The sequence below is a fragment of the Falco biarmicus genome, chromosome 6, assembly GCF_023638135.1.
Source record: "Falco biarmicus isolate bFalBia1 chromosome 6, bFalBia1.pri, whole genome shotgun sequence".
In the NCBI taxonomy this organism is placed as follows: domain Eukaryota; kingdom Metazoa; phylum Chordata; class Aves; order Falconiformes; family Falconidae; genus Falco; species Falco biarmicus.
In genome coordinates, this window is record NC_079293.1 from 57,852,777 (window position 1) to 57,996,955 (window position 144,179).

The 144,179-nt window shown below is 42.4% G+C and overlaps 2 protein-coding genes and 1 non-coding gene across 14 annotated transcripts; 1 reads left to right on the forward strand and 2 right to left on the reverse strand.

Moving 5' to 3' along the window:
• Positions 1–2,809: 2,809 nt before the first annotated feature.
• On the reverse strand, positions 2,810–101,602 carry NCOA7 (nuclear receptor coactivator 7). Of its 12 annotated transcripts, none has more exons than XM_056342753.1 (17): positions 101,078–101,602; positions 99,123–99,306; positions 75,376–75,507; positions 54,750–55,003; positions 29,729–29,808; positions 28,750–28,857; positions 27,262–27,363; positions 26,079–26,204; positions 23,730–23,914; positions 21,234–22,300; positions 19,607–19,775; positions 10,788–10,935; positions 6,246–6,371; positions 5,652–5,804; positions 5,018–5,113; positions 4,265–4,338; positions 2,810–3,362 (listed from the first exon to the last, which is right to left on the reverse strand). In XM_056342753.1, exons 3-17 carry the CDS (start codon positions 75,423–75,425, stop codon positions 3,227–3,229), a joined length of 2,874 nt encoding a protein of 957 aa, XP_056198728.1. In that variant the 5' UTR covers positions 75,426–75,507; positions 99,123–99,306; positions 101,078–101,602; the 3' UTR covers positions 2,810–3,226. The 12 variants fall into 12 exon arrangements, with proteins under 12 accessions (XP_056198728.1, XP_056198725.1, XP_056198727.1 ...); XM_056342750.1 differs by lacking the exons at positions 99,123–99,306; positions 101,078–101,602 and adding exons at positions 71,808–71,930; positions 73,508–73,579 and having other exon boundaries at positions 75,376–75,508; XM_056342752.1 differs by lacking the exons at positions 99,123–99,306; positions 101,078–101,602 and adding an exon at positions 94,552–94,698.
• A 266-nt stretch (positions 101,603–101,868) lies between these two features.
• Positions 101,869–101,940, forward strand: TRNAE-CUC (transfer RNA glutamic acid (anticodon CUC)). Its single transcript has one exon. It is a non-coding gene; the product is annotated as a tRNA-Glu (tRNA).
• Positions 101,941–114,747: 12,807 nt separating this feature from the next.
• Positions 114,748–126,333, reverse strand: HEY2 (hes related family bHLH transcription factor with YRPW motif 2). Its single transcript, XM_056344579.1, has 5 exons — positions 126,094–126,333; positions 124,824–124,902; positions 124,634–124,717; positions 121,912–121,993; positions 114,748–116,959 (listed from the first exon to the last, which is right to left on the reverse strand). Exons 1-5 carry the CDS (start codon positions 126,174–126,176, stop codon positions 116,280–116,282), a joined length of 1,008 nt encoding a protein of 335 aa, XP_056200554.1. The 5' UTR covers positions 126,177–126,333; the 3' UTR covers positions 114,748–116,279.
• Between the last annotated feature and the right edge of the window lie 17,846 nt (positions 126,334–144,179).

Genomic DNA, 144,179 nt, shown 5'->3' on the forward strand with positions numbered 1-144,179 from the left:
TTCAAAAATTTATTTATTTCAGAGCAAGCAGTGATTGTACAAATGGGACATGGCTAGCTATTCTACCTGAAAAAACCAACCCGCAGAGCACCAGGCAATCCCTTTGTAGTGAGCTAACGTGCTCCTTCTCCCTGCTACAAACAGGCAAGCAAAGTTTATACATGAGGGTTATTCTGAAAGCAACTGGGTTTTACTTTGCTCTAAAGCCACCTTTGTACAAAACAACCAGTACAAAAACTGCACTGAAACCAGCATCAAATCAAACATCCACACTTACCTGGGTACTTACAAGCCTTACGGTGAATGACCATTTTAACGCTGTTGTGAATCAAAAATATTTATCCGAGTACCAGTAAAGTACATATGCTTCATGTTGCAAGAACAAGCTTTTATTCTCGCTCCGAGAGAAAGATTACTCGTAACTGTAATTTTCCTCTTACTTTACATTAAGAAAATTCTTTCTGCCATTTCACTCAAAGCAAGGTTCACAGCATGCTTGTTCCGTTTCATGCATAATTGTAGTTCATTTTTTCTTAATGCCACCTCTGTATACCACAAAACCACTAAAAGCCAAGAACCAAAGACTTTAAGCCATTGTATGCCTTTGTCTTACTTGGACAGAAAGAAAAAAACAACCATGAACACTTTAGCAATATAAAAAGGGTGCATACACAAATGATGTATATGGACTTTTGACCTCCAGGAACAGGTTGGTCAAAAAAGGATGGGGGAATACATGTCATTTGTTACTGCTGAGAGAAGCATTACTGCCGAAAGAAGGTCAGTTGTTTACTGGTATTTCTTAGCCTGTTGTCGCAGTCTGTCTTTGAGTGAACTCAAAACACAGCTCTATTTTAGGAGATACTATACCACACATGCACAAAAAAAAAAAAAAACCAACCAAAACCAACCCAGAAGCTCCCATCTCCTTAGTCATGTTTCTAAAATACGATATTGCTGGAATTCTCTTTTAGAGGAGAGGCATAGGTATTAGTCAGGAGAACCTGTAACTTAAGCTGCATCCTTTCATCTTTAAAACGTACTAAAGTCTGTGAATAAAAGACAAAGCATCTGTAACAAGTTTCTGAATGCATAAATTCCTTTATTGAAAATATTGTGATAGCACTGCATTACATATATTCAATATTCATAGTTTCAAGGGTCACAGAATTTTGATTGAACAACAGTTTTGAATATAGACCACAGCGTTTAGATATGCTCTGACAAGGATAATATAATGGAGTCAGTTGTAAGTAGCAATAGTGAAGTGTACGTAAAATGTTGAACTTGGTTGTTTTGGGTTTGTTTGGGTTTTTTTTTAACTATTAAGTGGTCTGCTCTGCCACCATTTAAAAGAGCAAACAGTATTAGATATTCCTGGTATCTTCAAAGCATTATGCTGCTAGCAACTTCCAAAATATTTTACAGCGTTACCAGTAAGAACTTTTTTTATGGCTGTAGTAGAACACGTAGAAGGGAAGTGTGAAAAGCTCACATGCAGCGTGTTACAGGCTTACTGTATATAATAGCACTGGGGTTTAGATTGTGAAATTTCTGTGCAGGATTAAGATTTAGTAATGCTTTTGAAAGAAAATCACTTGGCTTTTTTTTCTTCTTCTTAATCTACTCAAAACGGGAAGAGCAGTAACTAAATTGAGTTGTACTTGTCAGTTAATACTATTCCAAAATTAGACTGTACTGTTTTAATGCATGGAAGCACACTACTGTTTCTAAAACCTGCTTTTCTCAGGACAATGACACGTTTGAGCCCAAGAGCAGGACAGCATCCTAATGTTGGTTGGGCCTGGACTGCGTAAACAAAACCGCAACTTAATGGGAAAGCAGAATTCCTTAGCAAACAGTGAAGATTGCCAGTCCTCTGTCAGTGTCTCCCTATTTACTGAAATTTTTATTTTGTAACATGGAGTATTCTCTCTTCAGCATTGCAGGGGGAAGGGGGAGAAGTATCTGATTATTTCATGAAAAGCAAAGAAAAATATTTAGTTGCCTGTCAAATCCTAAACCAGCCTGCTGCTTCAAGTCTTTTTCAGGAAGATCATGTATATAATTGCTAAGAAAAAAGAAGTGTTACACTAAGATAACCTGGCCTGTTAGGAAAATAGCATTCTTCTCTAAATCTTGATTGTATTTTCTCCTTAACAAATTATTAAATTTGTAGAGAAATGCTCATAAAAGCACAGTGGGTGGCTTATTTTGAATCACTTGGTGGTGATACAGAAAAACAATCCTCTCTTAGAAATGTCCTTCGTAAACAGTCTAGGGCAGATGCTCAGAGCATGCTGTCCCAATTCTGTTGACTGCAACAGAGCTGATACAGTCTATACCAGGTGGCAGTTTGCCCAGTGTCTCCATACACTGCCAAAATAATAATCTATTAACAGGGATGTGGCAGCAGAGTTAATAACAAGCACCATCTACCTTCTCCCTCATCTCAGAAAAAAAACCAGAACAGAATTATGCACTCAAGTGTTTCTGCCAGAAAACAAACCCTCTAATCAGGGTAAAATGAAACCCAAATCTCATTTACAAAATAAAAATATAAAAATTAACTTCAGAAATCAAATAAATTGATTCAGAATAACATCAATGCATAAGAAACCTACCTGAATAGTAATTATTTATCAAATTGATATTTGAAACATAAAAAGAAAAAACTCATAGCTAATAAAATTAAAAAAAAAATCTGCTATACAATAACAATAAATAAAAAGATTTTAAAAACATGTTCCCTTAAGTGCTGTGTACACTGATTTCTGATTCTTTTCCATGGCAAACAGTATGCTGTAGATTTTGGTAAAGTAACCTTTTATTTTTGGTTGGCATTTGTACATTGAACATAAATACACATGGAATGTACTAGATAGTTACAGATTTCCCACAGGATCTTTTTCACAGTTACAGAAAAAGTTTTCAACTTATACACCATGAATGTTTTCATAAGCCTCATATTTTTGATGGAGGAGCGTTGGAGGAGGAAGTAAAAAAACACTTCAGACTGACCTCTTACTGTTCTGTCTTACTGCCTCTCAAAACCAGCTCTGTTTTTTCTTGGGTTGCTTGGTTGGGGTGATTTTTTTTTTTTTTTTTTGCGTAGTCATGCTCTGGTACAAACTTCAGGAAAAAGCGTGTAACGTTTGAGGCAGCCTGCACCTTCTAGTCAGCTTTTAAGTGCCTAACGGATCCAGTCCTTAAGGCAGTCAGTATTTCACTCAAATGTCCATACTTCTACATCTTGTATTATGAAATCTTCTTTCTTAGATAAGATGTCATTATTGAAGGTGCTGCAGGAGTTGCTTCGCCCATGGTACAAATCTGCATCTAACCATAAGCCAAACCGGCCACTAAAAAGGAAACACACATCATATTTCAGGTTATATGTAATAGTAAAAATACTGGACGATGTAGAAACAACCAGAGGAGCGATACAGAGGACTCCAGGTAATTCTGAGGACATCTTAGACTGAATGTGAAAAGCTCAGTCCTGGCAAAGCGCTTGCCAATAAGCTCGCTGAGCAGTCCCTTCACTTTTGTTTGCACCAGCAAGCAGGGCAGAGTGCAGGACCAAGCACGTGCCCACGACCCCCCTGTGCTGTTTGGTTGTCTGCACCGCCAGCTGTGGCCAACACCAGGGCACAGATGTCAGGGTCCCTTCCTTGGCTGTCTGGATGTGGGCACGGCCCTTTCTGGTTCAGGAGAAGGAGGGATTTTTATACACTCCCGATGCAAACCATGTCCAATGTCCCACGGTGCAGCCTGCAGTCAGCTTTCGTTAGTCATATAGACTTAGCCCTTGATTTCATACCCACTGATCTTTGAAACTTAGGACCTGTTGTAAGTACTGTCTGTATCCCTGCCCCGTGCATCAACAGAATAACGACAATTTAATATGGACCACGTGAGAAACCTTAGAAGCTGATGGCAAAACTGCCATTAGAGATTATCTTCCAGTGGCAAACCTCTTCAGCAATGAGACATATATATACCCAAAACATCTGGTTTCTCCCTAGCTAAAAACCCCAACCCCACAACAAACCCTACTTGCCTCACTCTTTTCAAGCAATGGAAATTGCGCTGCGTCTATAGCAGAAATCAGATTGCTGAGGTTATCTGCCCTAAAGAGTTTAATAGAAGTTCAGTCATTTTACTAGTTTTTCTTGCAACTACCATTGCCCCTATTCTCATTAAAAAAAAAAAAGAAAAGAAAAAAAAAGCCACTTTATTTGAAAACCAAATAGTCACTCACCCTCCACCTCCGAGCTCCAGAGAGCTGGTGTCTCCGTTGATGAAATATGTGTTCTCTCCACTCCACTTGAATACCTAAGTAGTGGAATAAACCCCAAACATTTGGCCTGTAAGGATTCTTGTGTTCTAAAACTACTGGGGACTGACTCTTAGTAGGTATTTCTTGGTGTAGATTTATTTTATTTTTATTTTTTTCTTGAAAGGGAAGGGGAAGAGGTAATAGGTAGAAAGTAAAGGAAAAATACATATTTAGAACTATGAACAAGGCCCCCTAATCCTTTTTAAAATTCTGCTTGCATTTCTCAATCAACAGGCATTCTGTTAAAAAGGGACAATGTGTTCAATATTGAAAAATGCATAAGCCATGAACAATAAGGGGTATTTCAGTAGCACTTGTATCTCTGGTTTGTTGTCACTGTGATCCTAAACACATGTAAAACTTTACCCCGTTCATGATATCACTGCCTTCCAAGGCGAGTCTTTGACAGTCCCACTCCTCACTTCTCTCTCCCTGCTTCCCCCTTCAAGTCACTTAAAACCCTCTCCTCACCCTTACAGACTGTCCTCTCATCACTTCAGATAATATCAACCACTATTGCTTAAACTTAAAACATTGCATTGAAGCAACAAGTGATTACCTGCATCCATCAACAGCTGGCACATCTAAACTCAAATACGCACTCTTCATAAAAATCTCATATGTTTCAAAAGCACAACCCAAAAATCTTATTTAAGAAAGTGAACACCCACTTACCTTGAAATTTGGACTGAACGTGTATAGGAATGTTTCACCAGTGCCATAGTAATGGTCACTAAACTTGAAGGGATGTGTAGCATATGCTCCAAATATCTGTTAGAATAAACCAATTGAAGTAGTTGTGAGAACAGTGCAAAATTCAAGAGAAAAACCACCAAACATTTCAAAACGCTTTCTAAAGAACAACTGAGCTGCTGTTTCATGTTAGAAGAACCAACTAGTGAAGTACATCAAATGAGCAAGCACTCCTGCAAATCTTTTGTAACCTGCAAATTAAAAGCCAGATGACAACAATGGCAACAGGAACGCCGACTCTAGGAGCTACTGAAGTACCAGACCTCCACAGAGGCATCATTTGTGACAGCTTGTTAAATAAGATACCTACAGAAGATACTTCACGGGCACTATTAAAAGGAGCACTCATTGCAATTATAAAGCTGGGGGGTATTTTTATTAGTGCTGATGTACTTTCCTGCCTGTAAGTTTAGTTTAAGCAGCAGAAAATATAAAAGAAAACACCAGTATCTTACTTGGTATGATGTCACTTTATGGTATGACTAGCACTTTATAATGATTACTTTTTATAACGTTGCCCTTTCACTCCAACCCCCGCAGAACAAGCATTCCTTACCTGGTTGTCCATATCCTTGATGACAAGGAGAACTGGACTGTCGAGAGATGCCGATTTACGGTACAGAGTCTTCAGGCTAGTCCCATGCTCCAGTGTGCTGTATGCAAGCCGCCACGGATATCCCTGCACTCGTGCGGGCAAGCGCCGGGCAAGCTGGGCAACGAACAGGGGGAAATTGTTACATATTCAACAGGTTGAGTCACAGGTGGTACCACTGAGTACTCCCTTTCTGCAGGGGCTTGTGAGCCAAAAAATTGCTGTCAAGGGAGCAGCTGATGCCAGCTGCTTAACATCTCTGCCACATGCACGTGGCCTTGTACTCTGAGCCCAACAGTCTGCATTCACATCACCTGTGAAAGAGATTTCAAAACTGGCACCCCCTCTCTGAGCATCAAAAGAGTTGCCAGTCCTCAACATCACAACTCAGATCCCAAAATTGCAAAACATAAAAACAAGCTTTCCAGGTGAGCCAGTGCTGCAGCAAACAGGACCTTGCACAACATACTAAGTATTTTCCAAATTCTTAAAAAGCATTGGTATTGCCTCCAGAAGGAAAAATATCCCACACTCGGCAAAGAGAGCACCTAGCCATACCTGCTCTATGTGCATATTCTCCAGGAGAGCGCTGTGATGCTTTAAGACAGGCAAAGTATCATCATCATCATCTTCATAGTAACTGCAAACGCTCTTTCGTCGTTTGGCTTCTTCTACAGTAATGATCTGAGAAAGAGAACAAGCGTCCAACCTAAAGCATAGCTCTTACACTGTCAATCCTCTGTTGAAGTAAACTGATTTAAAACAACATACTCTCCAAGCTGTGACACTGCGGAGCAAAACCCACTATATGGGATGGTTATATCATGCACAGGCAGCCTTAACGAAATGGGGAAAATCTTAACAACTGTCAAGGTGTTTTTGAGACAGCATGGCCAGAATTTCTTCATGCCCTGGTGACCTCCCAGAGCTGTAGAGTTCTTTGGGATTAATAAATATTGAGGTAACTAGGTGACATCAAGTGGTTGGTTTCAGACATACCTGGTCCCATGTCAGAAGGCTAAAGTGCACCTACTTCTTCCAAGGCACATTATTTGCATCTGAACTAGATGTCTTGGTAGGAGTCTAAATGAGGAGGACACAGAAACTTCTTTGTTTTCTCTCATGCAGCTAGTGGAGTAAATTATTTTCTTAGCTGCTAATGCATGAGAAGATTTAAAAGTTTAAAATTTCACTTCTTTTTATTAGAACAGCATAATTTTTCTGGTTTTCTTTACTGACTCAGACATAGTTTTGTGTTTACAAACTGAAACAGAAAACATATAGGAAAGTAGTAAAAAAAAAGTAAATCAACTTGAACAGATATTTTAAAGTTCTGTCTTTTAGGAAATGTACTAAGCAAGATTTTGAGCATCCAGTTTACATAAGTTCTTGAAAATACTATTCTGAGAGTCAAGGTCAATGCAAATTATCAAACAGCTCTTTGGAAACTTCTATTTATTCCTTTGCTTAAGGCTTTATAAAGAAAGCACACTGTAATATTTTAAAAGGTGAGTCCTTATAGATATTTCTAACATCAAGTTTGAATTTAAATACTTCTAGAACGAAGCAAGGACATGTCTCCAGCAACTACAGGTAAGCCATACTACCTATAAATCTGGAAACAAAAAAGAGAACGCAAGTCCATATAGTTAATGCTTGTCTATAAAAGGACTGAGCAGTCTACAAGGTGCCGAGAGAGATGGGACAAACCCTGAACCCCACACAACATGGGCAACAAACAGGAGCCCAAACGTGGCACAGGACAGGAGCTCCCAAGCTGGCAGCACCCATGGTGCCCAGAGCTAATCGCAGAGGGGAGGACGCTGTGTTGCCCCTTGACAGCAGTGGTCCAGGTGCCCTGGCTCCCAACAAGCTGCTGCTGGGGTGCTTGCCCTCCCAGCTGGCACAGAGTATCACCTGGCACAGCTGGAAAGCTGCTAACCCTTCAGTGAAGCTTGGGGTGCTTAGTGAGTGACAGGAGCCTCAGCTCTGCATGGCACTGGGAGGTGAGATGAGGCACACTGTGACTGGCTGTGGGGCTTCAGGTGGGGCTCGGTTCCACCATGGCAAACAGGAAGAAACAGCAAGAGCTCTGAGATAGGGCTGGTGAGAAAGGAAAGGGGAACCAAGGAGGCCCAGCCACAAAACATATGCAAAACCTTAAACTGCCTTCCTTCCATAAGCATATCACTGCAGAGGTCTTATCTTGGAGCAGGAACCCCTACATGTGGCTGCAGAGCACACCTGCACCACTGCCACGCACCTCCCTGCAAATATGGCTCCCAAACGACTTTCACATTACACGTGGATAAAGTTTTGCATAACTGCTCCGCGCTTTCACAATCACTGCTCGAACTTGCAGAAACTGTCAACATTTGAGACAATTGCCAAGAACTGCCTGCACACACCTGCCCCACAGGCGAGAAGGTAAATGCACTGGACTGACTCCAGGTGCAGACTGAACCGTACCCCAAAGCACAGAAGAAACTTTTCATGAAGACCATGGCTGGTGAGGAGTTTGCTGTGAGTAGGACAAAGCCCTAATACCGTCAGTCACACCTAGCATCTCCAGTGCGATGTAACACAGCTGCTGCATGCACTCACATCCAGCCTGCGTTCACTTGCAGACACTTGGAGCAGAGCCCGGGGCAGCCACCCTGAGCTGGGAATCTGGGCACTGACACTCCAGTGCACACAGTGGGGTTAGGAAAAGAGAAAAGGGCAGGACCACAGAGCAAAATCTAGCCTGCGGAACTAGTGTTGCTATGTGCCCCTGTGCACCCATATAAAGTACAAGTATTCCTGCCAGTGATACTGCAAGAGCGGCACATCTGCACCCTACCCCTCTGGCCCAGGCTCGGTGGGATCCGGTTCTGGGCCTTCTCAGAGTGCAGAGGATCCTGTGCTGGAAAATTTTTCATATGGCAAATTTCAGGGAAGGTTTGTACTGCAAAATTAAGATAATTTAAAAACAAACAAGCAAGCAAACAAACCGTTAAAGAAAAAAAACTACTTTTTTTTTTAATGAACATATTTTTTATCATAAATCAAAAGTACCTAACTCCTCTTTCAAAGGCTGTTCTCTAGGAATAGTCTCCCCCAGGACAGCAGGGGGGCTATCACAGCAAATCAACCAGTAACAAGTATCTGTAGCAAAATGCGACCAAACTCACAGACATCGGCAACCACTGAAAACCTATTAATGCAGTTTAAGTTGCAAACTGACTCCAAAGACAGACAAGCCCCACTCTTCAATGTATAGATACCTCCTCAGTCTCTAACTGAAGCGTGTATTTGAATGAAGTTCAGTGTCAACAACTGCAAAAAACCAGGGATCTGCAAGATCAGATATTTACAGACCACACAAAAGCAGAAACAGACAAAAAGAATCAACCACTACAGTAACTGGATCTACAAAATCTTTTAAAGATTTTATGGGACTGAGAAAGCAAGCTACCTGGGGTGGAAATATCCTGTTACAATTCATTTAAGTGGAGAGAACGTTTTTTACTAGCACAGAAGTGTCATATCATTCATGCAGTTCAAATAGGGACACAGTTCAACATACCTCCACAAAAGGTTCCCCCTGGTCAGGTCTGGCACAGTAAAGAATGCGAATATTCAAAGGCATTTGTTTGCCTTTCATCATCTACCTGCTTATTTTGCAGTATCCACTGTAATTCCCTGTTCTAGTGGCAAGAGCTCTTGCCCACAAGCGTAACAGACTACTATTGCCCATGGCACGTTGTGACAGAATTGCTTATATGCTTCTCTACAATCACACTTTCTGTTTCCCCACAATGGAAAGTGAAACTTTCACAGTAATCATGCCCAAATTTGGACTTTCCATAGAGATTTCCTGGCAGACCTACTTTAAATTTGTAAAGCCTGAATATATTACAAATAAGAGAGACACACCATTAGAAGCAGTTTCCAGCTAATTCTTCTCCCAGTACATATTTAGATAAAACCATAACAGACAAGTTCCCAGTGTGGCCAGATCTCTCCCACCTCTGTTCTTTGGATCACTGGTCCTCCTCTTTCATTTTGGTTTGATGAAAATGGTATGCAAATAACAACTGAACAGTGAAATCTAGTGCAATAGATGACTGCACTCAGCTCTGAGCAAAACAAGGAATGAAGACTTTTTTTTTTTTCCCATCTTGCAGTTCACAAAGCACCAACATTAAGAAACTATGAAACTGCAAAAATAAAAGCTATTCGGGATTAGAGGTCATGTTGCTACATTTCAAATTACAAGCCCCACTCCTGAGCTCTGCTTTTGAACAGGACAACATACTTTGAAGATAGAAATGCTGGGGGGCGGGGGGGAAAGCAAGCAGTAGAATTGTTTAAGAAGTTTATGTTTACGACAACTTATCAGAGCACTTTTTAAATCACCATCCAGATACTTCCCACTTAAGGATTCTTTAATTTTTTTTTAATTTATCCCATATCCTTAGCACAGCAAGTGCTTCAGCATTCAGAAATAACCATTAAAAATGCATGCAAGCTTATTTCCCTTAGAAACTACACTTTGTATGCCTAAGGGACAGATAACACACACAGGCATGCCAGGTTGTTAAAACAGATTGCAAAAGCCTCCATATGAAAAAGCCAAAGTTCGAGGATAAAACATATCTATCTTACAACTAATACTCAAACAGTATTACTGCGTGTGCCTGAGAAGCAGGGGTCTGGCACATCACCACATACCAATCCATTTCAACCAGCACACAGGAGTCTGTTACTTTTAGCATATAAATACAATACAAATTTAGCAACACTGACAACATATACCTGTATAGTTTTGTAAAAGGCTAACATCACATAACCAAAATGTTTACATAACTTCTGCTGGTTACACACCAGAGAGCTCCCAGCTGTTTGCCTGCTCTTTCTAGGGAGAGAAGAAAGGAGAACTGAAGGAATAGAAGTACATTTGTGAGATAGATACAGGCCTTGAGGAGTCTTCTGTAACACTTGCTGCTTCATATAAAGAAACAGCATAAAAATAATCAAAAAAGAAGTGCTGAGCTTCTTAACAGAGGATGCACATTTGATATGCACATGCTTCACGTAAAGGCAGAAAGCACTCACCTCCCAGCTTTTAGTAGTGGGCTCACTGAAGAAGTTGTCTATCATGTCAAGCTCCTCCTTTTCTACCACAACAAAACCTTGCTCTTTGGCATCTTTCCCATATACTTCTGGTGACCACTGAACAAAAAACGTGTACAAGTGATCCACCCTGTAAAAAGAAGAGAAGGAGACAACTATGACAAAGATGGGGCAACCACGCAAAGAGGATACCCACCACACAAGGCAATAGCTCCCTCCACCTGGCAGCCTGAAGCACTTCAGGGTTTCTCTACTTTCACTCCCCACAATACATTTTTCTCCTCCCTTTGCTATACACACAAAGCATCATGGTAAAGTAAGCGGCTTGTCCAGTCCCACAGAATTAATGTTAAGAAGTCAAATTGATTGGTATTAGGTGATACTCACAAAAGTTAAGCCCACAAAAACCCTCACTTAGTTTAATCTCCTGCATAAAACAAGCCGTAAGAGATTAACAGTAAAGTCTACATGACATTTCTAGATGCTTTTTAAAAGTTATAGAGGCTAACCATGAAACAATTCTTCATTCCACTAGCATAATGAAAACAAGCAGTTACTGATGGCTCTGCTAATGCTACAGCTCCAGCACTGTGTGCACTTCCATAAACACAGTCAGCTCTCAATCACTGTCTTCAAAGAGATGTTCTCTGATAACATCCATAACAAACAGTGAAACGATTTTTGAAGAAGGAATTTATGTAGTACATTAAAATTAAAATGAACACATGCAATTTCAAACAGGAACATGACAGTGGATCCACTGTACAAGAAGCTGAATTACCAGCAGGGAATAATAATAATAATAATAATAAAAAAAAAATCAAACCCTAACTAAAGAGGGCAGATAGACAGTAAGCACTTATGACACTGGATCCTTCTCCAGTTATTCACCAGGAAGTTTTGTCCAGCAATTCCTTGATCAACACAAAACAAGAAAAATCTTAGAGAAATTCAGACATTTTCCCCCTATATTTCAAGTTACTTCTATTTATATATCTGCACAAATAATCTTAAAACACAATTTCAGCAGTGGGATTCTGTTTAGGGTCACTAGTATAATTGCAGAAATTTTTCCAATCAAGCCTAGGTTTTTTGTTCTACACTCCTACAAACAAGGGCTGCAGTCTGATGTCAGTTCTCACTACGTAAACGTACAGCCCTGTAACTGTTGCCCGCTCATGATAGCTACAGTAATTCGCAGTCGAAGTGAGATATTTGGATGGGCTTGACTCACTATGGCCTCAAGAAATTTGGATCCAATTTCCACTACCCTCAGAAAGAATAAAAGATTGACTTTGCTTGATCATGAAATGTCCTCTTAATCATGACAGAGGAACAAATTAGCACTGCCATCAGTTTTGACTCTTCTCCTCTCCACATTCACAAACACTTCTGTGGTACATGGCTAACAGATGTTCTATGAGTTTAAAATTTTTTTATCACCTAAGAGCTGTACCTGTGAAACACTTTTAATATATACAACCAAATACGGTTTTAGTACAATTGTCCTAAATTTGCAAACACCCAACACCAGCTCCTTCATCAAGGCAGCTAATGCTGATATTAAAATAAAATTTTAGCTGCTGCTCATTCCTCTGCAGCACCACACACAGAGTAGAGATCAAGGTTTTGGGATAGTTCTTGCCAATAATTGCCTGGAAAAGGCTAAAAAAGGGTCACACTCCCATTGCCAAGAGCTCCCTCCTCCTTTGTAAGAAGCCACATGACTGCTTACAAGTTTGCATAGATCTAAACCCAATGAACTATAGAAGGAACTTCTAAAAGCTGTAGCATCTCATTTTAGTCAAGATCTTTTCTTCTAACTGCAGTTTTCCCACATCAATAGGCGCCACTCAGCATGCCCCACTCCGTTCGCCCACAGAGGCTTCAGAAAGAGCAGTATAATCATCTCTTTGCTAACTAATGTGAGTTTTAACTGAAAAAGGCATTTAACTTGACCACTGTGCATTTTATGTGCAGTAGTCCTAGTCTGGAAAGCTATCTACTTATTTCCTACAAATCCTTATGAAAGAACAATAAAACTAGTGGTTGCTGCTGTCTGGCTAAGATCAGTTTGAAAGCACATTCATGCAGGTGGGTAGAGGAGAGCAGCACACTCATCTCAGAACCACAGAATATATCTAGGTTGTAAGGCACCTCTGGATATCACCTAGGCCAACTTATGTTCATAGCAGAGCTAACTTCCGAGTTAGAGGAGGTTGCACAGTCTTGTCCATTTGCAGTTGTGAAGATCTCCGAAGAGATTCCACAACCTCTCCATGCAACCTGTCCCATGTTTTGTTTCTCTTCTATCTTATCACAATTTCCTCTGATGCATGCACGTACATTCTGAGAAGTGTCTAGCACCATCCTACTTTTTTTTTTCCTCTTCTCCCTTTTTTTTTGTGTTCAAAAGGAAGAAGGGAATAACCACCACAGCTGCTGGCTGTGCTCTTCCTTACAAGGGGCAGGAAAAAGCGAAGTTTGCGTTACTGCAAAGGCATATCACTGACTTACATTGAGTTTGCTCTCAACCTCCCCAGCTCCTTTTCTGCAGAGCTACTCCCCAGGCCACCCATCCCAGACTGTACCAGCGCAGGGACAGCTCCACCCCAGGCACACAACTTTGCATTTGCCTCTTCTGAACTTTCTGACATTTCTGTCAGCCTATTCCTCTGGGCTGAGGTCCCTCTGAACATCAGCCCTGTCCTCCAATGTATGAGCACTCCCCAAATTTGTCCCCCAAAATGACAGAGGTGTGTTTTCTCCCAGTTCTTGTGTCACTGGTGAAGGCCTTCAGTACCAATCCCTAAGGAATACTACTTGCACCTGGCTACCACTCCGACTAGCTATCAATGCTTTGAGCCCAAAGGTCCAGTCAGTTTTTCACCCACCTGGTAGTCTACCTGTCCAGGTCACCTCTCCAATTTGGCTGTAAGGACACTATGGGAGATTGTGTTGAAAACCTTACTAAGGTCAAGGTAAAACAACGATCCCCTGCTCTCTCCTTGCTCACTGAGCTAGCAGTCTCAAACAGAAAAGTTATCTGGTTGGTAGAAAAACAATTTGCCCTTTGCAAATCTGATAGCCATTTCTGATCACTTCTTGCCCTCCATGAGCTTGGAAACAGTGTCCGTAAGAACTTGTTTCATAATTTTACCAAGAACTGAGGTGAAGTTGACTTGCCCTGTGCTCCCACAGATCCTCCTCGATTTTTCTGAAGATGGTTGCAGATTTGCCTTTCCAATTACTAAGGATCTTCCCCAATGATCATAACCTTTCAAAGGATGATAGAAAGCAGCCTTGCAACAAGATAAACCAACTTCCTCAATACACTCAGAACATTTCCTGTCAAGCCCCTCAGACCTGTATACGCTCAGTTTATTTGAAGTAGTCCATAACTAAGTTTTCCTTTTGGACAACAGACAGATGCTAAATAAATCCAGACACTCCAGATTTAAGGAGCAGCAGCATAAAATAAGGAACAGGTGAATGCAGAAGTGAGGTCATTCTGAAAGGGGATGCAGAGCATCCCTTTGTTGTTAATAAAATTATAACCTTATGTTATTGTGGTAATTCCCAGCTACCAAATCGAAGAACCTTGAGGCAATTTTTAAATTGAAAAACCACTGCTTGAGGAACTCTTTTACAGCCAACTTGACAGCTGCGAGGAAATTTATCCTAGAACTCAATAGCTGTTTTGGTGATCACGCGCTTATGGGTGTGTCATGCACTAACAGAGAAACATCAATAAAATGTGAAGTGCTTCAAAATGAACAACTTCAGAAACCTGAAATTAATAATTCCAGAAAGAATTATTCAAAAGGAAAAGGTAACAGGAAACTTTTTTTTTTTAAAAAAACAAACTAGGAGAGAGAAATCGAAAATGAAAGATGGGACACTGATTAAAAAGGGACTCCCCCAGATTAAAAGGAAAGTGAATATGTTTACAAATATGTTCATAGTAACACAAATGCAGAGGGCACAAAACAAATGTAAAAGGAAAAGTTCACAGTGAAGGATATACATTCACTAAAACACTGATTTTTGATAGTACAAAACATGACACAAAGATCATGACAGCAAAGTGACAGAATCAGTGTAAGACAAAAGCTTTGTGGAGTATTTATGCCACCACATTGCTTAGTAAACTGGGCAAAATCAGCTGTGTGTGAATGCATCCAAACAGAGCAGCACATGCTGAAGAACTGTGAGCAGAGGCCGTGCGTTCAGGATGGTACTTTACTCTTGGCAGAATGACCCTAGAGACCTGGGATAATAGCTCTGAATTTTGGAGCAATTGCTCTGCACCAACACACTGATGACAATACTTGGTATGATCTTTGAATGTACCAAGAAAGTAACATTCAGCAGAAGGAATGAGATTGTGTTTAGTTTGGCGTTTGACACCAAATACTCTGCTCATCTCTGGTGCATCATTCCAAAGTCATGCTCAAGTGTTGCAGCTTCATGACACAAAACCAACTGCTGTACAGCAAGATGCAAAAAGAGCTATTTAGCTTGCAGGAGTGATACCCTGTGATAGCCTATGTTAAGAGGAACTGAATCCTGGTAATACAGACACAACGACAACCAGAGACCAGAAAACAGAAATAGTAAAGTAGGTATATAGTGCACTGAAAAAGAGCAAAGGCAATTATCAATAAAATACATCAGACAACTTATCAAGTTACAGTTGATTCTTGAGGGGGAACCATAATTGCTTTTTCTTCTAAGAGATATACTTTAATTTAGGAGGTCCCAAACTGCCATCATCACCACCACCACCACCATTTCTGTTGATAATGTAACAATATCTGACTTTTTTTGAGGGCAGAGGCAAACTAGTTTCCCATAAATTAATGTCCTCAGGTCAGTAACAGCTGGGAGGGGGGCTAGTTCCACATCTGTGTGTTTGGGTAGTGTGGGAGGGTTTGTGTACCCTGTGGTACACGTACAAAGGCTCTAAGTCCAACCACAGCTCCTGGCTTAGTAATAGGAATTAATTCTGAGTCTTACAACTTCATTCTAAACATGCCTTACTAGATGATGATCCTTCATGAATCTTATGAGGGCTAAGGCATTGTAAGCATTCATATGCTTATATAAGCCTATATGAGCCCTCATTACAAGATATAAACTACAAACAGGTTTTCATAGGTTTCATCTGCATAATTTGATTTCTTATTTATCAGGGGTCTAGAAGGACTCTATTTATAGAAGGCTAATTCAAAAGGAGTCTAAATCTAAGCTTTATGCTACCTATTCCATGAACAGGAACATGGAAGACTGACCCTTCAGCATCAGGACCATCTTAATCATCATCTCTTTATGCAAAGTCCTGCATAAGCACATGGAAGCATCACGTAGGTATTGACTCCAGCTAGTTGTGCTACAAGCTCTTCCAGATCTCAGCTTCAACTGTACTAACTACAGGGTGTTAGTATCTAGGTGCATAATAGGAGTCACAATCACCCAACATCTTGCTCTACAAAAGGAAACCCCACAGAAAGCGCTAACAAACCCCAAACCAAAGCTTACCCAACTCCCCAAACCAACAAAACCAACAAAGAAATCAATGGGGTGGGAAGATAAGACAGAAAAAGGGAAGTGAGGCTCAACCGCTGTTACTTTTCCTCCTTGAAAATCTGCCTGTTCTCAAAATGGAAACTTCCAAAAAAGCAGATGCACTCTCAGCAGCATGATCTCAGTGCAATGTCTTTTACATCAACATCAATGCAAATTATGTGTACATAAACCAAGCCCATCTGACAAATTTATATTATAGATAACCAATGAGATTTAATTCTTGACTGAGGAACTAGTCAATGCTAAAATGAGGAAGTTATTTGTTACAACACATGTTTATAAACAAAGAAATTCTGCATTACTATCTCTGTCCCTTGAGGAACAAGACCTTGAGGAAATCTGCAACATACTGACCTACTACTACTCCTCAAAATCCACTAGGGTGGAAAATCTACATACCATTCAAACATAAATCCATGTAGTAAAAGCATGCACAGACTTACCCTCTAATACTGTAAGCTATACCCATTGCAAGACTTCTCAGCGAAAGAATAAATCTATTAGTCTCCAAAAGCACAAGTGCCTTTCTGCTTAGCTGAACCTGACAAGAAGCTGCCCCAGACTGAGTCATCTTTATATAAACAACTCAAGATGCCCATCTTCCCCATTACGTGCTAAGGTGAGCACTGCTGTGATCAAGGAGGCAGAGCAAGGCAGCCCTATAGTCACTGATTAACTCAGCTGCGCTGTGCATGTCATGGGGTGATGCACACCAGGACATTCTCAGCACCTGGGAAGTCACATAGGAAGAGAGACGACCTACAACAGCCACAACAGGCAAACACTTAAGACTTATTGACAGCCTTTTTTGAACAGCATCAGCCTAACAGCCTTCTCTCTGTATTAATAATGTTTCCAAGGGTTTCCATTTAAAAAAAAAAATTAAAAAACCACAAAGTTTTAAAAGATAAATACATCCCTCTCCCAGTGCAGGTTTCCTGCAGCCTGCCACAGCTAGGAAAGCAGCAGCAGTCTGCAGATGGAAGAGGAGCTCTGCTGGGAACGGTGGGTTATGGGGCCCAAGCTGAAAATGGAGACATTTTCGGAACTGATGACACAACCTGTTTTAACAACACTAATAGACCATGGAAAAATGTAATTAAATATAAATCAGAGGAAAACTTAACTTACGCAGTGATTATAGGCATGCACATCATTTTTTTCACAACCTCAATCCAGGTTTGGTTGGTTTGTTGTTTGGTGTTTTGTTGTGGTTGCTTTTTTTTTTTTTTTAATTACTACAAAATGTTAAAACGCTGCACAAGCTACTGAGACTGCACTGGACAAAGTGTTTTATTTATGCTGCTTTATGGACAAAGAGATTAGAGTGTTATTATTGATAATTTCATACATGAATATAAATTGGATTCCAAATGTTTTTAAGCTTAATAAATTATTCTGATACACTGGTCAAAAATACCTTACAAAGCTATCCCAAACAACCTATTGCCCATGACACCCTCCAGACGCCACAGTGATAATTATATACTATACAATACTGGTGCAAGAATATCATTAGCCAGTAGGAAGCAATGTATTTTGCTTTGGGAAGGCATCTGAGAGTTTGGAGGAAACACTGACGTGCTGGGCAAAGGCATATCTTGCATTAATATGAAGGAGTGGGTTTTGCATTTAATTTTTGGCCCAAGTTCTGCAAGATCTTTTATACACCTCTGCGGTGTTAAAATAGGTGTGCATGAACAGCATCACAGTGACCCACTCTTCCACTACGTCCACAGTAATTTTGGTGAAGATCTGAACAGTAGCCCCGACATCAAAGATCTGGTCTGTCAGCCAGCATGGCCAAGTGCCGATGCAACAGCTCACTGCAGAAATTACTTTTTCCTCATTCTGAAGACTGAAGTATAAATCAGGTGTCAATACTTCAGTTTATATATGGGTTAAGTCCCTTTACTATTCAGAAAAATTTCTGCTCATAAAAAGACAAGTAGAGAAGCTGTTTTCCAAGTTTGTTTTAAGAAGCTTACTAGATTTACCTGTTGCAGAGCAGTGATCAGAGATGACCTTAGTTCAGCTCAGCGGCTTTATTCGGCATTACACTATCCCCAAAGCAATAACTGACCTTGTGTTATATTACAGCATCACTCCAACTTCTTGAAGTATTTACTCGCACTTCAACCTAGAATCTTCTGAACCCACCCTTTTGCAATCCCTGAGGAGCCAAGGACTGGGTTCAACAGATAGCAAGCAAACCAAAGCTAACTTCAGCTACACTCCTGATGGCCACATTCCAGCTGGATTAAACCTCTCCCTCTCCTCCCCTGGGTCAGCAACTTTCACACTACTGGTCTGCTCAAAACACTAATTCCTAAAATACAAGAAATTAACACTTAAATCAACACACACTCTCTACACATTTGAAAATAAAATTAAATAATCTGGAGAATTATTTTTAGAAAAGAAAATATTGACTGCCTCTTAAAGAGACAGCTCTGAGAGACATCACAAGTTCAGATTCTTCCTTCCTCATACCTAACTCACCAGACGTGTGATCACCAGTTTCCCTATTTTGGTTTGTCAACAGACTGGAGAATTGCTCTGGCTGCCTTCTAGCAAGAGAAGGACCATGGATTTGATTCCTCACAGCCAGTGAAAATTCTTGGGTGATTTATATGGAAAATCACAGGCCTTCACTTTTTTTTCCTTTGCTGTAGTACTATTTATGCATATACATCTCCAGGCACATAACACCTTTAAATGGATTTTATTGTGAAGGAAGGGACATTTTGAAGGCATAAATGCCCCACTCATTCAGCCAGGGGTGTCTCCCTTTTCCACTTGATGCCCTTTGCTCATGTGATACGCCTAGTCTTTTAGCACTGGCACCTTAGTGGATTCTTTGCCTCTCTTGCCACTGCTCCCCTTTTCCACTTTCCCTCACTTCGTAGACTACAGCTGATCATCCCTGTGTCTTTATCTTACGTTAGGTGCACATATATCCTATTTTATCTTCAAAGTGGCACCTGATCCATTCTTCCTTCCCACTGGGAGCCATATTATACTAGCAACAAGCACTGCTTTATCTCTCTGGCATGCAGCGAAACAAGGGCACCTCTCTCCTCATCTCAGCATCCTTGCTGTATTTCACACCTTGGACCACAGAGAAAAGTCAGATTCAACTCTAGGAAACACTACACATTAAAAAAAAAAAAAAGCACAAACATGTTTTCGTGCTAGGCATTGCAGCTTACCTTTCTCGAGGAACAGCAAACCAGTACTCTGGTTGCTTTATCTTTTTACTGTACTGTTGAGACATGGTGGTGCTCTGAGATGCAAAGGACTTTCTCATGGGTTTGCCTACTTTAATGCACAGAAACATTGGAGGAGTCTTGCTCTTCTCCTCTTTTGAAGGAAGCATATCTGAATGAGAGACAAAAGAAACGGGCTGCTTACAGGGAAGTACAGGTACTGTAGCTGATAAAACATTGTCACAACGATTAATCATCTTGTACAAAGGAATATTGTGAGACACCATACACAGAATTACACCTGACATGCCATTCAATGGTTTAATAAATCCTTTTTCATCCTGAACTGTGGCCATTTATTCCCATTTCATGACAGTCTGTTACCCTCCTCAGCTGTACAGCTATGTACACAATAGCCCTGTAAAACAAACTAGTAAGATGATCAGGCTGGGTGCAAACTGCAACATGAAGCAGGCAAGTAAAGGGGACAATGTTTGACTGGGTCCAGGAAACCCATCCAGTCGAAGGGTAACCCTGCACACACATGCACAAAGCCCAGTGAGTTCCTCAACTCCAACAGTAAGCCAGCCACACAAAGCCCTTTTGTCTGCACAAGACAGGGTCAAGCAGAAGAGCGGGTTAGAGTTCCTTAAATTGCTAATGTGACACAAAAATTGCTTATTAAACTACAGCCTCAATCACACCAAAGTTGCCTCATTAGTTTCAGGAGTACTCCTACAGCCAGTTTTTCCTCCCCCTCTCCCAATGAGAGCAACCACCCAATACAACTAGCAAGATATAAACCCTTGCAAAAGAAAAAAATAGTAATTTTAAGAGCAACTGTTTTTAAAATAAAGACTTCCACTCTAATCATCCCCCACCACCCGATACGAATCAGGGGTATGTCCATTTCATTAAACTACCAGGAGAGAAGCATCAGCATTCCAGGATGGATTAGTGCTTAGAGGCACTGGGCTGTAGCAGAGAGAGTAATATGTGTACACGCTATCTAAACCGAGATTTCATTTTGTTATATGCTTTCCAATAACTGTCTGAATTTTATTTATGATAACACAGTGACCAATCAGGACAAAATGATCAGTCAATAAGACACTATATTCCTATTTATCACTTCTTTAAGGGTTTCCATAGCATGAAAGACACTAGACATGCAAATAGCGTCAAGAATAGTTTGGTACCCCCCTTTACAGCAACGTACAACTACTTTGGATACTATCAGAAATCCAGCCATGGACTTCACTGAAGCAATGAAAGTTACCAATACGGAGTGACAATTCCCAGGCCAAGAAGTGACCCTGTCAGAATTGCAACTGGGTGACATTTCACTGTCCTTCGTAAAGCCAGTAAACAGAGGTGAAGATTATGTAACAGTGATCACTCAATATGGAAAGAGCACACAAGCTACTTATCAAACTAGGAGCTTAGGGAATTTAAAGGGTTTTTTTTTCTTCTAAATAGCAGATAATATAAAAATATAATGTGTAAGAGGAAAAAATAGACCAGGTACTATAGAAAGAGACAATTTTTAGAGCAGAAGACTATCAATTCAGAGGTTACCGTCATAATGCTGTCCAAGTCTCAGAGGAAACAAGGATAACCAGAGACCTACCTTCAATTGGCACTTGAATTTTCTGCAGCAGCCACAGTCTGATTTCTGATTGATTGTCTAACTGCGTTTCTTGACAGGTCTTGTCTATAGCTGGTACTAACGAAGAGTCCACAGACTCTTTCAGATTCTTTTCCTCTGCTGCTGCTGAGCTGAGTTCTAATGAAGGTGCTTTCCTTTCAACACAGCAGGAATCAAGCTCCATACTTTTAACTGTATGGACTTCCTTAGCTTGGGACTTTGAAAAGCTAAGTGTAAGGTCTATGCCAACTGCTTTATTGTTTTCACCTTTCTGGATTTCAGCCTTGTGTAAGTCTTCAGATGACTGAGACCCATTCCCATCTTTATTGAGGTAAAATTCAATAAGTTTATCTTTCTCTAGCTCTTTCTTAGTGTCCAATGCAGTCTCCACCTTACCTGTTGGGGAACTGACACATTTGTTTACTTCTGGAACAACATCTTGCTTTTCACACAGCTCTAAGTCTAAGTCAGCTTTAGGTTCAACACTGTCCTTTTTTTCCAAGGAATCAACTGTCAAGTGCTCCTGGGCTTCTGTAGTGGGTTTGGTTACCTGCTGCTTAGTTCTCCCCAACTCCCTGGGGTCAGCCAGCAAGCCTTCCATTACTGAGATTTTCCTGTCCAACCCTCTATCCATACGAGATGACATCTTTTCCACCTTAATGAAGTCATTCTCTCCTTCTCCCAAAAGGGATTTTTCTTTGGTTTTGATATCTGAAGCATTTTTTTCCCCAGAAGGCTCCTTGGCACATGGATCCACAGCAAACTTTTCCAAACATTCAGTGGCAGTGATGTTGTTGGAAAACTCCAGTGACTTTGATTTGATTGAGCCTGTACTCTCAGATGACTGAAGAACTTCAAAATCAGCAGACTTTTCCTTATCTGAAGGCTTTATCTGTTTGGCACCAAAAGCAATGGATGGATCCCCATTCTGCTGCCTCTTTTCCTTGCTAAGGGATTTGAATTTGCTGAAAGGATTGATATCTTTCTCAGATGATAGGTCTTCCCATTCTCCTGGCCTGTACAGAGGACAAAGATCCTTTGGTATGTCACTGTCAGGGAAAATGATGGATGTACATAGGATGTTAAAAGCAAAATGGAAACAGAAAAAAAAAAAAAAAGGAACAGAAAAACTAAATAATGTACCAACTTAACTTAGGCTCTGAAACTCAACAAAAAATTACTTTCTCCAAAATAAACATACACCAGTGGAAATAAGTGATTTTAAAGAAAATAGAGAAATATGTGGAAAGGATAATACTGAAATAAAATGAGTAAATCACTTGGTAGAATATGCCAGATGGGTGAAGAAATGGTACACATGTAATAACAACGTGCAAGTCATCAGAAGTTCAGTAACTGAAAAACCACAGAACATGTATTTAGCTGCTGGAATGTCATTCATACTATGTTAATATTGTTTATTTCCCACACCTGAAAATGAGTCAACTTCGACAACCATCCATGCTTCCCTAGTCATTACAAATGTATTTTTGAGAACACCACAAATTGGAGATAAGCCTTACCCTGTTTGAACATGTTTACTGCAAAACAGTAACAGGCAGAGTTGGGCTTTTTTCCTTTTCTTTTTCTCCATTACTTAAATCTACTGTTTGAATGCAGACATTCCCAGAGATTTCTTTTTAAAGCAGGACAATCATGAAACATTTCAAAATGCAAAATTCTTAAAAATTTAACAGCATAGAACTCCAGCTCTTCATTGCTGCTAAGAAGTCTGAGGTGAATGAGAATACAAGATTCTCATAGTTTAAAACTTACAAAGAAATTATTAAACACTCTAGTAATGAGCATAACAAATATCTGGAAAGTTTTTCTTGAAATGAGAAAACTGAGGGAAGTAGATGAATTTCACTGATCAAACAGGTGTTTACCTGTAAGAACAAAACTTTGCTTAGAACTAATACATAAGCAGTGCCTTGACTACACATAAACAAAAATAGCCCACCCCAGAAAGTCTATTGTGTATTATAAATGATAACTATTAATGCATTTCTAGTTTTGAAGTGGAAGCATTCCACAGCCTGGTATTTCTCCAAGTCCTGAAGATGGCAGTTAATGTGCTGTTATCTTCAAAAGTTTTAAATATTACTCTCTGAACATTCCTGGTAACACAACTAATCATCCAAACCTAGCTCTCTTCACTTCCACTGAAATAACCCTAGAGATGGGTCAGTGCAAGAGCCCAACCATGGCATGCCACCAACGCCTTTAATTACTGTTTTTTTTAATGATCCCCTTTGCACTTTGGTTCTCATATTCATGACACATTTCTCTTTAGTGCCACTGAAGTGTTCTAAAAAGGAAGAACAGCATATGTGAACCATTCCTTTGCTGGCACTTTCCTCCTGCTTTTTTTTATTCTGCTGCATTAAGACTCTTCCCTTTCATTCACCTCCTCTCCTTTTCCACCACCCTTACTGAAAATCTGTAAACATAAGTTCAGGGAAGAACACTCCTTACGATGGCAACGCATCTTTAATCTTCATGTGAGAGATGTCATTGTAGAGAGCTATTGAGACAACCTCCTCCATGGGGCAGATGAGCCCATATTCTTCACAGCCATTCTCAATTACCAGAGGATCAGACTTATGTGGGTCAAACATGATATTGTTTGGAGTTACTATCATGACTCCTCCAACTACACCCTAAAACAGGAGAAGGAAGAGTTAGCACATCACTTATCATTCGGTATTAGATTTTAGGCTACTATCCTAAAAAGAAAAAAACTCTCCTCTGCCTCTTTATTCCCCATCACACAATGTTTGCTAACAAAACATCTTGGTTTCAAATTGCATTGTCAGACATTGTAAGGAGAGCAAAGGGAAAAATTCTATTCTAGATGAAGCCACCTTCATTTGATACATGAATTTATATGCAACCAGCACACAGGAAGGCAGTCTTACTCATGGAAACATCAAGGTTACCATGCTAAGCTACATCACAGGTCCCCTTGACTTGATCTGGTCTCCTAAAGATACATGCAAAAAGCTTCTATATATAGGGAACCAATTTGAAACAGCTTCTCCCCAATCTAGAAGCAGCTTCTACCACGATCCAAGCATGTTTTGCACAGCTTTAGATAACATCTCATTCTTCAAAACATGCTCTAGCAATGGATTCGATAAGAGGGTGCATCAGCCATTATTCAGCATCCAACCCCTGGCAACAGACTATTTTTCAACGTCTACAAAGGAGATTTCCAATGTCTCGCTCCTGCACCCTTTCTTCCAGACAAGCTACAGAATTCATGACACCAACTCAGAAGTTGTGTGTAAATCATGACATCTGACAAATAGGAGCCACAGGATCAACAGGAGTGACCTGCACCGCAGATACTATTAATTATCCAAGGTCATCTGCAAGGCAAGCCAATGCAGGCTAACAAACAGGCAGGTAAAGGACCACAAGCTTGGTTTATGTTTTTTTTAGACCAGGGAAATGCTAAGCTGATAGTTTGGCACAGGCAAGTGAGTACATGTGTGCCTGCTCCTTTGTAAAGCGAAGTCCGTATGTATTTCCCATTTGCTTCTCTATGACTCACGTACACATGCCTGGTCTGCGTTTGGATGGCAGAATCAAAACCAAGTGCAGAGGCTTCTCCCACAGGTATATAACTAGTTAGCCAGAAAAGCAATACATCAGTAGGCTGTATTCCTACCCAGCCACTGCAGGAAGCAAGGCAACAAGGGATTTTAGCTACACTGGCAAAAAAGCTGCCCCAACTTTGATTGTTCTGACTGCAAATTACTTTTTCAGTCCCGCAGCCATAAAATAGGCAATCTGTATCCTCTGCACCTAGCAAGTATCACATAACGCGGCAGTATTGCCCTAATTTACATGCAAGACACCAAGTAGTCCTCTATTACTTTCTACAAAATAGCAGACTGAAAAATTGCAGCGTGCTTAAATAAAGTCTACATCCACTCGATGCAAAAAGAAGCCAAAATCTGTAGGTGTAAACATATCCATCTTACAAAAATCAGAACTAAGGGAAAAATGACTAAACTACAATGGTTAGCATGTATCTCCAGTGTTACAAGTTCCAGAGGACTTGAAAACCCAAACATGCAGACATTAACTGAAACCAGAACCAACAAGAGTAGGTATATCAAAGCAGACTGTTCAAGACAACAGTGCCTTGCAACCTTGAGAAGAGGGTCAAAATACGGCCCAAGCTTTGTGCCTTCGCTTCTGAAACATCTGCTGTAAAGTTTAGGATTGCAGTCCCAGTGGGAACATGTACATTACAAGAACACTTGCATGAAAAAGAAAGAATAGGTTGTAACATGCAATATTTATCTTTTTATTAGGGTTTGCATGGCATTAATTAGCAAGTGCAGAAGCAACATGGACATATTTGGAAACTGCTCTGGAAACAGTTAAAATTTAGCTTAAAGTCATAGATTAAATAGATAGGCATGTACTCATTTTATAAAGCTGTTGCTCAACTTGATGGAACTGGACAACTAACCCGGACATGTCATAGTTCTAAAGTGCAGTTTTGTCTGTGTATCTAACAACACACTCTTAAACAGGTAATTCTGGTAAGACATGGTAAGGGAATGAAGATGAAGAGAAGAGCTATTCTTTCATAAAACAATTATCATAACAGATTAAACAATTGAAAGAACAAAGAACAAAATGATACAGCATATTACCACATTACCAACAACAACAGTGATAAAGCCACCATTTACATTTTTTACAGATGTGGAGCGTTTGACCCCTCCAGCAGTCATCTTCCATTTATCCAAACAGATTTTGCTTTTAAAGAATCTCAAGCAATGCCCAAAAGCCAGTTTCACCTACCTTACCATCTGTGAAGTAACGGCAATTCATTTTTAAAAATTTGACAACCACAGGCTCATCCTCTTCTGAAGTAGAGGACAGCACTCTCTCAACTGGTTTGAAGGCCTTTCTTGCCAAATCAGCATCCTTAAAAAAAGAAGGAGTTCAGTAAAGAGCAACAGGACCAGAATCATATACTTCCAGATTCTGAGCAACTATAAGGTCAGGTTCAATCAACTACTCTCCTTTTGCTTAAGGAAGAAAAGTAGTAGTCATGTACATATGTACGTACACTTCCCGCAGTATCTTGTATGAAAGAAAAACCTTGTAACATTACAAAAAACCCTCCATACAAATAACAGGCAAGAAATTAAAAAATACCAAGACAAATCAGCTCAACAAATTTCAATGAGGAGCTCTCATTAAGAGAGGGCCAGTCCTGCCACTTCATCTGCAGTAAAGATCTCTGCAGACAGGGCACTGGTGTGATTCCCCATGCAGGTGGCACAGAGCGTCAGACTAAAGTTAAACACAGTTGTTCACTCCAAGGTTCTCTCCACTTTACTTTTTATTGCTTATGGATTTGAAACGTATAATCACTTTAACATCAGCAAGTGGACAGCTAAACTCCCTAAAACTATATAAAACCATCATGGCCAGTCACCCTTCTAAGGAAAATGAAAGGTCAGCTATGCCAAGGCCTTTCATAAAGATTAAATCCTGCAGTCTTGTCTATATAAGACAAGTCTATATGTGGGTACCACCGTAATATGCTTAACTACAAAGAAACTGACTGCTCAGACTAAACTAACAGCCTCTGTGCTTAGGGATCCCAATGCAGGATCAAGGCTCTGGATTGCAGAACAGCATAAAAATCTCCAGGGTGAAACAATAAATACATTTTTCATACTTAGCTTTCTATTTGCTAAAAACTAAACACTAAACACTGGACCATTTTCAATTGCTTTCATAGACTCTAAGCCCAACAGAATTTGTACTGGTTTTCTATGCTCTGACGGAATCCCCTTAATACGGAATATTTTAAAGAGATGGTAAATTTTGTAGTATAGCAAATTAATGTTACTCAGTACACTGCACACAAGGTCTGAACAGTAGCCTCAAAAATCTGCTATTTACACAGCCTTGAATCTCAGGTTCAGAATCAGAAATTATTTCAAGGTGAGTGAACTAATGTTTGGCTTACAGGGAGTTTATCATATTCGGCATCTGATGATGATGGAGAAATGGGAGCACCAGGACTGAAAGACGACAGTCTCGCAGCACTCGTTTCTGGCACAAAGAGAATCTAAATACAAAACACATATGTCAACACAGTAAGATGCAAACTTTAAAAAAGTTATTCACTAGAAATGCTACCTTCTGCTGAAAGACAACCCAGTACTGATCACACATGATTGCAATGCACTCAACTCCTTGTTCTAGCATCCTTCCTCATGATGATGGGGCACACGTGGGTCTAATTAGTTACAGGATCTAGCTCTACATTCTGTTTTGCAGCACAGGCAGGAAAATAAAATATTTTCCACAGACTGAGAACCTCCTTTTTTCCCCCCAAATTTACAATCCCAGGTTGTCTTGCAACTATCACAACTACAAAACAACTAAAATTACTAATAGTCATTAAGAGCAAATTCTGGTCCAAAGAGAAGGCCATTACTGAAGATGGGGATTTTTAGTGCTAGAAGTTTATAACACTTCACTAAACATTGTCTGTTTCCAAAAACATATTTGCATCTCCAGATTTAAGAAAAATATTCTTTATATGAGCCAGCATTTTAGCATCATGTACTACATAAAAAAGAAAAAAATAATAAACCACCTTACACTAATACAAGTGTATATAAAAATATAACGCTTTGTTTGAATTTTCACATTCCCTCACAGTGACCATCCCAGAGTTTTAGTACAGCAGTACTAAATTTACAGTACAGCTTTGGACCTCCACCCCAAATAAAAAGTAATTTGTTGCAAGTGTCAAAGAAAGATACTTCTAAAGTTAAAAAAAATGCTCACAGTTTATTTTTAAACTAAAAATGTTCCAAGAATTAAAAAAAGATTTCCTTATCCCAGCTTTTGTCCGTTGGGTATTCTTAGGCAAGTCATGCCATCTGTTTGTGCCTCAGCTTCCCTATCTGCAAAACAGGACACTTTTAATTCTTCACATCTGTGAAGCAGAAGTAGAGATCTGCTCTTCTTGAACCAGGTTTTAGTCTTTGCATTTGCATTTCCATTACTTGACTCTCCCCAAAACAGTTTATTTCCATTTATTTTTCATCTTACAGGAAACTGACTCATCCCCAATATAATGGCAAAGAGCCATTTCAATTACTGTATCTAACTCTCTAACTCTTTAATGCATTATATACAGCATTTATCTGTATAAAAAGAATTCAACTCTCTTACAACAGCTACATTACCTTCTTGAGCTTCCAAGACATCTTTAAGCTTCAGTGACAGCAAATAAGCAACAAAAGCCAGATATGGCAATTACAAATCTCCCCCCACCCAACTCTAGGTAACCGTCTAGTGAGTTCCCCTTTGAGGGATTTAAATTACTGTTCATTATCCTTGTATCCAAGTACCTAAAAGATATGTGAAAGTAGTAAAAAGCTTTTAAATACATAGCAAATAATCAGGTTTCAGCTATAAAAAACCCCCATAAAATATTTACCTGGCCTGGCACAATTGTCTGCGTGAAAAGCTTATTGAGCTCCACAAGCTTGTTTGGGGTGATGTTAAACTTTAATGCTATGCTGTTTATGGTGTCCTGATTTCCAGCCTAAAGAAAGAACTGAAACTTAAGATACCATAGTAAACACATTCAGCATACCAGGTGAACTAAAACCATCTAACAGACCGTTTGCAGAGAAGAGATTTAATTATTTCAACACGCCCCCCCTACTTAACAGCTTACATGATAAGCCAGTATTAATCAAAAGAAAAAAATATTGTCTCATACTACATATTAGATAAAGTGGAGAGGTGTTACAGATGTCCCTCTCCTTGTCTCATAAAACTCTGAAGCAGCACCACCCCATTTATAACTGGTCTGGCAAGTGGGGAAAGGGCACACACTGGAAAGCTCTTTACACCTCCAGCAGTTGCAGCTCGTCAGGCATTTGTGCTGTTCCCAGCTGGGATGCTTGCCTCTCACAGCCACTCTGCATGATGGAGAGTGGATCCCCTGTTCAGGGACCTGTCTCCATGTGAGCCAGCCTTTCAGGGCAAAGCTAGTCCTCTGAGCTGTCGTGGCAGTGCACTGCTGCCCGGCTCTGGCTTAGAGAATCTCACATCATCTCAGGACCAAGCACAGGCCAACTAGCTGATGACCTAAGCAACATGTGGAATTTAAGTAATTTTCAGAACAATGAAACTGATTGCTCTAATACAGAGCCATGCTGCAGAAGTAAAAAAACCAGGACTGGCAGTTGCAAAAAACAGTTGCAGAGGACCTGGGCTGAACAGTCGTTCAGGACATGAGCCAAGCTCTGCTCCAAATATCATTGTGTGGGAAATCTCCATTGCGATAGGTATAAACTTACAGCCAGTATTCACTCACTGCTTTTAATTTTGTGCCGCTGGCTCCCTCCCAACCTCAACCATTCCACCTTCAAGAAGCAGACAAGAACAAACCACACACTGATACTTACAGTATATTCTATGGTACCATGGGGTTTCTGAGAAACCATTTTTTTCTCTTTCTTTTCATTGGTTTTGTTTTGATTGTCATCTAAAGAGAAAGAAAAAAATGATTCAAGTAATTGACTTCCAAGATATTTGCCTATCGACATGTCTTGAAAGAGATCTATAAGATGTGCAACTCACAGCTGTGAACAGGAACACCACCACTAATGAAAAATATCTATTAGGCCTTAAAATTGCATTGTAAGGCAAGCAAAACTTCAAGTACAGCAAGTTTAGTAATCATTCAGGAACCCTGCAAGAGAAATGTATACATGGTACCATACCAATACAGAATTACTCCTATGTTTTCCTCTGTGATTCCTACACAATTCAGCTGTTGGATGCAAGTACTTTGCATCATGAGCTGCTATCGAGGCTGAGGTAGAAACCAGCAGATGAATGTATGCACCGATACCGCATTGGTACAACCACAACAAATACTGGTTAATCACCACTTCATCGCCAGTATGTCATATTTAAATACTATTTTAAACTCTGAAGGTAGAAGTATGCCAAGAGTCCTGCAAAACATGCATGCATACAGTATGCAGTCAAGCATCAGAAAGCACAAAGCTCGTTCAGAAGACATTTTCCATCAGCTGCAGTATGCAGAACTCACTGCACTTGCAGAAACCCTTGCAGGACCCGAAAGGCACACGTGTGAGCAGGGTAGCACTTTCCAATTCTTACCACAGCAGAGGGGGAGCAAAGCCCAGGATCGGGGGGGATGCCAGCTGCCCAGCGTCAGCCCCACAGGGCTCACCCTCCACACCCAGAGCCCATACCCATGTACCTGGTGGGGGCAAGGGCAGCACGCAGCCCCAGCTCCAGTGGTGGGGCCAGGGCGCAGCGAGGCCATGCATGGCTGCCCTGCTCGTCCAGCCCGCTCGCCCCCAGCCCCTCAGAAAGGTCCTGCTGCCTCTGGCAGAGTGCTGCAGCCTGGCCCAAACAGGGAGGGTCGAGAAGGCAAGGTAGGGCTGGGCCCGGCGAAACCAGCAGCCAGGGCCAGGAGTGGGGAGGCACTGCCCTCCTGGGGGACCGTTCCTGCGGTCCAAGGGGGCAGCTCCTGAAGGAGATCAGGAAGGAAAGCACAGGGAATGGCAGCCTAGGGCTTCTGGCACGCATTCAGGCTTTGCTGCAACCTTTGCTATTTCCAGAGAGCAAGAGGCACATAGTAAAAACAAGGGCAAGGACTCACCTGCCCCACTGTAATGTACACAAGCAGAAAGGAGGGGCCAAGAGGTGTGTTGCACCTGACCCTGCCGCTGGCCCGTTTCCACAGCGAGATTAATGCTGGGGGCTGCCTCAGCATCTTCCAGAGGGTACAGAGTCAGAGACCATCTCCTTCAGCCAACAGAGACTCACGAGAGCCCTGAACATACATCCAGGCGTTACTGCAGGCGCATCCCACCCATTACTTGTCAGGGATGCACTCATGAGAAGCACCATGGTTAGTGATACTACAGACAGCAAAGATGTTTTTCCCACAACATAGTAACAGCTGGGAAGCATGCAGGGACTAAACACACACAATTTAAGTACATGTGGATAGTACATATGGCATGGAGGACAGAGGTAGGAAGAGGAAGATCAGGACAATGCTGGCTTTCCCATCATGGCATTCTGAAACAGAGCATCACCCAATGATCTCAGACACCTCATCTCTGAGACTGGAGACCCACAGAAAAACATTTTAAATTAGCATTCTTGCTGCTTTTTTCTGACCGCTTGTATTTCCACCATTGCCACACCATCTTCCTGTGATCAAAGTCAAAGCAGCCTATGGTGAAGGATGGAAAAACAGGTAATGACAACAGTAGCAGGGCACAGTATTAAACCATCAGAAACACAACAGCAATATGACAGGCAAAGATGTGGCAAATTCTGGACATTTCTTTAATCCATTATTTACATACAACTGCCAATATGGACACAATCCTGCCTGAAGAAACTCCCCCAACTAACAATGGGTGAGTTCACACTATTTTGTGCTACTCAAGAGATACCACTTCGATCCCTTCAGGATAACTAAACTATGTATCACACCCATGCAGGCAAACTACCCAAGTTGCCTGTGAACTGTCACTGGAGAGACTCAAGAAGGGTTTATAGGTAGACTTATAATCATAGACTCATTTAGGTCAGAAAAGACCTTCGAGATCATCAAGTCATTTGTTAACCTAACACTGCCAAGGCCACCACTAAACCACGTCCCTAAGCACCACATCTATGCATTTTTTTAAACATTTCCAGATATGGTGACTCCAGCACCTCCATGGGCACCCTGTTCCAGTGCTTGACCACCCTTTCAGTGAAGAAGTTTTTCCTAATATCTGATCTAAGCCTCCCCTGGTGTAACTTGAGGCTGTTTCCTCTTGTCCTGTTGCTTGTTACCTGGGAGATGAAACCTACTTCCACCTGCCTACAGCCTCCTTTCAGGTAACTGTAGAGAGCAATAAGGTCCCACCTGAATCGCCTCCTCTCCAGGCTAAATCACCCCAGTTCCCTCAGCTGCTCCTCATAACACTTGTGCTCCAGACCCTTCACCAGCTTCACTGTCTTTCTCTGGAGATGCTCCAGCACCCCTACATCCCTCTTGCAGTGAGGGGCCCAAGACTGAACACAGTACCCAAAATGTGGCCTCACCAGTGCCAAGTACAGAGGGATCATCACTGCCCTAGTCCTGCTGGCCACACTGTTTTGGATACAAGCCAGGATGCTGTTGGCCTTCTTGGCCACCTGAGCACACTACTGGCTTATGTTCAGCTCTGTCAACCAGCACCCCAGGTCCTTTTCCACCAGGCAGCTTTCCAGCCACCCTTCCCCAAGCCTGTAGCGCTGCGTGGGGTTGTTGTGACCCAAGTGCAGGGCCTGGCACTTCTCCTTGTTGAACCTCACACAATTGGCCTCAGCCCATCGGTCCAGCCTGTCCAGATCCCTCTGCAGAGCCTTCCAGCCATCAGGCAGATCAACACTCCACCCCAACTTGGTGTCATCTGCAAACTTACTGAGGATGCACTCAATTCCCTCATACAGATCATTGATAAAGATGTTAAACAGAACTGGCCCCAGTGCTGAGCCCTGGGGAACACCACTTGTGAATGATTGCCACTTCATCTAGTAAATCATTTGGTCTAGCTGGAAAACGTAGACAAATTTTCAGATATGTTAACTCTTGCTTAGCTCTGAAACAGCACATGAGGTAGGAAACAGTTAAGAACAATTATTCCATACTGACTAGATGTGCATCAGTAGATCCTGGTGTAGTGTGGGGGAATAAAAATAAAGTTGCACAGAGAAACGCGGAGTTAGATTTTGTACTTGCTGAATGTGAGAAAGTGTAAGTCTATGCATGGATGGGAGGAATAACATTATGTAATAAAAGCAGCTTCCTTGCATAACTTACGATATTTGGTAGTAGCTAAACATTTTTGTTCCAAAGCTTAGTGTTTGTAAGTGGGATGGTGACTGGGAGATGACCATGGCAGCAACCACTATGCTACTGTGGCACAAGACAACTACAAAGTACTCTAGCAATACAGACAACTTTCTTCTTTATGGCTTCCTACCTGGGAAGGGGTGTTCCTCTCAAACCTCCCCCCCCCCCTTCCCCCAAATACACTGTATTTTTCAGGTTCTCCTACTTGCATTGACTACAAAGCTTTGACATTAAAAAATACTATTGAGTGAAAAGTTGTAACTTGAAATACTGTGTTGCAAGGAGGCATATAATATGCTCTAGTTCTTGGCTGCCAGGACTGTGGATCTGTTTAGTAGGGTCTTCAACACAACCATGGTGCAATACAGAAGAGTGAGGTAGATACTCACACAAAGTTGAAAACACAAAACTGTACGGACAAGTAAAAGAGAAAAAGTTCAAAGGACAAGCTGAGTTTCAATTAAACATAATATAGTCCTCCTTTTGCCAAGAACAGTTAATAAACCCTAAATAAGCCAAACAATTAGACAGCTTGCTTTTCTTTCACATCTATGTGCGATAATGTATGTTGCATAGCATTAGCTACAGGCTAGAAGAAGCAGTCTGTGAACCTACTGTCTTCTGAAACCAAAACTGTTACTTTGTGTTAGGATACTTTTTGCTACACTACCACCACTCCCCTTTATTTAATTTTTTTTAAATCCCACCAACAAGGGGTTCTGGACACCATCTTTACACTGAGCATAATTACTTGGCAGGCTTTGGCAATTACAAACCACATCATATCACTTTAAATAGTGGAAAATCTTAACTAGTCTATGATTTTATGTCCTTATATGCACAATTAAAACCATAAATTAAAAAAAAAATAATCAGACCTTCAGAGTCAAAAATTCCAATGAATCCAATAAATTTTTTCAAGTACTGCTAAGCCCACTTACTGTACACGTATCGAGGCCAAGGTCACAAATTATGCTCTACATGGATAGCTACAGCACAGGGGGTGGAAAACCTGGCAAAGCAAGCAAAACACCACAATATACCATTTCTCCAGGTCCCTCATCCTCTCTAATTTCACCTTCAGGAAATCAAACATTTTCTGACATGATCTGAAGGCAGCTAGCTCTAGTAGTAGTCCCAAAGGCATCCAGAGCACACGCAGGTATGACAGAGTCCTCAGTAACCACATTTATTTCAGACAGAACTAGCCTTGGAGAGATGCAGTTTTTCCATCTTTAAAAATAAATGCCACTGGCTACTTTTTGATCTTGGACATTTGCTTAGCGGTGAAATGACTCATGGCTCTGTCTCCCATGTTTTCCTCCACTGCATGTACACTGAAGATGGGATCGTACAACTATGAAAACTGACTAGGTGTTAATGCAAATTTGATCACACTATATTTTTAGGAAAAAGACAGAGTGGGTGGACTAAACTTCTCTGTGATTTGAGGAAACATGTAAAATAAGAATTAGGTAAAAATAGGAAAATTAATGAACAATGAGAAGAAGAATGCCAAGTGAGAACAGGCAAGAAAATACAGGCCTATTAAAAATAGATAGGTCTAGAATGGAAATTTTTCTGCCCTTATTGATATATTTATACCTAATTCAGCTTCCTAGCAGACTGTTCATATTGAATTTTGCAATGCTATGGGAAACCTCACAGAAAACCAGTTACCTAGTAATGATTTTGAAAGCAATTATTGAAGGAGTATGTCAAAGATGTCAATCAGTTTATCACCCAAAAGACCTTTACACATGATAGGAGAATTACACCTCTGCAACTCAGTAAATAGCTGTATAAATATAGAATAGGTCAAGAAGCATCAACAGAATCCTGGGCTGCTCACACTGACGTATGACATGCCACTGCAAGACAGTATCAATCCCCACCAATGTTACAGACTAACCTGTTGCCAGCCGAAATCAGTGTGAGGTTTTGCAGTGCAGACAGTGACAGCTGAGCCTGCCTGACAGTTTCCGAGCCATCAGTTAGGCTGATGTCTGTTAACATTAGCAGGAATGTTGAAATAAAAGAAGGGGCCAAAGGACTGACCAATTCCAACAGCAGTTAAACAAACTTAGTAGCCTGAGAGAACAGAGGTAATGGCATACTTCGGCCAAAAGTCCATTTTACTCATTAACCTTTGCCTTACCAAAGACTTAGGTGGCATGTAAATAAAGAAATCTTTCCCCTGACTAGCCCCCTTGGCTTCTAGAAATCATGAATTTCCCAGGGTAGAGAAGCAACATCCACTAAACTGCCCAGTTTCTTCAAGATCTCCACACCGGTCCTATGCCAATGAAGCCCACAGTACCATGATGTGCAAATAAAGTTCTGATTCCTTTCTTGCACTTTAGGATGCTCAGTGAAATTAATCAAGTAATTAATATTATTTTAAGGGTGAGCAAATAAATAGTCTTTATTCACCTTCTGCATACCGTTCAAGATGTCACAGATTACCAGCATCTTCCCTTAGTTAGTTCACTTTTTCAGGTTGACTAATACTAGCATACTCTACACTTTTTTTCTATTTCTCTGATCTCACAGGTTATCTTTCTTATTAGTTTTTCTTCTCCTAAGATACCTTTTTTGAGATGGAGGAAGAAAAACCAAATGCAGATTTTAAGATATGAAAACCCAGTAATTTGTGCAATGACATAATGACAGTTTCCTTAAAACTGTAAGATACTAGCCATATTTTTCCACATTGCTGCATACATCACCGCTTTTTTAAGGCAATCCAGTCCTAGGTCTTTATGACAGATTTGTTAGAAGAAATAAAACTATATTACTACAGTCTAGCCAAGCCCCAGGACCAAGGAGTGAAAACCTGAAGGTAGCTTACAAGAATCTGAAACACAATAAATTCAGGGGAGAATTATCACTTGGAGTAACCTAATCAGAGTACTGATAAGAAATTAAGCAAACAAGGCTTCCTGAGGTAGTTCCCTTATCAGTAAATGAGACACGATACCAACTGTCTTGGCAGAGACAGAGTACAGCAAGTATCACTTATGTCATTCTAGAGAGACAGAGAGACCTCAAGAATATGAAAGTCCTGCTTGGGCTTGTAGAGGAGGAAGACAAATCAGTTTATCCAAACAATTTTTTCTGTTTCTGCTTTCTAGACTGACACTTTAATAAATTTCAGCAATGCTGTTACGTACAGAGTTGTGTGTAGGATGATTTAATCATGCCTCCATAAGCAGCTTTCTGCCTCTTCTCATGGCTCTCAAAGTGAACTGAACAGTGTTCACATTAAAATTATTACTTTTAAATAAAAAGTCCTTCTTTCAGCTCCTGTTCACCTGGTGGGTGAACCCCACCACCACAGGGGCCAGATCCCTGTTTTGGGACACCCTCCATCTATTCTGACATTCCAGCACTTCCCAGAGGCTGCAGCAGCCTTCCATGAAGAGATGTTATCCCAGCCCCATTCCCTCCTTTAGCCAGCTGCATCAGTTGTGATGCACATCATAGAAAGTTTTTTTGCCTACCTGATCAGACCTATCTCCCTGTGAAAAAGGGAACAAGTTAGAAACATTCCCTGCTCAGATTTGCGTAGTGGACTGCTACCATGTTAAAAGAGGAGAAGAAAAAAACCAAACCCCAAACAAAACAAAAGAAGCCCCACCCCACAACACCCCACCATCTCAGGTGTCTGTTTCCCTGTTCTGCTTCCCCCTATTGCCACAGCCTCCTGCGAAGCCCTCACCTTTACTTCTGCATATTTTTCCTCTACTGAATCATATTAACATTTGGCTTCCTCATTTCCTACTGCTGAAGTCACTTGAAACAAGGCGGCAGCTGTCACCCATCACAACCACACTTGTGCTCCCTCAGTGAAAACTCTCCTGCCATAGGAAAATAGCAATTTCCTTATCAATACAAATCCAGGCACATGATCCCGAAATATCTATGCCTTGAACAACTTCTCTCTGCTCTCAATAGAAATTGATTGTGATTCTCCACTAGTAATTTTTCAAGCAAGTCTTTAAAAGGAATATCAAGATCACCAAAAATACAGGGCCCCAACAAAAATGACAAGGAGCTCAAAGAACTAATATAAAAAAGGTAGTAATTCCTTCTGCTATAAATGGAGAAGGTATTTTAAGGCACATTTAAATAAGAATCTGACTATTGATATTAATGCAATATTCATATACTGCAGCTTCTACATGAAAAACTGCAAATTTTTTCAAGAAATTTAAATTCCTTCTTTATTTACTCCTTCCTCCCCAAAATGTGGCTTTAGCTCCTTTGCAGAGGCACAAAGTGATGCTACATGTTACATGTTTTACAGTTCATTACCACCTCAATATGCTGCACTAGAACATGACGCAACCCCTTCCCACCACAGAGCAATGGAGGACCCACTGCCACCCTTCCCTGCAGCCATGCGTAGGCCCGGAAGACAAGACAGCACCCACACTTGGGCAATGAGTTTTTTTTGGGCAATGGGCCATGCAGAGATGCCTGCACACCTAGAAAGCCCTCCAGCTGAGTGAGGGCGAAGGGCCTCCCTGCAGCAGGGTTCTTCCCACCAGGAGCAAGGAGATATTGTCCAGGGCAGCATCACTGCCACTTTTTTGCTGGCACTTGTACAAGGTGGGCACTGAGCAGATGACATAAGCCTTGCACGAACAGCACAGGGAGGGTGAGCACTGTTACCAAGAGTGCCAAGCTGCAGACTGCTAAGCAGCTCTCATGTTTAAGATGGCAAGATGTGCACCACTGCATTCAAAGTTTCCTTTGTGAGAACCAGCATGGTTGACAAGTGAGAAGACAAAAGATCTAGTTTGAAAGTCCACTGAGGCTTAGGAAAGGGGAAAAAAAGAAAAAGCCAAATCAACCCCCACACACACACACTCAACATCGGAGGGAAGTAGTTCATATACTTCAACCATCAAGAGGAAAGTTTGACATGTTATTTTAAAGAAACAGTGAGATGCAGCAAACGGCCCAGTGCTTTAGCTCTAAGCCTCAGCCAGAAAACGATACAGCAGCAGCTAAAACGTACTGAAACTGAAGTATTGCTGAAGTGGTGTGTCACTGGGCACCCAGAAAGAAGCACTGAAGAGGGATGACTACAAAACTTTTTATGTTGAATGTTTCAGTCAGAAGGGAAGTTTAAAGGAGAGGATGCAAAGTGCTGTGAGCAGGGAGGGAGGATGTGCTGAGGATATCCAGTAAAGGCAGAGGTGGAGGGCTCCTGGCTTTCACTCTATGTGCTGTCTGAAGACACAGGAAGGATTCAGATCAACCGATAACCTTGTATCGGAGAGACAACAGACACTTCTGTGGGTAGAGACCAGTACTTCAGAAACAGGTCATGGTGATTGCCAAAGCGCAGCAAGCCTGTAGAGAAAGCCATTCTAGATGCATATATGCTTTGTTGATGGAGACTGCACAACCAGTCTTCTGCTAACAGGGGAAGCTGATGGGCAGGACAGCCTCTGCCTCCAGCTCCCGTGAAACTTACCCTAGGAAAAGGGAAGTGACTCCCAGGGAGTTCTCTCCCACCTTATTCCAGGTGCAAAACAGCTTATTTGCAATGTGAATATTTGGAGTCACGGGGAAGAAGAAAGGAGAAAACATGAAGATAGGGGGTGAGGGGTCCTTGTAGCCAAAAAGAAGCAAAACAAGCTAACAGGTTTCTGATAGAGCAATGAATACAGGTGGAAAAGTCAGAGAAGCCTTTGGGACCCTGAACATGCTTTTCACGTCTGACAAGCATCAGGCTTTGCTGCTAAATAATTTGAAACAAGTTAAGATACATATCAGCTGGATCGGAGAATAGCTCTCAGCTGCAATGATCATGAGTATCTGTCTTTACCCTTAAGTAAACTGGTTACACACACTTTTCTTTTGTGCTGGGGAAAATGTCCTACATGCTGCAAATGTTTTGTGTCCTAAGCCTCTCTAAGATAGACTGGGTGCATGAGCAAACACCTTCAGCTGTCTGTGGATCAAAACAAAGATCACATTCCCTTTTGGGATTGAGGCAGAACTGTAACACACTGAGACTGTTTTAAAAGAGCTGGTTAGATTTCAAGAAATAACATATCTCCCTAGGAAATGTAATGTACAGAAGTATAATTATCCCAAGCATCTCTACAAAGGATACAGTGGTTCATGTTTCAAGATGTGAAAGAAAAACAAGACAGAACAATCTCATTTCTGCTAGTCGCATTTTGAAGTTTTAAACCAAGTCTCCATCATGCAACTGGAATGCTTCTGGAAGCAAAGTTCTTGCAGACACAACTGAACATGTCCTTACACAAGGGTGAAATACATAACGACACTGAGCAAAAAACTAACAGTTGTTAATTGTGTTATTAAACCATACTTGGCTTTGCCAAGTAAGAACCAATCGCTGCTTCATTTTGGGTAGATTTGCATAAGTGCCGGGGTCAGGTTTTCCAAGAGCTATTAAGGGCCCTGAAGTAACTGCACTCCTCAAAGATCGCATTTTAAGTTTTATTCCTTAATTTATTGGAATTGACAGTTCACGCTGCCATACTGTAATACTATGAAGTGTTTGTCAAAACACAGGTACAAAGTAGCGTCAAGACCAAAAGGGACTGCTTAGATGCCTGCAGTTCAGCACAAGCTGTACAAGACCTCCGACTTGAACAAAACTGTATGATGGCAGCTGGGCAAAGAACTTCACTGCAGAGGTAGTCCTACTTCATATTATAAATCAAGTTAGTATGTTTAAATTTGTAGGACATCTATCATTCCCAAATTTATATTTGTTCAAGGCAGCTATACAAATGAAAGGCAGAGATAAAAGCGGTTCAGGAATTAAAACCCTAAAGTGGGTAAAGTAATTTTCCTTACACAAAAGGAGAATACTTTGGAGAACAGGGAAAAAAATGTGAACAGCTCTTAAATTAGAGGGTATTTAGAGCATAAAAGTAACCATCCAACACCTTGAGCTCAAAAGCAGAGTCAATACTGCTTATGTAGAGGAAAGTGCTTACAGGATGAACAAAACTCCCCCATATGCAAATACTTAAAAGAAAATGAAAGAATCATGTGTTAAGAATCATTTAATTCAAGTTTAGAGGATGCAATAGGAAGAAAAACCACACAGCTACTGAACTGGCTTCAGTAAAGGTGCAGTGGCCTAGAAAATCAGTTTGGTAGCTTACTTTTAAGTGTACCTTGCTTAAGGCAGAAAAAAAGAGTTTGTGTGCAATGCAGTACAATTATACAAAGATATCCAGGACTGAAGTTTCAGAAGATTCATAAAGTTAGACCACAAAGAAATATACGGCTTTTGTGCTCAGAGTTCTTTCAATCTCACCTTATTTGAGCAGTGAAAGTGACACCTGATTCTTCTTCAAGGCAGACACAAGGGTATGATTTCACAAGCCAAATCAATAGCTCCTATGAGAAGAGGAGCTGTTCTCTCCTTGCATCTCTTTCTACCTTGGACTCTGGCTCTCATCTGATCCCACAGAAAGAGTACTCATTTGATTAAAATAGTAATTTTTTTCTTTGCTCATCTTGTGAATTGACTCATCTTACCTTGTGGTCAGATAAATGCCAGTGCCAGTTCAGAGTGATTAAAAAAAAAATGTAGTTCTGAGGAAGGGGAGGAAGCACGAGACCTCCCCACTGAGTGGCACCAAGGTGTTAATTCACATTGTAGAACACCTTCATAGCACTCAGCTGTACTTTGAAACTATTGCCTAAGAAAACTATAGTCACCAGACATATGGGCATAGCCTAAATCTAGCCTGGGCCACTTTAAGGAAGAAATTTAAAAAGAAAACCATTTCAGACATACGAAACCTACTTAATTACTCTTAAAGAACAAGGGGGAAAACCAGAAAGATTAAGATGACATAAAATCAGTAAGTTTTAGCAACAAATAAGTTGGTTGACAAGAAAGCAGTAAGAAGGAATAGTAGATATAAGAGGGAAGGAAGCCCTCATCAGTTTTAAAATGGAGCTTGACCAGTTTAGTGTTTATAAGGAATTATACAACAATTGTTATCTCTAAAGAATTATACGACTGTTACTTATAGCAAAAGAAAAACACCCAAGGTACAAGCAGCCCCTCTAGTACCATGAATAAACCAGTAATATAAGCATTATGGAATTGCAAGTTATATGTCCTAACAGTAGAGTTAATCTTGCTCCATTTACCTTTTCATACATTTTACAGAGTGCTGTTCACCATGAATCACACTCATACACGAAGTTTTAAGCTCAGCAACACTATTTCAGAATGCCACAGTGTACAATTTGGATCTATCCATGTTACTGCATAAAACCAAGTTTTCAGTTTCTCACTTCTGGGGAGCTTAATTTTTTGGGTTATTCTTTAAAACAGCAAACTAGTTTCCTAGCTTTAGTTTCTGCTCATCCTACACAAATCTATTAAATGTCACCCCAGCCCAATCCTCTCAGGGCAAGACAGCATTTAACCAAGCTCGGTGTCAGCACTGAGGATGAGGAAGGGAAGGAAGGGATGGGGTGGGGAGAGAATGAGGAAAAATGGGAATGAGGAAGGGTAGGGGTGTCTGAAAAAAACCAGCCCCATCACAGCTGAAGCAGCTGGGTGGTAGATTCAGGTCCTAACCCTATCCTTCCCTTTAGGAAAAGACAATTAATTGTTTTCTCTCTTCATTATCAGTCCTGTGTCTGATATGTGTTATCACAACTGTTTTTCTGAAGATTGTCTTTCATATCCAGATGGCATCAGTGGGAACTAAGACATGTGTGATAATTTTAGCCTTCCATTCCACAACCAGGTGTCCTTCTGCACACTCCTGCACATAGACAAAGCAGTGGTGAAACAAAAAGAGATCTTGTTACACAAAGCTTTAAGTGTGGCATTCAAAAGGAAATCCACAGAAAATTTCAGATGGGAAAATATTTGCAAGTGCTGCCCTGCATTTTGCATACATTATCAAACTATGCTTACTGTGGAAGTACTTGTAACCATATATTGATTCTGGCCTGGATAGTCACAGTGAAATACTGACATGCCTGTAACAACAGGAAGTGATCATCATTTCTGAGACAGGAGCCTGTTCCCATGCGCCCTGCATAACTAATTCATGGTGCCGTCAAAACCATGTACTCTTCCTGACCTACTTTTCATTTACCAGTAATAGCAGTCTCCCCTCACTGCTACTTTACCAGCCTCCAATGGCCTATGTGACAAGGACACGGGAGCACATTGTTCTGTCTACAAGACAGAGCAAAGTTCTACTTCACATCAGCTCCACCTTGGATTAACTGTTATCAGCAGCCAAATACCACATCTTCAGCTAAGTGCTTTAACCTCCTTCACAGCAAAAGTTTATGAACCATATTTATCAGCCACACAAAAGACAGCCTGCAAGCAGTGGATGTCTACTACCTAAGGGCAGATTAAATAGCTACTATCCATGAGGTCCACAGCTATCAAGGAAATAACTACACACCATGCAGGTACACATGCTATCTTTAACCTCAGAGGTGTGACTTACAAAGCAAAGATGCAGCAATAGAAACTTCAGCATGTGCTGCTACTAGCTTGCTGGGTACACTGGATATGTACACAACAAGAACTCCAAAACTGCATTATTATATCCTCCAGGCTGTCTGGCAACAATGTGGTCTAGCTCCCCATTACCATGATTAGCACTACACAAATACACAATGTTAAGCCAACCTTTCACAGAAATAGCAACTTGCGTTAAGACAATCCACAGACTCAGCATCCAGCAACTCTCTCTGCAGAGTTTGGCTTTAGTCTTACAAAAGAAATGCACAAACTCAAGATTAGAAGCTGTTCATACTGTCTATTGTCACTTCTTCCATTTTCTAGTTCAAGACCACTCAATCTACCCCAAGCTTCCTGTTTGACAGTCTATCTCTAAAATATCCTGCTCTTGTGTATTTGTGTAGAAAGTCAGGCCCTCTTGGGTGCTCTGATAAAGCCAGGTGGAGTTGCAGGACAAAATGAATTTTGTGTTTTGCCAGACTTATCAGCCAGTGGGGGGGGGGAGGTCTTAGCTGCCTTACGACATTGCAACAGTGACCATGAACTTTAAAGAAAAGTCTACACCCCAAAAAGTAACAAGATTAATTACATGAAAAAAAGAACAAACTACTTTCCCTGATTTTCTTTAACATGAGGGGGGGAAAAAACCTCTACATTTTCCATTTGATAAAGACAATAACAAAGTATCTGGTAAGTGCTGCCTTGGACAAAATTTTCTCTTATTCTTCACTACATGTAAAAGAGCTTTTCTGGCTAAGTTGGTCACCTGCAGATTACAGCCCATGCTGGTATTTGTGCTATCAACTCATAAACTGGATCAAACTGTACAGCACAGCTGAAGTATGTGAATCTTTGAATGCACTACAGAAATATGCTGTGTTACTGGGAACTGCAAGAAAGCCACATGCATCCTTAGATCAGATAGATAAGGTTGTTCTTATTTTCTGTCAGCTTGCCCGGATGAGCTGTTCAGACACTTGGTATCTGTGTGGTCAGGAACTCAATTCTTATGCAAATTGTATATCCTGTTTTCAGTTACTGAAGATAATCCAGGTACAGGAAGGAAAGCCTTCATGCGGCCTTTCTCAGGCCTCTACTGGATGGAGTTCATTCAGGTTAAATTAATAAACAAAATGGTGGGAAAGAGAAAAAGCAAAGACTTCCACTAGGAAAACTAAAAATCCCCAACATATAAACTGCACATTGTTTGGGGTTTTGGGGGTTGTTTGGAGTTTTTTCTTGGTTTGTTTTTTTGGTGTTTTTTTTTTTAAAAGCAAAAAACACAGCAGATACACTTTACAGACTAAGTAATCCTTAAAAAAATCAACCCTTTCTCACATCTAATTTCTTCAAGGAACTTACCTTGACAGTGACAAAGGCTTAATGCACAGGGCTTGTACAGCTCCCCCTGAAAACAGACTCAACATTAATCTCTCTGGAGCAGCAGTGGATTTGGGCACAGCTCTGCGGGCAGCTTAAACCAACCTACAACAAAGCTGTTGCCAAAAGGGACGTCTTCCTCCACAGGTTCCTGTCACCAGCCCTGCACTAGCTAAGGTTTCTAGATGCCAGCCTAGGGAATGCAGCTCCTGATTCTCTGGGCTAGTGATGGCTGAAGGCCAGGACTGGGACCACCCAGGATCACCCCTCAGGAGAAGAACAGGCAGCAATACATCCTCTTTTAGCAGCAGTGTGGACACCTTAGATTGGTTTAAACTGTTTAAGAAAGTGCACTCTAGGAGGGATATGGTGACAGAGGTAGTTCCAGGTTTCTTATACAAAGGTGGAGGTAAAAAGGGTTGGTGACTATTTCAAGAGATGAGGGGAAGCAGAAAAAGAAGGTTCAGTGATTTTTTTGGGTGTAAAGTAGGCTCAGGAGCAGCTTGGAGATGGGTGGACAAGAAGCTGCCTGCTGGTCTTCCTGTGGTCTGATAGTATAATCTGTGAATCCTGGTCAGGTAAGTGCCAGTACCTAAATGCACCTATCACAAAAGTACCACCATAGAATTTCTGACTATCCACTACATCAAGGACTCAAAGACAATACCAGAGTGAGGAAAATCATTCTGGCAACACAGCAGGGCTGAGGGAAGGAATACTTAGGGATCACAAAAGAAGACACACACATTTTAGAAAACCGTTAACACTACACATGCTGTTTTCCTTCATTCATTTCGCTGCCTGAACACACAGCAGCTTGCCTGGGAAAGCTGTGCCATATAAGTTGACCAGGACAACATCTCTTCCAATCACGTGCCTTGTCTATCGGTTGGTGATTACAAGATCCTAAGTTAAAAATATAGACGGATTCACAAAGACACGTACCCTAATTTCATGTAGGGAGATGACATCAGCATCTGATGTGTTGCTGACTGCCAGCACCTCATCACACAGATCTCAGAAGCTATGGAAAAGAGCAACAGTTTATACACGCTAGTGATCCCAAGCACGGCCTGATGAGTCTCAACACAAACGTCACAACAGACTGATGAGACACGAGGAAACATCAGTGTGGAAAGGTGGGAGCTAAAGTGTTACAAAATAAAAAAAGATCTGGCTTAATTTTGTATTATTGTTTAAATGCACATGAAAGGAATTCTGCTTTTCAGAGTGTTTAGGTTAACTTCCAACAGTATCTTTCAAGCACAATATGGGAAGAAGAGAAATTAAAAGCCTGCCTTGAGGATAGCAGGCTTGAGTCATGCAGATTCTCTGAGAACGACTCCCTCACACCTCTGCTTGGAGACCAAAAGATCTGCAATATTATGATTTCAAACACATTATCTTGTGCTCCTTATGTACTTGGCTTATGAATATTCCTGCCTTAAAGAGATAAAAACCTTAGAAATGTAAACCTCATGTCTGAAACTACAATGGAAATATTCTGCCCCTTCCCTGTGGGTAGAAACTCCCAGAGAGCTAGAGGCAGTCACTGGGCAGGGGCCCAGAAGAATAGACTACAGCACAGATACACCTGGGTGCTGCAGAGCACTGCTCCACAGGCACCCAGGGCACAGGTCCTAGAAACCTGGGGAGGGGGAATGGGCAATGGATCCAGTCTGCCTGGTTGACAGTCCTCCCAGGGAATATCAAAGATAAAAACCTATAAAGACAGTTAAACCCTCTCCCTCAAGACAAGGCACATTACCAAAATCACCTCTGAAGAGCTGCATATCACCTGCAGGCACTCTGAGCAGGGCACCCGTGCTCAGCAAGCACAAGACCCGACAGGCTGCTGGCACAACCTGTGAAAGTTCAGACTACACCAAACATGACGAGCCAGTGGATCCTGGAAGTGAAGGACTTGCTAACCACACAGACATATTTCCCTTCATTACCCCTGGCAGAAATACGGCAACTCTCTTCGTTAATTCTCCCAACAGGTTTCCCTTTCCCCTTCTGTGTGCCACGTGCTACCTGACCAACTGCTCCACAGCTTTCCTCCCTTCCTCCGGGGGCCACTTTTTAGAGATGTTACATGCATCTGCATTTAAATATAATTAAGAATGTTAAGTGCTCACTCCTCCTGAAAATTCAGGCCCTGGGAAAACAGACAGCCCTTGGAAATGCATCTGGTTTTTCAGCAGTGAGATCAGTTTTATCTGGTCAAACACCAGTCATGTCATCCCCTAGCCTGACCTTTGAAGAATAGATCACAAGAAATCACCATCTCAAATATTACTTTAAGTTAGAAAAAACATAAAACCCTGGTATTTTTTCCCCAGTGACAGAAACTTCACTTTTTAATTTTCTACCTAAATAATTACTGCCACTGTTAAAAAGGTATCCCTGATTTCTAATCTCCACTTTTTCTCTCCATCTCCTAGCTGCTCAGCCTGACAAAACTCCTTGTTATATTTCAATTGCTTACACAAGTAATTTAGGATAAAGCTCTGGGGGTTTTTTTTCCCCCTCAAGAGCAGTTATAACTGAAGATGTCTCTCTCAACTCCCTCTAGTCCCCAAAAACTTGCTTCCTCCCCAAGCCATGCTAAACAGAAGTCACAGTAAATCTAGTCAGAGAAACTGCGTTAAGAGCAAAAACATCCCTTGTCCCAGCATCCTGGGTCCTAGAGGTTCAGAGGTTAACAAGGACAAGCAAAGCCATGAAACAACTTACATATAAGGAATGCTGAAGTTCTTCAGCCTGGAAAGGAAATTATGGAAGAGGGGTATTTTATAGAGAAGAGTCAAAAAAACCCACCCCAAAACAAACAAAAAAAACCCAAAACCAAAACAAAGGAAGCTTGGAGATGGTGGTAGGGATTGACTGTTCAGTTTCTTCTACGAGAACCAGTGGCCACCTAACAAAGCCAGCAGGAGCAAGACTGCTCTTCCTGGAAATGGTAGAAACCTGTGCACTCTTTACCAAAAGATACTGTAGAAATATACACAGGCCCAGGGAGAGACGAGGTAAGCATACGGAAGAACACTCTCTAAATGCACAAACTACAAGCAGCTCAAAAGATCCCCAACAGCTGAAAATCATCAGAGAAGCGGAGAACATTAGTGTGGATAATTTTAAAAATTCACTGTATTCTTAATTTTCCCCAGACATCCAGGTGTGGCCTTTGTGGGAGAACAAATGCTGCACTAAATGGGCCCTAGTCTGAAACAGCACAGTCATTCCCATGGCCCCTTTAGCGCTTCTTCGTCCTAAAATCACCAACAACAGGCTTGGACATAGCGGTTCAGCAGCAGTTGCACTGTAATTCCCATTACTCCCTTGCATAAAACTTCCTTCCAAGCACTTGTACTAGTATTTTTTTTTCTCCAAAGTGATGTTCTGCAAGTTTATGCTCAGGTAAATATGCACATCAAGTACCCCAATTAATTTTTCAGACTTAACAGGCCCCTCATCCTGGAAATCTGTGTTCTACAACCTACGTTTAAAACGTGTACTTGGTCTGTGCTCAAATTACCAACCAACTCACATAACTCAGCATCGGTAAATTACACTGCATATAATTCTTACAACTTTGTACAAATGTGATGGGCAATTTTTCCCTCCTACCTATAAAAGCATTAAATCACACACAGCAAGCAACTGATCCCTTCAGAGCAAAATACACTTGTTCAGTTACCCTACTGGAGGGAGATACCACCCAAATTTAAAACCCTTGATGTTCTAGAATATAAATTCAAGGGCCTCACAAGGTACTATTACTTAACATCTGCAACATAATTCTTACAAATGCAATTAGCCTTGATTGACTATTTGAAAATTAAAGGAATATAAAAATCTTGTATTAACCCTTTTTAAAGCTTGCTGAAGAAAAGCCACATTAGTGATAAAGAAGGTTCATCCATAAACTCTTGGAACTTCCACATGAAAAGCAGCTCTGCCAATTAAATAAGAGATTTCATCTATTAAGCTAACGTTCACCTTCATTTCTAGCTGTTTCAGTACAGAAAATCACATCAGAGGACACAAATACATCAATTCGCCTTCCACATCCCTTCCTCCTCCCTGCTGACTAGAAGCACACTATAAAATTAATGCACATTCAGCATCTAGCATCACATTAATGAGCTAAAATTACTGTTAATTTCTCTTTTGTTCTGAAAACAGTTAAGAAATCTCTTTATGTTTATGTTACTGGACAGTTTTCACGTTCTGTCCTTTCCCATTTCAATTCCCTCGCTTCCCACTTGAATCATACATTATTGTACTATTAACGGCCAAGTTTACAATCTGGTTTTGTAGCTCCATATAGCTTCACTTCAGTCTAACACCAGACTTAAAAACAGCTCAGTCTTCTGTCTTAAATATAGGTTTTGAGGCAATTTGTAATGTGTTGATAGGCAAAACTATGGACTACACACAAAACACCAAGTTTTGTTTATTTGTATCTTTCACTTAGTTTTACAACAAACAGAGGCTTAACTATCTAGATGAGAATTAAAAAAGGATTCCACACACAGGGAGCTCAAGCAGCATTAAGACATTTCCACACAAATTTTTCGAAGTTAAGTGCTAACGGCATTATTTCTGGTACTTACTGCACAGATCAAATTCTCCTGCCTGCAGACAAGGCATCCCTTCTGCACACACACAGTTTCTAGTGAACACCAATTAACAACCCAGCTTGAATATAACCTGGTGGCCTTAACACTGAACCACTGGGATTCCAGATCATTTGTTCTTATTCCAAAATAACGATCTGAAACCAGCTGCCTTTCAGTCATTCATCCACCTCATTCTTTCCACACGGGTTTCAGCAACTGACACCAATATACCAACTGTCTGAAGCTTCTCAACCAGCCACTGCCCACTACATCCAGTTTACACTTATTAAGTTATTCCAAACCCCTTGCTATTCTACACAGACAATCACAACCAAATAAACTTCTTCCTATGCTGCTTTAATTTTGAGAATTTGATTCTGCAAGAAACAAATTATTTCCCTTTACACCCCACCTTCTGCCCACTCTCATTTTTGCTGTCTGAAGCCAACCTGAAACACAAAGGTTACAAGCAAGGTCTCAGAACTTGGGAAAATTCAGATCCTGTTCCTCTTTACTGGTGTATCAAGCATTTTAGCACAACACTGAGTAGCCCAGTTTGTAAATCACTTAGATTAACTTAGAATACAGTGTACCTTGCTACACAAATAAAGCTGACCAAATCAAGCCCCCAGAGATCAGAGCCAATTACAGTTAACTAGTTACCAGCGAGAACTTACATGGATATCCTTATGTTTTTTTAAATGGACTCACCTTTTTATGACTAGCACCTTAAGTCCTCAACTGCATCCTACTGTTGAGTAACCTTACCAGGTAGTACAGAAGACAAAACCAGGACTCATTAGCAGAAAGAAATTTCAATTTTCAACTCAGTATATACCGAAAAGTCCACTTCAGATTAAGCCTATTTAGCAAATGACCTAACAATTAGAAAATATTATGCAGAGTGGTTTCAGCAAAAGCCCCACCTTTTTATTAAATATAAATTCTCTATTTATTTTCACTGTATTGCAAGCAACTTTCAACTCTGAAACAAAGTATTGCTGATCATGTGAGCTGTCTCTGCTAGTTCTGTGGCAGCTGGGGCAAATCTCATCACATTATGAGGGATGAAAATTGCTATGCCCTCTCTGTTTTATTTACTAACATTTGTTCTTGGCCACCTACCCAGAACATTCAGAGGCTTGATAACTGCACACATACCATGCCACTCCCGTATTGCCCCCTGTCCAAGTGATGGCAGGGAGGACAAGTCAAAAAGGCATCCCATTTCTGCCCTTGGATGCTGGGGAGATACTGTGTCACCTCCTCTTCAATGTACAATATACGCATTAAACAGGCACATACCATTTTCCCTCTCATGGCATTTAGGACTTCCTGCTGGTTTTGGACAGAAATAAGAACTACAATAAGAGGAGGTTTTGTTAGTCTCACCTCCCGCTTGCTTGCTGCAGAAATTTAACAGCATACAGTGAATGAGAAAGGATGGCTTTATGATTAGAGAGCAGAACAACAGGCTAGTCAAATGGATTTTATTTTGCCAATAACAGTAACTGTGTGATGTGGGACAAGTCACCTAAACCAAACTTTTTGTTATGATGCATTCTTTAATGGAGACCAATTACTCATATATGCTGACCATTTACAGTTTTCAAGCAAAATCAGTGGAATCCAGGAATATTCTGCACATCTGGCAGAAGGACACATTATATCATGATGGAATAAATATATGGATGAAATTCAGAGTGTTGTCTCAACCTCATTTTATACCATTGTTACACTGCCAGCTTTCATCAGGTCACATTTTTTCCTGTTTCAGTGTCAAAACAAAAATGGTGATCTTCACCCAGTTTAGCAATTCCTAACAGGAATCCTGGACTCCTATGAGAGTAGGAAACCACCTAACAGGTCTATCCCAGAGACGTGCATCCCGTCCTAAAGCCAATAAACTGGTGCTTCCAGGCTTTTACATTTCCTCTGCTGAGTTCCTACAACTTGCCTCATGTTTGTGGAAGTGTTTTAGAACCCATAACACATGGGAGAATAAAGCAAAACAAGCGGGGGATGGGGGAGAGAGAAATAAATAATCGAAGCTTAGAAATTCAACATCTTCCAACAAAAACAGACTTCTTGCAGAAAGTCTGTGTGCACCAAGCAGCTGAGCTGCAGAGGTAGGTCAACTAGATTATTCCAAGAAGCAGCATATTCCAAGAGAGCACCCTGGCCACTGGGTATAGCAGCCAGGGTGCCTACGCAAGCACTGCACGATGCCAGACAGACATATCTGTGGAAATCTGAAAGCAGATTACTTTAAAAGAGGCAGATTACCATGTAAGCCAAGAGATGAGGCAAAAATAAGGAGAAAGTAGTGTTATCTCCGTTGGTCCTCAGGAAAGAACAACAAGCAGTACTGGCACCTCTGTTGTTTTAAGGCAAGAAAACAAGGGCTGTGTCTGCAAAGCAATGTCTTATAGGGTGAGATTTGGAGACTGAATGGTACAAATTATTTCAGAATTATAGAGCCACAGAAGAACAATACAAGTGCTAACAGAAAAGGGAAATATGAGGCTACACTGGAGAAACCTGCTGGCAGTGGCACCTGTTCAGCCATTTAGCAGTGCCCCAGGAGAAATGATCAACACCTCACACCATTAGGTTATTTCTAATAATAATACAAATGGCACCGTGCCACCACAGTGCTAGCAGATATGCTGTAGAGAACAACCTGGGCCGGGGAGGGGGATGCTGGAGGATCCCCTTCTAGAGGATGCCCGAGTGACAACTCCTCCACCTCGGCTCGGCGGCGCCACCCGCCGGCGGCAGGCATTACCGCAACACGGCACCGGGATGCCAGGCGAGGAGCGCCTCACTCCATCGCTGTGCTTCCATCTTCGGCACGAAAGAAAAGTCCTTTAAGCACTCTCCTTTCTATAAAGCGTGTCTGGGAACACCACCACCTCCAGTTCTCCGCAGCCTTCAGAAACTGCGTTACAGTCTTTCCATGGGAGAAGAGGCATTTACTGAGGCAACAAAATCCTTCTGCCAGTATCAGCCCTTGCATAAATCTATTAAAAGGCATGACACTCAAAATGAAAGACTAAGGATGTCACTGTCAGCATTTACAAATTTATAAAGGCAAACACACTGACAAACTTCTAATGAAGGGACATGGTGTGCAAGGAACAAATCATAATGATATGTGACTTTCCTTTCCCTGATCTCTTAGAACAAATAAAGAAGGATTTATAGTCCTGTAAAATATTCAGAGGACAGGGGTCTTCATTCTGTTAAGACTGACAGACACAACAACCCTTCTAGGCTTGAAGTATCTTGTGACAAGACCTTAATTAAGCCACAAAATAGAGTACACAAGCATCATTGTATCAACACAGACAAGAATATGCAAGACTTTCTACAGCTAACACATTTTCCTTTTATCTAGGAAAATTAAGCATTTTGGCAAAGTGCAGAAAGTATTTAGAAAAAGAATTAGTAATTCCTTTATCAGATTTTCTTAAAGTTGTAGACATTAAGTCAAAGCTGGGTAGCTGGAAAACCATCAAACAAAACCCCCAAGCCGTTGTGCAAACACACCTAAAAAAAATGGTCAACCATAAGTAAGACAGAGACTATTTCAGCCAGAGCACCTCAGAAACATCAATAAAGGGACAATTCAGAGAGGAAAAGACCACACGCAAGGAAAAAAACCCTAAGGTATATGCGCCCATAATGTTAAATACTGAGTATATGCCTGAATAATCCTTCTCAGCCAGTTTCATAAGGAAACATATCTTTAGAGATTTGGCAGTGCCTTCCCGCCAGTGCAGCTAACACATCTTCCAGCAGGGAGATGCTGCACGCACACCTCTGGCAGAACTCGGCTCAGCTAGACAGATGGTTTTGCTCTCTGTCATGTGCAGGTAAAGGCTAACTATTTAAACAAATCCAGTTCTTACAGGCTGCTACAGCTGTAGGGAGAGCTCTTGGAAACTGCTCAGGGTGTTAGCAAAGGCAGCAGCTTTCAAGAGAGCAGCAGTAACAAAGAGCTAAGCAGGCAACCGCTGCCAGCTATAGCTGCAGTGGACACAGATAGGTGTCATGCAGACTAATACTATGTTTTACTATGTCAACTATGGCATACTACGCCATACTACGGCAACTAACAATTCCACTGAAACGACTTCATTTTGAGAGCTGCGTAGGGAATGTAGAGCTCTTGAACTTGTTTCACAATCAACTGTTTTCCACCTCTCTCAATTTTGATGCTTCAGTTGGGTAAAAGTCTTTAGACACAAAAGCAGGCATTTAAACAACGACAGGGTTTCTCTCTCTATGGGTTTTATCAGTCGGGTCTGTATTCAGCTCAACAGCAGCACGAAATTACTGTATTTAACAGAAATTCTGTATTTCTGCAGAACCCAGAAGCTTTGCACACCTGCATGATGGCCAGTAGCATTTCAGGTCACCCCCACAACGATGCCAATCCACCTGAAACATGGGAACACTTCTGAAACAAACACTAGTAAAACCTGAGTTTGTATTGACTGTTGGATCACAAGCCAAAGATGACCTGGAAAGCTTTATGTTCTGCCTTGCCAGCCCTGCTGCGCGTTTCAGTGAGAGAGAGGGATGCCATCATCCCCCTTGTCCTGCATCTTGCCACCACAAGTGCCAACTGTTGCAGTGTTTTTCACAAAACTACTGAAATACCAGAGAAGCAAAATTCACTTGCTTCACAAAACTCCAAATTTCTCTAATGTAAACCTAAAATAGATCACAGCTTTTAGCAGAAGCACTTTACTAGGAATCCAACAGAAGGTTATATTTTGGTTTGGCTGTTTTTTTAAATTGGCATACTACCAAAACAGAAAGAGTTCATAGGTTCATTCATTAACAATTCTCCAGTTTTACTTCTACAGATTTTATTTAATGAACAGAGTGATCAGAACTTCAGACAAAGAGAAGCAAGTTTTCTTTTAGTTTCAAAATTATTTCTATCATCAGATTCAAACCTATCAAAAATTATGGACTGATCAATAAAACACTGTAAATTCTTGAGCTTGCCAATATACATTACTCCCAAGATTTACCTTCTTTTTTGTAAGGCCTCTGTTGCCTCATAACAGACAATCTTCAGGTGTGGGCTAGCCTGCATGCACCAGTCATTGCATAACATTTTTACCGAGAATTCATTTCTTTCTCCTAAAGAGGACTCCTCCTTAGGGTCAGCCATTCATGCACACACTGTGTGAGCAGGAAAGAAGTCTGCTTTGAGGATAGCTACAATTTTTTGTTCTTTTCCTTGTCTTTAAGAAAGGTTTCCTTACAAGATGGAACCAGAATTCTCTTAATCTAAGAGTTCATGCCTACAAAACAGCAAGAGAAAACTTGGAAATAGTATTTTGTAAATCATATCTAAAAGTACTTAAGAGCATTTAACAAGCTGCAATCCAGAACTGCAAACAGATGTGTATATGACTCATCTCACACACAGTTATGCACGAACTGATTTTTTTCTGAATTACTTGCAAGAATAAATCTAAAGAAGGTATTTATGATTAATTGAGATACTGATACAGTTCACAGGAGTGAGGGGTAAGCAAGCTTTCCAGCACTCAAGCCTTTGACATCTTGTTTAAAAATATGTAGTTAATTTACTTACTTGTTCACACTTCAACAGACAAAATAAGTATGAAATAAGACTGAAGTCTTAAACAGTATACATCAATTTATGAAACAAACAACCCCACTAAAAAAACCCTGAACCGCAATGTCGTGAAACATCGAAGACAAATCTTAAAAATAATTAAAGTGCAATAATAAACTTGACTGTTGCCCATAACAACACTGAGGTTTAGAACTAAGAAACACATATTTTTTGAGAACTGCAAGGTTAAAGTTTAAAGCAGATGATATTCACAACTACATAATTTTGTTTGTTTAATTTATGGGAAGGTTATCCAAAGTCAATTATCCTTTTAAGGAAGGCCTACGGAATATAAGAAAAATACATTAACAAGCTATCAAAACAAACATAATTAAAATACTATAGCATTAACGTAACTCACCGGTACTATAGTATCTTTTAAGTTCTGTGCGTCTGATGTCTTTCAGTTGGTTGTATTTTTTCTTTTTCTTTTCTTTGTCTGCAGCAGTTTCCTTTTCCCCAGCAAATTTACAGTTGTCTTCAGAGGAACTGATTTGCTCCAAAATAACTTTACTGTCATCATCTTTCTCAGAAGGAGTTTTGGAAACAGGAGATCCAGGGGAATTGGCAGAGACAGCCTCGGAGTTTTGTTTGGCTTGCCTTTTCTTTTTCAAACTATGCATAAAGAAAAAACCCACAACATTAAGATGTAGCCAACCTCTACAGGCGAGTTAACTCACTTGCTAACTTTATTTTTTTAAAGTGTATTAAATATCAGAGTTTCTTACAACTCAGTAAAGTACACACACTTCGCATCAGTAACTTGGTAACTAAGATTATTCTACAGCATACTCTTCAATCATATTATCATCTCAAAAATAACAAAAAAGGTAATAAAGTTTTTACTGTTGTTTACTGAGGAGAAGGAACAGGGAAACACTGAAACATTGAACATTGAAAAGTTGTTTTGTTTTAAACCAGGATACATCTAAATGTAGAAACAAGACACTGAATCATGTTTTCAAGATGATGCTTAGGATAAAATAAAACCTCAGATCATAATGTACTATAATGCAACAGCTAACATAATTTCACAGTCAACTGCTCCTGCTTTATAAAGCTATTTGTTTTGATATAAACTTGTTATTTCTTTCCATTTTGTCCAAGGTTATCTCCCAGCGGCCACCCATGCTGCTCCACATCTGTTCTTCCACAGCCCACACCACCTGGCACTCCAAGTGTCACCAGCGGCTCCACATTGTAACCGACGTGGCCACAAACTGCTTGCGCAGGAACATTTTCCAGCTGCTACAGCTCTTCTGAGAGAAATCGTAAGGAGCTGCCAACAAGTCTTCCAACCTATCACTATAGCAACAAGAGTATTTTGTTTTTAGAAGACTCCTTAAAGCACAGCTTAAGTGAGAAAGATGTTTCAGGAATCCCAACACAAGATCACAGTGATTTTGCTAAGCAACAGCAAAGGCTGACTTTATGGGCTGAGGGTGAGTGTCACTGAAACAGTCCTCTATTAAGAATCACTGACACATACCACACCAAATGAAAAGCTAATCTATATAATGGTCCTTCCCTCTAGCACACGAGCTTCTTAGTTATAAGGTACTTAAGGGAGGGAGTAGTATATTTATCTCGTTGATGCTACAAACTTTATTATGTGCACAGGAAGAATTATGCATAGAAAATACAGACAATCAGTGAGTCACCACAAATGGGGAAAGGTTACATGATCTCACAGCAGTAGTTTAGGTAAGGGAAAGCTTAATACATTGTTATTAGTATAATGCAGGAATTTCAGACATTCTTCCTTCCACATTTTAAATTTGTATGGTATCAATATATTTCTCAGGCTAAACAGAATAAATAAATACACAGAGCATGTGAGAAGTATAGTAATATACTAAATAAATAAATATAAAATAAAATACATTTTTGGCTACACACTTTTTTTTAATAAACCATTAAAAATAGTTCCCAAGTTTAGAATATCCAGCTTGAAACCTCTGAGAAGACTCAGTTTATCAGATGGCGTGACCAACACTTTCTAGTGAAACATTTCAAAAGATTGTCTTACAAAACCTGTGATTATCACACATGTATGTATACATATTTCTTAAATGCCTCCCAAAATATGAGAGCAGGAGATTCACATTCTGCAGCCAACTCAGTGAGGATGTTATGGTTCCCCATTCATTCAAACCCACCAATTTGTAACAGGTAGTAATAATTCATGCTCTGCACAGAAAAAGAGATTCAGCGTCTGTGAAACTTTACAGATCAGGTCCTTGCTACAGATGATAACAATCTACAGGGATTTATAAAAGATATAAGTGAATACACCTATATAACAAACTGTTTATTTAGACTAAGGAAAATTTGCATATGCAAAGGAAGCTTATTTTTTACTAATAAGCCACAGTCCTGATCAAAGGCTGCTGTTAGCAACCACAAAACATGACAGTCACTTTGCATACACAATGTCTATATATAGCCCTGGTAGCAACCTTTGCAAAGCAGCCCTCTACACTGAAATGGCAAAACCTTGGTTCTACTTGATTCCAGACTTGTAAAGGAAACATATCCCTGACTCTTTACTCTAGTGACTCCATGACCTTCCTGTACACGTGTGTATCACAGGGCACCCAAATCATTGCTTCAGTAGACAAGAACTGGCAAGGACCTGCTGGCAGCCCCACTTCTACTTACATTGCATCAGAGACTTCTGTCATCAGATTACTAGTCTATTTGTTTTGATCACAAACTCTGTTAAGCTAGCTCTCTGTAGTATAAATATAGTATCTCAAAACAACCAAAAAAGCTGTTAATGGAAACACAGAACCTTTTTTTTGGAGGGCAAAAAGAAAAGAATAGAAAGAAAAAATCCATCTAGCGGTCAGCAGTTCTTGTGATGATACTAACAGCTCCACCAGTACTTTCCTTAAAACACACTCATTTGAACTAGTTTTCAAAGTTGCCCCAGGCAACTTTAAGAATGAAGAGCTAGAACAGAACTGTCCATTAGTGACAGAAAAGAGGAAAGCAGAAACAGCCGTCTGAACTGACTCACTGCAACCTGACTGATGCTTCTCCCCGTAGTGTTTAATCTTGCCCAATTCTGACTACTACAGCCCACCAAGAGCTCACTACATAACCCACAGCATCCCCAGCACACTGCACACAGCTGCTGCTGCAAATGGGTAATGCCACAGGCACTTTACAGGTAAGAGTGATCAAGGATCTGGGCACACCATAATTTCTATTCCATCCTCATGGCAAGCATCAGATTTTCAGATAGTGTCAAGCCTGCTCCTACCCACTGCTCCTTTTCAAGGCAATGACCATCCAACTCTCAAAGCGGCAACCTTGGCATTAGAAAGAGACCAGATGAGGACTTAGTATCCATGATGTTCATCACAGGATTCACGAGTTACTGCAAGTCTGTCTAGGATTATGATCTCTGCTCAGAAGATGCTGCTTTTAGAGGTGTCTAAACCCTGGCCAACATTACCCAAACCCCTCCATTTCACTCACTCTTGAAAAACCTTGAGTATAATATCCCAAGGAACCAAAACAAGCCTTCAACAGCATTTAAAACTGTAACAGCAGCCTTAAATTGACTATGCTTTTTGACGCTATGTGCACCCTCTTAGTAAAGCAAATACAAAGTCCTGTATACGCACAAGGCAATTCATTATTAACATGCACTGGCACAATGCAGTGGAGACTGGGCTGGGAAGGGCACAGCTGGAGGTTTTACTGCATCTTAAACAAAACTCCATCTCTATGAAGCACTCCCTTCAGCCTCCACTCACCCTTCCCTCAGACTGACCTGCACATCCCAACAAGGCAGACTGGGCACCCACACAAGCTGCCAGCCCCACTCAGACTTCAAACCCACCACCTCCTGAAGTAGTTGGAGGCTGAAGGTCTCATCTAGCCTTCTCCCAGCTCTCAGGTGTCCCCACCCTTCATGGCAACAGCTGCCATGAAAGTGGATGTTGGACTTGATAATCTCAAAGGTCTTTTCCAACCTACATGATTTGATGATTTAAGAACACCATTTGTCAAATTACTTCCTTTTCCAACTACTTTGAAAGAATTTGAGTGGTTTGAAAGAATTTGAGTGCAGTCTTGTCCTAATGGTTATGAAAGCAAAAGGGAGCTGAAGGCCAAAAGAATAAATAAATAAATAAAACCCCTCAGTTTGACCAGTGTCAGGTTTTTCAATTAAATCAGCCTTTCAGACAAAACAATATGCATGTTTTCCAGTGAATGGATAAGGTGTTACTGAAAAACAAACATCTTCTGCAGTATCTGAGTCAATGGATATTTTGTGTTTCACTAGGAAAGTTGTTTGTCTCTCTCCTCCTTCCCCCAGCAAACAGCTTATCTTCAAAACCACTCTGGTTTCTGAAGAAAGTGTCTTACACATCTGTAATTTCATTTAGATGCCAGATAACATTTTTCAGGCTAATTAGTTCTAACAGGCAAAACATGTATTCTGAATTTATATAGAAGCATCCTTTTACAGCTCCTGAAAGTGTTTTCTGAACAACAGCTGGTAAGTCATTTTCTAAGTCTCTTCAAATACAGAGTTTCCCAGTAAAAGCTTTCAGCCTGTTACTGTGACATGGAGGCTTTTCCACTAAGTCCCGTAAGAATCAGAGAAGCTGGTTCTCAATGGGCACCATGAGCTGGCGGCAGAGGTCCTTCGTGCACCTACCCTACAGAAGGAACAGGGAGCAGAAACTTTCTGCAACATAAAGACCGTTCTCATACCATTTAATAAAGAATAATGATCTGAAACAGACATATCTCAGAGCAGGGAGGTAAAAGTACAAGGTTAGCAATGCTCACAAATTAATTTGCCACTGCTTAATAGCTTGGGCACTGACTTACAGGAAAAGCGCTAGGAAAGATTTCAAGAAATGGTCTACTTCATCTTCCAGACCCAAGTCTATCTGACTGCCTATGAAAGGCAAATAAATCTGTATTTTTAGAATAAATTGTCCTGAATTCTCTATTACACTAACAAGGTATATAGCTAGCCTAAAAAGAAAACGATCAGAGAAAGGGGGGGTGATTTTATTTGCACAACTTTCACTAGAAGACTACAACCAACCACTAAAGCTATGCAACTCTAACACTGAGACAATAAAGAAATGGAAATTTGACATCTTTATTCTAGAAATTGCATTTGGTTTTGGTTAGCACTTATTCAACAGAGATGCCTAACAAAGAACCGAATAGGACCTCATTTGATATATAATAATTACAGGCAAAGAGCACTGGGTCCATATTGTATGATGCTCTAAACTTCTAGGATAATAGAGCCTGATTTTTTATGATGTATTAGATTAATAAAAATCATACAGCATGGACAAGTCTCTCTTCAGTAACAAAATCATCTAAAAAAAGTGGCCTTTCAAAAAAAGAAAAAAACACATTAAAAAAGAAGGGTGAAGGGAGAAGAAATCTTCGTTTTATCTTGAAGCTGACAGTTTTCCTTTTGGGAAATTTTCCACAACGTGCATCCTCTAAAATGTGCACTGGTATCTGGCATACAATCAGCTTAACATCCTGCACAGCACAAACAGATCATATTCTGCAAACATGTTTTGTTTTTAATCTATTTATGCATATAGGCAATAAAATTAACAGAACTTGTAAAAGAGAACTTTGAAAAACTTCCAACACCGCAATCTGTTTTGTTCCCATCAAGATTCCTGTTAATTCACCTTGTATACAAAATGATATATATCCCAATTATTTCATTCAGAATTAAAAATTTTAATTTTAATTTAAATCTCAGCACTCAATGGAATACACGCTAACTTCTGTGTACCCTACATCCCCTTCTCCACGCATCCACAATAGCTAAATCAATCAAATTAATGGCATTAAAAAAAACCCTACATACAGAAACCTTGCAGTAAATATCCTCGTTAGGCACCCATTGGTCTGGTTCTAGCCAGCTATTCTATTCCATTCTGCACAGATCATCCATCTCCCCTTCAACCAGCCTGGTGCCAGCACGACTCAGCCAGCTCCTGGCATGGCTGTGCTTTCATCCCATCTGATGTAACCTGACAAATAAGCAACCTCAAACAAAATAAATCATTACTGGTTGCAAAGCCAAAGAAAGTCAGACTGCTTGCCAGACTGTAACACTTCGCTTTGTACTTCCTCAGTGTGGCTACTTTCACTTCACAACAGAAATGAATACAAAACCGTTCATCCTCAGTGAGAAATCTTCCTAAAACTAAACACCATTCACCCTGCAAGAAAGCACACTCCATGAAAGACCAGCCATTTCAGGCTGGTATGCACCCTGTTTTGGAAATGAGCAAGCCACAAAGCTGTATGTTTGCTATTAATACAGACTATTAAGGCAAAAATAAGGGATGGAACGCATTTTTTTTATGAGAGATTTAAACAACTAACTACAGAGGGGAAAAAAACCTACCAAATAAGTAAGTCTGAAATAGTTAAAGGACAACAGCATCGTTGCAGTATGGGGGTTGCAGACACTTAAAAAGCGTCCATACTCTGGCCATTGCAAATGACAAACTGCAACTACAGAAAGCTCTGGTATTAGTAGCACAGGCCAAAACTGGAAATTTCCATTTTTATTGGGACTCTTGTTAGTAACTGTCAACAAATACCAGCACCAGGTTTCACACATGGTCAGTTAGCAGCAATACTCAAGGAAGGTGCATTGCTCCAAAGAGTAACATGTTGCACTGACAATCAGGTTATGTCAGTTTTCTTCCTTATACTGCCATTAGCTTACAAAACCAAGTCAGTCTACCTCTGTTTCATCATCTGTACTGTGAAGGGAAATATGTGTAGTAAACCTGTTCTGGAATTTTAAAGACATTGTACCTTCTGATAGAAAAAAGTTCTTAGGTTAAATTAAAATATGTTAATTTTCACCTCAGCCTTCCAACTGATACCAGGAAATTTTAAATATCCCACTTAAGCTCTCTTATATTTATTTAAGGGGGTAGAAAAAATAATTATGATTTCCCACGGTAAAACTTGAGAGTGTTCCGAGATGTTAGAAGGTTTTTATGTTCTATAATTTAAAACCACAATGTTCCCATGCAGCTTAATGAACTTGCTATTTTCAAAGGCAAAAAGTATCCCCATCTTTTCTGTTTAGTTAACAAAACAGGTTATTCAGCACTCCGTTACCATGACAACAATTTAATAAAACCTTCTCCATAGGGAAAGGATCCTGGAAAAGTGTTTTGTACAATTTACACATCTATTTAATTCTTTCTCTTATAACCTCTTATAACTTACTGCAGACTCTCAAAAAACAGCTTTAGGCAGAAGGCAAAATGAAGAAACCCCCCCCTTTGGACAACTCCTTTAACTATCCCTGAGTTCACTTAACAGGCTTGCTCAATTAAATCCGCACCACAGACCTATCTTGTCACAAATACCAACCTGACTTAACATGCTCCCATCAGGCTCCTCCTTTTCTCCTCTGCTAACAATGCCAGATACTTTCTCCTACTGTGGTGTTCATTTATCACCCCAAGCCACTCCTACACATGCAACAAATTCTTTCCAAAGTGGCTCAGCAAAACACTCTCCCTGCACTGAAGCCCTCACCAGGGAGAAATGGCCTTGCCCCCATCACCTCCAGCTGGTGCTGGGCTCCAGCTGCTCTTCCATGCTCAGTGCCAGCTACCAGAGCCACCATTCCCCTTGACATCCACTGGCTGAAACTGTAAGAAAAAGGGAACTGCAGTTACACAGCAAAGGAGGATGTTATAAGGAAGCCACACAAATTCTGCATAGGAGAGTCACAAGGACATAAGCACATGGTAATCAGGCTGGCTGAAACACATCTCAAGTCCTCCCCAAAACTTTGATAAACTCCTCCCTCCCTGCCCCAGTTGCACATTCTTCAAGAAACTCAATGTCCATGAAACAAAAGGGGAAGGCCCTTTTAAATTAGTAATTGATTATCATAGGGAAGCAAAGTGCAAGAATTGAGAATCACCCAAAAGATGACGACAGGGTGCAGAGAAAGCTGTGGGGGATGTGTACCGCTCCATACAGTCATCGCAGCACACTCTCTCAGGTGAGGTAAGTACCAAACTTTCCTGATAATACAGAGCCAGTTTTAGTATTGATTAAACTGACTGAAAAGAGCTGGAAGGAAATTTAGCACTCTGAGACAAATGGCAATAAACATTTACAATGAAGCAATAAAACAGTAGATGAAAATCAACAGTCAGTTAAAGCAAAATCTATGGGAGATGTGCCATAAGTAGTGCAGCAGTAATGTAGCTGGAATCCACCTCCAGGAAAAAACCTCAGGGAATGGTATTTTATTATTTCTTACATGAGAAGTACTAAGGGCACCACATGAAATTATTTCAATAAATACTTCCAGATAAGGTGAAACGCAGCTAAAAATAGCTACGTTAGGCATGTCGTTTTTGCCAAAGATGTAAACAGGTACAAAAAGCAACGATGAAAATTCATTGTGGCAGGGCCCATGAAGGGCTGTGGAGAACACAGTCACAGGGATACATACAGCCTTTCTTTCTTTTTTTATTTTTTTTTTTTCTTCTCAGCAGGTACCCACACCACAAACTCATACAGCCTGTACACCTCAGGGCATAATCTTGAAGGATCTCTGCATATACTCACTTGCATGTACCCCCCACCTTACCCCTCAATTCTTTAGCATCCCCAAATGGCCCCGGCAGAGATAAAACATGGCAAGTGCAGAAGTAACAGGGCAAAAAGCACAGCAAACCCCTAGGATTCAGGAGGAGCATGGTACTGTTTGAGGAAAAGGAGAGTCAGCTCAAAGCTTGTAGCTCAAAAGTGTTTTAATCCACTGTCTCAGCAAAAGAAGGCACCTCCCTCTCTGCTCACCATTGATCCTGTCCCCAGGAGCTGTTCCCATTCTTGCATACAAGTGTTTGTTACAGCTCCCTAGGGACCAGATCTGGAAAATTACCTACATTAAAGATAACCTAGCAGAAGTGCCAACAACTAAATTAATTTTTCAAAATCTGACCACTCCCCATTAGATCCCACTTGGCTGTGCTACCATTTCTATCAACACAAAGGAGAACACCAAAGGAGAAGATATACTGCTCCTCCAGACAGCAGTGCCAGTTCAAAGGCACTATACCCAGACCGAAGGGCTTTTCAAGCTACAGCCTTGCTTGTTCTCTGTAATGTTAGGCTGGGATCAGCAAAAAGAGGAAGGCAGAAAACCAAACCAGACACAGCCCATACCATGCCCAACAGAACTCTGGACAGAAGCACTGAAATGTTTGTGGCAGCTTCTTCCCACTTGTCCAGAAAAGGTGCCTAGATGATGGAAAATTTTCATGAAGGTTTGTGCTGTGAGGGCCGGGAGACAGGCAGCTTCCCCTGCTGCAAAAAGCAAGGAAAGAGCGACTCTGCTTCTCCAACAGCAGCAGGGAAGAGAAGAAATTGTTCTTTTCTTCATAATGAGGATCTTAATGTTGAATCAGTTGACTCAGTGCAGTAAGTGAAGTCACCTGTCTGACTGATGACCAGCAAGGTCAGGAAAATCCAAAAGTAACCACGGTCAAGAAGTCAGTGATCAAATGAAGTAAAAAATTCAATTACTTCCTTATTTAAATGACCACTAAAAGGGATAGCTTAGAGGTGGGACACAATGGACTGAGATTTAAAGCACCTGTCTTTGCATTAGCTTTTGCTTTTATTTAAAAAGTTGCTTTGAAAATTAACATTGAAATGTCAAGGCTCTCTTTATCATTGCACCATTCCATATGGCATGAAACTACAGATTTAATTCAGCTGTAAACAAACGCAGTTTAAAAAAGAAAGAGACGAAAAAAACCCCTCATACAACTTTTCTTATTATTAATAGAGAAGACCAGAATAGGGGAACAGAATAAATAATAATTATAAAAGAACTAAAAAGGAAGCCAAACTAATGGTTTTAAATGCTAACTTTCATAATGATGCCAGAATTATCCAAATGTCACCATATATTTCTCAGGGATTCTGTTAATCACAACTGGAGCTCATAGCATAAAAGATGCTGTGTACATACTTACAAACAGGTTGCAAATCCACTTAGAAACATATTTACAGTAAGAACCACAGTGACACAAGTGGGAAAAGTTCTTGTTAAAGTATTTCAGAGCAAGTATTAAAAACAAATCTCAACCATGTGTCTCAGTTTTAAGTTTGCATTCACCATCCCCAAACAACTTGTAACCTATTCTGCATATTGAGCAGTTTAATGGGCCTCCTGAAGAGTTCCCATTAACCAATACTCAGCACAGAAAAGGAAATGCTCAAGTGTACTGAAGATCCTGTTACATGGATTAAAGTTTAGAAACACCCAACAATGCTGATAATGGGTGGGGAAAAGAGGAATCTGTAGCTTCAGTGCTTGGAATAATGACTGATACAGTCTCATACAACGGATATTTCATAACTGACAGTGATAAATCTCCTCCACCCAGAGAAGGTGTTTGCATCAATGCTTCTCTACAAAGTAATGTGGCACCACCTTTTTAATACTATGGTCAAAAGATCATTAACCATAACTATAAAGACAACAAGACAGGTTAGGACTTGTCTGCATGGGACAGCCACATGGGAGACGTACCAATGCAGCTTCTCATAGGTATATACCTTGTGGTAACATTATTTGGCATGGTCTGATATTTCTCAGTAGCCATACCATTACACCCGGGTAGTGTTAACATAATGGAGGACCCACACAACTTTGCCTCTTACAAGTGTAAATTACTACATCTTAAAATTTCTCTGGTGTTTTCTCAATCAAATATTATATTATTTATGCTTTTACTTTTGACTGAAAAATAGTTTGGATTTTTTTCATTTACTCTTTCGCTGAAACTTTTAACATGTAATCAAAATGTGTATGGTTGGAAGGGGAACAAGCAACTACTGCAGGGGAAAAACAAAGGCCAAAAAGTAAATCTTGCCCTCCATCAGCACGATGGAAGAAGGAGCGACAGGAGGACACATGAGGTTCTGCTCCATCTCCACGTTCTCTGGACTCTGTGAGCTCAGAAGGTCCCACCACACTTCAGGCAGATGCTGAACTAGAACAATAAGATGAGGAAACCAGAAAGTTACAGTGCTCTTGAACTTGATCTCATAAGGCAGCTCCTCTGCTTAGCACCAAGTGTCTTTGCTCCTGGCAGCAACTGCATGCACACAGGCTGCAACACAGCCAGGGTGTTAAAGGCCACCCACACACACACAGATGTGGGGCTGGAGGGCAACAGGGAGAAGCAGGCCAGCTTTCTTCAGTCCTCTGTTGTGTTCAAGGACAATGGCCCTCTAGCAAACCCAGCCAGATAAGGCAGGTGCTCTGTGACACCCTGTCTGGCCATCTGCCGCTGTCCACCCTTGCCCATTCCCTTCTGGGCTGGGAAGGAAAGCTTCCCGGCGTGCTGGGTCCTACCCCTGCTACAGTAGATGGGTGGGGAGCTGCTGGCCTCCCCTCCTCTCTGGTACCCTGGCATTTCACCCTGCAGCAGCAGTGCCTTGGACCTGCTCCCGCCAGCCCTTGCTACAGCTCTGCTCCTACAAGCAACTTTCACGGTTCTGTTAAACTCACCAGTGTAATTACTCATATGCATAAAATCATATGGCTTAACATGGTTAATATGGTGATTAACACCTTGAAGCCATGTATTTATAGAAGCATTACTGAAAGGAAAAATCCAGCGGCTGATAGAAATGCACTTTTATGTTAAAAAGATAATTTAAACTAAGTTTACCTGTGATTAGGTAGATGTTAAATTTATGCCTACAGGAATAAAAACAGCCACTCCAGAAAAACAGTGGTAGAAACCTGGAGTTATGAGCAGTATATATTAAGTGCGATACAGGACAAGTTTTCTGTGCCAGAGGCTGCTGTCTGACAGGATAATACTCAGTCCATTAAGACATCCACAGAGCTGATTTATGGCTCATTTACATTACAATGGTTTTCCAACATAAGGACAATTCTCTCCCTCCACCCCAAATTCCTAAGCAGTTCTGCTGCTCTCCTTGGGATTTTCTCTCACACAGATCAAGAGGAATAGCATGAGAGACTTAGAGCATAGCTAACATACATGCTTAAATTTCAGACAATCCTAGGAAACACTCCTTGCCCAGACTACAGAGTAGGACAGGAAAAAAAAATCTACCACAAACCCACACTTACAACTCACCTCCCCGTAATCAGATTGGCAGGATCAGGGTGGGGTGGGGAGAAATCCCTTCCAAACCCAGTCTGGAAATGGGATTAGTGCTGAGGGCATGAGAGTTTAAAGTCTGGCACCACGGGGAATCAAATGCCGTCAGTAATATCCACGCAGCCTCTTATCCTGTCCGGTGCCCCAAGGACGAGGGGAAAAAGCTTCATTTGCTGGAGGCGGCAGGGAGCCCAATGCCCAGGGGCATGCAGCACAAACTGCAGAACATGCACTAACAGTTCGTATACAGTGCAAGCAGACAGTCACCCAGTGCACCCACACAGGGTCCACAGCATTTCTTCTCTTACTGTCAGAATTCCCTTAGTTAGCTATGTAATGCTTTCCCTCAGACAGAGGGGAGGAGGGAAAGTGCCTCTCTCCAAAAGCACATTCCTGCAGGTATCATTCTTACCTTTCCCCTTTAAACATGCAGCGCCATCCCACCAGCAAAACCAACAATCCAGTGTAGCACAGTACATGCCAGAAACAAACAAGCAAAAGTCTTGAATCACAGCGGCAGATAGAAGGCAGACAACTTCATCTGTGGGCCAGAAACACCAGCAACCTTCCCTGAAGGGGCATATCTACCTTCTTATCAACCCAGGTTTTCTTCAGTCCAGCAAACTAACATATCTCACAATGCTGACTGTTCTCCTTAAAATATCACACACCCTACTCCCTACTACCATGTGGTACGAAGCACAGGAGAGCTGACCAGGACTGCTGCTGCAAGGTGGCAAGACAGCTGGCATTTCTCAGAATACAAGCAAGAGGTGATTAGCAGCACCACCAAAAAGTCAGTACCATTAAGCATCTCTTTAGGTGTGTGCCCCCATGTCACTTAAAACTGTGGCTGCTTCTGGAAGGGGTCTTCATGCAACAGCAGCTCCTTGATGGTAGCTCTGCCATCCATAAGAGACATGGCAAAATCAGAAGGCTGAGTGGGACCACCTCTTTTGGTAGCATCTTACAGAGCATTGCTTTAGAATTGTTCATGGAACCACATGCCTGCCAAGGCATGTTTATTAATTCCAATTAATGCTAAATTTCCACCAGTGTTTAAGATAGGCTTAATTTTAAAACAAGTCACCGGGATTAATTAGAATTTTGTGCAGTAGGTACTAAGAGCAGAAGATGACAGATATGTGAGGCTGCAAGGACAAGACCATCCCTGCAGACACTACAGAAACACAGTGTAATTAAAGGTAATTATATCAGTTTCCTACAGATAACAGTAAAAAGTCTGTATCTCACCTATCCAGAAAGCCACCTTTTGAAGCCCCCAAGTTTAACAGCCTTCAAGATACAATGTCTTAAAATCCCTCCGAGAGCAAAAAGGTAAATGGCATGGCCCATCAGGAGCCTCCAGCATAGCCCTTGTGCCCAGCATATGCAGCTGCAGGCTGTGGAGAAGGGAAGATGACAACAAAATACATTACAACTATGTTAACAGCAACTCTTGTCAAAAGTGCAGAGTCCTACATCAAAAGGACGTGCCTATTGTGTAACTATTTATGTTCTAAAAAGCATGCTAAATAAGTTTCTTTTTTTGCAGTTTCTTTTTATAGGCTGTTAAGAGACACCCAACGGTCCCCTTGGGAAAAGCAAATATAAGGTCATTGTATGCTTGCTGCCTAACACGCCAGCCCTATATGTACCTTGCAAGGTGATTAGTGAAAATTCTGAAATTACTGGTGTGACACAACAATTTGAAGATAAAATAAACATAAGTTCTCTTATCTGTATTTTCTGTGGTATAGCCCTCAAAGAAATCAAGAACATCATGAAACTCTGCCTTTCTTCTCTTTCCTAAAAAAAGCCTCTTTCACAGAGCCCACACTGTTACCCGGTCTCACTTCACATGCAGAGGGAAGTGAACGGGTAAGGAGATTAACCATGCTTCCTGTCTTATGCAAGCTTTGTATCTCCATAAATAGCACTTCTGGTACTGGAAAATTTTAAAAAAAACCCTGAAGAAAGCCTCAGGGCCCCATTAAATACTTACACTAACTCTGTTATCCAATAACAAAATTCTTCTTCAATCCTAAATGACTTCACTACTCTTGAGAATGAAAGCACTGGAAAGAACCGAGGCTGCAGAAACCACTGCCTTGTTTATGCTTCCCAGAGGAAAGTACACTTTGGGAGTAATTTTGTGATTCACAGGCTAAGTACAGGACAGTAACCCATGCTCTTCTGCTGACTCCCATCCTGCACCACAGAATTACAAGACCACTAATATAAAAACCTCAGAGTCCAGAAAGCAACAGCAACACGAGATGAGGAAACAGTTCCCAAGATAAGCAACTGTTCAACATACATTCCCCCTGCACTGCAACACTCTTCAGAAAAAACAGGTTCAATTTTCCCCCCAGCTCTCATTTTCCAGGTTTACACCTAAATAAAAAGAAGAAAACTTTCTTCTTCTTTTTCTTTTTCTTTTTTTTTTTTTTTTTGTATATACAACATTAAGTTTATGAGCAATGAATAGCAAGTGTGTCTTAAGCAGCTGAAGGACCTGACCAACCTCTCAAAGATCTACTCAAAAGCTCTTTGCGCTGCTGGCTGCACAATTCTGGACATTCTTCAATGTCTGAAACTACAGTGGTTACGAAGGACAGCTGAAATATTAACCTACACAGCAGCAGGCAGCAAGTCTGCTAAAAACATTGAAATCCCTCCATTTTAAGTAACTGGAAGGCAAATCACAATACTGTATGTTTCAGAAAATATGTTAAGGCTTCTGTCAGCATCCAACACAGCAAATCAACTATCCTGCACATACATCCCTAAACAACAGAGCAAGTAATATCCATTGCACCCCATAAAACTGAAGTAGTGATATCTTCAGCTTTTTCTTCGCAAAAAAAATGCCTCAGACATACATGTTATTGGTCAAAGCAATGTGATTAAAATAGAATACTGTTTTTTAGTTTCAGTAACAGTATTATGAGATAATGTTTATATGTCTCGAAGCAGAGCTAAGAAATTTCCATTCTAAAGATAAGCTGAAATGATATATTATTTCCTAGAGTCATTTCAAAAAATGTAAGCATCTCCAGGATCTTGGCTTAACTATTCTTCACGCCCAAGATAAACTTCCAGGATAGTTCATTTTAAAAACAATTTGTGGAAACTTTTCCTTCTAAAAGCAAAAAATAAATTGTGGGTGCTACAGGAAACCTGAATAAACATCAACACTTGGGATCAGCAGAGCAACAGCAAGGAGACAATTGCTGGAGAAATAGTGATCTGAGGAGCACCCAACATTTGAAGCCTGTTGTATGGATATAATGAGTCTGGTCAACAATAAAAGCACCTAACAACAAAGCCTATGACAAGGTCTCATGTATAGGAGATGCCCTGAAGAAAGTATGTTTGTGCATATATTCCTTATCTGGTTTCCCTCCTCCCTAGCCATCACTGATATCCTCTTTACACACATTCCTATGTGTGCACTGTATTTTTCTCATTCCATCATCTTCCTATGTCTTAACAGCCACAGGAGTGAAAAATGCAGAGTGTACAGCTACTGAATATGGGAATAAAACAGAACAAAGCCAGAAAAATTCTGAGTGAGATGCTTATAAACCTGTTAGTTTGTAATATGCAAAGGAAGGACCACAGTATGTCAGACAAGGGTCTATGCAAGGCAACATCCTGCCTCCAACAGCCGCCAAGAGCAAGGACCAGGGAAAGTCCATAACAATATGACAGGTATATATGGCTCCCTTCCCAGCTAAGCTTTCCAGACTGCAGCTGCTTACAGCTCAGCAGCCAAGTATTAACGATTCCTAGTGTCATGGGTTGTGAATGTTTAAAAGCAAAGCTAACATTAGGTTGTAAACAACTAATGTGACTGGAATGCCATATACTGTTTGTTGTCTGGTTTGGTTTACTCACTTTTAGGTATTAAAAAATAATTACGAGCTGTAAATTAAGAGTCTAGTAACAAGTAAATTATAACCGTACTAAACACATAATTTCGTAAATCTTGGTTTTAATGTACAAATCTTAATCTGTATGAATGTAGACTGAGGTATCTAAACCAAGACTCTAAACTAAAACATGCTGTGAAATCCTTTATTTCCCTTTAGTTTTCACATAATAAGGCAACATGAGATGAACATCAGGTTGTACAACTGGCTTCAGGTTCTGAGAGAGTATTAGCAATGTGGAGCTAAAGGGAGTTTCTGCCTACTTGGATGAGCTTTGGAGCACATCCCAGACATTTACATAGGTTTTTTTCAAAAGCATGATGGTAACAAGACCAGTGTAAACTCAAACTCAAAAGCACCCAAATCCTAGTGAGAATATTTTCCCTAATACAAGCACTTCATCTTTGACTTCAGAAATTTGGCCCTCAGTGGTGACCAAAAAAAACCCCACAAAAAATACCCCTGATAACTAAAATTCATAATTCTCCTGGAAACTATTAAAAAATTGTTCAATACAAGTATCAATTTTACAGTTCATCTCTATATAGCATTCTTCAGATCAAAGTTATCACAAGTTGGAGACATAACTATTAATAAAATTAACATAAGCATCTCAGTCAACTTGTTGAAAAGTAGCATTTTTTCAAATAAAGCACTACTTATTTGTTGTTCTCTACTACGAAAGTAGTAGAGTTACTTGACATCGATCACAGATTATATAAAGCATGGAAAATGCCGAATAACTCAGTAAGGATGGTTGAGAGACACGGAGAAATTGAAACTGAAAGAGCCCCCATTGTCATTCTTTTAGAAAACTCAAACTCTTCCCCTGTAACTTCTCACCTCCTAGAACTTCTTGTCCAAATATATCCAGTATCACACAGTAGCACATGCAAAGCATTTCCAGTTTCAAGCTGTACATTCAGCATTCTAGACTACCAATTTATATCCAAGGGAATTCTTTCCATGGGACACACATGACTCATTGGGGTAATTTCTTTTTGAATTGTTAAAATTTTAATAGCTATTCATTTCATGAGGTGAAATACCTCTTAACTTGACCCTACACAATGGGCAGGGAAAAACTGAGAGGTTCTCCATTCTGTAAGGAGACAGGGAAGATAAAAGAAGCACAGGCAGAGGAAAATGGCAAGTGTACCAGGGTTCAAGGGCACAGAATCACAATAAAGAGTCACAAAAAATGTCACAGTAAAGTCAGGGACCCAATACACAGAGATGTGCCATTGTACATCTATATTACAACCGTACCATTTATTTTTGGACTTGCTGGATACCAGGACAGACTTCACAGCAAAAGACGACATTCTTTGCAAGAGCTGGAGTAATACTGGCCCATTTGGGAGCTAATGACACAGAAGTCAACAGAACAGCCTAAAAACAAGGTTTGAAGAATTAGGCAAGAAAACTTAACTACACAGAATAGTCTTTAAGTAGGAGTAGAAGTCTTAAATAAGGACCTATTGCATAAGAGAATTTTACGCTTGCATGTTACTCTTAGATTTTACTGCTTGCCCGTTAAAACTCCCACGAGCTGCAACATCTTATCTGCATAAGGAATCTAAATTAGTCTTTAAAAAGTTTTGTAGAGATTTCTGTTTTGTTTGAGAAGTTACTCGTTTCATTTCTCGCCAACCAAGGCAAAAAATAAGCCCTTTACCACATTACACAGTGGGTAAAAGAGCATTTGGTAAGAAGTAAAAATGGATGGTAAGAGTTACTTCAGCTTCACTTACCATAGGGAGGGGAAAAGACCTGGGGAAACTGAGGCACTCAGACCACGAAGATCTGTAATGGGAAGATATGATAGCTGGATGGCTCTCTTCTATAAAGAAATTTTAAATATTTGAAAGGTTAAGCGTTTAAACAAACTTACTTACAAAATTAAATTTGGGGGACAGAGATGCAGTTATTTCATGTTAATCTTGCTTCTTCTCTAGCAGTTCAGGAGCTGGTTTGTCAGTACATAACTAACACCATGCTCTCAAGCTACCCTTTCCAACAACTGCTAGTGTAACCAGTCAGACACTGAACACCACCCCTACCAAAAGTCCAAGAGGGGCCAAGATGACACTAGCCTGAGGGCCAAAAGCTACCTTCTGATAGGAAGTCAGACACTTTGCAATGCTGGCAGGGCAGTGAGGCTGCTGCTCGTTCCCACTGCTCATGCCCACATGCTCCCTCACTCTGCCAGTGGAGAACCTGGGTTTCTGTTAGCAGGAGCTTAAGAGAAAGAGCAAATATCTCCCATTTTTCAGTTAATGCCTTTGTCCCTCACATTAAGAAGTGAAGCTTTCTACAAAAATTTCTGTATTTTCATAAATATAGTCCACAAGGTACCTATAAAACATTTTATTTCATCAGCATTGAATATGTATGTTTTCTCCTTTCTAACCAGGATATAAGCAGGACCCTTCTTCTCAGCCCTGGGTGGAGCAGAACCCTTTTCCCCACCCTCCTGACATGGAGCACAGTTTTCCCTCCTGCTGGCAAGAAGTCTAATCCATTTCCCATTCTCTTCCTCGCTAAGCAGTAGAACCTTCTCCAATGAGCATCTGATCACAGGCAAAAACCAACAAAATTCAGGTAAAGGCGGGGGGGTAGACCTTGTCTCATAATGATGTTTCCTATACGTAACTTTAGATTTTGTAAATACTGTTGTTTTAGGCTCACGAAACAGTAATAAGAGGTAAAGAGAAAAAACCCCAACAACCAGTAATGGAAGTAGAGGGATGCATGTGTGGGGATGGAAGTAGAGGGGTGTCTGTGTTAGGGAACCAGATGAGGTTGCTCTTAATAAATATGAGCCCAAGCTGGCAGGGTGTCTGAAGCAGCACACAAAACAGTATGAGGGACAAAAGTTATTAAACTTGGGTGCTTAAATTGAAGGACAGAATAGGTGTCCACAGATACAAAACAACCAAAACTGACAGCAACATAAAAGCACACACCTGGTTAAATTATCTTGGTGTCCCAATACCAGGCACCTAAGCTGGGAACTTCCGTCTACATCAAGTCAAAAGCTAAATTTAAAGAAGTTTTAAAAAAACAACAGGTAGGGACATTGTTAGAACTGCAATATAAGCCACCTGTTATTTTCAGGGCCTCATGACATTTACATGGGCCATCATGTAAAGTATTCAAATCATTCACCCACAAGTGCTGGGACACCTGTTTACTAGAGGAAGCATGCTAGACTTAAGATGTTAGACTAAAATCAAGGACATGTAAATTCAGTTCTACTTCTGTCCCTGACTCCATATGCAGACAATGTACATGAAGGTAAGATGAGCATACCACCTTCTGACCTACTTTAGCTTCTATTAAAACATGACTTGAGGGTCTGCAAGAACATTCTTGTAGAAAACACACGGGTTTGCTTAGAGTGGGAACTTCATTTAAGGGCCTGCAACCTACATAAAGAAAAAAGATGCAAGCCAGGAGGGAAAGTGACAGGTGACCTCCCAAAAGTTACATAGCAGGTAAGTGCTAGAACTAAGAACTGGTTTCAGGTCTTCTTGACCCTTGCCTAATGTCCTGTGCCCATACAACAGACACTGTCCCTGTGAATTTTTATAAGAGAATAGCCACAAATAACACAGGAAAGCTGCAAAACAGATTAAATAAAATGTCGAGGACTTGCTGAAATCTTCTTGTGGCCTTCCATTTTGTTTAGCAGACAGCATTCAGAAAGCACTCAAAGCATTCTCTACAATATTAAAGAATCTTTAGCAGATTACAATACTAAAGCAGACACCTCTCAAGGCCTGAGTCTTCCTTAACAAGAAATTACTTGTTCCTCAGTACAATCTCTTTAGCTGCTTCTGCTTTACCCTTCTTGATATCTCCTCTGCTACAGGCACCACTGTTTATTTCCCCTTCTCAAAATCCCAAACTGCAACATTCCTTTCTGTCAAGATCAATGTAACTGCAGTCCTCCAAATGGAAAGCAAATTACCTGGCATTAACAGACATCCTTCACCACACTTGCGCAAGTCTTTAGCCACCACTACATACCACTTGAACAGCAATAAAGAAGTGCTGCAACTCTTCCCCACGCTGCCACTTCTAAGTGGTGTGACAAGCATGTCTCTCAACATCTGCAATGCACTAAGGCTAGTGTTCTAGTGCAGTTTCAATAACAGTTACTCAGTGCTGAGTGGAGAGAGTATCCACTTCTCCTTTTCAACAGTGAAAAAAGTATCTTTGAGTCAAAGATGTTTTTTATACTGATTTCCTCCCCCAAGATTTGGTGGTCCTTTTACATCAAAGCTCAGAGGTGATTACAGACTTGCTAAATTAACAAATACAAGTTATTGGGAAATCAACATAACTTTTTTCTTAAAATTCACCAATCTTTAATTCCAAATTATAAAAAATATTGACTGAAAAAACATTGCTTTGACTTATAAAGATGATACAGTCTGGGCAACTTACTCTGTCTTAGTTGATCTTATCCTATGAGATAATACTACTTAGTATGTGTTTTATTTGAAATCAGATAAACATATTTACATTTTAGATGTGCTTGTTTTTATAAACACTCTTCAGGAACTGGATGCTGGAAGCTCAAATGCAGTATAATTTGCAATTGAGTACCCAAGCACAGTTTTGTGTTACAAATAACATCTCCACAACCCGAAAGGAAAAAAATCACCACTCCAACATTAGGGACACAGCAAGGAAAGTACTTTCTGGGTACATAATGTAGCACAGGTTTCATTTTTATACATACTTGGAAAAATCATAGTCTTGTGAAAAAGACAGAATAAGGAGTTCCATTTTGTAATCAACATTGAAATAAACCCTGTAACCTTACCGAGCAAAATAGCCTTGTCTTCGTTCCTTCTTTTCTTCCTTGGTCTCCATTATGTACAGTCAAACGGGCAAGGTGAGCAGCCAAGTGTGATGCTCTTTTTCCCCTCAGTATCTCATATCCAGGCAGAGGGCCCTGTATATAACATTTAAAAACAGGAAGTTCATAAATCAATGTGTCTAACAACACCTACAAAAACCAACAGCATTGTGGAAATGCAATCAACCCAGTGACAAAGCAAAGTAAAACTTATACCCGTCAATGCTTGCCATGTGATATAGTATTTAGTAGATATACAGATGTATGCCATTTAGTATACAATGAGACAAAAACCAATCAATGCACTCAAGGCTAGTTTCTCCAGCAGAGGAAGAGAGATACTGCAAAGCAAGTAGCCCAAAAAGCAGTAGCAAGTTTTAAAACCCTGGAAGGATTAAAATATTTTGCAAACTGTTAAATAGTTTATACCAAAACATCTTCCTGGTTTCATATGTTTTATAGACAGGAAGATCAAGAAAAGTTTGGAAACATCCAGTACAAACACTATAATCAGAAACACGTTCACTTTATACAAATTCTGTAAAACAGTAAGAAATAAGAAAGTTTTAAAACAATGTAAAAGAAAAGAAAAAGCAGTCTACATTCTTTACATAGGTTTGACTGTTGTGAACAATACTCAAGTTCAAACAAGTATATGGGAGAAACACCATGGACCTCTTGCTCTCCAGATGAACTGCACTCACCTTGAGATACACAGGACTAGGAAAAGTTTTCTGAGAAGTCTTTTTAGAGAAGGAAGGGGGGAAGATACCAGTAACACTGGCTTTTGACATGGAAATCACCACCTCTTTGCAGAATGCCCTACTGAGGCACTTAGAAACCAGAAGTTAGGAATTTGTGAACTGCTAGGTAATAACTGCAATTAACAATATGCCACATAAACTGTTGTCCAAGATTCCTGCCAAGATGTTTTATCCTCTTCCTCAGTCCAACACATATCCAGTCTACCCTGATGGTTTGCACCCATGCATGAAGTAAGTTAACATCTTAAAGAGTTCTTTATGAGTATTCCAGAGTAAAGGTTGAACTAGAAGTTACTACTAAACATTTCAGCCTAATGGGCTGTATAACAAAGAAATGGAAGCCACATAAATTATGATTCGTAGCAAGAGAAGAAAAATTCCTCCAGGACCTAATAAGCTCCCATTATTTTCCCCTGTATTAAAAGATCAGAAGCTACAAACTGCCAGATGTCAACAACAGAGATAATGTAACAAAAATAATCTGCTTGAAAAGCCCAAGAACATATAATGCTAGTTTCTTTCAGAAATATTTGCCATAATTTTCCCTCCATATTTACAGAGCATCAGTCCACAGCAATTAAAGTCCATTGCTTCAAAATGAACTTTTTCTTACTCATTAATTTTTAGTACATCCAGTGCATCAAAAAAATCCAGTCTCTCTGATCTTTATGCATCACATGGAATCTTACGGTAATGGTCACTCTTTAAATAGCAAATTTGCCTATGACATCTTTGGCTTTATAAATAAAATACTATTTCATCTCTGCAAGGTAATGCATGGAGCAGTCTTCAGCGGGACACAGAAACCTACATGATAGTAGCATTAATAGCATTAAAACAAATTGTCCTGCTTAGGTGTCCAGCCTGTATTAAGATAACACACACCTCCTGAAAATTTTGATGCATCCTTACCTTCCCAGTAGGGGCAGGTGCTTAGATCTTCAGAGGATGAAAAGTGGTCTATTTGTCAGCGCTGCATTTAGAGTTAAAAATAAATCTTTCAAAGCATACAACTACAACCTCTATAGCCAAACTACAAGAGTTCAAAGGAAGAGTATCAACTCTTTCCCCTTTGTCTGCTTTGCCTTCAGTACAGTCTGCAGGGTGTGTACAAGGGCACTGTTGAATCTCACATTGATACCAAGAACTATCAAATAACCACAGAGCACTGAGATACTATTAAACCCACAAGTTTTCTATTATGCCCCACAAGGGCAGCAGGACTCATGGAAATGAGAAAAGGGAAGCAGGGAGAGCCCCTCTCACCTCACTGAAACATGATCAGCTGGGATGAAGGGTGGGAAGAGAGACCTGTCCTCAGGGCCTCACCCTGTGCAAAAGTCAGCAGCACGCTCCTTCCATTCATTCCCATCCTCTCCTATGATCTACAGACCCCACCCAGGGGAATAACAGCCCTGCTCCAGCATGGTGCTGGCAGATAAGGGAGCCAAGAGGAGAAAACCCTGCCTGCCCAGTGCCCGAGCAGCCACCCCCTGCTCCAGCAAAGGGGCAGGGGAGAGAGGAGGTAGGGCTGAAGCCTAGACCTAACCACAGATTATGCTGCAGGAGGTGCCAGCACCAAACCAGTGTGGCAGCTCAACAAGTGTAAGGTTTGCTGTTTGCTTTCATCAACACCAAACAAAGCTAGCAATGACAACGTGGTTATGGAGCCTGTTCTTCTCACATCAACTCCACATCCTTTCACATGGTCAGGAGGAATAAATCAAGAACTTAAAAAAAAAATAAAATAATTACATTCAGAACAGATGAGCACTCAGGAAATTGGAATGTTATCCACAGACCAGAAGTAACAATGGCATTCAGGTGAAATCTCTTTTTTCTTTTGCTAATTAAAATACACAGGGATCTCGTATCCAGTCACCAATTAATTTTCACAATCTAATAATTTAACATCAGGTCCCACTCTGCTGACTTAAAACTTATTTGGCTTACCTTCTTAGAAGAAACAAAGGTAGCATTCTAGGAAGGCATATTTAAGTCTGAAAATTAAACTTTGAAAACATAGTACTAAGGAAAGCAAACATTAGGAGTGCTGACTTCATTACCTCTGAGTATACTTTTGTTGTTGGGAATTGTTCATGTACTAGTTGACTTTAAGGAGGAGAAAAAAAAAAAAGCCTGAAAGCTAAGAGGATCACAGCATAACCTGCCATAATTGCTAATGAAAACTAGTATTTCTGAAAGGTCCTTTTCAATTTTTAGTTCTTTAAGCAGTAACAGTACAAAAGTTACGTTTACTTTATAGGTTGTCACCAACATTTTAAAGCTACTCCACACTTCCCCGCACCATACCTTCAAGAAAGAAAATCCAGGTATTCTTTATTAATATTAATTGCTTAAAATTTTATTAAGGATGTATGATTAAAATGAATCTTGGTTTCCTGGTAGCTCCTCTCTGGTAAACACAAAGCCTGAATCAGGCAGACTATTAAAAATATACATGTTTGGGGGATATTTATATGCTGGGAGACAGACATCTCACTCATGTATCATGAGTACAGTCCAAACTCAAATGATAATAAAGCTGATTTTACAGAAATTTCATACTCAGTTTAACCCTTTTTACACTGAAATGGAAACAGACAGTGAAAAGCTTGTATTACATGTCTACAGCAATGCTATTTGTTAGGTGATTTCAGGAGGAAAGATATTCCTGATAGACAAACAATGCATTTAAGTAAGGAACCTGTGAAAAATTTACCACTCTCCAAATTTAGTCGATGTCAGCACCTGATAAGAAGAAAAGAACAAAATACACAAAAATATACCTTAACTTTTTGCTGGGTTTGACTCTGGATTTTTTCATTTATATTAGCATATTTTTGGATACTTGCTTTGTCTGTTTTGGATACTTGCTGTCAGGAAGTTTTGGGGATGCTACTGGGAGTTTGAAAGGAAGGTGGGAATGCTACAGCAAGGCCACAGACACACACACAAAACTTAAAAAAAAAATACCAAAATCACAGGAACAGACTGAACTCCTGACTGCAGGTACCCACACCACTGCAACTGCCACCACCTTCCCAAGACCTCCAGAAATGCTGCTCCCAGCTCCTGCTGCCTGCTCTGCCACCTGGCACTGCAGGACAACAGCCTCCTGTCATGGTACATTCAAAGCAGCAGAAGAGGAAGATGCTTTAAGTGTGAGGATAAACAAAGGGAAAGGGAACTGTATTTTTGAGGTAAACATTAAACATAAATAAATATGTGAATAAAGTATCCTAAATCCTCTAAAGACTTTGATACATTTATCAATGTTTTTTTCTTCTCTTTCCCCTGCCTCCTCAGGCATGAAGAATAATATACCTTGGTACTTGCAGTTTAAGTAGTTTACGTTTTAATGAGACAACAAAAGGACTTGCTTGCTGTGCTCAGGGGTAAGCACCAAGAAATCCTGTTTGCTGGCTCTGAAGCATCAATGATCAATCCTCTAGTTGTGAGCATTACTTTCCAAAACCGTGCACATGAACAACAGGACATCCAACAGCACTAGCAATACAGAAAGCAATGAAGTATCTGATTATTTTTAGAACATTGAGTGGACTTGATATCTTGTCTTTGGCCATCTGTGCCCACTGCAAGTCCTGGAAAGACATACAGAGAAAAAACCCAAAAACGTTCAAGAATGTGCAACTCTCTAGATATATTTCCACAACCCTGTAATCAGTATCTCTTGATCTTTCACAAGGTAGGAAAATGCTGTAATTCCCTACTTTGCAAATGGGGAACTGAACTACATAAAGTACCTCCATGTGCTCAAATGAGAGCTTAAGAGCAGTATGTGCAGGTATCCTCCCCACCAGCTTTAATCCAACCAGCCTCAATAACCAACAGCAATGAGATCAAGGGAGAAGAACACTTTGACAAGAAGCCAGTTTTGGTTTAAATTTGGAGACCAATAGCACAGTCTCAGCTGTATTTGGCTGTGCAGGTACATGCACAGAAACTAACGCTCAGATCCACTAAAGGAAATAAAAAGCCTAACTCCTCTGAGGAGCTACATTTAAATGATGCTCTCGGCTCCTTCAGCAAATATGTAAAAAAGCAATGAATTGACATTACAGAAACCAAGTCAAGGGTAGTATCCTGTACCTTAGCATGGGCCTCACAAGGCAAGCAATGGTGGCAGTGATCATACTGTGAAAAATGTGCAGGGAAGGTGAGAGGCCTAAGCACAAATTTTCCGGTTAGGATGACAGAGCAGATTAAGGCAGAAGACACCCAGTGAGACAACCAAGAGGACACGGTCATGTCAAGGATGTAACATGGAGAGCCCACTTCATTGAGGGAACAGGATGCTGCCCAGATGCACCATGTAGCTCTCACCTGCTACCCATCTCACTGGTCCAGTATCCCAAACATTAGTTTTTTATCTTTGTTTCTCTATTTTAGTCTCAGGAGCAGAGGTACAGAAAAAGACTGCACACATCTGCGCGTACCACTGTATGCTTCCTTACCATCACCTGCTGTAATATGAATATTCAAATGTTGTCACCAGTCACTTTCAAACCTGAAGCATTAGTAACAATTCTGCTTAGATCTGCAACTCTGCAGCAGAGTGTCTTCTTAAAACTAACAGGTCTTCTGGGTATATATGCCAATTCTAACCCCTAAAAAAATGTGCCCTGAAAGATGACAAGGATTACATCAAGTCAATATTAAGACCAAAAAAAGGAAAGATATGTATGTAGTACTTCAAGAGCAATATTAAAAATGTCTACCAAGCTGGCAGAATAAAAGCTGTAGAACAAATCACCACTAGAGGAGAAGCATTTTCAGTGTACTAGATCTGCAAATGAACCCTTGGGGGTTGCTCTCTGTGCCTCTGGTAAGCCCAAAGCAGTTTCCAGGGCACACCAGCAAGGTTGCAGTATAGGGTCACTCACAACACCTTTAAGCATAAGGCAACAGAAGCAGATTAACATGGAAGAGGAGGCTAATTATGATTTGCTACTGGGTCATATAAAAGCTTACAATTAAGCTTCACAAGCCAAAGCCTTAATATCAACTCTAGCATTCATTTCAACATCCATCCCATTTTTAAAAACAGCAAGGTGAAAGCACATTAGCACCCAATGAGAAATGCTAAACTTTCCAGTATTTCATTAACACTTCACTGACTGGACTAACCAGGTTGAGTTTTACTAGTTTTCTATTCTGCTAGCGTATTTCATTTGGTGTAATAATAAAGACAAAAGTTTCAGAATAAATGCTACAGCATCTCAAAATGAAAGCTAACAGAAATGCACAGCCAGTGAAGAGGAGAGTAAGCTACAACTTTTTTAGTCTTCAGGCAGAATGACCTAGCTCAAAATGAGATTGGAAGCTTTCAGGAAAGCACTACCATAGCCAATAAAACATAGCACAGACTAATTACATTGTTAGATCCAGTACTATGGACAAGAAGTTGTTTATTCTAAAGCTACCTTAAGATAAATATGGAATTATTTTAATAAAATTATATAGTTACGTTATAGTTACCATATAAAGCATAATGTTATTTCTAAAACATTAATAAGTTCTATAAATAAGTTGCAGTCCATTATACATAACTGAAGAGTGCTAAACTAATCTAGGAGAGCTTCTCACCTTGGTGAAGTTGAAGCTGATGACTCAACCCTTGCTTAGGTGAATAACCCATATTTATGCACACAACTCCACTGACCTTTAAAGTATTAAGCCTATCATGTTTCTTGTAACAAGAGTGTGCTCTTAAAATCCCCAAATAATTAAAATGCAAAAATCAAGAGACCGAAAATAAATTTGTATGCAGAAGTGATTTCTGGACTTTTTGTTCAGATTAAACACAGAACAGTATCACAATTTCTCTATCTCAAAAAGGAGAGAAAGAGAGAGATTTGATGTGGCTATTGCACCCTGTGGACTCTCAAGGTCAGTGAAGCTAAGATCTTGACGTAAGATAGGCAAAGGAAACAAACACCCTTGCTCTTGAGGAACTAGGTGCAATATTTAGGAGGTTATTATCCCACTATAGAGAGAAGTGTAGTAACAGTCTAAACATTTTCATTCCCTACTAATGCAGTAAGAACAGGCTAAGCTTAGATCACCCTTACCTCACCAACTGGATCTGCAATAAAGTTCAAATAAGATAAATAAGAACCAGTGTTCAGAAACATTTCTGATTCAGAAACAGAACATTAACAAAACTTGATTCAGCTCCAACGCACTCCCCAGGTGAATTCTTCCTACCTTGCTTCAGAAGAGACTTTCACCCACTAACTCTGGCCGTCACCTTTCAGACAGAATATATGGAAGCAAAAGACCTACCAGAAATTCCACATCACCACTGATGGTTGTCAAAAAAGAAATTAGTCTTCCCTCCTTGGCAGCTGAACATCACCAGATGCATTTTCCATAAGGAACAATGTATTTTACTGTGTAACTTGCTTGCAGTTGCCAGACAGAAACCGGTTACAAAACACAGGGTAAACTACTAACAGGTAGTGTGCTATGCCATACCAAATGCAGAAGTGCAGTGCTGTTTAAAAATTAAAACCAAGTGGCCTGATTTAAAGTCAACAAGAACGCTGTTGCAGAAGTTTTAAAATAATTAACACCTTCATTCTCTTGTATCCCCTGTTTCAACCCACTCTGGTTCAATTAAGCATCAAGCCCAAGCCTTCTAAACCCCACAGCCTTTCACACTCACATTGTACAAGTACACGCAGTATGTGGATTTAAAATGCCAAATCCTGCATCTTCATGAACTGTTGACAGAATAAACTGGTCTCTGGCTACCGAATATTCTAACAAAAGGTACAAGGCAACAGAAAAACATTAGCATTTGGATAAACAGAATGCATTTCATAGCCACTGTAATATAGAAAACCTCAACATCTATAAACCATAGGAAATCCCAAGAATTTGCAGGGTGCTGGTTCCAGCTAATTGAGATTCCAGTAAATTTTAGCTACTTTTAAAATAAAAGTTAAGCCTTTCAAACATTCCTTTTCAAGAACGTTGCTTTCACTTTACAGGTGAGAGACTGAGATCCGGAAGGACCCTGCGGTCATTCTGTAAAGTTATTACAAACCCACAGATCTTGTAACTGCAAGGCAAATGGCTTACCCTTTGTGCCTTTCTTTCCTGGGACACCTGCTGAATGAAATCAAGCCTGTGCTTATGCCACATGCTAAGGCATTTCTATTACAGTTTACTGCACTTCTGAGTCAGATCCTAAATGGATGTACAGCATCATAGCTCCACCACCACAGAACAAGAGGAGGATGCAGTCTACCATATGCAGAGAGGGTAAGACCAATGCCACTGTTCTCTTGCCTCTCCCTGGAGCATGCAGGCATACACACAAAGGACTTCTATGTATATGTTTAGCAGCGTTCAACCAAAACACCAAGTACTTGTAGTTTTCTAAAAAATAAAACTTGATGAACATTCTACACATCAACCAGCGTTTAAAGAACCCCCTCAGTACTACCTTGCTGATTTGGCAGTTGACACAAGCATGTTCCTTGCTTATAACAACTTCTAGTTTCATCATCTGATCTGTTTAGAAACATTTCAAAGAAAGCCTGACCATCAGCAAGGTCAAAACATATGAATACAGATAACCACAGTGCTCCCAGAGTCAATGAGTTAGGGGTTCTCTACCAGGTTTTTAAGGGACATGACCAAGTCCTCCTAAGATTGGCCTCTCTAAACCAAGCAAAGGAACAGAAGCAGCAAACAGAAAGCCACTCCACCCTAACTACTCCTATGCAGCAATGTGTTAGAAGAGCAAGTCAGGTAGCAAAAAACCCCAGCAGCCCACTGCCTGGTAACCTTCATGCTAGGTGAGCAACCAGAAGAACCGTCCTATGACCCACCATACACAGAACGCTGTTAAGGGCCACTGAATCCAGTGTCGCATATCCCAGGTCTGGCCATACATCAGTTACTTCTATAAATTAGCTTACACAGGGCTTGAGAGGGATTTGCACTGGTGGAACAGCAGCACCACTGTAGACAGATGCACAACAAACATCCTTTGGTGATCAAGTGGACCTTGGCCAGCTGAAGTGCCAAGCCAAATACATTAGGCTTTCAGTCACCTCTCTCAGGCAGTTAAAATACATCCATGCAGCAAGTAGCTGCCAGTTCAAAGTATTACTGCCCTTCGCCTTCCTCCCTCTCAGCTACTTCAGCTGCTTGCTACCACTCCGCCAGCAAAATTACCACACAGATTACCCGCAGCAGTCAGCAGAGGCAGCTCTGTATCTGCAGTTCAGTTTATATCCTGCCATGCTAGCTCACACCCACTTCAGCAAGCTTTGCGGCACACAGCTGAACTACAAGCATACCCATACTTCTGCCACAGAAGGCAGACCTGCGGCAGAAAGCTTGGGCAGATAACCGTCGACATAACTCCTTCAGCAGCAACTTCGCCGGGTAGGCCTCGGCAACATCACACTTCAAAAGATGAGTGCTGCTGAGGCCTATGGCAGCATTCGTGAGATGGGAAAGACTATGGAAGACAAATGCACATTCTCCGCTTCACAGAAAATTTGCTTTCTCGCTTCTCAGCTCTTTTCTTACCAACCCAATAAAGGCATTTACACCAACGGTAAATACAGCAGAGGTAGAGCAGAAAGAGGCAGGTGTTTGAAGAGTCGCTTAAACCACAAAGATGCCACTTGATGCTTGGCACAAATAACCATACCATAAATCACAGGCACCATAGATCACCTTCTACTTACAATTAGTTTATGTCCCAAAATGTTTAAGCATAAAGTTCAGTCTATATTTGTAAACATTGCCATTGTACTCAATGAAAGTTTATTAACATGATCTCAACACTTTACAGAACAGGGACAGGCAACAAATGTTAAAATATGAATAAACCCATCAATCTAATATTTAGATATCTAATAAGTATTAGAAGTGGTCACTGTTTTTTTAGGTCAAGTACATTTCCAACAATATTCATAATCATGCTGTGAAAATTACTGAAAACTTACCTTTACAAAGTACCCATCCTTTTCAAGTTTTTAGAAAATGACCCTCAACAGCCCACTGCCACTACACTGTGAAAGATTAACATTTAAGTACTTCCTCACTTCACAAACAAACTCAAGGCACATGAGCAACTTGAAAGTAAAATTATAATTTTTAAGTTTCCACTCAGCATCTCTTTTTTTCAATTGACCCTGACTCATGCAAATTCCAGGCCATGGCTTTTTCTGTCACCCACCTCCCAACTGAGAAGCAAAGGAGCTGAGGAGTGGGGGTAGGAAGGAGTCTCACAGTAACGCAATGCAAATTTCTCCTATCTGAAACACTGTTAAAAGAACCAAAATGCCAGGTTTCCATAGCAACTTTAACTTCACATTGCATACACTGTACATTAAGCAATGTATTGAACAGTTTAATCTTAACAGAAAATCCTGCACATTTGTAATGCAAAAATGTAACACTGGAAACCTTTGTTGTTTATTTTTCAACTCCTTAACCTGCAATGTTTATTGCATTACAGTCTGTTGAGTCTGACCTTGTATTACACCAGCATGTGCAGCTTTACAGGTGCTCAGATGCTAGCAGCGTTAGGTGCATTAAAATTACAGCAATGGACAGTAAATCGTACCCTCTACCCACTGCATAGTCTGAAGCCCATTATAAAAGCAGCAATGTTTCTAATTATTTCCTTCCTCCTTGAAAAATTCCTTCAGATATAGTGTAACTGAGAATGATTTAGTTCTCTTGCTTTTCTGAAACATCCTTAAAACCTTTATCTTACAATTTTTCCTTCCTCCATCTACAAATTCCTGTACAACACTACCCACAGTTCCTAGCCTTGTAGTGCGAGTCATCCTGCACTATATACAAAGCAAAAACTCTCCTCGCAAACTGAATTCCCCTTGCTATATACCATAGCACAGTTACATTTGCCTACCTAATTAGAGTCTCTCTGAATAGCTGCTTGCTTCTTTCCGGAAATAGAAAAATAAGTTTTCTCAACTTTTCCTTGTTCTAACAGAACACAGAAGTGTGTGCACAACTAAGTGTCTGCTCAAAATTAGTCAGGTAAATAGTTAGCGATCTATTTCTATGCATGTAGAAAAGACAGGACAACAGAACCATTCATACAAAACAGCTATATGCTACCCTTTCCTCAGTGTATCTAATCTGGACTTTATTTGCTCACTCTGGATGTGTTCAGTCAGTGAGATGGTTCAGGTCTTATTTTTTTCAAAAAAAAATTAAAAATACACTTGAATTAAGGTTAAGTACTGTTGCATAAAATACAGAAATGTAGAAATTTTCTGGTGAAGTAACAACAGTATATATTTTATTTTCAGATTACTCAAGTGCTTTAAACATTATTATTGAACCAAGGTGCTCTTGTTGAACAAAACAAGCTGATTTTGAAACTAAAACTCAAAACATAATATATTGACAGTATCAACATAGTTCAGCATTTCTGAATCTAGATTTTTTTTTCCTCCCCCTCATCAAAAAGAAACATCACAACATTTGACCTAATTTTACAAATAGCTTCAAGTCCCCCAGTGCCACATTTTCATGGAATGCCATCTCTGCCACATCACCAGGTACTGGAACATCACTGAACTCTCTACTCATGTACCAAGCGCATTCAGACAGACTACTCACATGAGTTATGCAGTACTCCTACCAGTTCTGCACATTTGCACAATTGGGGCCCAAAGATAAAAAGCTGCAAACTTTCCATTCACCACAAATTATGCCTGAAATAGCTGGTAATGGCAAGTGTTTCAGACTGACCAATATGTTTCAAACAAAACCTTGTCTTAGCTACATCAAAGTAATTGCTTGCCCTTCCTCAAGTTCAAGCCAGCCAAAACAATGCATTAACAAGTTTTGGTTGACTTTTTTGGTCCATGTTACAGTCTCTTTTTGTGATAGGCTGTAGTGATTTGAGTTTTGGTGTTAAAACTTAAAATTCAGTTGCAGACAGCAATCCACACTTTTTCACAGTTGCTCTGAAAACCTGTCCAAGCTGTGTTGAGACTTACACCTTTAAAAAAGGATAGGAAAAGCAGCTTACACTTACCCGTGTCTAGGTGCATTAGTGATTTGTAGTTAAAATGGACTGACACATAACCTGTGGGAAGTGCATTACCCCAGAGCTAGATTCATATTCTCAACAATAACTATTGCAAGACCTAGGGCAAAAATGCACACTTCCATTCTCAAACACATAGCTGGGCTAACCTAATAAGTACGTAAGACCTGGCACTCATTTCCACAGGTCAAAACTGCTTTTCTGAGCTATCTGCTTGCTGGACTTGGTGAAGTAAAAGGCAAAAAACAAAAGTGAAGAGAAGCAGGAAGAAAGAGATGTTTCAAGGCCACATAAAGTAAATTCCAATTTGTAACACAGTATCCTGTCATCCTAGAGCCTTTCAGTAATAACTATCCACAGCTCTTTCATCACAGAACTCACACAAATCGTACATGGGATGAAGAAGAAATACAAACTTAAACAACAGTTACAAATTACAGTACCGGGTAAAGCCTTTTAAGTGCAATATAATGCTGACTGTAAAGCAGTTAAGAGCTGAAAACTGCGGTCAGGACTGAAGGTGAAGTCCTGATTTCAGTGACATCCAAGAAAGTTTGATTGTTTACAAACTTTCTTGATACTAAAAAAAAACCTCACCAAAACCCAAAAAAACCACAGCCATAAGACAGACTTTCAAAGGCTTGTTACCATGTACTGAGGGATGACAATATTTTTGCCAAAAAAAATATTTTGTAACTTGAAGCCCTTACATCTTAAATCCTATGCTGGTCTACATGACAAAATGAATATGTTACAGTTACCATGTACAAAGAAATACACTTTTCCTCAGAATCAACTTAAAATCAGGTTTGATGCTACAGGCAGCCCCTTAGCTCCACCAGCTTTCCTTTTGCTTTCTGCTGGCACTTGCACAGACTGCCCACAGCACTGTTCAGTTGTGGCTCGCCCCTAGTGGAGTAGGGCTCCATTCTGCAAGAGCATGTCCCTGCTCTGCCAGGTTCGGGTCCACATTTCCTTCCCAGGAGGAAAACAAGGAAGGGAATGTGCCTTCCTTGCTCTTCTCACAAGCTTAATTGGAAGCGCGCTCCAGGTTGAGCAGAAAGGCTAGGAACCACCCTCCTGGGCACAGTGTTTTTTCCACAGCTCGCCAACCACGGAGCCCAGAACTCTCCAACACACACCACTGCTTAAGGTCTGGTTGTTTCCTGGGGCTCACATTACTTGCTCTTCCCACCCTCCCTGTAGAAGATCCTGGATTTCTTGTACTTGCTGAACCATTATGGTCTCAAGAGTAGTTTCTAGTCCTCCACTCATAAAACCTGCCAGGCTCAGCCTGGGACTGGGAACTACCAGAGCAAGGCTCAGGAAAGGACACAACTAGTTGACAAAACACAAACTTAATACTCACACAATAGGGTTAAGTGCACAGTGTCAACAGAGCAAGAGAAAAAAACCTAATCTCCAGCTCTTTTCATGACAACCAATGTGTTACTTGTACTAACAGAAATTATGCATCACAAAGGGAAATCCAATTTTCAAAACAAATAACCCACTTAACAATTCATCCACTGATTGATCAGCTAGCAGCAGATCTCAATTTTAAAGAATCCAGAATTCCTGCAGGTAAGGAAACAAATGTGCCCCAATGATCAACCACAACAGCACTAGCCCAACACAGAAGGTTTTACTTTCCATCCTGTACGCATGGCTGTAGCAGGACACAAATGTAGATGTCACTGGAAGTTCTTGCCTAGCCTCTGTACAGTGATGTGATAATGAAAACCACCTCCCACCATCTACTCACCCCTAACAGCAAGGCCCACCTAATGAACACAGCTCAGCATCATACGCTAAAAAAACCCAACAACAACACCACCAAAAAATCCACCCAAAAAACAAATTACTTGTCAATCAAATGAAATTTCTTCAGCTGATACCTAAGCACAAGGACTGGAGCACAACTTACTGCACTGGCAGAAAGCCACCGGTCTCATTCCTCTGTGGTTCTCAATTAGTCTCCTAATGCTCTGATGACTACTCAGGCTGTTTGCTACTTGACCTCACATATCTGGGTGGCAAGGGGACTTTCATGTTCATCAGCTGTTGCATAGCTGTTAATCATTTGGGCCATATCTGCACAAGTGACTCGCTTACAAGCAGGCAAAGTCAATCTTTCACCACATACCTGGGCAGCTTCAGCACAGCGTTCTGTAACAAAGTAACAGTCAAAGTTTTATCTCCTCAGTTCTCCACCCATTCTCACCAGGATGTTACCACTCACACCACACATCTACCACACAGCACCTGCGTTTCAGAAGCATTTAGAGCTGGGACAAACGCAACTGCCTGAATTTTACATCATGGGTTATCACTGCTCCTACCTTTAACCTTTCAGTCTGCAGCAGCGTCACTGCAGAAGGTTTGATCAGCAACCAGGATGGAAAAAAAAGCAAGTACAAACAGTCAAACATTGCTTATATGTCACAAGTGAAGAATTTCTTTTTAATATATATGCTAAATCTCATACAAATAATGTGTAAAATTATTCTACTCTTCAATGCTTCTCTGAATTATCTGAGCCTTTGTGACAAAGTGAGAAGTATGAAGGAAAAACTCAAGCCACTCTATGGCCTACAAACATTTGCTGAGTTTGTAACAGCTACCAAAACCTGCATACAGTATTATACCCAGCTTTATCAGAAGTGTCCAGGTCTTTGGCATCAGTACAGCTACTTACAAAGCATACAGAAATGCTGCCACTTAAGGCGACAGTAAAATAAAGCCCTTGCCACCAGACTGGGGCATTACTTGACCACAAGACAGTTAACTACAGCTGCCTACTATGTTACTCATGCACAATGACTACTGACACAGCATGCAAATACTGCTGAACCACTGACCATACTGAGTTGTTCCTTGTAGCATCCCCTCCAAGTAATCCAAGTAGGCAGATCCCAATTGGTTTCTGCAATCCCAGCATCAACTGACTTGGCAGGAAGCTATCCATACCTCTTCCCCTCAGAACAAGGTGGCAGTGATGGTTTATAAATATCCATACTTCTTTTCTATGTGCTGCATTAGCTTAGAGTATTTCAAAAGAAAAGAAACCAGAAATAAGACAGATGGTATGTGGGAGAGAAAGCAGAAAAAAACAGACAGGAGTAGTGGCAGATAGAGAAATCACTGTTAGAAAAGGTTAAATTTACTTGAAAAATGAGTCAGGGAATAAATCACCTTTTCTTCAGATAAGGCTGAGTTCAAGGAAGCAGTAGCTCTCACTGTGAACTTCTGTAAAACAAAGCTGTGATTTCCTCTAACTGGTACACTAGGACAGCTCTTTTCTGCTTGGGGAGTCTTAGATTTTGGGGAAATGGCTCTCAGGTATCTACAGAAACACTATGGGAAGATCCCAAAGTCAGCCACTAATGAGTGAGACTACTGTAAGAAATTTTCCTTCCTACAAATTAGTCACTATTAATAAAAGGCTTTTAAGTCCTGCTAAGTGAACACAGAATTAAACATAAACAAATCCTAATTTAACACTGTAACCAAAAGGTAAATGCAAATGTTGCCTGTATAATCAGGTATAACTTCCCTGATCAACTTGGATGTTTTCTGTTCCTGTTAACCAGGTTGATATTACTGTATCTTAATATGATTGGTAATCATACAGCCTGCATTTCAAATGGGATGTTTAAAAAAAACCCACCCTGTAAAACACACATAGTAGCCATAACAAAGGCTACAAAAGAAAAAAAAAATGGCACCTCAGTGGGATCGACACGTAGCATATCAAAGAGGAGGCCTAATGCTTCATTACAACATGAGTACTACAGGGTACAGAATAACTGAGAGCAGGGAACAGCTTCATCTAGCTGACAAGGCCATAGCATGACAACAGATGGAGTCTGAAACACGCAATGGAAAGCACAGCTCGCATCTTAAAAACAAGATAAATAACAATCAGAAATGCTTATTAAGATTATGATAAGTACTCTATCCATTGAGACCTCCAAGTTGAAGCCAGAAGTCTTCCTAAAGGATAAACTGTGGATCCATGACAAGTAATTAAGTCTCAAGTAACTACAGGCATGTCACTAGGATGCTATATGGTACCAAGCTGAAGTACTGGTACTATTTCACCAAGACTCATCAGAGACTGGGAGCAGCACAAGTGCAAGAGCAAAGCATTGCACCTGGAGTCACTCACCTTTCTTGGCACTTTAGTTACTATCTTCTACATTGCAACCCACTGGGAGGTACCAACAGATCCCACGAAGCCTGACTGCACCCTGCCCTTGCAGGCAAGCAAGGAGAGACTGCAGATACACACCCACAGCGCCTTGCTCTGCTGCAGCGCACTACCCACCCCTAAACTGAACAAACAGTTCATAACAGACACCTTCCAGCAGTGGTACAGCTGCTCATACCCACTTGACATCTTGATCAAGAACAAAGAAGTATAACTTTCCACCTACAATCAGAAGGGTTTGCAAAGAAAAGGCGAGGAAGAAAAAAACACTCCCATGTATGTGTTTAATATATCTATTTGAAACACTATGTTTGTGGGGGAAATACAATCCCTCTAGCTTGCTGTGAATTTCGTCACTGCCTCACCATTTCATGAATCTGGCAAGGGAAAAATGACACAGGAATACAGAAACCAGTCAGATTTAGAAAAATAAGAAAAAATATGAAAACTTGTTTCTCCTACCCTGCTCTTCTTCCTGGTCAAAGTTGGCCACCTAAGTAAGCGCTCTTAATGCTGACTCCACTCCTCAACTGCAGCATTGTTTCCTCTTTTGGGGAAAGTGATCTTAAGCCCCAGGACAAACTTGCAACAGCAGCAGCATGACTTGTACATTTTCCTCCACGAGGGTGCAGATCCCGAGGCCCAGCTCCCTCACAGCAGGGAGTGAGAAACCACTAACTTTGTGGCAAAAAGCCATCCCCACCATCAATAACTACACCAGTGAGCAGATACCTCACTAAAACAAGAGCTGCACCTGTAAAGACTTAGACCTTTTTGGCTTATTGATCACAAGGAAGAAGAGATTTGTCAGTCTGCTGCTTGTTGGGTGATGATACTAGATGCACCTTGCCAGTAGAGCTGAAGGCCACGACTGTCTGCTGCTGCATCTGGCACCTGCCAAGACACAGAGGGCACAAACCAGGTGCCAGACAGGGAGTTATACCATTTTTCTTGACATTGGTTATGTTCCAGCTTTCCTTCAATGCCTGCTGGAAAGAAAGGAAAATCAAGTCCCTTCACTCTTCATTTCCATCACAATTATAATTTGCAAACATCTCCAGCTGCCTGGAGCAGCAATTTCTTGTGTTAGATCACGCTGCAGAGGCTCACACTGATTTCCCCACCTTTGAAACACTCACTTGTATGGGTGACTGCAGGAAGCCACTCTAGCTGCAGTACCCATCTATAGGATTCTTAGAGTGTTGTTAACCTTTTTGAAGAAATGTTATTCTCCAACCCGAATCACTCTCTAATGAATTCACCTCTATTTGAATAGAGGGATTTATTCCCTAACACTGTAAGTGATTTGCAAACTGTCCACTGAAGTCAGGACCATAAGCTAGTCAAATATTTACTACAGTCAATCCGCAGCCAACTTTACCCTTCTCTTTCAAAATCCCAGATACAGAAAGCAACAAAGCTGTGTTCCTATATAAGACAAAGAATGCTTAAATCAATTCCAAGTCACTTCAACTCCAAAGGGAACCACTTATCATTTCAGCAGTTGACATGACGAACCCAAATGGGGGCCTGACCACTGGTGCAGTGAGAACAGGACACTGGGCAACAGCAAGGCGCGAGACTTAGAGACTGTGCCTCGCAACTGACTTAAGACAAATCAGGTTTTCTAGAAGTGTTTTTTTTTTCATAACAAAATACAGAACAAGATAAAAGGTACTGAATTTAATTGAAGCACAGACTTTCACTCCAAGCCCAAGATTTTGATCCATTATTAAAAAAAAAAAAAAGGGGGGGGGGGTGGGGAGAAAACAATCAGACTGATTTTTCTACAAGCAGTCCCATCAGCTTCAATACAGCTCTTCACAGGACCAACATTACATCCTGGTTAGATCCTTAAAATATTCTGTATACATTTATGAGCATTTTCCTGGTAAACGGATGAAATATATCAGCCTGAAATGCACTAGAACTCAGATATTTTTAACCCTGACTTACCTTAAAGACATAGACTTCTGATAAAGTAATTTTCATTCATAGAGTATATATATGCACACATACTTTTCTTGGCATTTTCTATTGCCTTCTCCATTAATTTTCTGAACTCTGTGTGTGTATGCATACACATCACAAAGAACAATATTATGAAAATATGATTCCCATGCTATGTAAACACTTGCTGATACAATATACTCTGAAAATTCATCAATATGCACTTTAAGTGTCATCCAAACACAAGCCCTTACTCTGGGTCACAACATTTGAGGCAAACTATAATCGATTAATGGGCAGCTACCAGTCTTAAAAGTCCATCATTATGCATTAATACAAGCAATGTATGACTACTTAATGGGAGAACAGTAATTGTGGCATATAAAGTAAACACATGGTAAAAGCCTGTTACTAAGCTGAAGTGTTCATCATCTTATTTCATCACCTAGAGGACAAACAGTTACTGCATCCTTTAGCCCCACAGTACGGTACACACATCACCTGCACAGGTAAACCCCTCCAGCCAAAAAACAACTCTGAAGCACTGTATGATGACATACAGAGAGGAAAGGCCGCTGCACGAATTAAGGAAACAAAACCCAGTTACTAACACAGCTCTGGCACCCGGCAGCACTTCATAATCATGACAACCTGAGACTATAAATTAATATATAGAGAGCCTGGAACATTCCAGTAAATCAGCCAAGATCCGGGGAGGGAGGAAATAAACGAGGCTTGAAGCCGTGAAAGCCAGCAAAGCGACCCACGCAGCTGTGCCGGTTAGCTACAGGCGGCCGCAGCGGCGGCACCCGGGGCTCGCAGGCACGGCGCGGCGGGCGGATCACCGTCACCGCGGGCGGGTCACGGCGGCCGCCCCGCGCCCCCGGCCCCGCACGCACCGGCGGAAATGCATCAGGCGCGCGGCCGCCCCTCACCTCCCGCGCCGCCGGGCTGCCCCTGCAAACAAGCGCGCAGGCAAGCGGCTCCTCCGCGCCCCCGCCCCGCCGGCGCTCGGCTCCCCGCCCGGTCCCCGCCCGGGAACAAAGCCGTGGCCGAGCAGTCGCGCCCGCCCCCCGCCTTCCTTCGCCACGGCGTAAACAGGAAAGCAACGCGCCCTCCCCCGCGGCGCGCACCTGCAGGGCGGGCGGGCGGCATGGCGGCCCCGCGGCGCGGCGCCCAGGCCCCGCTGCCGGACGGCGGCAGCAAGTCGCTGCGGGAGCGCCGGCTGCAGCGCTCCCCGCTCGGCCAGAGCCGCGACAGCCAGGCCGCTCCACCCCGGCCCGCGGCCCCGCCCCGCCGATCCCGCCTCCCGCTCGGCCCCGCCCTGCCGCCCTGGCCGCGGCGGGTCGCGGTCGCGTCGGGTTGGGGGCCGGCGGCTGCAGGAGCGGGCCCGCACCGGGGCGCTGGGCGGGAGAGGCGGGCGCGCTTCCCCCAGGCCGCCCCACGGGCCTCGGCACCCGGCCGCCGCAGCGCCGGCAGGCCCTGGCCTGAGGAGGGGGTCGGTCTCCGGGCCCAGCGGAGGGCCCGGTACGGCGTATTTCTTTATAAAGCCCAAGTGCCGGGCCCGGCCGCCGGGGAGGCGTTTTTTCAAGGGCAAGTACTAAAAGAAAAGCACTGATTTGGGAAACTGAGGTTAACCAAAGCCTTTAGATCTATGGCAAACGCCTGGAAGCTTTATCTGCTGCTTCTTCCACAGTGCCAGCATGCAGGCTTCTTCAGCCAACCCCAAAAAACCAAACCCACTACAGTTACCAGAAACTCCATTCCCTTCCCTGAGGTGACTCCAGGTAACCCTTCTAGATGTTGGCAGCTAGCCTAAACAAGATCTAGCTTCCCATTCCCTCCTCCAGTCAGTGATCAGCTCTGAAAAGACTGGAAAGCTTAGGGAAAGGCCTAAAAGGTATCGTAACATCATTCAGTGCCACATTCTTCAAGACAAAAGCCTGAAGACAGGTAGATACCCACATAAATAAAAACTTCAAGTAACACAAAGTGTATACATACACATATACACAACAGATGCTAAGAAAGTCTGCCAAGATAAAATAGCAAGTGGTACACTGGTGTCTCAAGAATAATTTATATTTTTTTTTAGTCAATATAACGTTATAAATCTGACAAGTACTAAGTAATAAAGGTATTTGTTAGAGGCTTACATTTTAATCTAACAGCTGCTTAAAGACCATTTAAAAATCGTATGTGCTGTTTTCAGGACCAAATGCAACTCCACTATGGACACACAGCCACACCCTACCACTACCATCACCCTACTCGTAGCATATGCTTTCTACCATGCAGTGTCAGTAGCGGGACAGTAACTGCCTTGACTTCTCCACTGAATTTGCTGCAGTACTTCCAGCTAAAATTGAAGTTTGCATCTGATTTTTTTTTCCCAAAACAGTTTACAAGACACAGATTTTCTTTAAAATGTAGTCTCCTGCTTAGAGGATATGTTTTGAAAGCATACTGCAGCTACGACATCTTATATGTGTATTATTACTCGGGCAAAAGATGGGCAAACCCGAAGTTACATTGGTTAAAATCTCAAAGACCTCACTGGCACGAGGGTTCTCTAGCACAACACAGAAAAACGATGCCCTGCTCTCAGTTACTGCTCCAGCACTGTTTAGATAACAAAACAGGGGAAAAAAAAGAAGAAAACTGTAGACCTAAAATAGTACCATTTACCTGACTTCTTTTGCCAAATCGCAGAAGATATGCAGCCCTATTCATCAGAGTGGTGGAAACCCTATTTATTTCTTAGCTGAACCTGCACAACAATGACAGTGACTAACACCTTACTTGAGTTCCAGAAAAAGGTGTATCTGTCCTAACGTACCAGTTCACCATCCATCTAATTCCAAGCACAGTCACCTCTATTGTATTGTGTAGAAAGCTCTATGAGGGCAATGCACAGATTCCATAGAGCAGACAAAGAAACTATGTGTTTCTACAGTATTTACATTGCCCCAAGCATTTGAAATACATATTCTAGCCTACTGGCATGAGGAAGAAATCACTCAAACTCCTGTCAGAGCAGCAGAATAAGCAGGCTTGGACTGGAACAGAAGCATCATACAAGCTGTGGTTATGACACTTTGGGTTACTGCCTGGAGCTCAGCCCACAGACTTCATGTCATTAGAAGACACTGTGCGAGTGGGATGCAATTGTATCACTTTATTTTACTCAGTCTGGAAGTAAGAGGTCATGCCTGACATTACAACGATGAACGTGAGATAGATAGATAGATATACACACACATCACACTTGAAATAAAACCTCTGAAATAAAATTTAGTTTTGATGTCTACAGCATAGAGGATAGAAGACAGTCTGAGTGGTTTTCTCTTTCCCGTGGCAATACATTCCATGGCAATTAATTTGAATACAAATTACCTAACACTGTTTAACTCACTGTGTCTTTGTGCTATCAATGCTTAGAATATCTTTACCTAGGAAAATATTTTACCTAGGAAAATATAGAAAAAATGAGTCATGTCAGTGACTCATTTCAGGATTGGGCAAATTTGTTTTATCACTGATTGCACTATTTTGATGGAGATAAAAATGCAAGTTTTCTGTTTGAATCACTTCCAAATTGTGACTTTTTACCCTAGAAAAAGATTTCTCAGAAAAACTCCCATGCATAGTAACACATGGAAGACAGAACAAACTTGGGATACTTAAGTACAATGTTTGAATGGGTTTTGATCTTCCATAATACACACTTCAGTGTATATTAATAGAGCTGCATACATTACAGAGAAAAAAAACTTGTCACAGGTATAGTATGTTCATGGCCCGCACTCAGATCAGCTTACACTAATATCAGAAATAAATATTGTATTGCCTATGTGTGGCTCATGCAATTATTTTTTTTAACATTGGCAACTGTTACCTTACAGCTCATTTAAGAAATACAACCTGCCATAAAGAATTACGCTGATGAGCTTGAATACTGCAACAGTCCTGTTTTTAAAAGATATAAAAATAAAGGTGACACCAATCTTTTCTTTTTTGATTAGCAGTCATCCTGGTTTTCCCCAATTACTCTTACAATTATTCACCGTGAAGCAGTCACAAAATAGGTTTCACGCAGGCAGACTTTTATTCATAATTGAGGCTCTGCTTGATCCTACCATGCACTAGGGGTTGACTTCTGTAACAATACATTGCTATTTTTAGCCTGGTTTCTTCAGTTTATGTAATGATGATTTTTCTGAGTGTCCCCAACTAACCCACTAATTGAATTGATTGTCTAGATATAACTCAATTCAAAATTAATTTCATCATTTGATGAAATTAAAATAAAATAAAATTAAAAAAGAGGTATTGAAAATTTCTACAAGTTTCACAAAAATGAAAGAGAAAGAAACCACAGCTTGAAACTTTTATAAGAAGTTCTCCCCTAATAACTGATTCTGTGCACCCATTTCTACTGTCTGGTAGAGCAAACCAAAAGCTGCTTCCAAAATGCTCTGCAGAAGAAAGACTGTAAAAGAAAAGGAATTTGCTGAGTTACATTGACAGGTGATAAAAAAGTCGTATTTGTTTCAACTATGGTATCTGGTTGAGCTCAGTGGACACTAGATGAAACTCCCCGCCACCATACCTTATCCCAAACTCCAGAATCATGTGCATTTCAACACCGGCTAAGAGAAAAAAAGCTGACACAGGTTTTCCTGGATCAAATACGGTGTCAGGGGAAGAACAAGGAAAACAATACAAAAAATTGTAAAAGTATTTATAAAAATAATTGCTGGTAACTCCCCCACTTTTCTTCAGGATCTTTAAAATATTTTCTGTAAATACTAAATGACTAGTGCGCACAGTATTAAGACATGACACTGCAAATTCTCACATGCTGCCCCCTAGCCCTATTTAACTTAAACTACAAGAAGAGAGAGCAAGTCACCCTACAGCTTGGAACATGATGTCGGAGCTAGGAGTATCAGAACTGCTGTAACATTTGGACAACGCCTTTCAAGATTTTTTTCCTTAGATTATTTACATAAAAACAGTATTATGGTGAAAACAGATATAAGAAATATAAAATAAAATAGTATTTTTTCCTCCAGAAAATCATTATAATCTAACAGTTGAGTAACCATTCTGACCGTGCATGGAAATTAAACATAAAATAGCAAAAGACTGTGCATCATCTTTTCCTTCCCTCTCCTCTCCAACCCCTTGAAACTGGGATGATGTACGCTTTAAGTCAGGTTAACTTAAAGCAAAAAAAGCTGATGTCAAGATTTTCCAGATCAAATATACATTTGAGGAAAGAGAAGAGCGATAAATGTACACATTACACATGCTTATAAATACTATTTACAGTTTCTGTGCAAATCAAGGATTTTCACTGCTGCTGAAGCATGTACCCCAAGTACTAAAGACAATTTTTACTTACCATTTTATAGCAGAAACATACCTAAATAATACACTTTCAGTAAATTAGCAATATTGATGTTATTCTTACTCATTTTTACACAGTAAGCCTACTATCACACATCAATTAACACGGCAAATTAAAGTAATAATAATATGCAATATATTCATATGGAACAGACAAGTTAATTGCATGCTTTAATTTAGCTTGTATCTAAAGCAATCACTCAGATTTTTTTCAGGTTCCAAAATTCAGCTTTGCATACCAAACTGTGAAAGCTGGGGTACAGTACCTCTAATGTTGAATGTTACTCACTTGGTTTCACTGACACACTGTTCCGTTAAGTGAAAAGAAACATCAGCCTCTGACATTCCTTCCCTGGCACTTTTGGGAAGACCATTCTTCTTCAGCTAGCATAGAAAGGGATGCAGGCACAGGCACTGGCTGCTTCTGCACTGGCAGGAGGCTGAATTGCTGACAGTTTCACTGAAGCATTTCTCTATTGGATATAGGAAGTTAGAGAAGAGGCATAATCTTTTGTCAGTGCACATGACTTGTACAGAAAAGAAAGATTTTTTCTAAAAATAACTATACCTCATATGACTCTCAATGCTACTTTCCTGGTGGTCTAGTGGTCAGCCCCCTGCCCCCACAACCATAGATCACATCCAGGAAAATATTTATTTCAGTAAAACTTCTCTAGTACACACATTACAGTTTTCATTACTCTCACAGCTGTAATCAACAAACCTTTCACTGCTCAATAAAAATTTAGTATATTACACATCTTGAAAATAACTTGATAATTGTCAAGCATAACAGAGCAAAAATTATTTGTTTCTACATCTAACAGCTTCCTAAGGCATGGACAAAACACATTTGCCTGCCCTGCCATCAGCCATGAGATCTTGTCTTTCATAGGCTCAGCTACTTTTCTGAAATTGTTGTAGAGAATATTTAATCTCTGTCACTCAGGCAGCTTAAGAATCAGGGGGTGCACCCCACCTTCCTCTGAGGTATCACACAACGGAGGCACTTTAAGAACAAACAATGGCAACAACCCTTCTGTAACACACATCTTCAACACTGCAAATGCAGCTGATGTGGGTGGACCTACCTTAGTTATAACCTACCTGTCTCAAGCGCTCCTAGCATCACAGCCACAGAAGCACTGAAATCAGTACCCCTCAAAACCCACCTGAGAAGCCCCCAGGGTGGAGAAGCCTATGCTTTTAAATATGACACTGTGGACCTAGTGAAGCATGCAAACTCCTTTAAAGGTAGTTCAGTTTCTGCAGTATAGAGCCACCTTAATATTTGGTTGGTGTTCCTGGTAGGTTCTGAGTTGCAGGAAACCAGGTCCCACTTTGCCTTTCTCTTCAAGGGGCAAAGCTACCTTCTGGGACCAGGTGACCTCTCTCACATAAGCACATCCCCCTCTTTGCAATGGCCTCAGGACATGGTGGTGTCTCATTCTGAGCTGTGTTCTGCCTCCAGTGCTCCACAGCTTTGTCTCCTCAAGGCCTGAAATACCTTGGTCTTACCAAAGAAGGTGCTATTAATATATGCATGTGAAATGCAGTTCTTACAGTATATAAGACAGACTGTATCTAGCAGGGCCTTATGGTAACTTCACATTTTTTAAGTTATCTACCTCACTGCCCAGTAAAATTGCTCGATTTTGACAAAAGCAAGCTCCATCGTAATCAGGATAGACATTTTGTTCAAGCCTGCTGCCATGAAGGGTTTGGGATGAAATAAACCACTGGCTGAACAGGGACTCTCGTGAGGCAGAAATCAAACACCAAACCTCCTGAGTACATCCCTGAGGAAAGTGGTCTCCCCAGGTTTGTTTTTGGACTCTAAAGCTTTCAAAGATCAGCTACTGTGTATTTGCAGAGTCCGCAAGCATACAGTCTGAAGCTTACCTATCTTAACATGGAAAAGGTTTCTCATATAGTGCATTTCAGAGGCAGAGGGTTTGAGAACTAGAGAAATCTGCTTGCATAGAACAAACCCTCTTATATTACGGACATTGCTTAAACAGGAAAAATTACTTTTGCCAGTACAGCTTGCAGATCTACTTTGCTAATGAAATCAAGACACCGGAAGAAAAAGCACTTATGCAGATGTCATCTGCATCGATGGCAGAGCCTTCACCCCTCTCACAGCAACCTTACCGAGAGCAGCCAAGTCACAGATCCCTCCCCGCCGCGTGGGAAGGCCCTGGCTGCGCAAGGCAAGCCAAGCCAACCGCCAACCCCGTTTACCTCTGCGGAGCCACAGGCTCCCACTCGAGGCGATCGGCTCTCCCCTGCAGACCCCACACCGAAAACCGGCGCAGCTGCGGTCGCTGCCGCCGCAGCCTGCCTGAGGGGCCGCCGGGACCGCGCGGCGGGAAGCGCCACCAGCGCGCGCGTCCCGCCCCTCGCGGCAGCCGCCGGCCGGTCTTTGCGGCGCGGAGCGCTTGGCTGACAGGCCCTGCTGGGAGCCGCTACAGCAACATCCCGCAGGGAGACCGTCTTGTGAGGCACAGCGTGAACGGGCAACACGAAATGCGCTAAAAATAACCTCGCTCAGCCCCGCTCCCGCCGGGGGCGGCCACAAGCCCAGCGGCCTGGGGCTGCGGGAGGAGGGAGCCCCGGTCGCCGCACACGCCGGAGCCTTCCTCCTAACGAGCCACCCTCTAGCCCGGGCCGCGCAGCCCTCGCCTGCCGCGCTGTGCGGAGCACACTTGCTCCTGCTCCGGTACCGCCGGACTGACCGCAGGGCCTGAGGCCCTGTCCCGCCCGGCCTTCCCCCTGCTATCCCCCCTGCCTCCTCCAACGAGAGCCCGTCACCCGCCTCGCCAGAGGCGCCCCCTCTGCTCGCCACCCCACCGCCCGCCCCCTTCCGTAGGGTGGAACGGTACGTCCCTCCCTACACACAATGCTTCCGGGACTTGGTACTGCCCAGAAGGCGGGAGCACAAAGAAGACCAGCCAGCAGGGTGGTGCGGCACGGAACGGGTGTGGTTATTGGACTCAGTTCTTAGCGAAGCAGATGCATTCTATATCAACACATCCCTGGTGGTCTAGTGGTTAGGATTCGGCGCTCTCACCGCCGCGGCCCGGGTTCGATTCCCGGTCAGGGAAAGCTCAATTTTCTTGTTCTTATCCCCACCCCTACCCTCGCAGACTCTCATGTTTTTTAGGGTTCCTTCAGACCTAGTCCTTCTGCATTTACAGTTCAGGGAGCATCCAGCCGCCTGCTGTGCGAGCCGGAGGCTTCGGCGTAGCTGCGCAGCAGCGAGTTAAAACTAAAATTAAGATATGCTTGGCAGTTTGGAGGCATCATGCGTGAAGGTTGTGTACAAAGTCTCAGCACCCTGACCCGTGCGCAGCACCTGTCTGGAAGTCTTCCCTTCACAAAACTGCCTATGGACACCCCATGCCCACCCATAGGGTTTCTGGAAGTCAGCAGAGGGCTGCTGAGCAGTGTCTGCCTAGAGAGAGGGGCACAGGCAAGGCTGTCAGCCAGCACTTAGAAATAACCATAGTTTCTTTTGGTTTTTTTTCTGGCTAAGGGTGTTCCCACACCTTTACCCTCACAGATGAACAGTCATTTGGTATTGTCATGAATGTTTGAGCCATGGCAGTGGGGACTCCCTTAGCTGTCACTGGTGTGCACGTGCCTTTCTGACAGGGTTGTTTACCGCAGAGAGGGTGGGGAGGGTTTGTCCCCTGTCATCCCCTTCATCTCCACCCTAGCATGAGGGGGGCTGCTGTTCTCCATGACGCTTTCTCCCCTGAGGACCAAACAGACTGTTTTGCAGCGTATTTGCACAGCCCCTACCATGCAGGGTTGTTGTGTATATGGTCAGGGGGATGAGAGAGATCCCAAATATTCTTTGGGAGGTGGAAAGAAATAAATGGGGAGGGCAAAGGGAGTTTTAATACCTCTGTGTCATTAGCACCTGTCTTGCTCCCTCCTGCAGTGAAGCCCTCACCACACCTCAGCTCCTAAAAACGGTGTGGGTGTCCCAGCAGGTGTGGAGGAAAGAGGTGACAAGAATGGGTTAAAGCCCCTTCCAGTCCTGCAGCAGTGGGTGCCTCCCCTCCTCCTCCTGGAGCTCCCAGCCCTGTCCTGTAGCAGAGCACGTCAGCTGCACACCCAAACTTGCGCCCAGGGCTCCGGCAAGAGCTGCTCTTCTTTACCTGTAGCCCTGCTCCTTCCACCTCTGGCTATGATTTTTGGGGTGAGAGAGGGGGCAGTGGGAGGACCTCTTTTTTCATGTTGGAGCAGTACCTGCATGTGGTGGGCTGACCTTGGCTGGTCACCAGGTGCCCACCCAGCTGCTCTCTCAGCCCCCCTCAGCAGGACAGATAAAGGCAGTTTAATGAAAGAAAGCAAAAGCCATGTGTGGGAGCAAAGCAAAAAAAAAAAAATATCTCTATTTTGCATGAGCAGGTGATGCCCATTGACTTTCTGGCAAACAGGACCCCAGTACACATAGCAGTTGCTTTGGAAGACAAATGCCTTAACAATTAATGCCTCCCCCCACCCTTCTCAGCTTTTATTGGTAAGCATGACAGTCATATGGTAGTGAATATCCCTTTTGGTCAGTTTGTGTCAGCTGTCCCAGATGTGTCCCTTACCAGACTCTCCCCCCTTCTTCCCAGCCTACTGGCCTTGGAGGCAGCAGTACTGGAAGAGAGAGCCTTGATGCTGTGCGAGCACTGCTCAGCAGTAACCAAAACATAGTGTGTTATCAACACCCTTCTAGCTAGGAATACAAAGCACAGCACTATGATGGCTGCTATGGGGAAAATTAACTCCATCCTAGCCAGACCCAGTACTCTGCTGCAGGTAAAACAAGAAATACTGAAAATAAATGAATATAGTATCTTAGATGGCAAAACAGGGGCTAGCACACCTGGCAGATTATGCTTTAACAGGGGTCCTCCCTGCTGCTAGGAGCAAGTCACGGCCCTTGCATCACCCATATAACTCTGTAATACTGGCAGGCCATGCTTTATGCAGGAGTACTTTGCCCCGATGTGAAAGCACCACTGGAAGAAATGTCTTTGGCTGCCTTTCCCAGGGTGTGCCAGAGGCGTACTGCAGTCTGGGCTGCCCTCCAATGCAGATAGGAGTGTCTCATGAGAAATCCCAAGGTCCTCCACTATATTTTTTATGACAAAGAAGCTTCAAGGCGGTGCAGAGGGATGGGATTACCTTTCCTTTAAGGCAGAAAGCAAACAGTCAAAAAGACTGTTGGTTTCCCTTTAGATGTTAAGAAAAGGTGCCAAATAATAGTTAAATACAAGGACCAAAGGATGTAACTTAAAGAATTATTACATTCCTGTGGCTGGAGATTGTTAAGAGTGGGATGGGCAAGCATCTCATCAAGGGGGTGCGACTGGGCAAAGGGAATACCTTAGTGGGTCTCCTAAGATCCTGGAAGTCCTCATTTTATTATTTCATCTTGGACTTTTCCCTATAATTACCAGTTTTCATAAGCTGCATCAAGATAGCTGTGTAGGGCTCTCAGATTCCACCCTCTTTGGCCTCAGTGAAATGCCTTACCAAGTTGATGGAAGAAGTTGCTGTTTTCTACCTCAGAAAATGATGGGTCATTTTAGAAGCAGCACAAGTGAATTTCAGGTGTTGAGTAGTTTTCCAGAAAAAACATAGGTATGCATTTACAGGATAGGAACAAAAGAAGCATTTCCTTTTCTTTTAACACATTTTGTAGTAGTATGTTTGCATGCTTTTAGCATCGTGACTCCAGCTTTAGGGTCGTCTGAGAAAGGATAATCACATGTAAGATTTTAAAAACCTGAAAAAAACCACCAGAATAGCTCTTGCACACAAAGAAAGAGCACAGTTGTTGGTATTTTGCTAGGCATGGAAGCATAGTCTCTGAAGAGGCTGCTTAATGGCCTTCCCAATCCCTTTTCAGTCTGATGTCAGACCTGAAACATGCCCTCATGCAGAGGATAAATACCCACCCAGCAAGGAGTGGGAACAAGTCCTCTTGCTGGCATCCTGCCACTTCAGGTCCCACTGTGGTTAAAGGTGTCCTGGTTTGGGGTGAAAAGACCCCAGGATCAGCATTCATCTTCAGCATGGGTCAAACAGTTATGGCAGTGTCTGACTCCCTGTTTATTGGGCCTTACATTAATGGGAGGGAGGGAAGGAACAGGGTACTTGTTTTTAACAGGTGGAAGAAGCAGCTTTCCTAATGTCTTTGTTGATATTTTTGTTTTAAATAATAAGAAACTGATAACACTAGCATGCTGAAGCCCCAGAAGAGGTGGGCTATTTTGCAGAGGACTGGCAGTACAATCAAAAGCACATTACAAAAGCAATCTGGCACATTGGCTGCACAGGCTAAACCAAAGGTATTTCAAACAAATATAAGATCAATATTATTATCATCATCATCACATTCTTGCAGTGTAGCTGAATTTGCTTCTAACTGTGATATATTCTGAGGTACTGGATCACAAGTATTTTTATTTTAATTTTTCTTCCTCAAAAGCTTGACCAATTGCCTTCCATCTCACAGCAGAGATTGGTTGGAATGCACCGCAATAGAAAGAAGGAAGGTAAGGAAGAAACTTATACTTTAACTATAGACCAGTTTAAACCAGCAGCTGAGTTTCTGGTTAAAACTGTTAACTCTTACTTTTCATACTTTGTTGGAATATTTGGGAGCAGGAGCTTTCACATCCAAACTTGATCTTCTATCTCTGACATTAACTTTTCTTTCTGGCTACCTCCTTTAAGTTGTAGCCCTACATTGACTCTACTTCTTAAGTTTTTTCCAATCTTATATGAAATATCTTGCCTGTGAATGAATGTAAAATTGTGCATGACTTTTACACCAACAGACTCTTTAGAAAGCAAAAGCTTTTGTTTTTTTCCTAATGGCAGATATTCTACTTGCTTGTATATTTCACTTCTATCTGAAGTCATGCTGTCATTAGATTTATTCTGTTCACAGGACATTCTGGTGTCTGCTTATTCCCTTATTTTTTGTTTTATTGTGGACATAAACAAGCACAACTTCCTGCTGTCCTCTACAAGGCACTGAGCCTCTGCTTATTTAGAAAAATATAGTTTGAACATGCCACGAGGTGGCACCCCGGTCCCATGCCTGCCACCACCCACGCATGCCTCCCAGCACGGTCCCTGCTCTGAAGGTTTCACGTTTAATTCCGTAGATTAACATTGTGCCTGTTTAATTCCAACGAGCTGTAGAGTAATGAAGGCTTTTTATTTGCTGATAAAGCCAACTTCATGTACAGATGAAGCTGTTATTAAGCCAAATCATATGCAATATGTTTCCTTGAGTGTGAGGTTGTACATGAAAGTTTTTCAAGCTTTTAAAAAGCCTTAATCTAGCATTTTTAAAAGAGAAGTTAGAAAGGATTATCAGGAGTATGACTCGGATTCTTTAATACCTCAGTCTGTCTGTGGCATTTACACACTGATAATATATGCCATTACCAGGGTGACAAAGAACCATGTGGCCGTGGACGTGTTCATCCTCACAGCCACTCCCATCAGGGGCCAGCAGCACCTCTGCTTTTCACCTGTAGATTTTGAACTGAAGATCATGCAAAAAATCTGTGCCAAGGCAAAGGGAGGAACCAGAATTTCTGTATCCCAAGTCAGGATCCTGGGGAGACAAGAAGGGTCTGCTTTCATTCCCTTCTGCACAGAGTCATAAGGCTGATAAAACATGGGAGCACTGCGCTATGACATTGGTGCTGTTGTCACCATGGCAGTCAAAGGACACAAACAAGGCTAAGTGTTTATTAAACTGCTGGAGATGGAAGGAAAAAAAAATGCTTTCAGGCATACAATCCATTCTCCAGACTTTCCCTCCCCCTCCCTATCCTATCATCTCTCCCCAAGATCCTTACTGTAAAATATTGCTATCTTAAAATGTAACTATAAGTCTCTTTCCTAGGTACAGATTCAATATGGAACAACTCCTGGACAGTAAGATAAACTAGAAAAACAGAACAACATCATTTCAAATCCTGCTAGGACGAACTGTCCCTTCAGAACTACAGCTGGAAATTTTACTCCTAATTATGTTAAAAGAGAAATTATTTTGTCCAAACCAAGGCATTTTATTTAAGGTGATGGTAATGAAAGTCCAATGCAAATTTAATTACCACACACAGATCTAGATAATACTATCCAAGGATCATTTTCCAAAAAGTCCTTTATGGAGCAATTGCCATGTCTTATTAAGAAGTGCTCTGATCATGGAATTATGAAAGCTCTGATCCTTTTAAAAGCCTGAACTTTTTCACTTGCATGCTGAAAATCTGCTTTCTAGACCCCTTTTATTACTGCCTTGTGGCTACAGTCAATCATTACCTTCTGCTTTTCCATGCTTTGTTTCCCATGTGCTCTTTTGATTAATCACGTTTTAGTAAACTATATTGACAATGTTATGCTGTGCCTAATCTTTCTCTTGCTGGCAGGAAAAAGGATCTGGGAGGTGCCAGCTTCCCGCAAAAGCAGAAAAATAATAACAGCCTATAAATTGATATTACAACACATGCTCTGGCTGGGGGTGCTGCCCACTGCATGTAACAGGGAGTAGCAGTGACACAGGCAAGGCCAAGGCAGTTGATGGAGTATGGCCATGTAGGGTGCCTTCTGCAGCTCTGCTGCCAAGTGGCTATGCACCCAAACTGGCCCTGCATCCTTTGCAAGGGATTTTTTGGCATAAATGACAACTCCGTATTCCATAAATGGCATAAATGATATTGTGTAAGCTGCAGTTCTGTGCATGAGATCCAGCAAAATAAATTAAAGGAAAGGAATGATCACCCCCTCTGTTCAGATAACAGATTGCCTGTTTAATTCCATCAGGATGAAGTTCTGCAGGATATAACCTTCAGTTTGTTCATTCCCTACCCCAAGCTGGCTGCAAGTCTCAGCTTCAGATTTGTTTAGAGTATGGCCTTGGGTCAATCGAAATGGAGCATCTTGCTGTAGCCTGCTGGGTGGCTTTCATCCCTCCACACATACAGCACTCATCTCCCTTTGAGCAAGCAGGCTGAAGCTGTGTGTGAAGCACGAGAGGACAGATGAGCATGAGCTCCTGTCACCATGACACCCTTGCCTGCCTGCCAAACCTGGTTCCAAAGTGCCCACCTTTGAGCTTCCCACCATGACCTCCCCAAGTCTGTTTGGTAAGAAAGGAGTGGCTGGAGCTGCTGGTGTGACTGTGAATGTAGGCAGTATGCAACAGCTCGCTGCAACATGTCACACTTCAGAAACACAGAAGTTTAGAAGAGGTGCCTGTCACTCCCCACCTGTCTGCTTTCTTGGTGACTGCACTCCGTTGCTGGGCTGCTGGGAGTGGGTAACTCACAGCAGTGTGAGAGAAACATGCTGCAGGCAGTGGAAGCAGGCAGCCATCTGCCTATGAGCAAGCAAGTCACCCAACCCCAAGCACGGCAGCGATTCCCTCATGACAGCTCAGCACAGCAATACGCAAAAGTAGTGTCCTCTATTTATTCATTCCTATCATGTTGGTATACTTACAGGTACCTCAGCCCTTTTGAAAACCAGGTATCTTAAAATGTTTTGTACCTAGTGTTTATTACAGTTTGCTGTAATACTTTCTTTAAGAGTACTCTTTCTTTAAGAGTAAAAAAAATGAACAGCTAAAAGTAATTTAATAAATTCTGCTTCTCCCCTGGTCATACAATTTGAAGGGGATTTTTCTTCCATGTCTTCCCATATGCCTTCAGAAATTTGCTTCCCTCATTAGCATCCGGGCTCCAGGACAGCTACTATCTTGTATTAACTGGATGCTTATGGTAAGGGTGAGAAATTCTAGTTAAAGGTGCTCACAAGACGATCGTGAGTTTGTAGACAATCTTTCTCCTGGAGTCTGAGGTCTGATTAGACAAGATCAAGGACAAGAAACTAAATAACATTATTCCACTTTACAGATGGGCAACCAAGAAGCAGGCTAACAAACAGTTACACTTCTGATGTATCAGAAGGAGCTTGATAACTAAATACTTTTGCAAATCAGACAAACGAGAATGTGTCCTCTAAAGTTTTGGTCCTGCAGGCACTTAAAAGCATGAATAACTTCATTTTTACAAATAGTCCCACTGAAGAGGAATAGTTCCTCTGTGTCCCTCAGAGGGACATCCTTAGCCCCTCTGCAGGTTCAGTCCTTAAATGATGAACTACCAGACTGATTTTAAAAAGCAACAGGGAATAGCCCCTTTGCTGAAAAAGCCATGCACATCAATGGTAGCTAAAAAGTATCTCTCGTGTCCAGCTTTTCTTCTCTTAAAAGGTTATATACAGAGGAAAAAAGGGGTTTGTTTCCCTTTTTTTGTCTCCAGTTTACATCACAGGCACAGAAATACCCCACTGCAAAAGTTGGGCATATGGGAAAGCAGGTTTTACATATTCATATTGAATTATTACTTTTGTATTGTTTTGTTGGTGGCTACTGCTATTGGGCATCCTTAGGTTTTGACGGTCACATCAAAGGAGCTGCTCTGGCGTGAGAACCGGTCAAAGCGAGCCAGATAATTAATGGATTTATTACTGAGGTCGGTTCCCATGATTGTCAGTGGGCAGCAGCCACTGCTGTGTTGTAATCCTCATTCTCTTGGTAAGGCACATACTGCCTTAAAAAGGTTTAATGATCCAATAGTGATTTACTAATGGGAATCTTTCTTGTGGGTTTAGCAGGCCTTGAAGGAGGACAGGGCGGCACATGAAGGTCAGTTTTCAGCAGTATCAAGAAACATTTTATTTGTTTTGTTTTGAGATTCCTGTTTCTAGCACTTTTATCTGCTAACTGCAATAATAAATTGAAGGGACAAAGTCATTGTAGCTGGACGGGTATCAGACTCGTGACAGGAGGAGGGAAGGAAGCAGACACTGGTGATGGCAGATTGCAGCTGAAGATCTGAGGTAATTATCAAAAAACACACACTTTGGCCTTTATGATCAACAAAATGAAAAGAGTGCGGTGAGAGAGACTGGGACAGCTTGATCTGGCAGCTCGTCCTTGCCACCAGCTGCTGCTGAAGTTGGGTTGCCTAGCAGGGATCTTGCTGTGGTTGCATCCCCTTTCTGTCAGAAAATGAGGGAGAGAACTGCCCAAACAGAGGGCAGGGGAGGGAAAAAGCAAGGAAGCAGCTTTGCCTGCTCAGAAGAAAGGAGATGCTCCTCACATCTAAGGAGCCCATGTGCCCTGCCACTGCTCCTCCGTGCTACCCCAGTGCCTCTTCAGAAAAACCCAAGAAAACCCAAACAAACAAACTCCCTTCTCCTCCACCAAAATACATTTAGAAAGCAACAGAGGGAGAGGAGGTGGGTAGAGAAACAATGTTATTTTTGTATTTGTTATATATTTGTTAAATATTTTATAGTATATGTTGTATTTTATATTTTTATATTTTATATTTTATAGTATATTATAAAAGGGTTGTGCTGGGAAGTGCCATTAAAAACTAATTAACTATCCACACACAACAAATCTCATCTTGCTAATCTAGTTGTGAAACTATACCTTAAATGCATAACATTTTGTTTTAAATTCCTTGGGAAAGAGTCTTTCTTGTGATAGATGGAAAAAATAAAATACGGCGTTCAGAGCTAAATCAAAACTAGGGGGGAAAAATTATAGGCCTTTAAGTAGTTGTAATTTTGGCTCCTTAGGTTTATGGATTGCCTTGTACTCATTTACTAGATTTTCACCTACCACAGTAATATAGAATACTATCTATGGGTATTCTTTACAGGTACACTTTTCTTTACATCTTCCAGTAAGACACTGTTTCCTGGAGCAGTGTGTTGATTCCATAGAAGGAGGTATTGCAGTGTAACATAGATGAAGATGGGGACAGAGTTAGAAATTTCCCAGCTGTTAGGTGATTGCAATCACTGTTTCAGTGTTGCATCAAGGTATTTTTTTCATCCTGAAGACTTTCCTTTGTAGAAGAGAAAAATGCTGAATATGGACTGTGTAGAAAGCAAAATTAAGTCAACACCTCAGAAGGACTTTCCTGTAGAATAAGTGATAGCACTGTTCAGATAAACATTGTCTAAACATTTAGCTTTGCTTGAATTCAGTATCGGTAGCTGTAGCTGTAAAAAAGGAGTCTGCCTCTCCAGACCATGAAAGTAATTCAACCAGTTACATTTCCTTTTATTTCCCCTATTCATTTCCTTTTGCTCCTGATTTTTTGATTTCCCTGGTACAACACTAATTCATGTGTCCCGGCTTTGCACTGTCACCATGAATCCAGAACAATATCCCTTTAAAAAGAAACCTTATTGACATCATCTTACAATCCCTGCCACTGCTACAGCCAGACCATTAAGAGAAATTCTGAAGTTAGTGCTGAATGAGTTGTTGAGTGGTCTTAGTTTTATAAGACTGATAGATAATAATAGCACATTATCACCAAATGATTTTGATACTATTATGTTGTATCTTCAGGTGAGAAGGAGGATGATTCTTTGAAAAAATTAAATCACATGAAAATATTATTAAGATTCAAATTCTATCTCTCCAGAGATGATGCAAGATACAGAAGGAGAAATTCAGTTGCCTGACATTACGCATTTAGTGCCGGTTAAGCAACCTCGGGTTTCCCAGGAATCTGCACAGGGTTGGCAGAGGTGACACAGGACACTAGGGAGACCTGCACGTTCCAGAGTGATATTGGAGCCCATCTTAGGATATGGCAAATATTTAGGCAACTGAATGCTAAGTGACTGTACTTACACATTAATAGCACTTTACAACTTCCAGTAGCAGCAGTTACCAGAGGCAAAAAACCCCATGCAAACACCAAACCAAATGAAACCACCCCTTTTCAGATAACTATGTGTCAAAATTTTGTTTCACTTGTAAATCAGGAAAGATTTGGTTTACCCTCAAGATGAGATCCCAACATTTCTAGCACCTGCCTGGTGCTCCTCTGCTTATCACTCCTGGTCATGGTCAGATGTGCTGCTGTAGTCATCCCTTTTGAGACCTTTACACCTTGGCTTCCAAAACGCACGTCTTTGTTGTGTAAAAGGGCGAAGCACAGGAACAGAACACGAGTAAAAATTTCAGCATTGAATAAAATTACACTCAGGTTCAGGCAATAGCCTCACACAAATGCGGCTTGCAAACAAAAATCTACCTATTTCTTTATCTTTTCTTGAAGCTGGACAAAACTACCTGTGACTTAAATCAGTCAGGTCCTCATTTGTGTGATCTCAGGCTATAGGTGCTTGTAGAAGTAGGTGACTGATGAGACTGGTGACTACAGAGCCGGTAACAGCCAACTTCATACTTCAGTAGTGTTTTCTGATGTAGTATCTTCTGAGGAAAAGATGCTTGTGACCATTTTTGTATTATGAAGAAGAAAGTTCTCGTTTCCACTAGCCCTAAGAATTTGCCAATATCCACATCCCAGGCTTTGGTAAATGCCTTTTACTTATCTCATCACATCCTGATTGACGTACCGTCTTTCAGAATAGCTGCAAATAAACATTTTGAAGGCTCACACTGAGGAGGCAGCAGCATGAACTGGCATCTCCTGGCAATTGCTCAGGTAGATGTAGTCACAGCCAGGATATGATTATTCTGCTTTAAATATATGCATTCAGCCCTTGGCCACAGTAGCCGGTTTTTCTTCCTGGGCAATACCTAATGCCGGATTTCCTTCACTTGCGATCTGAGCAAAGGGAAGGCAGGCAGCACCACCTCTCAATTGCCTGTCTCCTCTCTAGAGTAATAATCTTCTCTTGGTGCTGTGTGACACAGTTAGTCCCACAGCTACAGCAGCCTAAGTGCTTTTTATTTGCGCTGCTGAGGGCTAGGGTTTCGAGCCTGCTAATGTTGAGTGACAGAATTGGTTTTCAGTTTTTTCCTCTTAAGAAAAACATTCTAGGAAATTGCATAACCTCCTTTGATCCTCTTGATAACTGAAATTTAATGTTGCAAACGCACCCATTGAAGTTAGTCAAAGCCAACTGCTTGTTCTTGAGCAAGCAGCCTGATTTGTGTTCTTGTGCTATGTGCTATGATCTAGTCCTAAATTATATGAACTACAGACTTTCTTCTTTCTCCGGGTCCATTCATCATTAAATGCAGAATAAAGATAGAAAAGGGCTGAAGTAAGGTTGCGCATGCACAGCCATGAGTCCTACCTTTTGGATCATGGTTACGCCAAGGAAACAGCTTTCACTTGCTCTGTGTTAAAAATTGCATAGTCTCCTTCAGCTCTGACCTGCTAGCACAGCTACAACCAAAGCCATCAGAAGCTATTACCCTCTGATGTCTTTCCAACAGCACCTGTGAGATATGCTTCTCCAATAATTTCTCACTTGGCAAATCTTCATCCGTTCTCAGAGAGGTACCATTCCCAACAGAGGCTAGGAATAAACAGGCATGAAAGGCTGAGCTCCTGCCTCATGTCCTGGTCCCTTTAGATGACTCAGACTAAAAATCAAAACAAGACAAAAGACAACAAAACAAGAAATAGAGGAGACATCAGCAACTCAGCGTCCATGAATCTGGCACCTTTCATGAGAGTAAAAACGGAATAAGCCCAAGCACACAGGCTGCACAAATCCATCCATGGTGAGCTGTTTCAGAATGCTAAAATAAGTACACCTTCATCAGTCTCTTAGAAATATTTCTCAAAAATACTTTTTTTTTTTTTTTTTTTTTGTACAATGAGGTAAAATGTTGCATTTAGGGCAACAAGTGGTAATGCTTTGGGGCACATCGATTAGATTGAATCCCTTAGGTGGAACCAGGTCAGGGGCTGCCCGTTTTTAGTTTTTAACAAGATAGGATGTATGGGAGACCTCCTACCAGGTTCTTAGTTCTTAGAGGGCAGGTTAATAGTTAACAGCTTAAAGTCAAGTAGGGTTGCAACCTGCTCTTTTTCATGTAAATAAAGCCCGATTTTTCTTTACTTGCCAGCTCACTAATATCATCTTTATACTTCAAACTGCTCATAGGGAAGATGAAGGGCACCAGAACTGAATGCTGCTAAACATGCTGGTACAGCAGTGCAGCATTTGTGTCCCAAATCAAAAAACGTCAAATTCCCCCTCACCAAGAAAAAACTTCAAAGAATATCAAGGATGGTTACAGTGCAGGGGTGGTGAGCCTTCTTCCCTCCCTCGTCCATTTTCTCCGTGGGACAGTTCAGGCAAATTACAATCCCACCTCACCGGCTGATGCAGGCAGGGATGGGTTACGTGCTTAGCATTTGGGAGGAAGGGATGATGGGGAGTGAGCCACTGAGCTGCAGCTGCATTCCAGGGACAGATGAAGGGTTGTAGGTTGTAGTGGGTTTTTGTGCCTCAGTCTTGTCAGCTGTTATTTGGGCATAATAATCTTCTAATGTCTTTCAGACATGTAAGACAGTGCTCATACTTATGGACAAAGATTTACATGCCTTCTACAGACAGGCTTTGCAGGTAGGTCTCAGATGAAGCAGTAACAAACCATTACCTCAGTAAGAACTGGTAGACTAGGATACCCAATTGGAGGTAAAACTACACTCTCTCAGTCCAGATATTTAATGACATCATTGCATATTCAAATTTTCCCCCTCTGAGCACAGCTCCTTAGTGAGGAACTGAAGGAAAGCTGAACCTAGAAACTCCAGTGATTTTTGATGCTCTCCAGTATGGGCAGATGGGTTTGTACCATTAAGTGTACTGTCAGTGCAGAACCAGTTTACAAGTCTGAAAACCGATGCTGCTTTACTGACTGCTTTCTTCTGCCTGCTTCAGGGCACACTGTACAAGGCAGGCTTCCTGGCTGAGCAAGGGGAGCAGAAGAGGACAGAGCAGCTTGTTACCAGTGGCAAAAACTGACTTTGAGTTAACAAGTATTCCTCAAGAGCAAACAAAAACTGCGACAAATCATCCATAAAACGCAGTCAAAAGGGACTTCGTTTAATTAGTGATATGTAAAGACTTTTGCATAGAAAAAAGGTTAACAAAGTAATGCATAAAAGACCGACTAGGTACAGTATTTTTAAAACAAATATTTTAAAGTATATTTTGCATAATGTTTAACATTCTCAATGCTTATTGCTTTCTCCACACAGCAGAGAAATCAAGTGCATAATAATACATGCTGTGTTTTATTTTTATTTTTTTAATTTTTTTTACATAAAATCTCTAGTTCTTGACTGAATGTATTAAAATACTTAGGTTATTTTAAGTCACTGTAATAAAAAATGAAAGCAAACCATTTTATGCAGCACTAATTGTCTGGGTATTGACAAAATAATTTACTCACATCCCCTTTAATACATTCATTTTGGTTTGGAATCAAACCCACATTACAATGTTGGCGTGTTAATAGCCAATTTAAAAATCGTCCCTACCATAACTTCATTCATACCCAGAGTGATCATTCTCCCAGAAGCTGATAGTGAAAAAAAAAGAGGGATCTTGCACAGAATCAGCTAAAAGTAAATGTCCAAATACAGCTAAATAAATTAATGTGAAATCTTACAACACTGAGTCTCTTGTATTGGCATGAATCAACCGTATCAGAGTGTGCACACTTTAAAAAGGTGGTTACTTCTGGGTGCATGAAAAATTCACCGCTTGTGCAGATATGAGCTAGCACCATATTTTAGCCATAAGAAAGGGTGCCTCAAGGCTTGCAGGCAGTGCTGAAACGTTCATTAATCCCAGCACTGATAAGATAATTGCTTTTACCAATGCTATGCTAGATGTCACAATTTGGCAAGTCTGTACAAAGAAAGCAAACTAAGGAAGCAAGAACTAAGCCTGTCAAAGTGAACATTCTTCCTTGGCAATCTTTTGGCTAAAAAACCCTCTCCTCTTCAAGAGCACGCTCTTCCCTGGAAAGGTATCCTAGTTCTGAAGTTGAATGCAGGATTTCGCCTCTCTCCCATATCATTTCCATCCCTGTGCAATGTTATTTGTTTTAGCAGAACACACATATATATATCTTTTTATTTATTTATTATTTTTTCAATGTCAGGCACTTAGGAAAATTCAAACTCTTTTTCTAGCCTGGGGAGACCTGGTAGGTGCAATCCCTCATCTCTCTGCCAAACGAGGATGCATAGCTGGAGAATTATTAGTTCTAATGTCTACGTATTCCTACGTATTTCCCAGGAAACCTCTACATGCCGATATGGTCACGCTGTTACGAAAGCCATTGCTGGTCCCTCAGGGTGCCTCCAGCAAAACAAACTGAGAAGAAGAAGAAGAAGAAGAAGAAGAAGAAATCACCCCATGTCCTCTCGGAGGCCTGAGATGATGAGGGCTCCTCATGGGCTCGCCGGCACCTCTCAGGCCCTTCGTGTCCCAGAGGCTGGTGTGTGGGCACGGGGGCGTGTGGGCACGTGGGGGTGTGGGCACGTGCACGTGTGCCGAGGGAGAGGAGGGAGCCGGGCCGGGAAGTGAGAGCGGGGACTTAAAAAGCTCCAACTTCAGTCCCCCAAGGTCGGTAGGGTTTAGTGCTGCCCCCGCTGCCAGCCTGCTGAGGGCTGGCGGTGGTTGACACGGCCAACGGAGGGGTGATGGCCGTCGCTGCAGCCACGGCGGCGGCGGCGGCGCTGGGGGGAAGCATGGGGAAGGCGCTGGTGAAGGAGAGGGGGAAGCTCTGGGCAGCGGCCGTAGCTGCTGCAGCTGCGGCATGAACAGTAGCCGAGAGGGACAAGAGGGAGGTAGAAAGAGGAGGGACACAGGGAGCGACACTGCCAGCAGAGGGGACTCTGAGGGCGGCATCGGCGTGGGCGAAGGTGGCCGTGAGCAGGGCAGAGCCATGGGGCGGCACGTCTGAGGAGAGTCTGCACGGGGCGGCGTCAGAGGCATGGAGTCCGTTCGGCTGCAGCAAAGCGGCCGGGAGGTGGTGGAAGGCAGCTGCCCAGTGGTGAGGGTGCAAGGGGTGGTGGTGGTGGGCCATGGAGGAGGTCATGGCGGCGGCTTCCCTCTGAGAGGCACAGGTGCTCAGGTGAGACACAAGTCTAACACGCAGGGGGTCGGATGTGTCGAGACCTTCCACTGAAGTCAGGTACCTCGCGACTTCTGTCAAGCACTCGCGGAAGCCAATGCTCATGAAATCCATGGCCAGGGAATGAGCGTCAAAGTAACCTGCAAAGGGAGGGCAAGAGATGTGCTGAGTGCCCAGCCAGCTTCCCAGCTAATGTTAGGTGTCACGGCTAACCCCATCCTCACTCAGCCACTGGGTCTCCCATTTACAGGTTAAGGTTTGCGATGCTAACAGTCTGTTCTCTGATCTGTAAATTATTTGTGTGACCACCCCTGTAATGCAATAGGCTGCAGTTGTTTTTGCAGACAATACAGAAATGAAAAGAATTAAGTCCATAAGCACTCGTGATACTTGAAAAGATACATGATGCCTCTCCTGAAATTCCTCAGCAAGCTGCTGCAGTGCAGTACTGATCCTGCCCGTGTGTGTGTGAACGAGACATTTATCCACACAAAGAAACGGGCTGGAGATCAGAGAGCTTGCATGTACTACCCTGCCTTTTCTTCCCTACACTGGCATTCATCGAAATGCTCTCAGACTATTTCTTGACATTGTGAGATACTTGTTGCAGCTGCTGCTGGGGTCCCATCCACTTCACAGAGCCATTAAGACAATATGACATACGGTGTTACTTAACTACAAGCTAAAAACATCTCGTCATGACTCTGCACACACACAATAAAAAGCTTTACTGAGAAAACGTTTTATGCAATGCCATTGCTAATTTGGAGATGGAAGACTGACAGTCATATGGCCCATGAGGTATTTCAACAGACAGCAACTGGAGCTCCACAGGCTCAGGACAAAAAAGAATTTGAAAAAAAACAAAAAAACAAACCACTCTTATTAAATGCACATGAGAAGATACTCCCTTTCTAAAAGAGTATAGCATCAAGTCTAGTGTTTTAAGTTGTAGCTTTTCAACCACAAAAACCTATTCCAGTTTTTGGAATTTTCCTATCTTAGTTTAAAAGTAGTCTCCTTGGGAGGAATAATGTCCTTTCCACTCCCAAGCTGGCACAGTGCTTTTTTGTCTTGCTTTCAGTGAAAATTTTTAAGTAGGTGTGACTGTGATGTCTGTTAGTATATGAAGATCAAGTGCCCTTACTTACGGAGGAATGTGACAGCAATACCTGCATTAGGCCTTGTGCTCTCTGGCATGGAATCATCTCTGTCTTGCTGAAAAATGCTGGCACCTTAGATGACTTTTTTCACTTGTATCAACTTTCAAGCTAGAAAGGAGTGTTTCTGTCACTGCACGTCCATATTATAGAATTAACCTGGGCACATTTATAGATGTCCCAAATCCCCCACAAGCTATACACACCTTCTTGCCAAATTATGACTGTGCTTTTGCTGCAGACCACCTTGCTCATCTGAGGCTGTATAAAACCTGAGAGAAACACTGGCTTGGCCAGCAGGTCAGTGAGCGTGAGGGGTCGGGGACTCATGTCAGCAAGCACCGATTCCTCCCAGCTTTTTTCCTGCCAGGTGCACTGTGACCAAGCGATCTGTGGAAACGCCGCGCTTTGAGTGAATTCCTGAGAAACAAACGCCAGGCAGGCCAGCACTGGCAAGCTAGCAGGGTACCTGCTTGAGTGCCAACCAGCCTGGCGTGGGGACGGCCTCCACACTGGAGGTTCCAGGACCTCCAGTGGCTTCAGAGGGGCTGATGCACAGCCAAAACCCCCTCATGGCTTTGGCCACAAGTCAACCAGCCTGGGAGTCCTGAGAGCGTGTGCCTCAAGCCAGGGCTTCCTGGCCTCCCGCCCTCTAGACCGGAGGAGACATGGGGGATGTGGTTGTCACCAGCTTCCCCTGAGTCTGAGCTTCTGGCTCTGTGACGAGCCGTCCCAAAGCCCTGGTGATCCTGGCTCTTTCTCAGTCTCCTGTGGTGGCTGAGACATGAAAACAGAGGGGAGATGAGAGCTGGGACTCCCAGGCTCCATTATGTTTTGATTTTTATGGTTATCTTTTCCAGGTTTTCCCTTTGCTGGCTTCCTCCTTCAGAGAATTAAAAATGCTGTTTCTTGTTTCTTCCCAAAACCCAATAACATCTTCCACCACCACCCACACATGTACACACCAGTGTTTTGTAGCAAATGGGAAGTCTTGGTTTTACTTCAGCTATCCTGGTAACCCACCTGCTCTGCACACAGGCTAAGTCATTTGAGCTATAGTAACTCATGTTGCTGACCCAAGTGTCAGTCACCCAAGCTGAATTTGCAGTGAAGCTGCAATAAAACCATACCAAGGTCCCAGCAAGCGACTCACTGTTGACAAATTACTCCTCCCCTGTGCTTGCTTGCATGGTCAGCAAAAAGCCCTGGCCTCAGGCCAAAGCAATAACTTGACATGAACAGGAGACCATTGCCTGCACCTGCATCAGGGCAGTGGAAATGCAGAGTCCACACAGGACTTCAGAGGCAGCAGCCTGCCTGGGAAGCTCTGAGAAGCAGCGAAAGGACAAGGAGCTACTTGGGTTTTTTTCTGCCGTGCCCACTTTGGGGTCAGCATGCTGAGCAGTGGCCAACTCCACCCCAGCTTGCCTAGCCCCCGGCATTCCCCATCATGGGGAATTTCTGCATGAGGAGGAAAAGGATGGAGCTCTCCCCAGACCTCAATGCAAGAGAGCAGAAAAGTAGCAGGACCCATTTCTCCCTGCTGCTATAATAGCTTTTGTTCATAGGAGAAATGATGGAACTAATTTTTTCGCTGATCCAAAAAAAGTTTCTAGCTCAGAAGATGAGTTACAAAGTGGGAATAAGTACACTTACAAATAAAACATATATTTGCCTTGAAGACACTCAAGGAAATTATATTTAAAAGATGTTACTTTAGGTTGCAAAGTAAAACATTAAGCAAGTAAGAAATGCAGGCTTAAAGTTTGCCTGGTACTAACTCACAAACTTGTTTTTCTTAAAGTTTCTTAAACCACACAGTGAGTTTACTCTTACCTCTGGGTCAGAAGACAAAGGTAAAGTTGTAGCATTTGTGAAGCAATAGGATATTCCCCACTATGGACCACGGTGTGGAAGGTGGATGTGGGTATAAGCTGGCATCGCCTCTCCCTGCACCCTGAGACTTTGTCCCTCCCCGCACCCTCCTCCGGCAGCCACAGGCACAGTGGTGTCGGCCAGGGCAAGGAGAGGTATGGCGGCGGTGGCAGACCAAGGAAAAGACTGCAGGACCTGGGACTGCGAACAAAATCCGCCTTGTCTGGCCACAGCCAGAGGCCAGGGCTCTGCCAACACCTCTCTCCATCCAGCAGCTCCCATCCCAGGCGCTTCGTCCCCTGCCCCAGTAGCTGGGCCACCTGACCTGACCCAGTTTTAAAATAATCCTCCACATACTTTTTTTGGGCAGGGAGGCAGCGGGAGGAGGGTTCCTATTAAATTAGGCCTCTGACTGGGTTCACCTCCTGGCCCTCCCACTGTTGGGGTGGACGTCGGAGGGGTGAGCGCTGCTGCAGCTTTTCAGGGGAACGGTGGGCAGCATGAAGGAGGGTCAGGTTTGGATAGCTGAGCTGTGCATCACGTGGGGAGGGTGAAGTGAAACAGCCACCCCTTCCCTCAGCAGCTGAGCATTGTTCGCCCCATGCACCAAGCGAGACAGAGCTTGTGGAAAGCCAGCATGAGTCCATGCAATTAGAGGTGGCACCGTCACGCACACGCGCAGAGGATCTGAATTCAGATTGCAAAAGCATGATCAATTCTGGCGTTTCATAACTTTCAGTAGCATAGCTTTACCAACTAAATAGTGGGTTTTAAAGGACATTTTAAAGATATAAAAATTAACTTCTTTTTTAAATTTTGCACATTTCCCGAGGAATCAAGAGGCATGCCTGAAGGGCGATAAAATTCCTTTCACCTCTTATAGAACAAGTTACCCATAAATTTTAAGCTTAAGTGGACTCTTAGCAAAAGCCTCTTAACACCTAAGGAAATACATATGTCTGCTCGGTGTTAATTTTCACAAATAACAGAATGCCAGCCTTCAACATGCTTTCCTATGACCATCTGTTGTTAAGCACGCACTGATTATAAGTTGAGTTCTGTAATCGCTGCAAGGTACAGAGAGGAGCGGTAATTCAATCATAGGCTAAAAATTATAATCAAAAAAGGAAGAGAGGCAGCAGCAGCAGATTCTTTTCTAGCCTTTACCTATATGGCATAGTGGGTCAATGAAACACTGGCTGGTTTCCATTACAACAATTTGAACCATAATCATGGTCGATGGCACAGGACATGGGACCGTGCTTACAGAAGGCCAGCAGGTTTTTCACTCCAAATAAGTTCCAAAATCATGACTACACAGAATGGCTGAAATCATTTGGCCTCCAGCCTTGGGACTGTCAGCTTGCACAAGTGAGGCAAGCTCAGTTCCCACAAGTCGGCTGATCTAGTGGGTCAGCCAGTGCAGCCCCTGCATCACACCAGCACCCACTAACAGGGAGCTCCTCAGAGCTCTGACACACCGGTACAGTATACACACGTGAGTGCAGAGAGCACTGCTAGCCCTCTGCTTATCTGTTTTACCAGATACCTGGAGCTGCACAGAGCAAGACTGGGTTTTGTTCTGGTGAATGAGATGGTCTAACCTGGCATTTAAAAGTCTTTCCAGAACAAAGAAAATACATAAACAATAATGAAAGTTCCTCTTCATCCACTTCCTTTGGTATAGATGCTGGATAATGGGGTTTAGCATCGGTTTTGTGCTACACAATTGTTGCCACAAACCTCCTGTTTATGTTTGGTGTTTGTGTATTTGTTTTGTCTCCCTGTGCAGATCTCAGTGCTCTTTGGAAACCCCAAACAAATCTCTGACTGGGCTGCCTGTGAATGAAGCCTTTACTCCCACAGTGTTATGAAAGCAAACACAAGCCCAGGGTCAAGTGCTTCTTTTGTCCCAGTAGTTCTTTCCCACGAGTTCAATCCTGCCATTAGCATTGATTTCCACTCCTTTAATCTGGAAACGCCTATCACAGCCCCTCAAAGCACTTTTTTTGCTGAGATTTCCACAAATATTAGAAAAGAAACTGCCGGCTCCTTACCTTTACCTCCTGTCGCCTGCAGCATCTTCAGATGATCTACTGTCATTTGCAGTATTTCCGCTTTTTCTAATTTGGCGGATCCCTTCGAGATAAGAGACTCATATAAATAAAGGCTTACAAGTACTTGAAACTTTAATTTGATATACTTTCCACTGAGCTCAGCCTTATGGTTTCAATTTCCCCTATCATTAGGACATTCTCGGCTTAATTCTTTTGTGAGCATCTGCCTCCCAGACTTTGTCTAAGGACTAATGCTGTCTCCTCTCTAGTGATGCAAGCAGCAGAGCAATTTTGCTTTACTAAGGCTCAGCGTAGCTCTGGCCTTGAAGACAGTGCAGAGATGACACCTTCACGAAATGAGAGACGTACGTAACTTTCTGGACTTTCTTTTTAACAACAAACACAAATGGAGATCTGGCAGGACAGGTCTGCACAGCTATCGATGACAACCTTGCTGCAACATTTTCCTTCTGCTCTTACCAGTAGGTGTCCCTGTGGACACACACCCAGAAGTATCCCTCTTTCTTAACCGGACATGTCGTCTAGCTGCTGAGTATTCTATTCTCATTCTCGACTGAGAAAACAACCACACAGTCCACAGTATTTTAAGTTAGCAAGAGGCCTAGTTTGCAGGGTCATGAAGCTAAAACTGTGAAAGAGTTTGGCTCCTCTGTCAATAAAAATATTTTCTGTTACCAAGGGTGGTTCACAGAGCTAGAATAGGTGCTGGAAAAGTATAAAATGTAACTCAAAGGGTAGTATTAATATATTAACCTATCGATATAACTATTTTGCATGGTAGCATTCCCTTCAATATCTCGAGCATGCCCAGATGACTGAGTTTACCATGCAAATGTTATTGCAGCGCAAGAGATCATCCCTTGGCATCAGTTAAAACCAGGGCTGCACAAACTTCAGACCCTGGGCAATCACGTTCTGCAAGCCAGATTTTTCTCTTAGTTATCACCTGGGCCACCTCACTGACATGGGCCGTCCTGCACCCTCAGCTGGCTTCACCCAGGTTGCACATGTGCAAATTCGGTGAGACTTACACCCTCCTCTGCAGCCCCGCTTCGCCAGGACTAATCTCTGCAACGGACTCTGGAGAGCAGAGCTGTGATTTGGGGAGGGAGGAAGGGAGGCGGAAGCGAAACTAAACCTCCAACTTTGAAACTTCAGTGAGCTGAATGTCAAGGAGCAGGAAAAGGACTGATGACTTTGTCCCTGGCACACTGCAGAGAAATGGCGGGGCTTTCTGAACAAAATGCTGCGTGCGCTCATTTTTACACTAATACATTTGTTTCAAACCACTTAGGCTTTCAGCATTTTCCTCGTACAGAGGTTGGGGCACTTGTGAATTTTTGGTCAGAAGTCCCCATTTTACATATGACTACATCCTGTAGTTTTCTCAGACTTCATCTTTTCCATAGACGCAGTACAAGCCATCTCAGTGAGAGTGACTAATAGCTAAAAACTGCATGGCGCTGGGCAATTTCCAAAGGCTCTGTAGGACTTGTTTTATAATGTTTGTGGGTTTCAAGAAGTAAACAATCAAATGGGACAAACAACTGTTGTCTCTTGCCCCTGTTTATCTAGCTGAAAATACCTCTGTCACTCTCTTTTGCCAGAACGTATGTGAGGGTACAGTTACAACTGCTAGTTAATAAAAGCAGATTGCAAGTGATGCTCTCACTGGGATTACATTACTGAAAATTTCTTTTTAGCCAGATTTTGTTCAGACCAGAGATGTAACAGGCCTAATACAGTGTGGTGCTTGTCATGCAGTTACCCAGTGACATTCAGCATCTTGCAATCCTGTTTTAAAATTTTACTTTCTGTATTTTATTTTGCTATGATAAGGAAGTCAAGTTCTTAATTTTCAGTTGGTTCCTTCTTATTGAAATGTAGTATCGATTGCACATATCCATAGCTCTTCAGATACATCCAGCAAAACAGGAACAAAACCAAATATTGAATCAAAGCCCCAAAAATAAAAATCAAAAGATGGAAAAGGAAATAAATAATTTGATTTGAATGACGTCCTTTCTTAGAGGACAGGCTGCCTTCTAAGCTTTTGGTCTGTGATTTCATGACCATGGAGCTGAACCAAAGTTAGCTGGATCCTTCAGCCTTCTCACCGAAAGTCTTTGAACGTATCACTGACTTCACCAGCTCACATGACATGGGCCTATGCCCTCTCCTAATGCACTGGTTCTAAAGAGTCATTTTAAAATGTGAATAATCCAGGCTGTCCATTCCTTTTTCAGGAAACCGGATTGATTAGTTTGCAACTGAAATTATACATTAAAAACTAACATTTTATTAAAGTAGAGGCAAAGGAGGTTATATCTAAAGATGTAGACAGAAGGCTAATTGACATACAGGTTTGGGGGAGTTGTGGTGGGTTTGGGGTTTTTTTGTAAATATGAAGTAAAACGCATTTTTAACAAAACCACTACTGGAATTCATCGAAAGAACAGAGGCAACATGAACACAGTTACCCTTAAGGGAAAAACAAGCCAAAGAATGGAAATGTTTTTCAGCCTTATAATGAATTATGTTTCTAATAGTTTTGCCACAACAAAGCATTTTGTTGAAATGCCTGCTTTGTGCCAGATCAGGACACATACAATATTATTTTAATGAGTTTTACAAGAGAACTAACATTGCCAGATGAGATACAGGATTTTAAAAAAAAAAAAAAAAAAAAAAAAGGGCTTACTTGTTTTTCAAAAGCAGTTGGCACAAGCCGCCTCAGCTCTGATAAACTGTTATTTATACGATCACGGCGCCTTTTCTCTATTATCTATTCCCAAAAAAAAAAACACATTAAGTTTATAAAAAATGTTGAAGGGCAAAATCACAGCACACATGCAAATTATCACACGGGAAAAGAATTAAATGCAACATACCCCTCTTCTTTTCTTTCTGGCCATAATCTGAGATGTTGTTGTTGGGGAATTTGATCGAATAACAGAACTATTACTTTGCCTGTGAAATAATAAAAGTATGTCAGGTGTTGCACAACTTCATTCTGCTCTTTGAAGACACCTTAGGTCACCATATTAAGTACGCATAGTGCCTCTCATGCCGTTTTCAATGCTTAGATGTGCTTTGCACTGCACAGTATCTTTAAACCGACATTTCATTTCTGATTGCTGCAGCATATATTTTGAATTAATGGAACACTCTGTTGAAAATAAAGTTCCTTTCTGGAGACAGTTCACTGTCCAGTGCAGTGGATTTTGTTTTCCTTGCATATAAAGTCCTGTCTACCAAATACAAACTGAAGAACTGAGTCCAAAACCATGTGAGCCATACCTATGCTAACAGCAGGGGTAAGTACACGCATCCGATGCCACAGCCTCTGCCTGGCCTGTAAGTTTTGACATTCCTGTCCGTTGCTACACGAGTCAATAGATGCTCAAGTACAAAGCCAGCTGCCCAACCCGGGTATGTTGCCTTGTCCTGCACGAGGACCGGAATTCAAAACTCACTTTTAAAACTACACTACCCGAGGGTACAAAAAGGCTTTTATCTCATCCAGAGCAAGCAAAAAAGAAACCATAAATCCAGTAGCTTTTAATACTCCTTTAGCCACTGATGCAGATGAGATGGAGCTCTGGTTCGTGTGCCTCTAAATTGGCAAGAGCAGCTTTGAAGAGCAGCTCCGAGACCCGCAGAGCTCCCAGGCCAGCCCTCCTTGGCAAACACCACCGCTCACCCCCAGCTCGCACACCGGGCTGGCAGGAGTTACCATTCAGCTACTGTGGATCCCTGCTTACTTCCCACAGCTCATTTCCCACTGGCGCCAGTTCCCTTCGGTCGTTCGGCCCGCTCAGGAGCTATTTCGGAAAGAGATCTGATTGAAACTGGCAAATTAAGCGGAGCTAATGAACTGCAGCCTGGTGGCTCACAAGCCGCTTGCGTGCTCCGCAGAATTTCGAGGTTCGGGCAGCGACACCGCGGGACAAATTCTTGGAGGGTTATCAACAAGCTGCTAGCTAACCTGGACGGGGGAGAAAACCGCAACCTTCGCATTCGGGGAGCTCCCCCCACCCACCCCACCCCCCCGACCAGACAGCCGGGTTTCCCCCGCGCTCTGCCCCATCCCGGGGCGCGTCCCGGCTCCCGCCGCCCGCGGGGACGGCAGCCCCGGTGGCCTGGAGGTGCCCCACTTACCCCGAGTAGTTGTTCTCACTCCCCACGTCTATAGTCTCGTCCATGTCGCTGTCTGAGGTAGTTTCCTCGCAAGGTCGCTTCATCGCGGGCGCAAGACGCCGCGCAGCTTATAGCCGAAGTGGGGGCAGAGATAAATAAATCCGGGGGGGGTCCGGCTCGGCTCGGCTCCGCACCGCCAACAGAGCGAACCCTCTCTGAGGCGCTTTCCCACGCCGCGGCACAGCCTCAAGCCCGACGGCCCGCCCCCGGCAAGGCCCGCCCCGCCGGGGCTGGCGGCAGGGGGGGCCGCCCACCGCGGAGGCGCGGAGCGGCGCGGACGAGCAGGCGGCTGCTCCGCGGGGGGCCCGGCCGCCCTCGGTCCGCGGCAGGCGGGGCGACGAACGGGGCAGATGCCCCCGGCACGGGGTGGGGGGGTGGGGGGAGACGCGGGGCTCTGGGGCATCTTCGGGGCCCGTCCTTCGGGGGGAAGAAGCGGCATCTGGGTCCCAGCCCTCCCGTGCCGCCAGGATCGCCCCGCTATCCCACCCGGCATTTGGGGGTGCCTTGCTGCCCCTGCCCCGTAAGCCCCGAGCCGGATCAGCCCCCCCAGCCCCGTTCTGAAAAACCCCCGGCGGTGGCGGCCAGCCCTGGGCGCCGCTCCTGATGCCTCGGGGTGTCTTGTAGGGCACACGAGCGAGGGTCTGAGGGCTGTGTAAATCCCGGGAAAGGTATAAATCCCGGTCGGGACGGGCGAGCGGCCCCGTCCGCCCCGTCCCGCAGGACTCCCGGCGGGGCGGCGGGCACTTGCAGGGACGGGAGCCAAGCACGGCGATAATCCCTGCTGGAAAGCACTTGGAGGAAGCTTAGCGGCTCGGTTACCGGAGGCTCTGTGGCAGGCGGGTTTTGTTTTGCTTTTGTTTGGGATTCCGCCCCCCCCCCCCCGAGTTTGTCTTGCGTTTTCAAATTCCGGATGCCTGACAAATACATTCGGAGCGGTATGGGTATGTTCTCCGCAGAAATTTAATCCTTCACTTTCGGTGACTGTCCCCGTCTGCCCGTCCCCGCTCCCTCCCCTTTGCCACTTTCCCAGGGACGTTTTTCTCCCGCCCCCGCTGCCGGGGCGCTGGCCGAGAGGGGCCGGGGGCGGCGGGCGCGCTGCGGGGCCGGCCCAGCCTGGGCACCCCAGTGTTCTCTCGGGGGGGACACGGAGCCGCGGGTCCCTCGGCGGCCCGGAGGACTTGCAGCCCCGGGCGGCCAGGCAGGGGGGCGCGAAAGCAGCGGTACCGCTCCCCGGGGGCAGCCCCTCGCCGCCCCGCCCGGCCGCCCCGGGCCACGGCTCCGGGGAGCGCGGCAGCAGCACCTGCCGGGGGGAGGCGCGGGCGGCAGATGCCGGCGCGGCCGCGGGACGCCGAGGCGGCGGGCGGGCTCCCCGCGGGCGCGGCGCGGCCTCGCCACCTTCACCGTGGCGCCGAGGCCACCGTGCCCCGCCGGTCCGGGGGAGAGGGGACCGGCGGGTCGCGGGGGGGGAAAAGGACAGCTGGAGGGGGCGATGGCTCCGTCCTTTGGGGACAGGCTGACGAGCTCGGCGCGCCGGGGGGGAGCGAGCACCCTCCCGGCCCGGCTCCGCTCAGCAGCGCCAAGGCCGCTTCTGCCTCGGCTGCCTTATATTTAGCAGCCGATGGTGCCAGTGACTCAGTTTTCTGCTCGGTTAAATCCTGCTGCAGGTACAGGTGGCTTGGTTGGCTCGTTGGCGGGTGTGCGTGAGAGAAAGGGCCGTGCCGAAAGAGAAACAGGCGCTAGCTCTTTTTCCCGCTAACACCCTCCAATCTATGCAATTGTACTTGGTGGCACGTCGGGTGTTTTGCTCTTTCATGTGCATGTTGCTACTATGTAAAGGAACAGCGGGATTTCATGCCTCATTGCCCTACCGGGACATCCTTTTCACGCCCGTGTTTGCAGAGTTACTAAAAGCTCCGCGGCTGCTTAGAACAACAGAAGGGAGCGCCCGCGGGAAAGGCAAAGGCAGCTCCCGGGAGCTTGGGACGCATTCCCCACAATGGTCCCTTTGATAGGATCTGACCGAAAAAGCCCCCCAAAAGTATCGGGACTTTTCAGGAGAAGTGGAATAGCAGGAGCAGCCTGCGGCGCCCGACTGCAATTCGAAGCACAAGCGCTTTAGAAATCTGGGAGCAGACTCAGCAATTTTACTGCTCGGCGCCGGCGTTCCTAGATTAAAAACAAAACAAAACAAAACAAAAAAAACCCAACAAAACACAAACACACCAAAAACCACAAACCAAAACAAAAACCCCAAACCGAAAACTTCCCTTCGTTGCCTGTGGTGTAACGACACGGGGGGACCTGCGAGGGCCGGGCCCGCTGCCGCCGCCGCCCGGGAGTCTCGGCCGGTCTCCCCGGGAGCGGCCGGGAGACGATGCCCCCGCCGCAGAAATCGCCTTCCCGAGGGGGGCGAGATTCGGCAGTTAAAGCCCGTGTTACCTTGCTCGGGCTGTAGCTGCTCTCGATGCGCCTGCAAACACTTCGAATGGGAGGCAACAGGCTCGAGGGTGGGTGTCTGCATCCCCGCTAAAACACGTTAATCATCCGGGGATATTGGAGCGTTTCAGAGCTGTCTCGGGGTTTTGCACAGAAATCTTTAATGTCACGCTTCGGTGCCGCTGGATTTGTAATTTCTGCTCACTCTGGAAAGAGTTCCTGCTGCCTCACGACATTTCCCCCCCCCCCCCCCCCCCGGGGGCATCAGTCTCCTGTGCTTTTCTCCTACAGAAACCTGAGCCATCCTATGTTTACCTCCCGGAGCAGAGCTTATGTCTGCTTTGTTTGTCGTGGATCCGGCTACTAAATCCTTCTGGCAACCTTGCTGAAGTCCCTCCTCCGAGAAGCTCGTAATATTAGAAGCGATTGCTGTTTTCATTTTGCCTAGATTAGTTTTATTATTATTTTTATTATTGGTGGTTGGTTTTTTTGGTTGTTTTTGGTTGGGGTTTTTTGTTTTGTTTTTTTTAAGATCTACCTGCTCCTTGGGGGAGGAATTACAGGCTTTCCCGGCTCGCAGCTCGGAAGTCGGGCGCTCGCACCCCGCCAGGTCCCGGGCTCTCCCGCCGCGGCAGGTGCGCTGCGGCAGGCGGGGGCTCCGGGCTCAGGGGGGGCTCCCCGGCCCCCGGCGGGCAGGACCAGCACCGATACCCACGGGCCGGGCAGGGGGTGCGGCGGGCCCTGCGCCCCCGGGGAGCCGCCGTCGCGGGGCGAAGCCTCGTGTTTTCCTTGGGTCCGGCTGGAAATGCGTCCTTCTCCCATGGCCCCGTCAAGCGTGGCTCCGCGGAGCGTTTGCTACGGTGGGATTACCCGCTCTGCTAGCAGCAAGCAGCGTTGACAGGCATGCATTTGAAGCCCAGAGAAATGCATCTTCCTCGGTTCCCCGGTATTTTTCCCTCCAAAGGGAAAAAGCCGGACCGGCTGCCGCAGCCCGCCGGCGCTCCCTGCCTCCCGCCTGAGAGCCGCGGGGCCCCGGGGCAGCCCCCGCCCTCACCCACCGCCGGCAGAGAGAGAGTCTAGCGGAGACCCTCGCTCCCCGGAGACCCCAGAGCAGCTTTTCCCCCGGGAGAGGCAGCCCCGGCTGGCGGCAGCGGCTCCGCGGGAGGTTACCCGGCCGCAGGCGCCCTGTACCGCCGCGGCGGCCGGCCGGGGGGGGGGGGGGGGGGGCGGAGGTCGGGCAGCTCCCTCTCCCTCCCTTCCTCGGCTTGGTTTGGGTTTGTTTTTCCCCCCCCTTGAAAAACCTGGTGCGAATAAAAGCTCGGAGCAGCTCCGGGGCCTGGGAGCGGCTGTGGGACGGAGCCAGACGCAGGCGGCCGGTGGGGCCGGTGCCCCCCGCGAGGGGCTGAAGGGCGAGGGGTTCCGAGAAGTGGCTACCGAAATAAGGAAAGCAGGGCATTTCTCGTTACATCTATAGAGCCGGCTCCCGTGGAGAAGCTACTCTTGTCTAAAACGCCCCCCCCCCTCCCCTGCCCCCGCGTCCCGTCTCCCAAAAAGAATCTGCCGTTTCCTCGAGATTTCAGGATTACCCATTTTAGGTAGCAGTGAGACATTTACGATTAAATAGGAGTTTTAAAGAACGTTTTAAAGAAGAGCGTGGCCTCCTGAAGGAACTGAAGTTTTACCCAGCAGCTCTCTTCAATGCGACTCAAGATTGTCCCGAGTTTCGTTACTGGCCGCAGAAGAGACTCAAACTTTTAATCTAGAGCTGCTTTTTTATACTTTACCCTCTCCTTCCTAAACAAACGTTTGCATCCCATTTCCTTCATTCTGTATGGGATAACGGTTCTATTACTTTTAAGATACTTTCTCCTGTTAGGAAGCTCTAAGAACAGTCAATCCACATTTATGGACTATGGACAATAACGATGTATTTTCTTTTTTCTTGATGAATTAATCATTAACTGCCAGAAAAAGTTGAAAACAGAGAGAAAAACCCTTCTTTGGGTTTTTTTTTTTGTTTTTTTTCCCTCTTTTTTTTTTTTTCTCTGATGTTATTGTAACTAAAAGGTTACGATGATTTCTGGCTAAATTCATACCAAAGTGGGATTGACAGACTGAAGAAAGAGCAGAGAACTGAGGAAACCATGTGTTATGAAGCTGAAGGAAATAATGCTCAAAAAAGGTGGAAGAGACCTTAAAACGTGTGACTTTGCCTAGACAGTGGTTGCACACGGGTGGACGTGGATGCACGGCATTCCATGCTTTTTTGTACCGTGGAGGAATATTTGACTATTAGTTGGGCTGTAGGACTCTTGCCAATGGGTCAATAGGTGGTTGCTGTAGTATGACAATAACTGCGTAGATACCAATAGAATTGCACTGCCCTGAGCTGGATGCAATCTCTCCAGTAGATTACTTCAACTTACTTCAATTTTGGGAAGTATAAAAATTGCACAGAGGCTTGCTGCAAGAAACTGAAATTTCAAGCTGAATATGATTTAAAAAAATGAGTGGGAAGGAAGGAAGATTCAGTGTGCATTTATAAATCCTCAGTGACATCTTTTAATGTTTATCATTGAGTCACACCTCTGCAAATCTGATCTTGGTAAAGTAGTGAAGCTATCAAGTTTTTAGGGTGACCACTGAAAACATAACTCCGCGTCCCTGTGATATGTCACACTACTACTCTGCTTTCAGTGCCTACAGAGGTCAATGTATGCACCTTCCTGGGTCGAGCGCTTCCCCCTGGCCCCTAGTCAATAGGTGCTGCAGGTTTGTCCAGTCCTCCCATTAAATACATGAAATGCTCGCCTTGAGAGCTGTCACTACATCGTAGGTGACAGGAAAAGACAGAAATACCTCCTCTGGTTCACACAAAATCAAGGATCCAGGGCTATGCTGTCTAGTGACAGTTGAGCAGCACCCCAAGGGGAGGGCTAGTTGGAGAGGACAAACTCTGCAGTTGAAGAGCCTTATCCTTAAATCTTTGCACCTTGGCACACTTTCTATGTGAGCTCAGGACAATTAATTAAATTAACAAAAGTGTAAATTAAAAGTGCCTGTGAACTGTATTGAACCTCAATTTGCATGCTCTTATTCACAACAGAACTGGCTGCAATTTGATTTAAATTAATTCACTTTCAGAATAAAATAACATTGAACAGAACAAAAGCAGCTTTAGTTTTGAATGGATGTCTACATAGAATTGTTTGTGGTTTAACTAATCCACTCTGAAAATTAACTCCATTAAATTTTCCTGGGCATTTTCATCTAGCCTAGCTTGCTTTGCCTCTCTATTTCAGTCCCCTATCAGTAAAATGGAAATAGTAATTGCCTGCTAATAGTTTAAAGTCATTGTGTCAAAGAGTCTTGGTAACTGCAGCATTTTGCCTGATACTCAGCATATATGTTCTGCAAAAGCCAGGTCTAGATTTTCTACACATGTGCAAAATTCTTGCCTGGTAGTACTTTACAAGGACTGTACCCAGCTGTACATGACCACAGGAGACACGCAGCAGCAGAGAATTAGGGCCTCATTGTGCATTTTAAACTTTCACTGAACATCTCCTTGGCTTTGGCTCTGTGTTTTCTTCAAAGACTATGGGCCAAGATTTAAGGAGTCTCTAACTTTAGTCATCTTAATGAACGGCTTCAATGGTGTTAATGGGAACTAGGGCACTTTCTTTATTAATGGAAATCAGGCCACTTAATTACCTCACAAAAATATACAGAACCTAGTCTCATGTTTTCTGCATAACACAAATTATGAACTTTAATCTATTTTAGAGGTAGCTCTTTTAAAATCCATAGAGCTCTGGCAATAATAAAATGATTCTACTATACTGGAAATAAAGTACTTGTAAAAATGAGCACGTAAGCACAGTTTTCTCGTTGAAACTCATCTCTGTTTAAATAAATTGTCACAATGCTGAAGCGTGGTTTGACTTGCTAGTAACTGGCAAGGCTAGATAAACACAACTTGTGTTGAAAATGGGGACCTTCTTGAATTACTTTTATCAAAACCTAGTAGGTTTTGGACAAAAGGAATTCTGCCTTTTTTAGTTCCTTCTTTTTAGTCAGCTTTTTTCCACATTTTCTTTTCTTTCTTGAAAGTTTTCACTCCAAATGGGACTTCTTTTGTGCTTTTTGGTTGCCAGAAACTGGACAATTGTCATTATTTGAGTTTTGTTGTTGGTTGTTCTTTTAAAATAAAGAACAAGATGCTTTCCAGAGAGTTAGGAAGGAACCAATTTTCAGGGAGTGCTAAGGAAACAGCAGTGATGTTAGCTGAGTTTTATTTATGAGAGAAAATAGTGTATCATCTTCAGGCTTCAAACCTAGCTGTTGATAATAAAGCACATCACCTAATGCCCTAAAAATACTCCTGTATATAGATTACGCATATAACAAAAGTAAGCAACCCCAGATATTCTGGCTAGATCCATGGTATTTTAATGAGCTTCTTCAGTTACAGTAGTCATTGTTGGCACCTGGAAGTGACCCTGAAACTAGAGATCCCATGAAGCTAGATAAATAAAAGGACACACTAAACATCTGATTGTCAGTAGAAGAAGCTATGATCTCTGGAAAAAGAATATTATTAATGAAAACATCTTGCAAATTTCTGCAATAAAATGTGTAGGGTCAAAATGAATACTCAGCTGGTAAAATTTATACCCAAATTAAGCAGGCGTAAATCCAGTCAAGAGCCAGAGTCTTCCACCACAGAAGAGTTTGGATCAGGAACTTAAGCCAAAGAGAGAAACTGTTTTCCCCCAAACTGAGAGTTTTAAATACTGCCATGAGTGTGTGTCCATGCAGAGAACAGTTGTTCTAAATTGCAAAAAGTTCCCTTTTGTCAATCACTCTCATTTTCTGGCGGAGAGAAATTGCCTCTGTCTTGGTTGTGATCAGTCTTGTCTCTTATAGCTGCCTGTGCCTAAAGCAGTATTTTTGTGATTCTTTAGTTAATATCGCATTTGATCCTGCTGAGCTTAATCAGGAAAACCTGTGTTGACTGAATATGACTTTTGCTTCAATACAGAAATTGAAGAGCTCTCTGTAGGAGCTGGGCCTAATTCCAATTTTCTTCTCACTTCTAAAAGAAAAGGATTCTGTCAAGGTATTTTTGATTTATGGTGATAAATATTTTTCTCTTTCAAAATGTTATATTACTTTGGTAGTATTTTAGTTTAACATCTTTATGATTAATTTTATTCTGTGTATCATTTTTTTTGTTTATATACAGTTGAAAATAAATATGTCATATTACAGGAAAAAGATCAGACTTTCTCTTCAAGAGGAAATCTCTTCTCTGCAGTTCTGAGGACATGTCAGACTAATTGTCAGTGACTTAAAAAGTGTTCACTGTTCTTTGTGGTGCAAGAGACGAAAAAATTCCATGCAGACTGAAGGCTTTCCAAAATGCTAAATGCTTTCTTTTGCTTGGTAAGTTGTTTTCTTGTGTCTTATTTTTTAGGGCAGATGTTAACCCAAGAACATTTACGATTTCTGTGAGAGGACTTTGCTTTTGGTGCTCATTGGATCTGCGCGGGTGTTGGTGCTTACCTTTGCAAGGAGCAGAGATTTCATTTTTGGATCTGTGCAGTTCCCGTTTGGGGTTCCATTGCAGGACCTGGGGTGGCTGGCACCACTCCCTCAGGCCTGTGACCCTTCTGGACCCACAGCAAACGGACATTTCCCCAGCCAAAACACCATGAGGTCCCAGGGTGTTCTTCTCCTAGCGTTAAGGATGAAACAGATGTTGTTATTTTATGTTTTCTTTCTTCCAGCTTCTACCTTAGTCACTGTTGCATAGTTTTTGACCACAGAATGATTTTTTAGCTGAAAACTTTAGTTTCCTTTTCTAAGCCAAATCTCAGGTCTCTGAAACTTTATCTTCTTTCAGGCTATCACTGCTGCTTGGAAAGCTGCCCTCTCTGGCCTTCTGCAAGCCCTGCTCCTTAGCTTCTTTTCCTGCTTCTGATTGTCCCTTTTTTTCCTACTGCTCTTCATGAGACATGTTCAGGTCTCTACCTTTGCTCCTTTCCTTCTTGACAACTCCTTTCTGGGAACAGCCTGAGATTGTCTTATGGACCACAGCTCACAGAACTCCATTTCTAGCAATGACTTCTCCCCAGTCACAGAAGTAGCTTTTACATGGTGTCTTTTTTGACAGGCTCTTACCCTTCCTACATCCCTCTCCCACCTCTGACCTTTACACAGCCAGCGTTGAACTTCTTTTCTTCCTTCCTAAAGCTCTCGTCTCCTCTGCTTCCTTGGACAAGGCTGAGGGCATCAGTTCTTCCAGTCTTGGTGAGAACGGCTTATAATGTTGGTGCTTTCTTTACCCTCATTTGCTTAGACATGAAGGATGTCTCCAAGTGTAGCTACCAGGTCTTCCTATAAAAGCAGAGAAAAAGCAGACTCTTCTGCTAGATAGACTAAACTTTGTTCAGGCTTCTGCCTGGCTTCCCAAGCACATCTCTCTTTGCTTCTGGACTGTTAGAAAAGCTGTTCAGTTCATCCTTCTGGTTCATAGCCCTGGACACATCGCTCCTGTCACTCCCTCTGGCTCATTCGTTCCTACTCTGCCTGAAATACCCTGCCTTCACCATCTTGGCCTTTCCCCAACCCTCTCTCACCCCTGCCTTTTCTCTTAACGTATTCTCTCCTTCCTTCTTCTACTAGGCCAGTCAAGTCAGTCTTATCTACCTTCCCCATTCCTGTGCATGCAGAGTCTCCAGAGCATTTTGGTGGATTTTCCAGATATGCACAGGGTTAGCAGTGGTTGCACTGGGCTCCCAATCATGAGGGCCATGATGGTTTTCCGTGACATCTGCTCAGACTCACCATACTGATTTTCCAGGCTCAGCAGCTGCTCCCCAGTGCAGACTAGCTCCAGTATTTTCCAAGTTATACTACAACAGCACAGCTAGTTAATCTCTTGTATTACCTTTATACTGTTTATGGGCCTAGAACATAGGTGCCGTAAACCCTGGGTGCCCCCAGGGATACTAGGTGTGTCCATGTCCCTAAGACACCAAAATGTTTGCCTCAGCCTTAGAGATCCTGCTGGCTGGGAGCCTCACAACAAGGCGCTTTGATGTGGGGTGAGGTGACAATGTCAGAACAGTGGCACTTGGACTCCATCATCTGTCCACCTCTGTGGGAGATTTAGGTTTCTGCAATCAGGGGGGAGTTTTCTTCTCTGATAGGGGAATTCCAAGCTGAAGCTGAAGCTGCAGCCTGCTGGCTGTCAGGAAGGAGGGAGGCGAGAGGGATGAGCTTCAGAAACCTCCCTGCTGCTGCCCTTCCTCAGCTGCTGGTGGGGAGGGCGCCCAGGTAGGCACATTCACACTGGGGAGGGCAAAGGGAGGTAGGACATTTCCTCTGGGACAGTAGGACATTTCCTTTGGCACAGTCTGTGCTGAGGAAATGTGCTGGACAAACCTTCCTGCTCTGAAGAGGGAGTCTGACAGTAAGGAGGACAAGGGAAAAGCTTCTTGCTGGTATTGAGTAAGGACAGGGGATCGCCACACAGAGCAAGTGCCCTGCTGGAGGCATTTGCCAAGTATTCTGCAGGTTAGTACCCACGTGATGACTACATGTCACTTGTATGCTCTGCTTCCCAAGCCAGGTACCCTGCAGGGCTCAGGGGCTCAGGGCGCAGTTTCATCCAGAGTGAGGCTTTTGCTGAGGTGTCAGAAAGGCCAGAGTCCTTGTGCTTTAAGAGTCCATGGGCTCATCTGAAGTCCATCACTTGTGTTATTAACAAACCCATATTTTGTTTGTTTCATACAGCAAAACAAAATAGCACAAGTAATATGTATTTTGATTTTCAGGATGACTCTTCCAAGCAGAGTTTCTGCCGGAATCTTAACTTTCTGCTAATTAAACTTATCTCAGATAAAACCACTGCCATAAAGACAGAAAGACAGCTAACATACCAGATGCAAAAAGGAGATGCCAGCAATGCTTTACAGGCTAGTCTGAGAGGATTGTTGTTTGGTCCACTGATTTCTTCTTGATCTTAAATGGGAAGTAAGCAGACTACTGGAGTGATGCAAAAGAGAGCATATAAGATTATTTGAAATTTAGAAGATCTGGCGATAACAGTGAGGACATGGGCATGACAGAAAGCAACCTGGAGAGCTCAGGAAACACAGCCCAAGGTGCAAGGTGAATCATGAGGAATAGGGGTGTGTTCCGGTGAATGGAGGGGCACAGAGTATTTATAACATAGCAAGTCCATAGTGGCCACCGTAGTTCAGCTGGTCAAAGGGCCATGCACTTGTGGGGCAGGCCTGCTCAGGCACAGGGCAGTAAATCCTCACAGTGCAGCCGGTGGCTGTCCCGTCAGTGACAGAAGCAGGCCATTTAGCCTGCTCTGAACGCTCAGGACGGAAGAGGATGGCATGGGCTGCCTTCCATTGTGTGTTTGATGCTGTTCTTGCCTTCTCATTCAAGTCACAGTTTTTCTATTCAGAACATGCCTTGTACGGGGATCAGAGTCAAAACAGAAAATATTTAGAGAAGATGATAACTCTGTTAGAAAGAGAACAAAATTTCATTTCTGGGGACAGAGGTAGTACAAAGTGTACGTGTCCACACACCTGTCCCCACAGATCTGCTTCTCACCTTCACTTTCCCTGTGGGCAGAGAGCATTTGCTTTCACATCACCACCCCTCTCCTTTTTCACATATGCCTGTGCACGTTCAGACTGTTTAGTGGGGGACAATTGAAGCCCTCCAAAAACAATGGAAGAACCTGTTGAGTTAATTTTCAGTGTAGCCGGTTTTGCAGTCTTGGGTTGGCTGAACTTCTGATGTTTTGCTGGGGTTTCATGGTTGCTGGCAAAATGACTGGAGAAGTATTTCACAGAGTCATCTAAGGGAGAAAAGAAAACATCCTAACAGAACACATTCCAGCAGATGACTAACTTTTAAAAATACATTTTGATATTTGCTCATGTAGCTCTACATCATACACAAAATTGTAATGGATGAGAAAATGCACCACTTACATCTCTTTTCCTACATCATTAAGTATCTTGTCCAGTAAAGACACGTTCCAATATCTCTTACGATATTTGATATTATAACCCTAAGAGCATAAGAAGTGAAAAACACTTGTTCTGAAATAATGGGGTAACTGATCTGTAGCTATTTTATATTTTGGTAGGTTTGAGTAGTCCAAGCAATGCCTTATCCAAAGACCTCTGATGGTTAAGTAATAGGAACTTTTTCATTGACTTCTATATTAGCATCATTGCATACCCTAGTTATTAGTCACTTCATTAACCATAACCATTAATTAACTAAATCTATAACTAGTGCTTAAGAATCTGTATCTTGTTAATATACTGAAAGTCGGCTTTTGAGTATGGTAGCAGTTCATGTTGAAATATTTCCCTTTTATTTTTTGACAGATTGAGCACTCTTCTTAGACTCAAAATACCCAGACATAGTGGCTCCCACACAAAAAATAAAATTGTTCAAATGGCAAAGCTGCAAAACTCCAGTTCAAAGGGTGAAAGTTTTGCAAAGTGTTCCAGTAATAATAAATGTAAATTTTGCTATGACCACATGGTGTCATCTAGTCAGAGCTAGTTAGTTAGCTTCTTGTTCTGACTTGGTTTTAGTGTTAAAAAAAATCACATTTAATCTTGATTATCTTATCTGAGACCTAGGGGACCAATACTAGCACTTATTCTCTCCAGGTGTGCTCCTCAGGGAGAGCATTGCAGGGTCACCAGAGGACCACTAGCCTTAACAGCTGTGTTCCCTCTTGGAAAGGCTGCTCTGAGGGCAGATCTAGGCACACAACTGAGACATTTTGCCTTGATTGCAAAGTTATTTTGCTGCTGGTGCTGCTGGAGAGCAGGCAAGGTGAATACATCCTGCTTGCTATACCTGAGATCAAGCGCAAGGGTCCATTGTCTGGCAGACAGCACCATTAGGTGACATAAGTGGAGCTCACAGGAGCTCCCATGAAAATCCAGTGTCTGCTCAGGACAGCTCTTCATTCACTCAGCATGAGCCTTCCACCTCTTTGCCAGTCTGCTAGCGAAAGGAAAATGCTCAGCCCTCGAATGAGACAAACTTCAGGTCTCTGGGGGGAAGCACATTTTTTGAGAATTCCTTGCGAGGTGAAACACTTGAATTTTTTAAAATTTTTTTTTGTTTGATTTGTAAAGAGCCTTCTCTGTTCTGCTCTCCAGTTGGGTGACCCTGCAGTGAGTTACACCCAACAAATGGGTAATTGCTTGGAACTTGGAACTGAGGCTTGGAAAATCTTTTTGTGTTTAAATCTGTACCTAATCAAATGTCTACTCATTCTGTGAGGAGCAAGAACTCACAGATAGAGCAGAGAGGGGGAATATTTCGCATTGACAGAAATGAAAGGCAATGTTTTATATGGTTGCTTTGCTACCACTTAAATTCAGTTTACCAGGAGGTGCATTTAGAGAGGATGCTTTTGAAAGGATTTTAATTGTTTCATATATCACAGTTTTCTGTGTTTTAAATATTTACAGCAATAACCTTTGCTGTTGAGAGACTAAAGAATCCAATCATCTGGTGCTGCTTGCCACAAAAAGTGTAATACAGAGAGCATAACAGAACTGGGAAAAAAGAGAGGTAGAATTAAGTGCAATTAATAAAATGCAACAAATAATTAGTTGGTGACTTGCCAGATAGAAAATGGTCACACCTTGTCAGCACTGCGACAATCCAGTTATATTCAAAGATCAGAGCACTGCAGATTGATGTTGACAAACTGGAGGGAATTCGCATAAAATAACTCAAACCTCTGTTGGACTTTAAGGACTGGTTTATGGGAAAGATTAAAACAGCTAGATAAAGCCTGTCTGTCTAGGTACTTGCATAACAGTAATGAATGTGATATATTATGCTGCGTGGTGAAGGGCTTGGTGGAAACTGAGGGATCCAGTAACCACTTACAAAGTCGTAGCCTGTAAGCATGAAGAAAGGAAAGAAGTGGGTAAGGATTGCTGAAGGAGCACAAGTGCTAAGATGAAAAGGAGGAAAGCTCATGCCAAACACTAGGAAATATTACCTCCTGTGAGAACTGTTAGGCTGTGGTCAGAAGTTATACAAAAACCCTCAGCTGAGTCATTTAAACTGAATTGTAAAAAACACTCTAGAAAATATGCCGTATTGGCACAGGGTGAGCCTAGATCGGGAACAACCAGCCTACTCCCTGGTTTCCTTTTTCCCGAGGGCCCTTTACTGCTAGTATGGTAGATATTAATTGACTTAGCAAGAAGCAGAACAGGGATGGCTGGAGGCAAAGAGGGAAAATTCAGTACTTAAGTTTTGTGCACCATGGGAGCTCAGCGTAGCTGTGCTTAACACAGATGGAGTGTCCCCATGGACATGGCACATCGTGCTGACAGGCAGGACCCAAACGTGCCTTGTCCTGCAATGTGCTGTTGTGTCAGCTCAGATCTAGTCTTCCCTGTATCATTGATCAAACTGGTCTGTGCCAAGAAGGAACTGCTAGAGAACATAATGGGGTAACCCGGGGTATCTGTGACATCTGCTCCTACTGCATCTGTGTTCATGGCTGGTTGTGCCTGTGGAAGAGCAGCAAGAGGCAGGAGGCTTGCAAAGACACGTCACCTTGCTGTGCTGACGTGTTTTCACCTCTTTCTCCTACCACCACAGATTTCCCACATTTTTAGTTAAGAACAAAAACAGTTGAACCTGTCACTGAACAGTTTATGTTTCCTTCCTTTCTTGTATTGATAAGGCAGGAGTTACAGGGATTTGGGGGGAAGGTCTATGGCAGTTGGAAACAGTATGGAAAAAAGAAGAATTGCTCTCCTGAGACCCCTAGGAGAAAGCTGCAAAGTGAAAAAAAATATTCACTGCTGCATGGAAAATTCTGGGTCTACTTACTCATCCTGCTGAGGTCACCACGAAGGTTCAGTGGTGCCCAGCTGCACTTACTGTTCGCATCCAGCTACTGTTATTCGCTTCTCCAGGAGACTTGTCCCCATGGCTTTACCCCATCATGGCCAGAACCATGTCCATTTGGCCAAATTATCTTAAAACACAGTCTTTAGCATAAGGACTGTCTTTATTGTGAGGCAATATTTGTGATTTTATAGAGTCTCAATTCTCAGTCCATATTTGTTGGAGAGTCTTATTTTTTATTTCATTTACAAAGGCCACCTCAGAGTATGCTGTGAAGGTGGTGAGCAGGGGTGCTCATTTCCCTGTAACACCTGTAACTCCATCACAGTAAAATGACCCCAAAGACACAAATAATTAAGCACCTCATAGACTTCAATGGGCTTTATATTCACAGTACTCCTCCAAGCTGAAGAAATGCTTATTTGGTGAAAAATATTATTGGTATTATGCAGATGGGCATGGGATGGGCTAAGGAATAGATTCACAATGGGACATGGAGGTTTTGACTCTCACTATTGGCTGGCGAAACCCATGCCAGTGAGCTGGGCTCCCAAGGACATGCAGACATGTCATGGGGACAGTGAAGTACCTCTGAACAGCAGTCACACTCTGGGACGTGTAATGGCACATGTAGTAGACTTGAATGATGCTTACATGTTGTTTAGCAGGCTAGTAGGACACGCTGTGGGTATGTCCAGGCCTTTCTGGATCCCTGATGCTGATGCAGGGCTGCTGTGGGACACAGCCTGAAGCTCTCCCCTGGAGGCAGACCCCACGCATCCCCTACATGAGGTTCTCAGCAACACAGTCAGCATGGTCTGACGCGAGTGATGGAGAGACTGGACTTGCCCTGGAAAAAGAACGGGATGGAAGGAAAGGGCAAACCTGAGGTGGAGAGCTAGGGAGAGCCCAGCCTGCTGCTTCTACTTGTGGGTGCACGCCTGGTGAAAGCAGGAGGGAGGATCCTACCAGCAGGAGCTGGTCATGCAAGGTCAAGCAGCAAACCCAGTTTCTCAGGTCTGTGCCACCAGCAGAGCAGACCACAGGGCTGCTATCCTCAGCAGGCTACAGCCCTCCTCATCTGCCTGCTCCTAGTCCCAGATCTGTGCTAGAGCCAGTCCTTTGAAAAAACAGCCAGGCTTATCTCTTTCTTTCAAAATCTGCTTAGAGTTGCAGTGGTTGCTTCTTCCATGCTTAAAAATTGATGGATGTGGGAGGGGATATTTGCCTTTGCTTCCATTGAAGTCATGGCCTTTTGGGATGACCGTAAAAAAAAAATTATGATTGATGAATGAGTGGACCCGCTCTTTGCATGGACAGTACTCTGATGAAGACCTGTTGCCAGCCTCCTGACAGCCTGGCATGGAGAAGGAAAGTTTCACGAATTAGTGACACATGGCCTTGTGCCCAACCAGCACAACCATTTTTCTCTAAGTATTTAGAGAGTAATACTAATAACTGTGAATTATAATACTTAATACTTCTCAAGTATTTAGATTTTTGGGCATTTTGACCTAGGGGTCTCTTTTGTTGTGATGTATTACAGCAGGAGAGGCCAGGCTCAGCTGGAGACTTTTTGCCCATATGAGTGTGTGAGTTGCAAGACGGCAGGATGCTCTGCAGGAGATGTCCTCTGGTCTCCATACCTGAGTGTCTTAAATTCTGCCCCAGTTTAACACATTCAGGTATGAATTTAAAAGACCATCCCTTCTCTCTGCCAAACTTACAGGCTGGGTAGCAGAAAGTGGACTTGGCAACTTTTAAACTTTAATGGGGTCTGGGGCCTGTTTATTTGATAGTGTATTTTTAGCACAATATGATAGGTATCCTTTTCTGGGAGAGAAATGCAGTAAAAACTCCAGTGAATAAATACAAGTTTTTGTTTTCAACACTTTCCTCCTGGACTCCTGCTGTCAAGTGACTGCAAAATTCAAAGAGATTATTTTGGTAGTTCCAAAAATCTGTCATACAGATCTGAGTTTTTTCCCTTGTATTTGTCAATGTGTGACTAAGCACAAGTATTACAGGAAACATGGAAATGTTTGGGCTTTAAAGAATGGCTGTGGAAAAAGACCTCCTACTGATTAACAACTGCTGTTTAATAAAATAATTTTCGGATGTCCAAATTGCTGATTGTTCCAGCGAGGGTTACGTTCTAAGCAGAAGGGATCCCACCAGGCCCATGTCAGCAGCCTGGGAGCATTGAGAAGGGGCTTCCTGCAGCTGTTTCCTGCTGTGTGACGAGGGGGGATGCGAGGTATCCATCTTTGCTCCCTGGGGTGCTGGGATCTCTTCGGCACAATCTCTAGGGTGGTATCAAACCTGTGGGAGAAGGAGCTAGGAGAGGAGCTGGAGCATGAGGAAGAGTCTTTGTTTCAGAGGTGCAGCCCACTGGATGATTAGGAAGGCCCAGCTAGGATGGAAAAAAAGATGTCTCAGGCTTGCTGAAACACTGAGGGTCAGCGTGGGTGTGCTGGCAGCTAGCTGGAAGGAGAGCAGGGGAATGAGGTTCACCAGGAGCTTCCCTGTTCTGAAGTTCTCCCTCATGGCAGGGTCCCAGCCTGGCCGCTCTCCTGCTGCGCTCCACAGGGCTGGCACTCAGGCTGCCTGCTGCACACTAAAGCCCTGGCTGGCACTTGGGCTCTTTTGTTGTAATTGTGCCAATTCAAGGGCCCTCTGCTTCTTTCTCCCCGCTCCGCTCCTAACCCTTCCCAGATGCACACACGCACATTCTTACTTTTATCTCTGTTACATTTTGTGCCTGTTTCTGCTGTGCTGCAAAGCTCAGGTCTAGTTCGGTTGTTTTGTGGTGTGTGGTGTGCACAGTGCTGCAGCCAAACTCTTCACCTCAAACCAGGGCTTTGTTCAGGGCAGGTCTGACACTCCTGGTGACACAGGTTCCCTCTGCCAGTTTCTCACTGGGCACAATCTTCATCTCCATACAGTTGTGTATTCTTAGTCTAAATGTGGCCGAAGGCAGCAAATTGATGCAACCACTCCTATTACTTTTTTTTTTTCTTGGTTTTTTTTTTTTTTTTTTTTTTTTGACAGGCAGCCAGCAGATGCCAGGAAGGGTTGATTATTGACATTAAACATTACCCTGTTGATAGCCCTGGGCAGGCTGCTTTAATTGATGAGAACTGAATCCAGTAATCATATCGTGGAAAACGTACATCACATTTATTTCAGTATCACATCTGAATTGCAGTAATATGAGTTCATGGCAAAATTCTCAGTGGCAGCATTAGAAGCAGGAGCAGAGCCATTGTCTGCTAGCACAGATGTGACTGAGCTGTGACCCACAGTCTGCCGTGCTTAGGCAGGACAGTGAGGCTATGTCCAAAAAGTCATAAAATTACTCTCCATGATCCTGCAGCCCAAACCCTATTCAGACAAATAAAGAGAAGTCCGTGCATGGTGGTTGTAGGATTGTGTTTTCCATTGTTTTCTTTGAGTATAGCCCTTCAATAGGAGGGATGGCCACAGTCCCTTCAAACAGCAGAAATGCTCTAATAAGAACACATAAAAGAGACCATCCAAAAAGACAATAATTACAGAAGCATCTCCTTTTACCCAATTATCTACAGAAAATGATAGTTAAAAAACAGCTGAGAAAGTAAAGCAAAAAGGAAAAACATCTGAGATTTAGTTTGATCACTTTATGCCTG

Bases quoted from the DNA above. Each gene is read 5' to 3' on its own strand.
- NCOA7 (XM_056342747.1), bottom strand. From the start codon at position 74,656: ATGTTGAGAGACATGCTTGTCACACCACTTAGAAGTGGCAGCGTGGGG. The intron at 22,301-23,729 runs GTAAGGAGTGTT...TTTCCCTGACAG, and splicing joins ATTAAAGATGCGTTGCCATC to TGACATACCAAAGGATCTTT. The intron at 10,936-19,606 runs GTAAGCTGCAAT...TTCTTTTTACAG, and splicing joins TTTGCTGTTCCTCGAGAAAG to GGTGGATCACTTGTACACGT.
- HEY2 (XM_056344579.1), bottom strand. From the start codon at position 126,176: ATGAAGCGACCTTGCGAGGAAACTACCTCAGACAGCGACATGGACGAG. The intron at 124,718-124,823 runs GTATGTTGCATT...TTTTGGGAATAG, and splicing joins CCAGAAAGAAAAGAAGAGGG to ATAATAGAGAAAAGGCGCCG. The intron at 116,960-121,911 runs GTAAGGAGCCGG...CTCCCTTTGCAG, and splicing joins GCAGGCGACAGGAGGTAAAG to GTTACTTTGACGCTCATTCC.